The 117430-nt window shown below is 51.0% G+C and overlaps 2 protein-coding genes across 2 annotated transcripts; one reads left to right on the top strand and one right to left on the bottom strand.

The window, feature by feature from the left end:
- Positions 1-6325: 6325 nt before the first annotated feature.
- LOC144609246 (profilin-1-like) lies at positions 6326-17638 on the top strand. The gene is made up of 3 exons (XM_078427669.1): positions 6326-6567; positions 11911-12094; positions 17288-17638. Exons 1-3 carry the CDS (start codon positions 6439-6441, stop codon positions 17386-17388), a joined length of 414 nt encoding a protein of 137 aa, XP_078283795.1. The 5' UTR covers positions 6326-6438; the 3' UTR covers positions 17389-17638.
- Positions 17639-22098: 4460 nt separating this feature from the next.
- LOC144609725 (E3 ubiquitin-protein ligase RNF167-like) lies at positions 22099-102206 on the bottom strand. The gene is made up of 11 exons (XM_078428230.1): positions 102074-102206; positions 81278-81352; positions 78155-78282; positions 75643-75729; positions 73330-73452; positions 70986-71073; positions 69470-69560; positions 68099-68204; positions 67224-67317; positions 28164-28244; positions 22099-26103 (listed from the first exon to the last, which is right to left on the bottom strand). The coding sequence occupies exons 3-11, from the start codon at positions 78251-78253 to the stop codon at positions 25739-25741; spliced, it is 1134 nt and encodes a 377-aa protein (XP_078284356.1). The 5' UTR covers positions 78254-78282; positions 81278-81352; positions 102074-102206; the 3' UTR covers positions 22099-25738.
- Positions 102207-117430: the final 15224 nt, after the last annotated feature.

Below are 117430 nucleotides of genomic sequence, written 5' to 3'. Positions count from 1 at the left end.
CTCTGCTCCTTCAACGTCTGCAGTGAGATGCTGCAGATGTTGTACCAATCGGCGGAGGCCAGTGCCATCTTCTTTGCTGCCGTGTGCCGGGGCAGCAGGGCGAAGGCCGCAGACGCCAGTAGGATCAACAAAATCATCAGCAAGGCTAGTTCCATCCTGGGCTTGGAGTTGGATTCACGGGAGGTGGTCTTGGAGGGGAGGATGCTCCTCATAACTGTGGAGCATCCTGGACAATACAGCTCACCCCCTCCGTGACACACTGGTCAACCTGAGGAGCACCTTCAGCAACAGACTGGTCCCACCAAGATGCAGCACAGAACGCCACAGGAGATCCTTCTTCCATGTGGCTACCAAACTGTACACATCCTCCCCCTTCTGTCGTGGGGTCGACTGAGACTGATTCCCCTCCACAATCTTTGCCCATTCCCAATCCTTTCCACTCCTCACTTTAATCTCATCTTTCATGTAGTTTGTGTTTTTATGACTGTTGGCAAATCAATTTCCCTCCTGGAATAAATACAGTTCTATCGAACCGTACGGAAATGTCCACCACGAGAGGGCAGAGCTGTAACGTGAGAGGGGGAACGTTTAATGGAGATGTACAGGACTGTTGTTTTACACAGAGCGGTGGGGGAATTTCTGTAGCAGGATCACACAACACAGCATAACACAACACACTAGCACACAGTACAGTGGAGGATCCACAGTACAGGGCAGTATGCAGGAGAAAAGAGTGCAGGGGGAGTCTGCAGGGAGGGCTCCAGGGAGGTGCAAGAGGGCAGCGTGCAGGGGGGTTTGTAGGGGTGGATGCCGGGAGGGTGGGGGGTGTAGGGGTAGATGAGCTCACTGCAGGAAGGCATCACAGCCTGGGCATGCCCTTATCAGAGGCTGCCTGCCACCCTGGATGGCAGCAGTGTGTATGACTGCTCTGGATGGCAGTGCATTTCTGCACTGGAGGGCAAGCAGTGTGTATTGCTGCACTGGAGGGCAAGCAGTGTGCATTGTTGCACTGGAGGGCAGCATGCGTTGCTGCACTGGATAGCAACAGTGCATTCCTGCAGCCTAATGCTTGCTGTTGCATCCCTGATCATGCTTGGGCCCGGCCCAGCCTGGGGCAGTATTACTCAACGCCAGCCCTCCTCTGCTCTGCAGCTGCCTGTGACTGAACAACCCCGGACATGTCGGCAAACAGCACTGACATTCCTCACCCTCCCGCACTGCCTCTCCCCTCTGCTCCGCCACATCTGAAACCCCTTCAGTCCCCACACCCCCCGGCCCATTCCCGAGTCTCTCCATCTCACGATCTGGGATCACCTCACCCCAGCTTGTTCCACGGGACCCTGCCCCTCAGCCACCAGAGTGGCCCCTTGACCAAGACCACTGCCCGCCACCCTCCACCATAGGTGGTGCAGCGGGTAGAGCCACTGCCTCACAGCGCCAGAGACCCGGGGTCAATCCTGACAACGGGTGCTGTCTGCGGAGTTTGTATGTTCTCCCCGTGACCGCGTGGGTTTTCTTTGGGTGCGCTTGTTTACAAAGACGTGCAGGTTTGTAGGTTAATTGGCTTCTGTAAATTGTCCCTGGTGTGTGTAGGATAGAACATGTGTCTAGGATGATCGCTGGACGGCACGCACTCGGTGGGCCGAAGGGCCTGCGTTCACACTGCATCTTTAAATTAGAGTAAAAGGGAAGTAAACTTCCAGCGACTGATTCGCTTTGGTTGCTTAGTTTAGACATACAGCAAGGAAGCAGACCCTTCCCCACTGAGTTCACATCGACCAGAGATCACCCCGTACACTTGCAATTAATCTACAAACCTGTGAGTTTTTGGAGTGTGGGAGGAAACCAGAGCACCCGGAGAAAACCCACGTGGTCACAGGGAGAACGTACAAACTCCGTACAGACAGCACCCGTAGTCAGGATCGAACGCGGGCGGGTCTCCGGCGCCGTGAGGCAGCAGCTCTACCCCCATCCTTTCTCTACCTCTCTCAATAGACAATTAGTGCAGGAGTAGGCCATTCAGCCCTTCGAGCCAGCACCGCCATTCAATGCGATCATGGCTGATCACTCTCAATCAGTACCCCGTTCCTGCCTTCTCCCCATACCCCCTCACTCCGCTATCCTTAAGAGCTCTATCCAGCTCTCTCTTGAAAGCATCCAACGAACTGGCCTCCACTGCCTTCTGAGGCAGAGAATTCCACACCTTCACCACTCTCTGACTGAAAAATATCTTCCTCATCTCCGTTCTAAATGGCCTACCCCTTATTCTTAAACTGTGGCCCCTTGTTCTGGACTCCCCCAACATTGGGAACATGTTTCCTGCCTCTAATGTGTCCAATCCCCTAATTATCTTATATGTTTCAATAAGATCCCCCCTCATCCTTCTAAATTCCAGTGTATACAAGCCTAATTGCTCCAGCCTTACAACATACGACAGTCCCGCCATTCCGGGAATTAACCTAGTGAACCTACGCTGCACGCCCTCAATAGCAAGAATATCCTTCCTCAAATTTGGAGACCAAAACTGCACACAGTACTCCAGGTGTGGTCTCACCAGGGCCCGGTACAACTGTAGAAGGACCTCTTTGCTCCTATACTCAACTCCTCTTGTTATGAAGGCCAACATTCCATTGGCTTTCTTCACTGCCTGCTGTACCTGCATGCTTCCTTTCATTGACTGATGCACTAGGACACCCAGATCTCGTTGAACTCCCCCTCCTCCTAACTTGACACCATTCAGATAATAATCTGCCTTTCTATTCTTACTTCCAAAGTGAATAACCTCACACTTATCTACATTAAACTGCATCTGCCATGTATCCGCCCACTCACACAACCTGTCCAAGTCACCCTGCAGCCTTATTGCATCTTCCTCACAATTCACACTACCCCCCAGCTTAGTATCATCTGCAAATTTCCTAATGGTACTTTTAATCCCTTCATCTAAGTCATTAATGTATATCGTAAATAGCTGGGGTCCCAGCACCGAACCTTGCGGTACCTCACTGGTCACTGCCTGCCATTCCGAAAAGGACCCATTTATCCCCATTTATCCCCATTGCTTTCTGTCTGTCAACCAATTTTCTATCCATGTCAGTACCCTACCCCCAATACCATGTGCTCTAATTTTGCCCACTAATCTCCTATGTGGGACCTTGTCGAAGGCTTTCTGAAAGTCGAGGTACACCACATCCACTGACTCTCCCCTGTCAATTTTCCTAGTTACATCCTCAAAAAATTCCAGTAGATTTGTCAAGCATGATTTCCCCTTCGTAAATCCATGCTGACTCGGAATGATCCTGTTACTGCTATCCAAATGCTCAGCAATTTCGTCTTTTATAATTGACTCCAGCATCTTCCCCACCACTGATGTCAGACTAACTGGTCTATAATTACCCGTTTTCTCTCTCCCTCCTTTCTTAAAAAGTGGGATAACATTTGCTATCCTCCAATCCACAGGAACTGATCCCGAATCTATAGAACATTGAAAAATGATCTCCAATGCTTCCACTATTTCTAGAGCCACCTCCTTAAGTACCCTGGGATGCAGAACATCCCCTCAGACTTTCTGCATAATCTGAGCCCCAGCTGGGTCTTCATCACCAGCCCCCATGTTGCTCGCCATCTCAGTACCATGGGTCATTTGACCCCATTACAGACACAATCTAACTGTTGTTCCCTCTGGTAACCAACAACCAGTCCCTTCATGTGCGGTAGCTCCATGTGACTTTAGTTCTGTTACCATTATACATTTGAATCTTTGTCAGTAATGTTTTTAAAGTGCCGTGAACGCAGCCTGGTTTGGGAACAGCTCTATCCAAAACCACAAGATCATCACACAAACCCACCTCCCTTCCATTGACTCTACCGACACTTCACTCTGCCTTGGCAAGGCCAGCAGCATAATCAAGGACCAGTCTCGGCCCAGGTAGACACTTGGATGAAGGGATTAAAAGTACCATTAGCAAATTTGCAGATGATACAAAGCTGGGTGGTAGTGTGAACTGTGAGGAAGATGCTATGAGGTTGCAGGGTGACTTGGACAGGTTGTGTGAGTGGGCGGATGCATGGCAGATGCAGTTTAATGTGGATAAGTGTGAGGTTATCCACTTTGGTGGTCAGAATAGGAAGGCAGAGTATTATCTGAATGGTGTCAAGTTAGGAAAAGGGGACGTACAATGAGAGCTGGGTGTCCTAGTGGCATCAGTCACTGAAAGGAAGCATGCAGGTACAGCAGGCAGTGAAGAAAGCCAATGGAATGTTGGCCTTCATAACAAGAGGAGTTGAGTATAGGAGCAAAGAAGTCCTGCAGTTGTTCAGGGCCCTAGTGAGACCGCACCTGGAGTACTGTGTGCAGTTTTGGTCTCCAAATGTGAGGAAGGATATTCTTGCTATTGAGGGCGTGCAGCGTAGGTTTACTAGGTTAATTCCCGGAATGGCAGGACTGTCATATGTTGAAAGACTGGAGCGGCTAGGCTTGTATACACTGGAATTTAGAAGGATGAGAAGAGATCTTATCGAAATGCATAAGATTATTAAGGGGTTGGACACGTTAGAGCCAGGAAACATGTTCCCCAGAACAAGGGGCCACAGTTTAAGAATAAGGGGTAGGCCATTTAGGACTGAGATGAGGAAAAACCTTTTCAGTCAGAGAGTTGTGAATCTGTGGAATTCTTTGCCTCAGAAGGCAGTGGAGGCCAATTCTCTGAATGCATTCAAGAGAGAGCTAGATAGAGCTCTTAAGGATAGCGGAGTCAGGGGGTACGGGGAGAAGGCAGGAACGGGGTACTGATTGAGAATGATCAGCCATGATCACATTGCATGGCGGTGCTGGCTCAAAGGGCCGAATGGCCTCGACCTATTGTCTAAACAGCTGGAGTAACTCAGCGGGACAGGCAGCATCTCTGGAGAGAAGGAATGGGTGACGTTTCGGGTCGAGACCCTTCTTCAGACTGGTCTCGACCCGAAACGCCACCCATTCCTTCTCTCCAGAGATGCTGCCTGTCCCACTGAGTTACTCCAGCCTTTAGTGTCTATCCGGTTTAAACCAGCATCTGCAGTTCCTTCTTATACAACCAGTCTCACCCCAGTCACTCCCTTTTCTCCCCTCTCCCATCAGGCAAGATTATTGGACTTTATCTTGTACTAAACATAATTCCCTTCATCCGGTATCTGCAACGTGGATGGCTCGATTGTGACTTGAAAAGTCTTTCCGCTGACTGGATAGCACACATCAAAAAGCTTTTTGCTGTACCTCTGTACATGTGAGAAACTAACCTAAACACTCAGCAGTGTGTAGGAAGGAACTGCAGATGCTAGTTTAAACTGAAGATAGGCACAAGATGCTGGGGCAACTAAGCGGGACAGGCAGCATCTTTGGATCGAAAGAATGGGTGATGTTTCAGGCAGGTCTTCAAGGCAACGTTAGTTTTAGTTTAGAGGTAGTTTAGATACAGCACGGAATCAGGCCCTTCAGCCCACTGAGTTCATGCTGACAGCAGGGATGTGTTGGGTTGAATGGCCTGTTCCCATGCTGTATATCTCTACTACCAGACCCACCGCCCTCCTCTCCCCACCTTTTATATTTTCCATTTACAGCCCCTACCCCATTCTACCCCCTAACTATACAAGCCATCCTTTTCTTAAAGGGACACAAAATGGTGGAAAAGGACCAACACTTTTTTTAATCCTTTTTGACTGAACCAGCATCTGCAGTTCCTTGTTTTTAATCTTTCCTTTTTATCTCCCCTCAGCTTTATCGTCTCCCCACCACAGTTTTCAACAGATTAAACCTCTCGAAGTCTGAACCACAGTATTTGTCCCCCACCCACCCCATCAGACATCTTAAAAAATGTCAATCTTTTTGTGAACAAAGCATCTTAATTGTCAGAGTGAGTTGCAGAAACAGCAGTGGTGTCTCTTCCTCATGTTAGTTGCGTTGACCAGTTTTCATTATCATTATCACTACCACCAACCCCCTTTCTTTTTTTTTAAATTTTTTATTACAATTTGCACTTTTATAAAGTTGGAGGAAGTTTTAAAAAAACTCAAATTCCCTTTTAAGGCGAAACAAACAGGAACTTTACAGCGAAAAAAAGTTGTCGCGGACTGTTCCCCCCCCCCCCCCCCACCGCAGAGTGTGCGAGTCCACGCTGTGGAAATAGTGCGCTGGCTGGGAGGGTGGTGGTGAGGGAAGGGAGGGGGTGGAGGGTGGAGGGTGTTGTGCGGATAGGGGGCGTCGTGGGGGTTGAGGGGGAGGGGCGGCGCAGGGATACGGGGTTGGGGGGGAGGTGAGGCGCCGCTTATAAGAGGGCGCGGCCGCGCCCGGAGCCGCCAGTCGGGAGTCGCCGCCGCCGCTCGAGTCGTCGTCGTCGTCGTCTAGCCCGTCCTCGCCGCTCGGCCCAGCCTGCTCAGTCTAGCCCCCTTCTCCTCGCCGCCATGGCCGGTTGGATCGCCCACATTGACTTCATGTTGGGCAAAAGTGATTCGCAGGGCGGCCTGATCGCCGGCACCAAACCCGTGTCCGTCTGGGCCGTCACTCCCGACTCCAACTGCGCCAAGATCACCGTGAGCATTGCCCCCCCCCCTCTACACCCCCCCCCCCCTCTACACCCCCCCCCCCCTACACCCCCCCCTCACATACACCCCCCCCCCACTCACCCCCCCCCCTCTACACCCCCCCCCCACTCACCCCCCCCCTCTACACCCATCCCCCCCCCCCCCCCTCACTCACCCCCGACTCCAACTGCGCCAAGATCACCGTGAGTATTGGTCCCCCCCCCCTCTACACCCCCCCCCCCTCTACACCCCCCCCCCCCCCCCCCTCACTCACCCCCCCCTCACTCACCCCCGACTCCAACTGCGCCAAGATCACCGTGAGTATTGGTCCCCCCCCCCTCTACACCCCCCCCCTCACCCCCACCCCCCCCTCACCCCCACCCCCCCCTCACCCCCACCCCCCCCCTCACTCACCCCCCCCCCTCTACACCCCCCCCCCCACTCACCCCCCCCCTCTACACCCCCCCCCCCCTCACTCACCCCCCCCCTCTACACCCCCCCCCCCCCCCCCCCTCACTCACCCCCGACTCCAACTGCGCCAAGATCACCGTGAGTATTGGTCCCCCCCCCCTCTACACCCCCCCCCCCCTCTACACCCCCCCCCTCATCTACACACCCCCCCCCCCCCCACTCACCCCCACCCCCCCCTCTACACCCCCCCCCCCCCCTCACTCACCCCCGACTCCAACTGCGCCAAGATCACCGTGAGTATTGGTCCCCCCCCCCCTCTACACCCCCCCCTCTACACCCCCCCTCACTCACCCCCCCCTATCCCCACACCCCCCCTCACTCACTCACCCCCGACTCCAACTGCGCCAAGATCACCGTGAGCATTGGTCCCCCCCCCCCTCTACACACCCCCCCCTCATCCCCACACCCCCCCCCTCTACACCCCCCCCTACACCCATCCCCCCCCTCATCCCCACACCCCCCCCCTCACTCACCCCCCCCCTACACCCATCCCCCCCCTCATCCCCTCTACCCCCCCCTCTCACTCACCCCCCCTACGCCCACACCCCCCCCTCACTCACCCCCCCCTACACCCATCCCCCCCCTCATCCCCCTACCCCCCCCCTACACCCATCCCCACACCCCCCCCTCACTCACCCCCCCCTACACCCATCCCCGACTCCAACTGCGCCAAGATCACCGTGAGCATTGGTCCCCACCCCACCCCCCCTCACTCACACTACACCCATCCCCCCCCTCTACACCCCCCCCTCATCACCACCCCCCCTACACTCACTCACCCCCGACTCCAACTGCGCCAAGATCACCGTGAGCATTGGTCCCCCCCTCACTCACCCCCCCCTCACTCATCCCCACCCCCCTCCCTACTCTCACCCCCCATCCCCACCCCCCCTCACTCACCCCCCCCTCTACACTCTCCCCCATCCCTCCCCCCCCTCACTCACCCCCCATCCTCATCCCCACCCCCCCTCACTCACCCCCCCTCTACACTATCCCTCCCCCTCCCCCCCATCCCCACCCCCTCCCTACATTCACCCCCCTCATCCTCACCTACCCCCCTCACCCCCCCCTCCCCTCACTCACCCCCCATCCCCCCCTCACTCACCCCCCATCCTCCCCTCACTCACCCCCCATCCTCCCCTCACTCACCCCCCCCTCTACACTCTCCCCCATCCCTCACCCCCCCCCTCACTCACTCACCCCCGACTCCAACTGCGCCAAGATCACCGTGAGCATTGGTCCCCCCCTCATCCCCACCCCCCCTCACTCCCCCCCCTCATCCCCACCCCCCCTTCACTCACCCCCCTCATCCCTACCCCCCTCGCTCATCCCCCCCCCTACACTCACCCCCATCCCCCCCACACTCACTCACCCCCGAATCCAACAGCGCCAAGATCACCGTGAGCATTGGTCCCTCATCCCCACCCCCCCCTCACTCACCCCTACCCCCCCCTTCTACACTCTCACCCCCACCCCCCCTCACACACCCCCGCCCTCATCCCTACACACCCACCCCCATCCCCACCGACTCCAACTGCGCCAAGATCACCGTGAGCATTGGTCCCCCCGCCTCATCCCCACCCCCCCTACATTCTCCCCCCTACCCCCCCATCCCTTACCCCCCCCCCTCACTTACCTCACCCCTACCCCACCCACCCCCCTCACTCACCCCCGACTCCAACTGCGCCAAGATCACCGTGAGCATTGGTCCCCCCCCCTCATCCCCACCCCCCTACATTCTCCCCCCTACCCCCCCATCCCTTACCCCCCCCCCCCTCACTTACCTCACCCCTACCCCACCCACCCCCCTTACTCACCCCCGACTCCAACTGCGCCAAGATCACCGTGAGCATTGGTGTCCCTACCCCCACCCATCCCCCCTCACCCCCACCCCCCCCCCCTACTTTGGAGTAGATGTAGAACAAGTTTACTAGGAGTAACTCAGTCGGTCAGGCAGCATCTCTGGAGAAAATGGATGGGTGACGTTTTGTGTCAATAGACAATAGGTGCAGGAGGAGGCCATTCGGCCCTTCGAGCCTGTACGCACCGCCATTCAATGTGATCATGGCTGATCATTCTCAATCAGTTCCCCGTTCCTGCCTTCTCCCCGTACCCCCTGACTCCGCTATCCTTAAGAGCTCTATCCAGCTCTCTCTTGAATGCATTCAGAGAATTGGCCTCCATTGCCTTCTGAGGCAGAGAATTCCACAGATTCACAACTCTCTGACTGAAAAAGTTTTTCCACTTCTCAGTTCTAAAAAAAGTTTTTCCTCATCTCAGTTCTAAAAAAACTGTCGGGACCCTTCAGATTAGAACGATTCCTGGATTAGAGGGTTTCATCTACGGGGAGAGGCAGTACACTTGGCACAGCCATTGTGGGTGGAAAGGCCTGTTTCTATGCTGTACTGTTCTATTTAACAGACAAGAGCTTGCAGCTTGTAAATGGGCCCTTTGGCTGTGCAGTTACATTTGTGCAACTGAGCTACCCCTGTTTGCCTGGACTTGGCATATCCAAACCTGATAACATTCTTGTCAACTCTCATGAAGGCTCTAACATGTAGTGTGCAAGTCCTGCCCTGTTTGGACGTATCAAAATGCAACACCTCTCTCACTTATCTGAATGTTACACCGTTACCCACCCCACCCCACCACACCCCACCACACCACACTGCAGCAAAGGGACTGCTTGCAACATTAATGGGCATTTGTGGTAAAAGTTTAGAACTTGGTTCTCTCGGTTGCAGCCTCAAATCTGCAGGCCTGATGAACAATGAGGGCCGTGGAGACAGGGAAGGGTGGTTTATTCACAAAATGCTGGAGTAACTCAGCAGGTCAGGCAGCATCTCGGGAGAGAAGGAATGGGTGACGTTTTGGGTCGAGACCCTGAAGGGTGGTAGTTTTCAACTTGTATCCCTGGTTACTTAATTCCAGTCATTGTGAGAGCAAAGAGATACTTGGTTGGAAAGTCTTGTGCAACTCTTGGCCCCTCCCCGTCCTCCTTGGATTCTTGCCTCCGTTTCTCTCTGTGTTTTATCACCAAGTTTATTTGGGGTTTTGTTGGAGGCAAAGCTAAACGATCGTTTTCTTTGCCTCTTGATTTTGTTCGCAGTCTCAATGAATTTGGTCGGCAGTCTAACCCGTGACTGAATGGAAGAGCTGGACTACTGTAGTTTGTCAGGTCAAGGTGTGGCAACTGCTCATATGATCACATTCCCAGCCAGGCTTGTTCACAGAATCGCTGGGTAAACAAAAGGGGGCAAATATCTGGCTGGCTCTGCACCAGAGCAGCTCTTTTGTCCAGATGTGGGGACCTAACACTTCACCCTTTAATTATGGGCCTTAAAGAGCAGCTGGTGATCAGAATTGTTGTGTGTTGGACAGGATCTAGATTGGAAGCAGGTGCACTGACTGTTGCTAGTTATTCTTTAGTTTAGTTTAGAGATACAGCGCAGAAGCAGACCCTTTGTCCCACTGAGTCCCACCAACCAGCGATCCCCCTACACTAACACTATCCTACACACTAGGAACAATTTACAAACTTTACCAAAGCCAATTAACATCTTTGGAATGTGGGAGTAAACCGGAGCCCCGAAGAAAGCCCATGTGGTCACAGGGAGAACATACAAACTCTGTACAGACAGTAGCTGTAGTCAGGATTGGACCCGGGTCTCTGGCGCTGTAAGCCAGTTACTCTACCGCTGCACCACTTCTGTTGTAACGATGACTGCTGGGTGTGTGAATGATGTGTATTTGGTGACACCCTACTCAGCTGTCAAGATGAGTGATGTAGGAATGCTGTGGGATGAAGTGGACAGAGGTGTGGTGAATGGCAAGTGGAGGTGGGGTTACATCAAGTTAAAGTTTAGGAAGTTCTTGAGTGTGAGTTGGGCGTAAGTTTGCATGAACAAATGACCTGGGGAACTGTGTGTTTTGCATGAAATTTGCAAGATCTTGAAAAAGGACAATAAAAAAAATATCTGGAACTTTACTGTGGTTAACATGAAGTACCTTGCTGAGTGACTTTCAAAACACAACTGGGAAACGGGAGAGTGAAAGATTCTCCGTTGCTGGGGAATGGGAGAGATAGAGACTCGTGTTCGATCCTTACCACGGCTGCTGTCTGCGTGGAGTTTCCACGTTCCTGTGGCCACCTGGATTTTCTCCCAAGTTCCAAAGACGTGCAGGTTCTCAGTTAATTGGCTTCTGTACATTGCTCTTAGTGTGTGGGGCACCGGGCCAGTGTAAGGGGAGATCAGTGGTCAGCATGGACCCGATGGGCAGAACAGCCAGTTTCCAAGCTGTATCTCTAAACTAAAACTGGGGTGGTGTGGTGCAGAGGGCTGGTGTACGTGTGAGGGGTGGAGCGGAGGGCAAAGGTGTGGTCTGCATCGCTGTTAAGCAGGGACTACAGCCACAGACCGCGTTTGCTGCTGGGTGTGTGCGTTTGGTGAGGATGCTGAGCAGAGATGACTGAGTAGATGTTTTCATGAGGTAAACTTGAATAGGATGGCCAACAGAGAGCCTCCCTTCACCTGTGGCAGCACAGTGGTAGAGCTGCTGCCTTACAGTGCCACGTACCCGACCTCCATCTGTACCACGGGTGCTGTCTGAACGGAGTTTGTACGTTCTTCCTGTGACCGCGTAGGTTTTCTCTGGTTCCCTCCCAAACTCTAAAGATGTACAAGTTTGTAGGTTAATTGGCTTGGTAAAATTGCAAATGATTCCTAGTGTGTGTAGGATAGTGTTAATGTGCGGGGATCGCTGGTTGGTGCGGACTCGTTGGGCCGAAGGGCCTGTTTCCACGCTGAATCTAAACTAAATCTAAAATATGTCCCAAAACAACAAAATTCCAACTATTGACTGCTTGTTTTTGTGTTACAGAATAAGGAAATTGAAGCTATTCTGAGTGAAGATCGAATTTCAATGCTTTCGAGCGGATTAACATTGGGAGAAAGGAGGTATACCGTAATAAAAGATGAGTTTCTGGTAGGAGGCGATATGGTTTTAAAGGAAAAAACGAAAACAGCGGAAAAGTGCACTTTAATAGCTAGACGTTCAACCACTGGTAAGTTTTACACTAGATGCTGAGAGCACTCGTGTCTAGCAGCAGTAATGGGAGGGTGTTTGGTTTAGAGATTCAGCATGCAAACAAGCCTTTTGGCCCACTGGGTCCGCACCAATCACCTGCTTTGCGTGCGTTTATTGTCAATGAAAAGCTTTTTTGTTGCCTGCTATCCAGTCAGTGGAAAGACTAGATTACAATCGAGCCATCCGCAGTATACAGATATGCTTAAAGTAAGAGATGTTGCTGTTGGAAGTAGAAATGTTAGAGTGGGGCAATTGTCATGCATGTTTGCAGATCCACTCTTGTGACCATCACACAGTGGTCTGGCTTGGGTGGCATGTCATTCACACTGGTTCTTTGTTTCTAGCCCTTTGGCCTAACCAAGATGCCCCCTGTCCCACCTGACTGTATTTCGCCCATATCCCTCCAAACCTTTCTGCTTACAGTGAAGCCCTTGCTTGCAGGAAGGGTTGAGTGGGTGGAGGAGTGTTAATTAGGAGGTAGAGGGTCCTGCAGTTCAGGATGGCTGAACGTCTGCAGATGTGGCTCCTGTGTGACTATTTGCAGAATCTAAACAAGCTGAATGAATGACGTTTAATAAATGTCTTTTGAAAAGTGGCACAAATGACACCACAGGTAATAGTCACACAGATTGGAAACGGGCCCATTTGCCCAACTTTCCCACACTGACCAACATGCCCCATCTATACTAGTCCCACCTGCCTGCTTTTGGCCCATATCCCTCTAAACCATGTCCTATCTGCCTGTCCAAGTGTTTTTTAAACGATGCTATAGTCGTTACCTCAACTACCTCTTCCGGCAGCTTATTCCATGCACCCACGTCCCTTTGTGTGTGTGTGTGTGTAAAAAAAATAAAAACAACCACCTCTTGGGTTTTCCATTAATCTTTCCCCCTCGCCTTAAACCTGGGTCCTCTGGTTCTCGATTCCACTACTCTGGATAAAAGACTGCATTTACCTGATCTATTCTTCTCGTGATTCTGTGCACCTCTATAAGACCACCCCTCATCCTATGCTCCAAGGAATAAAGTCCTATCCTGCTCAACTTCTCCCAATAGCAATATTCTTCTTTGAACCCATTCAAGCTTGACAAAGTCTTTCCAATAACATGGTGCTCAAAACTAAACACACTATCGGAAATATGGCCTCACCAACGTTTTGTGTAACTGAAACATGACCTAATTTCTCTACTCAAGTTGTTGTAGCAGTGAGGGTGCAAACATAGAGGATGTGATAGCAAAAAGCATGGCGAATGGTTTGAGTTAGGACACAGAGTGCTGGAGTAACTCAGCGGGTCAGGCAGCATCTGTGGAGAACATGGATAGGTGACGTTTCACAGAGTGCTGGAGTAACTCAGCGGGTCAGGCAGCATCTGTGGAGAACATGGATAGGTGACGTTTGGGGTCGGATCCTTCTTCCATCACCTATCCATGTTCTCCAAAGATGCTGCCTGACCTGAGTTACTCCAGCACTCTGTGTTATTTTGTGTAAACCAGCATCTGCAGATCTGAGATTGGTGAGTAAGATTAGAGCACATGGTATTGGGGGTAGGGTGTTGACATGGATAGAAAATTGGTTGGCAGACAGGAATCAAAGAGTAGGAGTAAACAGGTCCTTTTCAGAATGGTGGAGAGTGGAGTGCCGCTAGGCTCGGTGTTGGGGCCGCAACTATTTACCATATATATTAATGATTTGGAAGAGGGAATTAGAAGCAACACTAGCAAATTTTGCAGATGACACAAAGCTGGGTGGCAGTGTAAACTGTGAAGAGGATGTTAGGAGGTTGCAGGGTGACCTGAACAGGTTGAGTGAGTGGGCAGATGCGTGGCAGATGCAGTATAATATAGATAAATGGGAGGTTATCCACTTTGGTGGCAAAAACAAGGAGGCTGATTATTATCTCAATGGTATTTATTCACAAAATGCTGGAGTAACTCAGCAGGTCAGGCAGCATCTCAGGAGAGAAGGAATGGGCGACGTTTCGGGTCGAGACCCTTCTTCAGACTGATGTCAGGGGGGCGGGACAAAGGAAGGATATAGGTGGAGACAGGAAGACAGTGGGAGATCTGGGAAGGGGGAGGGGAAGAGAGGGACAGAGGAACTATCTAAAGTTGGAGAAGTCAACGTTCATACCACTAGGCTGCAAGCTGCCCAGGCGAAATATGAGGTGCTGTTGCTCCAATTTCCAGTGGGACTCACTATGGCACTGGAGGAGGCCCATGACAGAAAGGTCAGACTGGGAATGGGAGGGGGAGTTGAAGTGCTCGGCCACCGGGAGATCAGGTTAGTTAATGCGGACTGAGCGCAGGTGTTGAGTGAAGCGATCGCCGAGCCTGCGTTTGGTTTCGCCGATGTAAATAAGTTGACATCTGGAGCAGAGGATGCAATAGATGAGGTTGGAGGAGGTGCAGGTGAACCTTTGTCTCACCTGGAAAGACTGTTTGGGTCCTTGGATGAAGTTGAGGGGGGAGGTAAAGGGACAGGTGTTGCATCTCGTACGGTTGCAGGGGAAAGTACCCGGGGATGGGGTGGTCTCAATGGTGTTAGGTTAGGTAAGGGGGAGGTGCAGCGAGACCAGGGTGTCCTTGTACACCAGTCACTGAAAGTTGTTGTGCAGGTACAGCAGGCAGCGAAGAAAGCTAATGGCATGTTGGCCTTCATAACAAGAGGATTTCAGTATAGGAGTAAAGAGGTTCTTCTGCAGTTGTATAGGGCCCTGGTAAGACCACATCTGGAGTATTGTGTACAGTTTTGGTCTCCTAATTTGAGGAAGGACATCCTTGTAATTGAGGCAGTGCAGCGTAGGTTCACGAGATTGATCCCTGGGATGGTGGGACTGTCATATGGGGAAAGATTGAAAAGACTAGGCTTGTTTAGAAAGACTGGAGTTTAGAAGGATGAGAGGGGAACTTATAGAAACATATAAAATTCTAAAAGGACTCCTCAAGCTAGATGCAGAATTTTTTTTCCCAATGTTGGGTGAGTCCAGAACCAGGGGCCACACAGTCTTAGAATAAAGGAGAGGCCATTTAAAACTGAGGTGAGAAGGAACTTTTTCACCCAGAGAGTTATGAATTTGTGCAATTCTCTGCCTCAGAGGGCAGTGGAGGCCAAATCACTGGATGGATTTAAGAGAGAGTTAGATAGAGCTCTTGGGGCTAGTGGAATCAAGGGATATGGGGAGAAGGCAGGCACGGGTTACTGATTGTGGACGATCAGCCATGATCACAATGAATGGTGATGCTGGCTCGAAGGGCCGAATGGCCTCCGCCTGCACCTATTTTCTATGTTCCTCATTTTAGAAGCTGCAGATAGGACTGGTGGCGTTTATTCCTGAGCACAGCTATTCAATCTGTTTTAATGACCTGGGTGAGTTGGCTTAGAGGGAAATGTGGAAACACAGGTGGCACCTGCGTGAGCTGGGTCGAAGGGCCTGTTTCTGTGCTGGAAGACTGAGTGTACTGTGATCACATTTGTTGCTAATACAAGAAGAGTTTGTTTAGTCAGGCAACTGAACCGTCCTCTCACCAACTGGAGATCAGTCCTGACCTCCCACCTACCTCGTTGGAGGCCCTCGCACTATCTTTGATCAGACTTTACTGGCTTTATTTTGCGCTAAACGTTATTCCCGTTATCCTGTATCTACACTGTGGACGGCTCGATTATAATCATGTGTTGTCTTTCTGCTGACAGGTTAGCACGCAACAAAAGCTTTTCACTGTACCTCGGTACACATGAAAATTAACTAAACAAACTTAGGCTCATTTATTTCTGCTGAGCTAAGGATTCTGGAGTTAAAGTGGTGTGGCATTGATGGGATGTGGCTGCTCTTTGGATGGGAGGAAAGGGTGGTGTTTGTGTGCTGGGCCATCGCCATCTCTGACCATTGGGACAAGAGCATCCTTAGTCTCCGGCATTATAGCATTTGCAGCTCTAGCCCTATACTCATTTCAAGTTCATTGTTACACAGTGTGGAAACTCAACTTATAAAATAAAGCCAGTAAAGTCTGATCAAAAGGCGGAGGCCATTCGCCTCATCCATGCTGACCACATCAACTACCATTAGACTTTAGTAGTGCTGAAATAGAGTCCGCACCAACACCAGACACTAGCACTATCCTACACATGGGACAATTTACATAAGCCAATTAACCTAGACCTGCACGTCTGGGATGTGGGAGGAAACCGGAGCACCCGGAGAAAACCCAAGTGGGGTCAGGGGGAGAACGTGCAAACTCTGTACAGACCCTCAAGTCAGGAAGTAAGCCGGGTCTCTTGGCGCTGCGAGGCAGCAGCTCTACCCGCTGCGCCACCGTGCTTGGCCAGCTGTGGGAACAATTGTCATTTGACTGGAAAGGGCGTCCAAAAATGTGCTGTTGATGTAGGAGGAGGTGGGATAGGCTGGGACACTAACCCACCACTAACCCTGGAGGGAAGGATGCTGAGGTGCACAGGCATCTCAAATCATGAGGAGCAAAGGTTTAAGATGAGGGGAGAGGTGTAAAGGGATCTAGGGCACGGTTTGCACATGGGGTGGTTATGTGGATCAGCTGGTAGAGGAAATACAATGCAAGAGGTAAATGATATTTAGACATTTGACACTAAATATGTCGCCAATTCTAATCCTGGTATTGGTGACTATATTCTGGGAACACAAAATTAGCAGCAGGATTGCCCAATCTGTCCTTGGGACCAACTGATACCTGGCCATTGCCAGGACTCGAAGGTCTGAGTGACAGGGAGAGGTTGAGCAGGGTAGGACTTTATACCTAGGAGTGCAGGAGGATGAGGGGCGATCTTATAAGATGTATAAACCCATGCAGGAACAGATTGGGTAAATGCAGTCTTTTACCCAGAGTATGGGAATCAAGAACCAGATGACACAGGTTAATGGTGAGAGAGGAAAGATTTAATAGGAACTTGAGGGGTAACTTTTTCTTGCGTGATGGTGGGTGTATGGAACGAGCTGCTTGAGGTATGTACTATAAGACACGGTATATGGGTAGGAACGGGTTATGGGACAACACACGAGCGTAGATGGGCAGATCAGTCGGCGTGGGCAAATTGAACCAAATGACCTGTTTCTGTGCTGAATGACGAGTGGTGACGTTGCATAGTAGAACGTGTGCTGTCTTTTGCTGCTAATGGACTGTTAATCTCTCTTCTCTTTCAGCAATAATTATCTTGGAAGGCAGACCAAGTACCAACAGAGGTTTTGATTTGTCAGAAGCTGTTAAGGAGGTTGTTGAGAGCCTAACCTCTAACAATATATGATGCTGTTGCTTCAGGCTGACCGTCCGCTTTTGTACCCCTCTGATCTTACCCACTGCAGACACCTTTTTTTATACATACACTGAAATTGAAAGCAAAATCTGGTTACGCTTTAATGCACTGTTAATCTTGAATGATTCCTGGACTGTTCAAACTGATTGCAAATGTAATAAGAAGCACAAGTCAAAATCTTGCATGCGAAGTGTGGCTAGTGTCAATAAATCTATTGCCCTTTCCAACGCCGGCCAGTTTAATTTTTGTCTGATCTACACTCACTTCATCGCACCTGCAGGCTGATGGCTTGATCGGGCTTTCAGGCACCAGAGATCCACACTATGTTTTTGTAGGTCTTGATTAGCTGTAGAAATCACCACTGATTCTTAGAAACAGCTGCAAATTGAGACTTAGTTTATTGTCACATGTACCAAGGTAGAGGGAAACACTGTGGCGTGCTAACCAAACAGCAGAAAGACCATACATGATTACACTCAAGCTATCCACAGTGTACAGATAGGCAGATGGGAGGTCAGGACAGCTCTAGCTGGTGAGAAGACGGTTCAGTTGCGTGATAACAGCCGGGAAGAAACTCCCTGAATCTGGAGGTGTGCGTTTTCACATTTCTGTGCCTCTTGCCCGATGGGAGAGGGGAGACGAGGGAGTGACTGGGGTGAGACTGGTCCTTGATTATACTGCCCCTATCATTTAGTCCTCCAGCACTTATCACCCCGTGTCAAGCTCAGTTTATCCCCTCTGACCAAGTAATTGCCCTTGAGAAATGGGGACAATAGTCATATAAGCATAGAAACGCCATTCAGCCCAACTCGCCCAAACTGACCAACAAGCCCCATCTACACTACCACCTGCCTACATTTGGCCCAAATCCCTCAAAATCTGTCTATCCATGTTTCTGTCTAAATGTTTCTTAAAGGTGGTGATAGTACTTGCCTCCTCCAGCAGCTCGTTCCATACACTGACCACCCTCTCTGCGAAAAGCCCCTTAGGTTCCTATTAAACCTTCCCCCCACCCCACCTTAAACCAATGTCCTCTGGTTCTGGATTTCCCTACCCTGGATAAATGACTGCATCTACCCGATCTATTCCTCATGATTTTGTACACCTCTATAAGATAGACAATAGGTGCAGGAGGAGGCCATTTGGCCCTTCGAGCCAGCACCGCCATTCAATGTGATCATGGCTGATCATTCTCAATCAGTACCCCGTTCCTGCCTTCTCCCCATACCCCCCGACTCCGCTATCCTTAAGAGCTCTAAGCAGCTCTCTCTTGAATGCATTCAGAGACTTGGCCTCCACTGCCTTCTGAGGCAGAGAATTCCACAGATTCACACCTCTCTGACTGAAAAAGTTTTTCCTCATCTCAGTTCTAAATGGCCTCCCCCTTATTCTTAAACTGTGGCCCCTGGTTCTGGACTCCCCCAACATTGGGAACATGTTTCCTGCCTCTAACGTGTCCAACCCTTTAATAATCTTATACGTTTCGATAAGATCCCCTCTCATCCTTCTAAATTCCAGTGTATACAAGCCTGGCCGCTTCAGTCTTTCAACATATGACAGTCCTGCCATTCCGGGAATTAAACTAGTAAACCTACGCTGCACGCCCTCAATAGCAAGAATATCCTTCCTCAAATTTGGAGACCGAAACTGCACACAGTACTCCAGGTGCGGTCTCACTAGGGCCCTGTACAACTGCAGAAGGACCTCTTTGCTCCTATACTCAACTCCTCTTGTTATGAAGGCCAACATTCATTGGCTTTCTTCACTGCCTGCTGTACCTGCATGCTTCCTTTCAGTGACTGATGCACTAGGACACCCAGATCTCGTACGTCCCCTTTTCCTAACTTGACACCATTCAGATGCAACCTCATAGCATCTTCCTCACAGCTCACACTACCACCCAGCTTTGTATCATCTGCAAATTTGCTAATGGTACTTTTAATCCCTTCATCCAAGTCATTAATGTATATTGTAAATAGCTGCGGTCCCAGCACCGAGCCTTGCGGTACCCCACTGGTCACTGCCTGCCATTCTGAAAGGGACCCATTTATCCCCACTCTTTGCTTTCTGTCTCAACCAATTTTCTATCCATGTCAGTACCCTACCCCCAATACCATGTGCTCTAATTTTGCCCACTAATCTCCTATGTGGAACCTTGTCGAAGGCTTTCTGAAAGTCGAGGTACACCACATCCACTGGCTCTCCCCGGTCAATTTTCCTAGTTACATCCTCAAAAAACTCCAGTAGATTAGTCAAGCACGATTTCCCCTTCGTAGATCCATGCTGACTTGGAACGATCCTGTTACTGCCATCCAAATGCTCCGCAATTTCGTCTTTTCACCCCTCAGCTTCCTGCGTGGAATAAAGTGCTAGCACAGTATCTCCCTGCAACCTAGGCCTCGAGCACATGTGTGGATAAGACACCCAATGCGACACTCTATAATTCAAACATTAGGCTTGATCCTTTCTCCAGACTTTTATTGAAATCATATTTGAAATGAAAAGATTTCTTAAAAATTACATGATAGAAAATGGAAATTATCAATAAACTATTTTACAAAAATGATCGCAGAGATTGTTAGGCAGAATCCAGAGCTGTTTCAGTACATTAATCAAAGTTAGCACTCCTATCCGATGTACTGTGACAGATTACACAAGGTACTAAGTGGCCAACTCATGGGGCTGGCTGGGTTACAGGTACATCAGCTCTGCCTCGATGGATTAATCCGTCTCCTCAACATGGAATTGGCACAAGTGTTCTTTGCATTGGTTAGTTACCTTTGAAGCCACCAGCCGCGATCAACAGTGCTGTTCCAAACTGAACCAAGGCCATTCCAACTTGAAGCAAGTTGTGTGAGAGCATAGAGATGGACAGCCAGCTCGGGAGGGGATTACGTTTAGTTGGGAGAAACAGCCTCTTCTGCCCACGATGTTAACCCACTTTCCCATCCACTGCTTCCACACTAGGGGCAATTCACACGAGGGCCGATTAACCTACAAACCTGCACGCCTTTGTGAATGTGGGAGGAGAACGTGCAAACTCCGCACACAGACAGCACCCATGGTCAGGATGGAACTGGGGTCAGGATGGAACTGGGATCAGGATGGAACTGGGGTCAGGCACTGTGAGGTAGTGGTTCTACCCACTGTGCCACAACGCCCATTCCTAGGCTTGGCGGTTGTGATATTCTACAAAGACCCTGCTTTAAGTGCAAGACCGACTCAGTGGGTCAGGCAGCATCTGTGGAGAACATGGATAGGTGACGTTTCACAGAGTGCTGGAGTAACTCAGCGGGTCAGGCAGCATCTGTGGAGAACGTGGATAGGTGACGTTTCACAGAGTGCTGGAGTAACTCAGCGGGTCAGGCAGCATCTGTGGAGAACGTGGATAGGTGACGTTTCACAGAGTGCTGGAGTAACTCAGCGGGTCAGGCAGCATCTGTGGAGAACGTGGATAGGTGACGTTTCACAGAGTGCTGGAGTAACTCAGCGGGTCAGGCAGCATCTGTGGGGAACATGGATAGGTGGTGTTTGGGGTCGAGACCCTTCTTCAGATTGATTATTGGGGGGGGGGGGGGGAGAAAGCTGTGAGGTGGGGCATGGCAGGTAATTAATTGGTGGACACCACGGGGATTTTATTTTGATAAGCAGATGGTTGGACAAAGGCCAGAGATGAAACAAAACGGTGAGACAAAAGGATTGAAATTGTGAAGCCAGAGGAAGGAATTGAGGTGGAGGAGGAGGAGGAGGAAATAGCTGTGACTCCAGATGGATGGGACACCGAGGGGGGAGGGGCTGTGTCCACCTGCCACACTTTGTCCCACCACTCCTCTTCCACCTTTCACCTCCCCCCCTCCCATCCCACCACCACCATCAGTCTGAAGAAGGGTCCCGACCCAAAACGTCACCTATCCATGTTCTCCACAGATGCTGCCCGACCCGCTGAGTTACTCCAGCACTCTGTCGTTTGGTGTAAACCTGCATCTGCCGTTCCTAGTTTCTCAGCACAGGACTTTGAGAGCTGTGTTAGTTACATTTCCGCGTTAACTCCCAATGTCTTAACTATTTATCCAGAAGACAGCAAGAGTCCTGGTACAGACCTGGTCACCATTACACAATGTTCCAGAACTGCAGCAGCTGCTCAGCTCTACGGCTTTTGCAAGCCGGAGGCAAACAGCACGGACTGACAAGGTGATTCCTGCCTACATATCTACAGATTTGGACAGGATTGAACACGTTCTACTATGTAGTGCTGAAGCCACACAGCTAACGCTGAGCTTTCAACTGATGGACGAAAAAAAGTTAGACTGAGCTTAGAGGCCAATGATTGGTGGCAAAAGTAAATACTCACATGGATGAGATTACTAACTTGCCTCAGTTTTACAGTCAGGGAACCCACCAGGTTCTTGGTCACTGCACTTCATGTTGGACAATCTGAATGATATTTGCTAGATCATTGGCATAAGCTGGTGGGGTGGGCACATGCAGATAGAAACGGGACCCTCGGCCCACCCACCGAGTCCCCTCGACCCACCCACCGAGTCCCCTCGGCCCACCCACCGAGTCCCCTCGGCCCACCCACCGAGGCCCCTCGACCCACCCACCGAGGCCCCTCGGCCCACCCACCGAGTCCCCTCGACCCACCCACCGAGTCCCCTCGGCCCACCCACCCAGTCCCCTCGACCCACCCACCGAGTCCCCTCGACCCACCCACCAAGTCCGCACTGTCCAGCAGTCACACTTGCACTATCCCACACACACTAGGGACAATTTACAGAAGTTAATCAACATACAAACCCGCACGTCTTCGGGATGTGGGGGGAAACCGGAGCACCCGGAGAGACCCACACGGTCACGGGGAGAAGGTGCACAATCTGTACAGGCAGCGCCCGCGGTCGGGATGGAAGCCGGGTCTCTGGTGCTGGAAGGCAGCAGCTCTACCCGCTGCACCAGCGTGCCGCCCTGATGTTGCTGTACAGTGGTGTAGGCAGTGGAAGGGAGGGCAAGCCCGTGGTTAAAGGGGAAGTAACAGAGTTAAAGAGAATGGCTTGTGTCGAGCCCGGGATGATAATTATGTGCCGCATCAAGAACCATCCAACCTGCCAGTTTACCTTCCCAACACAATCCCCATGTCCTGTTGCTCCTCTCCCCTCCCCTCCCAACCAAACACTGTCCTTCCTTCATCCCCCTCCCTCAGGTAGACCTGCTGCCTCAACGCCACAGATCCGGCTTCCATCCTGACTACGGGCACTGTCTGTACGGAGTTTGCACGTTCTCACCGTGACCACGTGGGTTTTCTCCGGGCGCTCCAGTTTCCTCACACACTCCACAGACATGCGGGTTTGTAGGTTAATTGGCTTCGGTAAAGATCGTAAACCATCCCTGGTGTGTGGTGGGATAGTGTTAATGTGTGGGGATCGCTGGTCGGTGTGTGTGTGTGTGTGGGGATCGCTGGTCGGTGTGTGTGTGGTGGGATAGTGCTAATGTGTGGGGATCGCTGGTCGGTGTGTGTGTGTGTGTGTGTGTGTGTGTGTGGGGATCGCTGGTCGGTGTGTGTGTGTGTGGGGATCGCTGGTCGGTGTGTGTGTGTGTGTGTGGGATAGTGTTAGTGTGTGGGGATCGCTGGTCGGTGTGTGTGTGTGTGTGTGTGTGTGTGGGATAGTGTTAGTGTGTGGGGATCACTGGTCGGTGTGTGTGTGTGTGTGTGTGTGTGTGGGATAGTGTTAGTGTGTGGGGATCACTGGTCGGTGTGTGTGTGTGTGTGTGTGTGTGTGTGGGATAGTGTTAGTGTGTGGGGATCACTGGTCGGTGTGTGTGTGTGTGTGTGTGGGATAGTGTTAGTGTGTGGGGATCGCTGGTCGGTGTGTGTGTGTGTGTGTGGGATAGTGTTAGTGTGTGGGGATCACTGGTCTGCGCGGTGTGGACACGGTGGGCTGAAGGGGCCCGTTTCCTCGCTGTATGTCTAAACCAAACTAAACTAGAGCAGTTATGAGCTAGCGGGAAAGCCAAGGTGAAGACTGGAGAGGGGAGTTTCGAAACAGACTCCCTGGGTAACTAGGGGGAATGGTGAGGAGAGAGGGCTTCCTCATGCAATCCAGCTGGCATCCAGAGCACAGCCGTGTGCAGAGGCAGGGTGATCTATCTGTACATTGTGTTCCACAGCTGCTGTGTGCGATGGAGGGGCTGGCTATCTATGTTCATAAAGACTGCATGAAGGATTGGACAAGCTCGATGCAGGAAACATGTTCCTCAGTGTTGGGGGAGTCCAGAACCAGGGGCCACAGTTTGAGAATAAGGGGTCGGCCATTTAGGACTGAGATGAGGAAAAACTTTTTCACCCAGAGAGTGGGATTCTCTGCCACAGAAGGCAGTGGAGGCCGATTCACTGGGTGTTTTCAAGAGAGAGTTAGATATAGCTCTTAGGGCTAACGGAATCAAGGGATATGGAGAGAAAGCAGGAACGGGGTACTGATTGTGGATGATCAGCCGCGATCATATTGAATGGTGGTGCTGGCTGGAAGGGCCGAATGGCCTCCTCCTGCACCTATATTCTATGTCCCAGTGAACAGCCACTGCATGTGGGCGTGGGGGGGTGTTGAGCCAGCAAGCTGGCCCCATACTCTCACACCTTCCAGCAACTCAGCTGTACAAAATCAGAAGACCAATAGACCAGGCACAGGCTAAGAGTCTCTTGCCCAGAGTAGAGGAATCAAGAACCAGAGGGCATTACTTTAAGGGGGGGGAGATTAAATAGGAACCTTAGGGGTGACTTTAACCCAATGGGTGGTGGGTGTTTGGAACGAGCTGTAGTTCCTCTTTATTACAGCTCTGAGTGCCCTCTCTCCCTGATTCACAAAGCCATTTAAAACTGAGGCGAGGAGAAACGTCTTCACCCAGAGAGTTGTGAATCTGTGGGATTCTCTGCCACTGAGGGCAGTGGAGGCCGATTCACTGGATGAATTTAAAAGACAGTTAGAGAGAGCTCTAGGGGCTAGCGGAATCAAGGGATGTGGGGATAAGGCAGGCACGGGTTACTGATTGTGGATGATCAGCCGTGATCACAATGAATGGCGGTGCTGGCTCGAAGGGCTGAATGGCCTCCTCCTGCACCTATTTTCTAAGTAACACACACCCACCACATTTCTTACCCAAGCACCTTCTCAATTCATTCTAACTGCTGACCGGAGGGTGGTGAATCTGTGGGTTAGTTGCCACAGAGGGATGTGGAGGCATCTGTACAGCAGAGATTCATTAGTGCGGGTCCCAGGGTTATGGGGAGAAGGCGGGAGAATGGGGTTTGGAGGGAGAGACAGACCAGCGACTATCAAATGGCGGAGTGGACTCGATGGGCCGAATGGCCTGATTCTGCTCCAATGACATATCAACATGACCATGGGATTGTGGTGGACAAGAGGGGCTCCATTATAGAGAGGGTGTGATGGAGCTGAGATGGGGCTGGGCACAGGGGGTGTGGTTGAGATGACAGACAGCGGGAATCTCTCTGTGCTCCACTGTCACCCAGAGAGGTGGTGTCACTAGGTTAATTCCCGGAATGGCGGGACTGTCGTATGTTGAAAGGCTGGAGCGATTGGGCTTGTATACACTGGAATTTAGAAGGATGAGGGGGGATCTTATTGAAACATATAAGATAATTAGGGGATTGGACACATTAGAGGCAGATAACATGTTCCCAATGTTGGGGGAGTCCAGAACAAGGGGCCACAGTTTGAGAATAAGGGGTAGGCCATTTAGAACGGAGATGAGGAAGAACCTTTTCAGTCAGAGGGTGGTGAAGGTGTGGAATTCTCTGCCTCAGAAGGCAGTGGAGGCCAGTTCGTTGGATGCTTTCAAGAGAGAGCTGGATAGAGCTCTTAAGGATAGCGGAGTGAGGGGGTATGGGGAGAAGGCAGGAACGGGGTACTGATTGAGAGTGATCAGCCATGATCGCATTGAATGGCGGTGTTGGCTCGAAGGGCTGAATGGCCTACTCCTGCACCTATTGTCTATTGTCTATTGGGACTGGAGGCAGTGTGCCAATGGTCATGCCCATGGTCCACACTGGTGTCTTCCCACCCCACCCCTGGCTCCATCCAACCCAGCGCCCAATCCCACCAGGGTGGGCTGGCTTCCGTTGTCGTTGGCACGGGGAGGGGGGAGATGGGGGGGGGAGGGGGGACTAACTCAAGGTTAAAGGCCAGCATTAGCAACAGCACCAACAATATACACACACACATGTATTTCTTTTAAAAGGAGCTGGAAACAAACCCTAAATAAAGTCCCGCTGGAGCTGGAACCAAACACAAATGACTTGTAGTATTACAGGAGTCAAGGCAGATACTGTTTATACGGCGTAAACATGGGCAGCGAGGCCAGAGTCGGAGGCTGGTGAGTTGTTGTGGGAAGCGTTGTTCTGTTGCTCTGGCGTGGGTCTGCCCGTGAAGCTGAACGCACTGCTGGACTGTGTCAGACCCTGGGGGTCAGCGATGGTGCCGAACGTGTGTGGGCTGGAGGAGAAGGAGGCCTGGAGAAGGGGAGTGCGCTCAGACTCCCTCTCCTCCTCCTCCTCCCTCTCCTCCTCCTCCTCCTCTGCTGCCATCTCCGAGTCCGAGCCCGAGTCGGTCGCAGAGGGCAGCACGCCCTGCTTACACACTGGGCACGTCTTGTGGGTCTGTGTCAGCCACGTGTCCACACACTTACAGTGGTACGCTGCAGGAACAACACACTAGTGAACACAGGGCCGCACACAGGGCCACACTCACACACACACTCACACCACACTGGGCACGTCTTGTGGGTCTGTGTCAGCCATGTGTCCACACACTTACAGTGGTACGCTGCAGGAACAACACACTAGTGAACACAGGGCCACACCACACTCACACACCACACGCACTCACACCACACGCACACACACACACACACACGCACGCACACCACACACACACACACACGCACACCACTCACACACACGCACACACAAACACGCACACACACTCACACCACACGCACTCACACACACCACACGCACACACACACACACGCGCACTCACACCACACGCACACCACTCACACACTCACACACACGCACACCACTCACACACACACACACACGCACACACTCACACCACACGCACTCACGCACACGCACTCACACCACACGCACATCACTCACACACGCACACACACACGCACGCACACCACACTCACACGCACTCACAACACTCACACACGCACTCACACGCACACCACTCACACGCACACACACACTCACACCGCACGCACACTCACACCACACGCACACACACACACTCACTCACACCAAGCTCATGCACACCCATGCTCACACACACTCACACACTCGCTCACACACACATGCGCTCACACTCACATCGAGCTCACTCACACCACACACACGCTCACACACACCACACACGCTCACACACACTACACACACACACACACACGCAGTTCAGTTAGAGATATTTACATGTGTTAGTGCTTTCCTACCAGAACATAGACCAATACAGCACAAGAGAAGTAATACACAGCAACTACAGTTCCTGCTTATTACGGTTCTTGTGCTGTACAGTTCTATGTTCTGGTAGGAAAGCAGGAACTAACAGATGTCTAACTGAACAATTTAGTAAAAAGAATAGAGGAAGCAATGTTGAGTAGCTACTGTGTGTAGGATGGAACTGCAGATGCTGGTTTACACCAAAGATAGAAACAAAGTGCTGGAGTATCTCAGCGGGACAGGCAGCATCTCTGGAGAGAAGGGATGCCTGGCGTTTTCCACAAAGCGTTACCCATTCCTTCTCTCCAGAGATGCCACCTGTCCCGGTGAGTTACTCCAGCATTTTGTGTCTGTCTTCAGCAGTTACTACATTCTGCTGAGAGCTCAATCCAGAATCCATGGCAGGATTAACAAGATATCACAAAATGCTGGAGTAACTCAGCAGGTCAGGCAGCATCTCAGGAGAGAAGGAATGGGTGACGTTTCGGGTCGAGACCCTTCTTCAGACTGATGTCAAGGGGGCGGGACAAAGGAAGGATATAGGTGGAGACAGGATGACAGTGGGAGATGTGGGAAGGGGGAAGGGAAGGGAAGAGAGGGACAGAGGAACTATCTAAAGTTGGAGAAGTCAACGTTCATACCACTGGGCTGTAAGCTGCCCGTCTCATCTCCGCGACCTAGTCTGTTCCATTGGCCTCCACCATTAGCCAGCTCACAAGCCATGTTGACAATCCCAGCCCCAACTCAACCTAAAGGCACTTCTACTTCTCTCTCACACTCTTTCACTTCATCTTCTCAGTTCCTTCCCTCCTTTCTTATTCTGAAACATATTAGCCAACACTGTTCTAACAGAACAGGCGTTTGTTAAAGCTTTCCTTTTAATTGCTGCATCTTTAGTCACAGAAATGTTTTAATCAATGTGAGTGCACCCTCTCTCTAAAGAGTCTGAAGAAGGGTCTCGACCCAAAACCTCACCCATTCCTTCTCTCCCGAGATGCTGCCTGACCTGCTGAGTTACTCCAGCACTCTGTGAAACGTCACCTATCCATGTTCTCCACAGATGCTGCCTGACCCGCTGAGTTACTCCAGCACTCTGTGAAATGTCACCCATTCCTTCTCTCCACAGATGCTGCCTGACCCGTTGAATTACTCCAGCACTCTGTGTCTATCTTCGACTTAAACCAGCATCTGCAGTTCCTTCCTGCACATGTGCCCACTGCAGAGGGCTGATTGAAACACAATGTTGGCTTACCGTGTGAGCAAGGCAAGACACGAAGCCTCTCTCCCTCCTCGTACTCATCCAGGCAGATGGCGCACACATCATAGGCATCACCTGTGTGGAAACACAAGGGGCACACTCAGTAACCAACCATACACACACACACCACACACACACACACACACACACCACACACACCCCACACACACACACACACACACCCCACACCACACACACACACATACACCCCACACACACACCCACACACACACCCCACACACACACCCCCACACACACACACACACACACCCCCCACACACACCCCACACACACACACACACACACACACACACCCCACACACACACACCCCACACACACACACACACACCCCACACACACACACACACACCCCACACACACACACACACACACACACCACACACACACACACACACCCCACACACACACACCCCACACACACACCCCACACACACACACACACACCCCACACACACACACACCCCCCACACACACACACCCCCCACACACACCCCCCCCACACACACACACACACACACACACACACACACACACACACACCCCCCACACACACACACACCACACACACACCCCCCACACACACCCCCCACACACACACACACACACACACACCACACACACACACACACACACACCACACACACACACCCCACACACACACACCCCCCCCACACACACACACACACACACCACACACACACACCCCACACACACACCCCACACACACACCCCACACACACACACACCACACACACACCCCACACACCCCACACACACACACACCCCACACACACACACCCCCCCCACACACACACCCCCCACACACACACACACCCCCACACACCCCACACACACACACACACCACACACACACCCCACACACACACACACCCCCCACACACACACCCCACACACCCCCCCACACACACACACACACCCCACACACACCCCCCCCACACACACACACCCCCCCACACACACACACACCCCACACACACACCCCACACACACACACCCCCCACACACACACACCCCCCACACACACCCCCCACACACACACACACACACACACCCCACACACACACACACCCCCCACACACACACACACACCCCACACACCCACCCCAGCTGCACGCACACTGATAGGCAGTGCACCGGCTTTTGGAGCGAATGACACCAGAGGACACACGGACACAAGGCCATGCGGGTGCAGCGGGTAGAGCTGCTGCCTCACAGCACCAGACACGAGTCCCATCCTGTCTCTCGGTGCTGTCTGTGTGGAGTTTGCACGTTCTCCCCATGACCACGTGGGTTTTCTCCAGGCGCTCCGGTTTCCTCCCACATCACAAAGACGTGCGGGTTTATAGGTTAATTGATTTCTGTAAATTGTCCCCAGTGTGTGTGGGATAGTGTTAGTGTGCGGGGATCGCTGGGCGGTGTGTGTGTGTGTGTGGGATAGTGTTAGTGTGCGGGGATCGCTGGGCGGTGTGTGTGTGTGTGTGTTAGTGTGCGGGGATCGCTGGGCGGTGTGTGTGTGTGTGTGCGTGTGTGCGGGGATCGCTGGGCGGTGTGTGTGTGTGCGTGTGTGTTAGTGTGCGGGGATCGCTGGGCGGTGTGTGTGTGTGTGTGGGATAGTGTTAGTGTGCGGGGATCGCTGGGCGGCACGGACACACTGGAGTTTAGAAGGATGAGAGGATATCTTATCGAAACGTATAAGATTATTAAGGGGTTGGACACGTTAGAGGCAGGAAACATGTTCCCAAGAACGGAGATGAGGAAGAACTCTTTCAGTCAGAGAGTGGTGAAGGTGTGGAATTCTCTGCCTCAGAAGGCAGTGGAGGCCAATTCTCTGAATGCATTCAAGAGAGAGCTAGATAGAGCTCTTAAGGATAGCGGAGTCAGGGGGTATGGGGAGAAGGCAGGAACGGGGTACTGATTGAGAATGATCAGCCATGATCACATTGAATGGCGGTGCGTACAGGCTCGAAGGGCCGAATGGCCTCCTCCTGCTCCTATTGTCTATTATCTCAGTGATTCCACACGTTATCTCCAAGCTGAACTAAACATGGGAACAGAATGAGGCCATTCGGCCCGTGGAAGTCTGCTTTCCCATGTAATCATGGCTGATCTGTCTTCCACTCTCCTGCCGTTCCCCATAATCTTGGATGCCTTTCCTAAGCAAGGGCTTAAGTAGCAGCGAGTGGACAGGCTGTGGGATGGAAGTGCAGCGATAGAGAGAGGTGTATGATGTACAGGCAGGTGAGATGAGTGGAAGTTGGCATGGGGTTGTGGTGCTGTGCTGGGCTGGGCTGTGCTGAGCTGTGCTGTGCTGTGCTGGGCTGGGCTGGGCTGGGCTATGCTGGGCTGTGCTGTGCTGGGCTGGGCTGGGCTGTGCTGTGCTGGGCTGGGCTGGGCTGTGCTGGGCCGTGCTGGGCTGGGCTGGGCTGGGCTGTGCTGGGCCGGGCTGTGCTGGGCCGGGCTGGGCTGGGCTATGCTGGGCTGTGCTGGGCTGGGCTGTGCTGGGCTGGGCTGTGCTGTGCTGTGCGTGGGCCTGGCTTCTCAGGAGGTGGGACCGTTCCAGAAGAGTTAGTCACAAATACCGACACACCCTGGTCGGTCGGTCGGCACCAGGGAGGTGAGGTGAGCTGAGACCAAGGGTCACCACTCAGATGTTTACTGAGAGCTAACAAGAAATGTTCCATGGAAATATCCAGATTAAGTGCGAGAGAGAGAGAGAGAGAGGTAGAGTGCCTTCATGTGGCTTCCAAGGAGAGGGACAGGGAGAGGGACAGGGAGAGGGAGAGGGGGAGGGAGAGGGAGAGGGACAGAGAGAGACAGGGACAGGGACAGGGACAGGGACAGGGACAGGGACTGGGACAGGGACACTGGGACAGGGACAGGGACACTGGGACAGGGACACTGGGACAGGGACAGGGACACTGGGACAGGGACACTGGGACAGGGACACTGGGACACTGGGACAGGGACAGGGACACTGGGACAGGGACACTGGGACACTGGGACAGGGACACTGGGACACTGGGACAGGGACACTGGGACAGGGACACTGGGACAGGGACACTGGGACACTGGGACAGGGACAGGGACACTGGGACAGGGACAGGGACACTGGGACAGGGACTGGGACAGGGACTGGGACAGGGACACAGGGACAGGGACACTGGGACAGGGACACTGGGACAGGGACACTGGGACAGGGACACTGGGACAGGGACACTGGGACAGGGACAGGGACAGGGACAGGGACACTGGGACAGGGACACTGGGACACTGGGACAGGGACAGGGACCCAAGGTGAGGTGCCATTGGTTTTGTGAAAATGTAAAGGAACTAATGACTGGGTGAGGATAGACCACAGATGCTGGTTCAAATGGACACAAAATGCCCGAGTAACTCAGTGGGTCGGGCAGCATCTGAGGAGAGAAGGAATGGCTGACGTTTCGGGTCGAGACCCTTCTTCAGACTGATGTCAGGGACAAAGTCCCGCCCCCTCCCCTGACATCAGTCTGAAGGGTCTCGACCCGAAACGTCACCCATTCCTTCTCTCCACAGATGCTGCCTGACCCGCTGAGTTACTCCAGCACTCTGTGAAACGTCACATATCCATGTTCTCCACAGATGCTGCCTGACCCGCTGAGTTACTCCAGCACTCTGTGAAACGTCACCTATCCATGTTCTCCACAGTGTGCCCCAACTCCACAGACACCAGATCGCAGGATGACGTGTCTGTCTGCAGGAGCTGCAAGCTGTGAGACGTCTCGGTGAAGTTGCAAAAGGGATGGTTTAAAATGCTGGTGTAGTGGACAGCACGGATGGGATGTGAGCCTCCACCACACACTATCATGTCCACAGCAGCCTCTGCACACGAAGCTGACTGCACCAGGAGCGATTAACAAAACACACAATCCACATCACAGCCCCTGCTCCAGGCACAGCCGAGATGCCTCGCCCCACTAGACCAACAAGCCCAGATAGCTGTGACTGTGGAGAGAGAGGGAGAGGGAGAGGGAGAGGGGGGGGGGGAGGGGGGAGAGAGAGAGAGAGACAGAGAGAGACAGAGACAGAGAGAGAGAGAGAGAGAGAGAGACAGAGAGAGAGAGAGAGAGAGAGAGAGAGAGAGAGAGAGAGAGAGAGAGAGAGAGAGAGAGAGAGAGAGAGAGAGAGAGAGAGAGATGAGAGAGAGAGAGAGAGAGAGAGAGAGAGAGAGAGAGAGAGAGAGAGAGAGAGAGAGAGAGAGAGAGGCAAAGAGAGAGAGAGAGGCAAAGAGAGAGAGAGGCAAAGAGAGAGAGAGGCAAAGAGAGAGAGAGGCAAAGATGAGAGAGAGGCAAAGAGAGAGAGAGGCAAAGAGAGAGGCAAAGAGAGAGAGTGTTTGTTGTAGTTAACTGTGGCCATGCCTGTTGGGCAGAGGCCATGTTGGGCATTGACTGTTAACACCACCATGTACAAGCGTGAGAGACTGCCTTGTACAGATCAGATCGCAACAGTCAACCGCTCCCCTGACCTAAAAAACACTTTTTTGTTCATTTCCAAAAAGTGCTGGGGCTTGGAACCACAAAGGAAGTGGAATGCAGGGCAGAAGTTTGCAGAGACAGTGTGGCCCACAAGGCATGTCACATCCTGCTCAGTGTTCAGGAACTATTCATACCATTCTGGGGTGAGGCAGCAACAAATTCGACGAAAGCAAGCCAAAATATGCAAGACCATCACAGAGAGAACAGCTCCTAACACATCCTCACTTGCTGTGGGGCCTCATGCGTGCGTGAGAGAAACATAGAAACATAGAAAATAGGTGCAGGAGGAGGCCATTCGGCCCTTCGAGCCCATTCAATATGATCATGGCTGATCATCCAGCTCAGTATCCCGTACCTGCCTTCTCTCCATACCCCCTGATCCCTTTAGCCACAAGGGCCACATCTAACTCCCTCTGAATTTCGTCCTATATTGGATGACAAATAAAGCTATCTTGAATCTCTTGAATCTCTTGAATCTTAAATATAGCCAATGAACTGGCCTCAACTACCCTCCGTGGCAGAGAATTCCACAGATTCACCACTCTCTGTGTGAAGAAAAACTTTCTCATCTCGGTTCTAAAAGACTTCCCCCTTATCCTTAAACTGTGACCCCTGGTTCTGGACTTCCCCAACATCGGGGACAATCTTCCTGCATCTAGCCTGTCCAACCCCTTGAGAGGGGTGAGAATACCTGCTCAAATACTCTCTTGCAGATTGTACGTTGACCAAGGCACCGATCTACCCAAGTAGGAAGGAGGGAACTACAGATGCTGGTTTAAAATTGAAGATAGACACAAAATGCTGGAGTAACTCAGCAGGACAGGCAGCATCTCGGGAGAGAAGGAATGGGTGACGTTTCGTGTCAAGACCCTTCTTCACACTGAAGTCTTCTCTCTCCAGAGATGCTGACTGTCCTGTTGAGTTACTCCCCCCTCCATACAAGAGTTTATTCAGGCAGAAGCATTGGTTCACAGTCTGCAAGGTCAAACTTTGCAAATTAAACTGAAGGACACAGAGTGCTGGAGTAACTCAGCGGGTCAGGCAGCATCTGTGGAGAACATGGATAGGTGACGTTTCAGGTCTGAAGAAAGGTTCCGACCCGAAACGTGTTCTCCACAGATGCTGCCTGACCCGCTGAGTTACTCCAGCACTCTGTGAAACGTCACCTATCCATGTTTTCCACAGATGCTGCCTGACCCGCTGAGTTACTCCAGCACTCTGTGAAACGTCACCTATCCATGTTCTCCACAGATGCTGCCTGACCCGCTGAGTTACTCCAGCACTCTGTGAAACGTCACCTATCCATGTTCTCCACAGATGCTGCCTGACCCGCTGAGTTACTCCAGCACTTTGTGTCCTTTTGTGTATCTGCAGTTCTTTGTTTCAACAAGTTAGATTGAAGCATATGTTACAGTTGAATTAAGGCAATGGTGAGGCTGCATTTGGAGTACTGTGTGCAGTTTTGGTGACACTGTTAAAGGAAAGTTGTTGTTAAGCTGGAAAGGGTGAAGAGCAGATTTACGATGATGTTGCCAGGACTCGAAGGGCCTGAGCTATAGGGAGAGGTTGGGACAGGCTAGGACTTTAGCGCAGGAGAATGAGGGGTGATCTTTTAGCGGTGTATAAGATCATGAGGGGAATGGATCGGTTGAATGCACAGTCTTTTACCCAGAGTAGGGGAATCGAGAACAAGAGGACATGGGTTTAAAATGAGGGGGGAAAGATTTAACAGGGACCCATGAGCAACTTTTTCACACCAAAGTTGATGGGTACAATGTGCTAATTGAACTAATTAGTCAGCAGCAGGACATGTCTTGAGAAATTGATCGTGTCTTTTCAGGAGGTGACAAAAGGTGATTCTGAGGGCAGGGTGTGGATGTTATGTACACGATTTAGTGCCACAGAATCACACAGTGTGGAAACAGGCCCTTCGGCCCAACTTGCCCACACCGACCAACATGCCCCATCTACACTAGTCCCACCTCCCCACACCGACCAACATGCCCCATCTACACTAGTCCCACCTGCCCACACCGACCAACATGCCCCATCTACACTAGTCCCACCTCCCCACACCGACCAACATGCCCCATCTACACTAGTCCCACCTGCCCACACCGACCAACATGCCCCACCTGCCCACACTGACCAACATGCCCCATCTACACTAGTCCCACCTGCCCACACCGGCCAACATGCCCCATCTACACTAGTCCCACCTGCCCACACCGACCAACATGCCCCATCTACACTAGTCCCACCTGCCCACACCAGCCAACATGCCCCATCTACACTAGTCCCACCTGCCCACACCGACCAACATGCCCCATCTGCACTAGTCCCACCTGCCCACACCGACCAACATGCCCCATCTACACTAGTCCCACCTGCCCACACCGACCAACATGCCCCATCTACACTAGTCCCACCTGCCCACACCGACCAACATGCCCCATCTACACTAGTCCCACCTGCCCACACCAGCCAACATGCCCCATCTACACTAGTCCCACCTGCCCACACCGACCAACATGCCCCATCTACACTAGTCCCACCTTCCCACACCAGCCAACATGCCCCATCTACACTAGTCCCATCTGCCCGCGTTTGGCCCATATCTCTCCAAACCTTTCCTATCCATGTACCCCTACAAATGTTTCTTAAACGTTGCGATAGTCCCTGCCTCAACTACCTCCTCCGGCAGACCTTTCCATACACCTAGTTAGATAGTGCTCTAGGGGACTAGTGGAATCAAGGGATATGGGGAGAAGGCAGGCACGGGTGACTGATTGTGGCTGATTTAGCCATGATCACAATGAATGGCGGTGCTGGCTCGAAGGGCCAAATGGCCTCCTCCTCCTGCACCTATTTTCTGTTTCTATGTTTACACCCACCACCCTTTGTGTAAAAAAGTTGTCCCTGGTTCCTATTGAATTCCCCCCCCCCCCTCATGTTAAACCCATGGCCTCTGGTTCTCGATTCATCTGACCTAATTTTTAGTCGGGCATTTGATAAGGTCCCTCGGGGTTGGCTGAACCAGAAGATGAAGGTGCATGTGGTCCATAGTACCTGTACACCTGTACTGGAGTACTGTGTGCAGTTTTGGTGACACTGTAGTGATAGCATTAACAGTGGAGCAGTGACAGCATTAGACAGACAGACAGACCGCTGTGGACCAAGTCAATGGATATTTTCCAGGCAGAGATAGATTCTTGATCAGTGCGGGTGTCTGGGGTTATGGGGAGAAGGCAGGAGAATGGGGTTAGGAGGGAAAGATAGATCAGCCATGATTGAATGGCAGAGTAGACTTGATGGGCCGAATGGCCTGATTCTACTCCTATCACTTATTTACTCATGAAGTTCATTATCCTATCCATGAACCTGTCCAAATGTTTCTTAAACATTGTGATAGTCCCTACGTCAACTACCTGCTCCAGCTCATTCTATCCACCCACCACCCTTTGTGAAAAATATATATTGTCTCTCAGGCTCCTAATAAATCTTCTACGTCCTCTGATTTTGATTCCCCTACTCTGGGTAAAAGACTTTAGCCCGATCTGTTCCCACATTGACCCTGACTGTCCCACATTGACCCTGACTGTCCCACATTGACCCTGACTGTCCCACATTGACCCTGCCTGTCCCACATTGACCCTGACTGTCCCACATTGACCCTGACTGTACCCACATTGACCCTGACTGTCCCACATTGACCCTGCCTGTCCCACATTGACCCTGACTGTCCCACAGTGACCCTGTGTCTTCCCACATTGACCCTGACTGTTCCACATTGACCCTACACCTGTTCCCACATTGACCCTGACTGTCCCGCATTGACCCTGACTGTTCCACATTGACCCTGACTGTCCCACATTGACCCTGACTGTCCCACATTGACCCTGTCTTCCCACATTGACCCTGACTGTTCCGCATTGACCCTGACTGTCCCGCATTGACCCTGCCTGTCCCACATTGACCCTGACTGTCCCACATTGACCCTGACTGTCCCACATTGACCCTGACTGTCCCACATTGACCCTGACTGTCCCACATTGACCCTGACTGTTCCCACATTGACCCTGACTGTCCCACATTGACCCTGACTGTCCCACATTGACCCTGACTGTCCCACATTGACCCTGACTGTTCCCACATTGACCCTGTCTTCCCACATTGACCCTGACTGTCCCACATTGACCCTGACTGTTCCCACATTGACCCTGACTGTTCCACATTGACCCTGACTGTCCCACATTGACCCTGACTGTCCCACATTGACCCTGACTGTTCCCACATTGACCCTGACTGTCCCACATTGACCCTGACTGTCCCATTGACCCTGACTGCTCCACATTGACCCTGACTGTCCCACATTGACCCTGCCTGTCCCACATTGACCCTGACTGTCCCACATTGACCCTACACCTGTTCCCACATTGACCCTGACTGTCCCACATTGACCCTACACCTGTTCCCACATTGACCCTGACTGTTCCACATTGACCCTGACTGTTCCCACATTGACCCTGACTGTCCCACATTGACCCTGACTGTTCCCACATTGACCCTGACTGTTCCACATTGACCCTGACTGTTCCCACATTGACCCTGACTGTCCCACATTGACCCTGACTGTCCCACATTGACCCTGACTGTCCCACATTGACCCTGACTGTCCCACATTGACCCTGACTGTCCCACATTGACCCTGACTGTCCCACATTGACCCTGACTGTCCCACATTGACCCTGACTGTTCCACATTGACCCTGACTGTCCCACATTGACCCTGACTGTCCCACATTAACCCTACACCTGTTCCCACATTGACCCTGACTGTCCCACATTGACCCTGACTGTCCCACATTGACCCTGACTGTCCCACATTGACCCTACACCTGTTCCCACATTGACCCTGACTGTCCCACATTGACCCTGACTGTCCCACATTGACCCTGACTGTCCCACATTGACCCTGACTGTCCCACATTGACCCTGACTGTTCCACATTGACCCTACACCTGTTCCCACATTGACCCTGACTGTCCCACATTGACCCTGACTGTCCCACATTGACCCTGACTGTCCCACATTGACCCTGACTGTTCCCACATTGACCCTGACTGTCCCACATTGACCCTGACTGTCCCACATTGACCCTGACTGTCCCACATTGACCCTGACTGTCCCACATTGACCCTGACTGTCCCACATTGACCCTGACTGTCCCACATTGACCCTGGCTGTCCCACATTGACCCTACACCTGTTCCCACATTGACCCTGACTGTCCCACATTGACCCTGACTGTCCCACATTGACCCTGACTGTCCCACATTGACCCTGACTGTTCCACATTGACCCTACACCTGTTCCCACATTGACCCTGACTGTCCCACATTGACCCTGACTGTCCCACATTGACCCTGACTGTCCCACATTGACCCTGAGTTCCCACATTGACCCTGACTGTCCCACATTGACCCTGACTGTCCCACATTGACCCTGACTGTCCCACATTGACCCTGACTGTCCCACATTGACCCTGACTGTTCCCACATTGACCCTGACTGCCCCACATTGACCCTGACTGTTCCCACATTGACCCTACCTGTTCTAATAGATCCCACTGTGCTCAGCTCAAAAACACAGCCCAGCTGCACTAGAGTCACAGAGTGATACAGTGTGGAAACAGGCCCTTCGGCCCAACTTGCCCACACCGGCCAACATGCCCCATCTACACTAGTCCCACCTGCCTGCATTTGGTCCATGTCCCTCCAAACCTGTCCTATCCATGTACCTGTCTAACTATTTGTTAAATGTTGGGATAGTCCCTGCCTCAACTACCATCTCTGGCAGCTTGTTCCTTTCACCCACCACCCTTTGCGTAATAAAAGGTTACCTATTAAATCTTTCCCACTTCACCTTAAACCTGTCCTCTGGTGGTTGCAGAGAGAGAAGGTGGAAGCTCAGGGTAGGATCCCTGGATTACTTCCGCACCATGACCTAGCACGAACAGACGAAGAATTTGGTCGGAAGGTGCTGCTGGTTTAAACAAAATGCTGGAGTAACTCAGCGGGACAGGCAGCATCTCTAGCTGGAAGGAATGGGTGATGTTTCGGGTCGAGACCCGTCTTCAGAAGGATTTACTTTGGAGTGGTCCATTTTGGAGCATTCTAGCAGAGGGTTAGAAAGGGCAGAATGGGTTGTGAGAGATGCCAGCACTCCAGGGCAGTTATACTGTAACCTCTCCTCATAGCAAGAGGGAGATAGAGGAACAGATATGTCGACAGATTTGCCAAAGGATGTCAAAGCAACAGAGTTGCCTCAGTGGGTGACTTTACCTTCCCCAATATTGCTGAGTGAGAGGGCAGGATTGGTGAGGGGGTATGCAAGGTTTTGTGACGCAGTACCTGGATAGTCCGACCCGTGAAGGCAACACTTGTGTTGGGTACTGCGCCCGGCTTGGATTCCTGTACCCGGATCATTGAATATGGTGGGACAGTTTGAGAGAGCAGATTGCACAAATATGGGATCTAGTGCTTTGAAACAGACTCACAGAATGCAAAAACAAGTCAGTGCGACACAGGAACCGACTGGCTGGTCAGCCCGACATGATGCTGCGTTAAACGAACCCCTCTCTGCCTGCACATGGCCCATGTCTCTCCATTCCCTGTGTCTACCACATAGCCTCTTAAATGCCCCTTCCATAAACATAGAAACATAGAAAATAGGTGCAGGAGTAGGCCATTCGGCCCTTCGAGCCTGCACCGCCATTCAATATGATCATGGCTGATCATTCAGCTCAGTAGCCTGTACCTGCCTTCTCTCCATACCCCCTGATCCCTTTAGCAAAAAGGGCCACATCTAACTCCCTCTTAAATATAGCCAATGAACTGGCCTCAACTACCTTCTGTGGCAGAGAAGTCCACAGACTCACCACTCTGTGTGAAGAAATGTTTTCTCATCTCGGTCCTAAAAGACTTCCCCCTTATCCTTAAGCTGTGACCCCTGGTTCTGGACTCCCCCAACATCGGGAACAATCTTCCCGCATCTAGCCTCTTCAACCCCTTAAGAATTTTATATGTTTCTATAAGATCCCCCCTCAGTCTTCTAAATTCCAGCGAGTACAAGCCCAGTCTATCTAGTCTTTCCTCATATGTAAGTCCCGCCATCCCAGGGATCAATCTGGTGAACCTTCTCTGTACTCCCTCTAAGGCAAGAACGTCTTTCCTCAGGTTAGGAGACCAAAACTGCACACAATACTCCAGGTGCGGTCTCACCAAGGCCCTCACCATAAGTGCCGCCATCACCATTCCTGGCCGGTGGCGCAGCGGTAGAGTTGCTGCCTTACAGTGAATACAGCGCCGGAGACTCAGGTTCGATCCTGACTACGGGTGCCGTCTGTAAGGAGTTTGCACATTCTCCCCGTGACCTGCGTGGGTTTTCTCCGAGATCTTCGGTTTCCTCCCACACTCCAAAGACGTACAGGTATGTAGGTTAATTGACTGGGTAATATGTAAACATTGTCCCTAGTGTGTGTAGGATAGTGTTAGTGTGCGGGGATCACTGGGCGGTGCGGACCCGGTGGGCCGAAGGGCCTGTTTCCGCGCTGTATCTCTAAATCTAAATCTAAAAATCGTGTACCAGGCACCCACTACCCTCTGTAAAAGAAAGACATCTGAGTTAAACCTTTGCCCCTCTTCCCTGTGTCCTCTAGGCGTTGGCATTTGCAGCCTGGGGGATTTATTGGATGCTCCAGGGAAAATAATTCTGCCCAACCTCTCCTTCCAGCTGATGCGCTGTGACCCAGACAGCATTCTGTTAGACCTCTTCTGCATCCTCTCAAAAGCCTCAGCTTGCTTCCTGTAATGGGGCGATGAGACTTGCACAAAACACTCCATATATGGGCCGAGCAGCACGGTATTCAGCTACCACACGGCTTCCTGTCTCTGCGTTTGATGCTGTGACTGAAGGAGGCAAGATACCTTCCCCACCTCTCAAACTACTTGTGTTGCCATGGACTTGGGCCCCTCTGGATATCAATGGTGTTAAAGGCGTTACCATTAACTGCATACTTTTGCTCCCTGCGTTTAACCTCACACTTGCTTAGATTAATCTCCATCGGCCATTTCTCCGCCCATTTCTGCGGCTGATCTATACCCGACCATACACTTCCTCCCTATCTGCAACACTTTCAAACCCATTAACCAACCCACGTAGCTTTACGTCCAAGTCATTAATACATAAATATATTTATTTCACCAAATGCTGGAGTAACTCAGCAGGTCAGGCAGCATCTCAGGAGAGAAGGAATGGGTGACGTTTAGAAGGGTCTTGACCCGAAACGTCACCCATTCCTTCTCTCCTGAGATGCTGCCTGACCTGCTGAGTTACTGCAGCATTTGGTGAAATAAATACCTTCGATTTGTACCAGCATCTGCAGTTACTTTCTTACGATACATAAATATAGATCACCAGCAACATATCCCTGTAGAACTCTGCTGGTCACAAACCTCCAGTCAGAATATCACACGGGTATTGTTCTGAATTTATTCGGGCAGAAGTCAGAGGAGCAGAATTAGGCCATTCGGCCCATCGTGTCTGCTTCGCTATTCAATCATGGCTGATTCTACTTCGCTATTCAATCATGGCTGACCCTGTAAAGCGTCTTTGAGTGTTTGAAAAGCGCTACATAAATGTAATGCATTATTATTATTATTATTATTATTATTCATTGTGATGCGATGAAGGGCACTGCTCCACTGCTAATGCAGAGCTGTGCTCCACTGCTAATGCAGAGTTGCTAGTGCTCCACTGCTAATGCAGAGCTGTGCTCCACTGCTAATGCAGAGCTGTGCTCCACTGCTAATGCAGAGCTGTGCTCCACTGCTAATGCAGAGCTGTGCTCCACTGCTAATGCAGAGCTGTGCTCCTAACGGCTGCGGCTCTCTGGCAGTCTGTTGTCTTTTTTTCTTTTTTTTTGTTTGTGTCGGTGTTGGGATGGTTTTTGTTTCTGTTTTTGGCTGTGTATGTGTGGTGGGGGTGTGTGGTGGGGGTGTGGGGTGGGGTGGGGGGGTGGGGCGGGGGGAAACCTTTATTTTATTAGGTCTCTTCCCCGGGGCGCGGCTCGGCTGCGGGCCTTAACATTGCCGGCGCAGCTCGGCTGCAGGACGTTTCAGTGCCCGGTGCGGCTCGGCTGCGGGCCTTAACATTGCCGGCGCAGCTCGGCTGCGGGACGTTTCAGTGCCCGGTGCGGCTCGGCTGCGGGCCTTAACATTGCCGGCGCAGCTCGGCCGCGGGACGTTTCAGTGCCCGGTGCGGCTCGGCCGCTGGACTTAACATCGCCCGGTGCGGCCGCGGGACGTTTCAGTGCCCGGTGCGGCTCGGCCGCGGGACGTTTCAGTGCCCGGTGCGGCTTGGCCGCTGGACTTAACATCGCCCGGTGCGGCCGCGGGACGTTTCAGTGCCCGGTGCGGCTCGGCCGCGGGACGTTTCAATGCCCGGTGCGGCTTGGCCGCTGGACTTAACATCGCCCGGTGTGGCCGCGGGACGTTTCAGTGCCCGGCGCGGCTTGGCCGCTGAACTTAACATCGTCAGCGCTGTTCGGCCGCGGGACGTTTCAGTGCCCGGTGCGGCTCGGCCGTTGGACTTAACATCGCCCGGTGTGGCCGCGGGACGTTTCGGTGCCCGGGGCGGCTCGGCCGGGGGGCCTTCCATCCCCTTGCGGGGGCTGTGCGTGTCGTTTGCCTCGGTAGGGGTCGAGCTGCCTGTCCGTGGGTGCGGGGGGAAGAGAGGGGAAGTTTTGTTGCCTCCATCACAGTGAGGGGGTGTTTGGAGTCACTGTGATGGATGTTTGTGTTGGGGTCGGGTGTCCTGTGTTCTTTTCTTTTTGCTGTGTTTTGTGTGACTGCTGAAATTTCGCTCGGTGTTGTGCCGAGTGACAATAAAGTGTTGTTATGTTATGTTAATGCAGAGCTGTGCTCCACTGCTAATGCAGAGTTGCTAGTGCTCCACTGCTGATGCAGAGCTGTGCCCCACTGCTAATGCAGAGCTGTGCTCCACTGCTAATGCAGAGCTGTGCTCCACTGCTAATGCAGGGCACTGCTCCACTGCTAATGCAGAGCACTGCTCCACTGCTAATGCAGAGCTGTGCCCCACTGCTGATGCAGGGCACTGCTCCACTGCTAATGCAGGGCACTGCTCCACTGCTAATGCAGAGCTGTGCTCCACTGCTAATGCAGAGTTGCTAGTGCTCCACTGCTAATGCAGGGCACTGCTCCACTGCTGATGCAGAGCACTGCTCCACTGCTGATGCAGAGCTGTGCTCCACTGCTGATGCAGGGCACTGCTCCACTGCTGATGCAGAGTTGCTAGTGCTCCACTGCTGATGCAGAGCTGTGCTCCACTGCTGATGCAGAGCTGTGCTCCACTGCTGATGCAGAGCTGTGCTCCACTGCTGATGCAGGGCACTGCTCCACTGCTGATGCAGAGCTGTGCTCCACTGCTGATGCAAACAGCGAGGCAACAACCACTTCCTGACCACCAGAACTTGTAACACAGGAAGCAGAAGTAAGCACTTCCTGTTTTTACAAATTCAAGAGGAAGCCAATCTAAAAAACTATGTCAACATTTTGAAACAGCGTTCCTCTGGAAGTTCAAAAGGAACTGAAATGCAGCAATTCATTACAAATCCTCCTAAAGCGTCTTTCGACACTGGGCCTGCACTCGCTGGGGTTTAGAAAAATGAGGGTGGGACCTCATTGAAACGTACAGAACAGTGAGCGGCCTGGATAGAGTGGATGTGGAGAGGATGTTTCCACTAGTGGGAGAGTTTAGGACCAGAGGGCACAGCCTCAGAATTAAAGGATGTTCCTTTAGGATGGAGATGAGAAGGCATTTCTTCAGTCAGAGGGCGGTGATGTGGAATTCTTTGCCACTGAAGGCTGTAGAGGCCAAGTCAATAAAGATATTTTTAAGGCAGAGACAGATAGATTGTTGATTAGTGCGGGTGTCAGGGGTTATGGGGAGAAGGCAGGAGAATGGGGTGAGGAGGGAGAGATAGATCAGCCATGATTGAATGGCGGAGCAGACTTGATGGGCCGAATGGCCTAATTCTGCTCCTGTCCCTTATGAGTTGATGGTTTCTGCCCGAGGTTTGTGCACACAAGCCAAGCGGCAGATTGATTGGGCATGGAGTGGGGTGGAGACCACACAAGCCAGGCGGCAGATTAATTGGGCATGGAGTGGGGTGGAGACCACACAAGCCAGGCGGCAGATTGACTGGGCATGGAGTGGGGTGGAGACCACACAAGCCAGGCGGCAGATTGATTGGGCATGGAGTGGGGTGGAGACCACACAAGCCAGGCGGCAGATTGACTGGGCATGGAGTGGGGTGGAGACCACACAAGCCAGGCGGCAGATTGATTGGGCATGGAGTGGGGTGGAGACTGCACCCTCTGTGACCAGTGGCAGCAAGACTATGGCCACGGATTAAATAAAGACCTGGTGAGTCATAGGCACCATTTCAGAGGAAGTCATAGAGTGGTTGAGCCGTGCAACACGGGAACAGGCCCTTCAGCCCCACTTGCACATGTCCACCAAGATGCCCCACCTGCCCATGTTTGGCCCATATTCCTCTAAACTTTCCATATCCATGGACCTATCCAAATGTGTTTTAAATGTTGTTATAGTACCTGCCCCAACTGCCCCTGGCAGCTTGTTCCACAAGTGAGGAGATCTTATCGAAACGCATAAGATTATTAAGGGGTTGGACACATTAGAGGCAGGAAACATGTTCCCAATGTTGGGGGAGTCCAGAACAAGGGGCCACAGTTTAAGAATCAGGGGTAGGCCATTTAGAACTGAGATGAGGAAAAACTTTTTCAGTCAGAGAGTTGTGAATCTGTGGAATTCTCTGCCTCAGAAGGCAGTGGAGGCCAATTCTCTGAATGCATTCAAGAGGGAGCTAGCTAGAGCTCTTAAGGATAGCGGAGTCAGGGGGTATGGGGAGAAGGCAAGAACGGGGTACTGATAGAGAATGATCAGCCATGATCACATTGAATGGCGGTGCTCGAAGGGCCGAATGGCCTCCTCCTGCACCTATTGAACTCGCTGGAATTTAGAAGATTGAGGGGGGATCTTATAGAAACGTACAAAATTCTTAAGGGGTTGGACAGGTTAGATGCAGGAAGATTGTTCCCGATGTTGGGGAAGTCCAGAACAAGGGGTCACAGCTTAAGGATAAGGGGGAAGTCTTTTAGGACCGAGATGAGAATGTTTTTTTTCACACAGAGAGTGGTGAATCTGTGGAATTCTCTGCCACAGAAGGTAGTTGAGGCCAGTTCATTGGCTATATTTAAGAGGGAGTTAGATGTGGCCCTTGTGGCTAAAGGGATCAGGGGGTATGGAGAGAAGGCAGGTACGGGATACTGAGTTGGATGATCAGCTATGATCATATTGAATGGCGGTGCAGGCTCGAAGGGCCGAATGGCCTCCTCCTGCACCTATTTTCTATGTTTCTGTGCAGCCCCACGGTTACACCGGCTCCCTGAGGAGTTTGGACCCATTGGATTGTTCTGAACAATAGGCAGATCCTTTAAACGCTGTGCGTATAATTGTCTTGTGTGGGAGCCACCTACAGCAGCCTGACTAGACAGTCTAACTGCTCCTCACTTCCCTCCCCTGCTCTGTCTGCCAACTGTAAAGATGCCACATAGACCTGGAACCAAACCTCACCAAGCAGCACCAAGTCACAGTGATACAGCGTGGAAACAGGCCCTTCGGCCCAACTTACCCACACCGGCCAACATCCCATCCACACTAGTCCCACCTGCCTGATTTTGACCCATGTCCCTCTAAACCTGTCCTATCCATGTACCTGTCCAAATGTCATTTAAATGTGATAGTACCTGCCTGAACCACCTCCTCTGTACACCCACAACTCTGTATGAAAAAGCACCCTGCAAATTCCTAATACATATTTCCCCCCTCACCTTAAACCTATGTTCTCTGCCTCTTAATTCTTCTACTGCCCTTGGGTAAAAGACTCAGCATCTACTCCCCTTGGGGTCATGGCCCATATCCCTCTTTAACCTGCCTTCTCCATGTACCCATCTAACTGTTTCTTAAACATTGCAGGAGTCCCTGCCTCAACTACCTCCTCTGGCATTTATTCACAAAATGCTGGAGTAACTCAGCAGGTCAGGCAGCATCTCAGGAGAGAAGGAATGGGTGACGTTTCGGGTCGAGACCCTTCTTCAGACGAGTCTCGACCCGAAACGTCACCCATTCCTTCTCTCCTGAGATGCTGCCTGACCCGCTGAGTTACTCCAGCATTTTGTGAATAAATACCTTCGATTTGTACCAGCATCTGCAGTTATTTTCTTATACTACCTCCTCTGGCAGCTCGTTCCACACACCCACCACCCTTTGAAAGAGAGAACAAACTTTGTGAAGCACTTGTGGACCAAGTTTGTGGCATCTCCAGCATTGTGAGGCTTGGACCCTGCTCAGGAGAGTGGTGGCAGCCGGGCTAAAGCATGGGAGTTGAGAGGGGGAAGGAAACTCAAAGAAACTGGTGGCACAGACCGACTGGTCTGCAGTGGTCAGCCTTCCCCTCCACAACAAGCTGAGGGGGGGTGAGCCATCAGCAGTAGCGGTCAGGTCTGCGGTATCCTCTACGCCCCGATGCCCAGCGGGGAAGGGTAGAGGCAAGGGCCACAGGCGAGACTCCAGGAGGGACCAGGATGTCTTTGAGCGGCAGCACAACGTTCTCAAGAGGGAGGGGGAGCAGCTGGAGGTAGTTGAGTTAGGATTGAGGGAGTGAAGGGGGGTAGGTTCACCAGCTTCATTCCCGGGATGGCGGGACTGACATAGGATTGAGGGGGTGAAGGGGGGTAGGTTCAATAGACAATAGGTGCAGGAGGAGTCCATTCGGCCCTTTGAGCCAGCACCGCCATTCAATGTGATCATTCTCAATCAGTACCCCGTTCCTGCCTTATCTCCATACCCCCTGATTCCGCTATCCTTAAGAGCTCTATCCAGCTCTCTCTTGAATGCATTCAGAGAATTGGCCTCCACTGCCTTCTGAGGCAGAGAATTCCACAGATTCACAACTCTGACTTAAAAACTTTTTCCTCATCTCAGTTCTAAATGGCCCACCCCTTATTCTTAAACTGTGGCCCCTGGTTCTGGACTCCCCCAACATTGGGAACATGTTTCCTGCCTCTAACGTGTCCAACCCCTTAATAATCTTATACGTTTCGATAAGATCTCCTCTCATCCTTCTAAATTCCAGTGTATACAAGCCTAGTCGCTCCAGTCTTTCAACATATGACAGTCCCGCCATTCCGGGAATTAACCTAGTAAACCTACGCTGCACACCCTAGTAAACCTACGCTTCATTCCCAGGATGGCGGGACTGACATATGATGAAAGAATGGGTCGACTGGGCTTGGAACTATGATGTTGTGGCCATTAGTTGTCGTGAGATGGACAGCTCTATGTTCCAGTATTTCGATGTTTCAGACGTGAAAGAGGGGGAAGTAAAAGGGGCGACGGACTAATCAGGGAGAACGTCGTAGCAGAATGCAAGGTTTCAGAGGTCTTAGCATCACGTGGACCAATTAAGGTACAGTGATATTCACATTCAGGTAACATACTGGAGAGTTTGTGCACTGGGATGATATGGATGGAGCTCAGCAATAAGAGAAGTCCAATCACTCAGTACAAGCCTCCCAGTAGCCAGCAGGGAGATAGAGGAATGACATGTAGACATAGAAACATAGAAAATAGGTGCAGGAGGAGGCCATTCGGCCCTTCGAGCCTGTACGCACCGCCATTCAATATGATCATGGCTGATCATCCAACTCAGTATCCCGTACCTGCCTTCTCTCCATACCCCCTGATCCCTTTAGCCACAAGGGCCACATCTAACTCCCTCTTAAATATAGCCAATGAACTGGCCTCAACTACCTTCTGTGGCAGAGAATTCCACAGATTCACCACTCTCTGTGTGAAGAAATGTTTTCTCATCTCGGTCCTAAAAGACTTCCCCCTTATCCTTAAACTGTGACCCCTGGTTCTGGACAGATGACGCCTAGGTGCAAAAGCAACATAAGGTTGTCATCGTGGGTCATTTTAACTTCCCCAATATTGACTGGGACTTGCTCAGTGCCACAGGCTGAGGAGAGGCGGTATATCAGAGTATTGTGAAACAGTGTGTGCAGTGCAAACTCGAGGAGGGAGCAGACTAGACATGTCAAGCCTGATGTTTGTCTGAAGAACAAAATCTTCAGTCTGACTTCAGACACGAGTCTGAAGAAGGGACATGATCAGAAAGGTTTCTGATGGGTGTCTCGCAACGGATTCCCCATGGAAGCTGAGGACCACCTGTACTGGGAAGCTGAAGACCACCTGTACTGGGAAGCTGAGGACCACCTGTACTGGGAAGCTGAGGACCACCTGTACTGGGAAGCTGAAGACCACCTGTACTGGGAAGCTGAGGAACACCTGTACTGGGAAGCTGAGGAACACCTCTACTGGGAAGCTGAGGACCACCTCTACTGGGAAGCTGAGGACCACCTCTACTGGGAAGCTGAGGACCACCTGTACTGGGAAGCTGAGGAACACCTGTACTGGGAAGCTGAGGAACACCTGTACTGGGAAGCTGAGGAACACCTCTACTGGGAAGCTGAGGACCACCTCTACTGGGAAGCTGAGGAACACCTCTACTGGGAAGCTGAGGACCACCTGTACTGGGAAGCTGAGGAACACCTGTACTGGGAAGCTGAGGAACACCTCTACTGGGAAGCTGAGGACCACCTGTACTGGGAAGCTGAAGACCACCTGTACTGGGAAGCTGAGGACCATCTGTACTGGGAAGCTGAGGAACACCTGTACTGGGAAGCTGAGGACCACCTGTACTGGGAAGCTGAGGACCACCTGTACTGGGAAGCTGAGGAACACCTGTACTGGGAAGCTGAGGAACACCTCTACTGGGAAGCTGAGGCCTCTACTGGGAAGCTGAGGACCACCTGTACTGGGAAGCTGAGGACCACCTGTACTGGGAAGCTGAGGACCACCTGTACTGGGAAGCTGAGGAACACCTCTACTGGGAAGCTGAGGACCACCTCTACTTGGAAGCTGAGGAACACCTGTACTGGGAAGCTGAGGACCATCTCTACTGGGAAGCTGAGGACCACCTCTACTGGGAAGCTGAGGACCACCTCTACTGGGAAGCTGAGGACCACCTGTACTGGGAAGCTGAGGACCACCTCTACTGGGAAGCTGAGGACCACCTCTACTGGGAAGCTGAGGACCACCTCTACTGGGAAGCTGAGGACCACCTCTACTGGGAAGCTGAGGACCACCTCTACTGGGAAGCTGAGGAACACCTCTACTGGGAAGCTGAGGACCACCTCTACTGGGAAGCTGAGGACCACCTCTACTGGGAAGCTGAGGACCATCTCTACTGGGAAGCTGAGGACCACCTCTACTGGGAAGCTGAGGAACACCTCTACTGGGAAGCTGAGGACCACCTCTACTGGGAAGCACCACTGGCCAAGTGAAGAGCATTTTGAGAACAGTGATCTCAACTCTACAAGTTTTAAGTGGAAACTGGGAATGGCAGATGCTCATAAGTACATAGGAGCAGAATTAGGCCATTCGGCCCATCGAGTCTACTCCACCACTCAATCATGGTTAATCTATCTCTCCCTCTTCACCCCATTCTCCTCCCTTCTCCCCATAACCCAGGACACCATTACTCATCATGCTGGTGTACAAATTACTGGAGTAATAGTGGATCAGGCAGCATCTCTGCAGAACATGGAGAGGTGACGTTTCAGGTCGAAACCCTTCTTCAGACTGATAGTAGGGGTGGGGAATGAAAGCTGGAAGAGAGGATGGGGAGGACAAAGCCTAGCAGGCGATAGGTGGATACAGGTGAGGGGGAAGGGCAGCTGGTTGGACAAAGGCCAGAGACAAAAGGATTGGAGTTATGAATTGTGAAGCTAGAGGAAGGAATTGTGAAGCTAGAGGAAGGAATGCAGGTGGAGGGGGACGGGGAGAAATGGGTCCGGGTGGAGCACAGGGGAGAGAAGGGAGGTGGGGGAAGAATAGCTCCCTGAAAGTGGCAACCCAACTAAATAGAATGGTAAAGATGGCGTACAGTACGCGGGCCTTCATGGAGTTTGAGTTAGGAAGTCATGTTGCAAACTGTAGAAGCATTTGGAGTATTGTACAGAGAGGACGTGGAGACTTAGAAGAGGCTGCAGAAGAGGTTCACCAGAATGCTGAAGATGGCCACAAAACGCTGGAGCAACTCAGCGGGTCAGGCAACATCTTTGCTCCGGCTATTCGTGTCCATCCTCAGTTTAAACCAGCATCTGCAGTTCCTTCCTACACATTTGACCAGAATGCTGTCTGGATTGGTGGCTGGAGTAACTCAGCGGGTCAGGCAGCATCTCAGGAGAGAAGGAATGGGTCGAGACCCCTCTTCAGACCGATGTGCTCTGGAGAGAAGGAATGGAATTGGAGGATATTGGCTATAAGGAGAGGTTGGACAAACCTGGATGGTTTTCTTTGAAACATAATTGTCAGAGGGGAGACCATAAGACATAGGAGCAGAATCAGGCCATTCGGCCCATCGGATCTGCCCCATCTAGTCTCATCAAGATGTGATACATGTATATATAATTAAGAGTGGCATTGATGGGATACTTAGAACTTTTACCGCAAGGAGGAAAAGTCAAAGGCTAGAAAGCCATAGCTTTAGTTTATTGTCACCTGCACTGAGGTACAGTGAAAAGCTTTTGTTGCGTGCTAACGAGTCAGCATGATTTTGGTTTACACACAGAGAACGGTGGTTGCCTGCAGCACACAGCCTAGGATGCAGGAGGCACCAAACAGGTTTGTAGATAAAGCATAAGAAAATAACTGCAGATGCTGGTACAAATCGATTTATTCACAAAATGCTGGAGTAACTCAGCAGGTCAGGCAGCATCTCGGGAGAGAAGGAATGGGTGACGTTTCGGGTCGAGACCCTTCTTCAGACACATGGATTTGCAGGGAATGGAGGAGGTATGTTGGATCACATGCAGGCAGAGGAGATTAGTGTAACTTGGCATCATGTTCAACTAATCTGCCTGTTTCTGTGCGGTGCTAGTCCACGTTTAATCATATTCACACCACCAGAGCCATATTGCCATCAGCTTTGTTGCAGCAACAATGGATGTCATAGAAACTGGGCGGGTAAGATGGCAGTAATCCCTCAAATACATTTGTTCTTAAATGGCCTTGAAGTGATGCAGGAAGGGAGTGGCAGATGCAGGCTTACACCGAAGGTAGACACAGAGTGCTGGAGTAACGCAGCGGGACAGGCAGCATCTGTGGAGAACATGGATAGGTGACGTTTCACAGAGTGCTGGAGTAACTCAGCGGGTCAGGCAGCATCTGTGGGGAACATGGATAGGTGACGTTTCACAGAGTGCTGGAGTAACGCAGCGGGACAGGCAGCATCTGTGGAGAACATGGATAGGTGACGTTTCACAGAGTGCTGGAGTAACTCAGCGGGTCAGGCAGCATCTGTGGGGTACATGGATAGGTGACGTTTCACAGAGTGCTGGAGTAACGCAGCGGGACAGGCAGCATCTGTGGAGAACATGGATAGGTGACGTTTCACAGAGTGCTGGAGTAACTCAGCGGGTCAGGCAGCATCTGTGGGGAACATGGATAGGTGAGGTTTTGGGACAGGACCTTTCTTCAGATTGATTGCGGGAGGGGGGAAGAAAGCTGGGAGAGAGGAGAGGAGAGGAGAGGGCAGGACAAAGCGAGGCAGGTAATTTGAGGACAGAGGCTCGGGGGGGTGGGGCAGAAGGTGTGACACAGGCAGGATTAATGAAATGCCATTCTGAAGCAAGAGAAAGGAATGCAGGAGGAGGGGGAAGGGAAATAGGTGCATGTCCTGGCACATTGCAGTTGCAATGTCTCAACACACCATCAGTCAGAACATAGAACAGTACAGCACTGGGACAGGCCCTTCAGCCCACAATGTTTGTGCCAAGTTACACTGATATCACATGCCTGTACATGATGCATATCCCTCTGTTCCACATGCCTGTCTAAAAGCCTCTTAAACATCACTATGGTATCTGCCTACACCACCACCCCTGGCAGCACATTCCACGCCCCCCCACCCCCCTCTGCCCCACACATCCCCATGAAACTCTCCCCCTCTCACCTGACAGCTGTGCCCTCTAGTGCTGGACACCCCCACCCTGGGGACAAAGGTTCTGACTGTCTACCCTCTCTACACCTCTCACCACCCTGGCCACACTGACTGACCCACACCACCCTGGCCACACTGACTGACCCACACCACCCTGGCCACACTGACCCACACTCTCACTGACCCACACCACCCTGGCCACACTGACTGACCCACACCACCCTGACCCACACTCTCACTGACCCACACACTCACTGACCCACACCACCCTGACCACACTGACTGACTCACACCACCCTGACCCACACCACCCTGACCCACACTCTCACTGACCCACACTCTCACTGACCCACACTCTCACTGACCCACACTCTCACTGACCCACACCACCCTGGCCACACTCTCACTGACCCACACCCTCACTGACCCACACCACCCTGGCCACACTCTCACTGACCCACACTCTCACTGACCCACACTCTCACTGACCCACACCACCCTGGCCACACTCTCACTGACCCACACTCTCACTGACCCACACCACCCTGGCCACACTCTCACTGACCCACACTCTCACTGACCCACACCACCCTGACCCACACCACCCTGGCCACATTCTCACTGACCCACACTCTCACTGACCCACACTCTCACTGACCCACACCACCCTGACCCACACTCTCACTGACCCACACTCTCACTGACCCACACTCTATCACTGACCCACACTCTCACTGACCCACACCACCCTGACCCACACTCTCACTGACCCACACTCTCACTGACCCACACCACCCTGGCCACACTCTCACTGACCCACACTCTCACTGACCCACACTCTCACTGACCCACACCACCCTGGCCACACTGACTGACCCACACCACCCTGACCCACACTCCCACCCACACCACCCTGACCCACCCACACCACCCTGGCCCACACTCTCACTGACCCACACCACCCTGACCCACACCACCCTGGCCACGTTCTAATTTCACTCCTGCCTTCTCACAGGGTGAAGGTACAGGAGCCCAAAAACTGTATTTCAGTCAGAGAGTTGTGAATCTGTGGAATTCTCTGCCTCAGAAGGCAGTGGAGGCCAATTCTCTGAATGCATTCAAGAGAGAGCTGGATAGAGCTCTTAAGGATAGAGGAGCCAGGGGGTATGGGGAGAAGGCAGGAACGAGGTACTGATTGAGAATGATCAGCCATGATCACATTGAATGGCGGTGCTGGCGCGAACGGCCGAATGGCCTCCTCCTGCACCTATTGTCTATTGTCTATTGTATCGTCCAGGTTCAGGGACAACTTCTTCCCAATAACCACCAGGCTATTAAACACTACAACCTCCAAATAAACTCTGAACTACATAGACAGGCACTGTGCCTCTGTGTCCTGAACTTTTTTCCCATTTATTATATTGTTTACAGAATACTGTATTTACATATTGTGTTTTGCTGCAGCTAGTAAGAATCTCATTGTTGTGTCTGGGACAAATGACCATAGAAGATGTGTAGGATAGAACTGCAGATGTTGGTCTAAACCATAGACACTAAATGCTGCAGCAACTCAGCAGGACAGACTGTATCTGGAGAGAAGGAATGTGGTGATGTTTCGGGTCAAGACCCTTCTTCAGTCTGAAAAGTCACCTGTGCCTTCTCTCCAGAGATGCTGCCGATCCCTCTGAGTTACTCCAGCATTCTGTGGCAATGGAACACTCTTGACTCAGGTTTCTGAAGGACCACTATCTTAAAATGATTCCATTGAGCTTTACAAGGAGTGGTGGAAAATATTCTGGGTACTATCGTTACAGCAAAACTCTCTGGTCAGCAAAGGAGGCCATCGATGGTGCAACAAAGTCTTGGTGCTAATGCAGCTGTAATCGATGTAGGAAAATAACTGCAGATGCTGGGACAAATCGGAGGTATCACAAAATGCTGGAGGTATCACAAAATGCTGGAGTAACTCAGCAGGTCAGGCAGCATCTCTGGAGAGAAGGAATGGGTGATGTTTCGGGTCAGGACCCTACTCCAGCATTTTGTGTGACCCGCTGAGTTACTCCAGCATTTTGTGTGACCTTCCATTTCTACCAGCATCTGCAGTTGTTTTCCTACACAAAATGCTGGAGTAACTCAGCGGGTCAGGCAGCATCTCTGGAGAGAAGGACGTTTCGGGTCAAGACCATTCTTCGGTCACCAACACGAAACGTCACCCATTCCCTCTCCCCAGAGATGCTGCCTGACCCGCTGAGTTACTCCAGCACTCTGTGAAACGTCACCCATTCCCTCTCCCCAGAGATGCTGCCTGACCCGCTGAGTTACTCCAGCACTCTGTGAAACGTCACCCATTCCCTCTCCCCAGAGATGCTGCCTGACCCGCTGAGTTACTCCAGCACTCTGTGAAACGTCACCCATTCCCTTCTCCCCAGAGATGCTGCCTGACCCGCTGAGTTACTCCAGCATTTTGTGTCTACCTTCAGCTATAATTGATGATCTCTGCCTCAATCTTCACACCACACACACTCTGCAAATGGTGGATAGCAGCATTGCTGACAGACAGGAAAAGCCCGAGCTGATAACGGCTGCCACCACAAACACGCCCGATATACCGATAGTGCACTTTACACATCACAGGCCAAGACATCTCATGAGATAAATGTGTACCGAGAGTTTCCATTCTGATAAACTTTCCACTGCAGTGCGTTCTCTCCACTTCCTCTTAATTTAAGTAGTGCGGGTCGAACGTTATTTCACAGCATTCAAACGCTCTTTACCACATCTTCATTTTTTTCTTATTCTATTGCGAGAAGTTTTGGGCCCCGTATCTGAGGAAGGATGTGCTGGCTCTGGAGAGGGTCCAGAGGAGGTTTACGAGAATGATCCCAGGAATGAGTGGGTTAACATAGGATGAGCGTTTGTCGGCACTGGGCCTGTACTCGCTGGAGTTTAGAAGGATGAGGGGGGACCTCATTGAAACGTACAGAATAGTGAGCGGCCTGGATAGAGTGGATGTGGAGAGGATGTTTCCACTAGTGGGAGAGTCTAGGACCTCAGAATAAAAGGACGTACCTTAAGAAAGGAGATGGGGATGAATTCCTTAGTCAGAGCGTGGTGAATCTGTGGAATTCGTAGCTAGAGATGGCGGTGGAGGCCAAATCAATGGATATTATTAAAGCGGACATTAACAGATTCTTGTGTATGAAGGAACTGCAGATGCTGGTTTAAACCAAGGATAGGCACAAAATGCTGGAGTAACTCAGGGGATCAGGCAGCATCTCTGGTTAGAAGGAATGGGGTAACGTTGTGGGTCGAGACACTTCATCAGACTGGCGACAGGGGGGGAGGGAGATAGATAAGGAAGTGTGAAGGTGTGAAAACAGGGCAAAGGGAATGGAGATGAATGAAAATGTAGAATGGATCATTGTTAGCTGGAACAAGTCAACCGTATCCAATTCCAGTTTGAAAATCACAATTGCATTTGCATCCACCACACAGACAAGCCACATTCCAAACCAATCAACCACTGGAGGACTCGAGGGGCCTGAGCCACAGGGAGGGGTGGGTGGGCCAGGCTGGGACTATATTCCATGGAGCGCAGTGCACGAGGGGCCTGAGCCACAGGGAGGGGAGGGTGGGCCAGGCTAGGACTTTATTCCAAGGAGCGCAGTGCACGAGGGGCCTGAGCCACAGGGAGGGGTGGGTGGGTCAGGCTGGGACTTTATTCCAAGGAGCGCAGTGCACGAGGGGCCTGAGCCACAGGGAGGGGTGGGTGGGTCAGGCTGGGACTTTATTCCAAGGAGAGCAGTGCACGAGGGGCCTGAGCCACAGGGAGGGGTGGGTGGGCCAGCCTCAGACTATATTTCATGGAGCGCAGGAGGATGAGGGGTGATCTTATAGAGGTGTACAAAATCATGAGGGGTATAGACAGGGTGAATGCACAGTCTTTTACTCAGAGGAGGGGAATCATGAACCAGAGGACAAAGGTTTATGGGGAAACGTGAGGGGGAACTTTATCACAGAGGGTGGTGGGTGTATGGAACAAGCTGCCAGAGGAGGTAGTTGAGGCAGGTATTACAACATTTAAAAGACACTTGGAGAAGAAAGGTTTGGAGGGATATGGGCCAAATTAGACACTTCAATGGGGCATCAGGTTGACATGGAAGAGGCAGATTAAGGCCTTGTTTCTATGCCGTAACACAACGTCTATTTAAAAATATTTTCCTCATATCATCACTTGATTTCTTGCCAATGCTCTTAAAAATCTATGCCCTCTGGCTGAGGAATAATGCGCTATTAAAAACAACTTTGTTCTATTGCTCCCTCAAATCTGTTGAATATGTGGATACTTCTATCAAATGCCCTTCGGCCCACCGATCGAGTCCACACCGATCAGCGATTGTCCGCTGAAGCTAGTCGGCAGTGTGGGCTGAAAGCAGAACGTCGAGGCTGCTGGGAGGGGGATATGGGTAGGGTATGTCAGCGAGCAGTAACAGGGGCGGCACAGTGGTGCAGCGGTCAGTGGAGCATGACGACATATTGCTGTGCTATATTCCATCTGCCACATCTCAGCCCACTTTCCCAACCTGTCCTAGTCCTTCTGTAGAGTCCCGGCCTTCACTGTACTACTACCATCATGACACACTGTGGCACAGTGGTGCAGCGGTCGGTGGAGCATGACGACATATTGCTGTGCTATATTCCATCTGCCAGATCTCAGCCCACTCTCCCAACCTGTCCAAGTCCTTCTGTAGAGTCCCGGCCTTCACTGTACTACTACCATCATGACACACTGTGGCATAGTGGTAGAGCTGCTGCCTCTCAGCGCTAGAGGCCCAGTTTCCATCCTGACCCTGGGTACCGTCCGTACAGAGCTTGTACGTTCTGCCTGTGACCACATGGGCTTTCTCCGGGTGCTCCGGTTTCCTCCCATATACCACAGACGTGCGGGTTTGTGGGTTAATAGGCGTCTAGTATTACCCCTAGAGTGTGGGAAGTGGGATAACATAGTAGTGTAAGTGGGTGATGGAGGGTGGGCCGAATGGCCTGCTTCCATGCTGTATCCCCTAAACTAATTGCAGCCAGAGTGGTATCTAAATATCAGTGGGTTCTTGGATATGAGATATAGAGAGGCGGGTTTTGTATTAGCTGTGTGGAACCCGATTCAGATTCCACATGGAATAAGTGTTGAGCTTTAGACTCTGTACCTCAGGAACGAGCACTGTTCCAGGGGTAAGCTACGAGCAGACACACTGGAATGTGCACGCATTTCAACCATACGTGGTTATATCAAAGATAGACACGAAACGCTGGAATAACTCAGCAAGACAGGCAGCTTCTCTGGAGGGAGGGAAGGAATGGGTGACGTTTCGGGCCGAGACACTTCTTCAGACCAGACGTCTCGACCCATAACGTCACCCATTCCTTCTCTCCAGAGACGCTGCCTGTCCCGCTGAGTTACTCCAGCTTTTTGCCTGCGCTTGGCCATATCCCTCCAAACCTGTCCTATCCATGTACCTGTCTAACTGTTTCTTAAACGATGGGATAGTCCCAGCCTCAACGACCTCCTCTGGCAGCTTGTTCCATACACCCACCAACCTTTGTGTGAAAAAGTTACCCCTCGGATTCCTATTAAATCTTTTCCCCTTCATCTTGAACCTATGTCCTCTGGTCCTCGATTCACCAACTCTGGGCAAGACACTGTGCATCTACCCGATCTATTCCTCTCATGATTTTATACACCTCAATAAGATCACCCCTCATCCTCCTGCGCTCCATGGAATAGAGACCCAGCCTGCTCAACCTCTCCCTAGAGCTCACACCCTCTAGTCCTGGCAACATCCTCGTAAATCTTCTCTGCACCCTTTCAAGCTTGACAATATCTTTCCTATAACATGGTGCCCTGAACTGAACACGATACTCTAAATGTGGCCTCAACAACATCTTATACAACTGCAACATGACCTCCCAACTTCTATACTCAATACTCTGACTGATGAAGGCCAAAGTGCCAAGTGCCTTTTTGACCACCTTATCTACCTGCAACTTCAAGGAACCTTGCACTGTACTCCTAGATCCCTCTGCTCCACAACACTACCCAGAGGCCTACCATTTACTGTGTAGGTCCTGCCCTTGTTCAACATCCCAAAATGCAACACCTCACACTTCTCTGTATCAAATTCCATCAACCATTCCTCCGCCCACCTGGCCAATCGATCCAGATCCAGATCCTGCTGCAATCGTTCACATCCATCTTCACTATCTGCAAAACCACTAACTTTTGTATCATCAGTAAACTTGCTAATCTTGCCCTGTATGTTCTCATCCAAATCAATGTAGAAGACAAACAGTAACGGGCCCAGCACTGAACCCTGAGGCACACCACTAGTCACAAGTCTCCAGTCCGAGAAGCAAACTTCCACCATCACCCTCTGCTTCCTTCCATGGAGCCAATTTGCTATCCATTCAGCTATCTCTCCTTGGATCCCATGCGATCTAACCTTCCAGAGCAGCCTGCCATGTGGAACCTTGTCGAATGTCTTACTGAAGTCCATGTATGCAGCATCTACAGCTCTGCCCTCATCCACCTTTTAGGTCACGTCTTCAAAAACATCAATCAGATTTGTGAGACACGACCTCCCACGTACAAACCCATGGTGTCTAACTTGTGTTTAAACCAGCATCTGCAGTTCCTTCCCACACTAGTGGTTATATCGATTGTTTTTAATGTGACTCATTAGAAAGAAGTACCGGAAGGAATCCAGGGAAGCTCTGCCAGGATGTTGCCAGGACTCGAGGGGCCTGAGCAATGCGGAGAGAGAGGCTGGCCATGATAGCACTTTATTCCTTATAGTGCAGGAGCAATAGTCACCTGGTGACACCAGCAATGCCAACAATCTGTCTGGCCTTTGTGTTTTAATTGTATGACTTTGAAACCTTTGATCATACAGAGATGTATAAGATCACGAGGGGAATCGAGTAGATGCACAGAGTCTTTAACCAAGGGCAGTAGAGAAGAAGCGGAGGACATGTTTAAGGTGAGGGGGGGGGGGGAATATTTAATAGGAATTAAGGGCAACCTTTTCATACAGAGAGTGGTGGGTGTATGGAACGAGCTGCCAGAGGAGGTAGTTGAGGCAGGGACCATAACATTTAAAAGGTGTTTGAACAGGCACATGGACAGGAAAAGTTTAGAGGGATATAATAATAATAATAATAATAATAATATTCATTTATTGTCATTGCAACGAGTACAACGAAATTTAAAAATAGCCAATCCTGACGGTGCGTACAAACATATATGCAATAAATGCAAAAACAAATAAATACATAAATACAATTAAATACAATTATATTAAGTACAAGATTTTTTAACGGTGTTGCCTAGTGCAAAGGTAGTGTTCAGTTCTCGTATGGCCCTGGGGTAAAAACTGTTCTTAAGTCTGTTTGTTCGGGATTTGATCGACCTGAAACGTCGACCAGAGGGCAGATGAACAAACAGACGGTGGCCGGGGTGGGATGGATCTTTTATTATTTTGCCTGCTCTACTGAGGCAGCGTAGGCTGAACAGGTGCTCCAGGGAGGGCAGTGAGCAGCCGATGATCTTCTGGGCCGTCGTGATGACCCTCTGAAGGGCCTTCCTGTCCTTTTCTGAGCAGCTGGCATACCATGTGGTTATACAGTATGCCAGCACACTCTCGATGGAGCAGCGATAGAAGGACATCATGAGCTTCTCCTGCAGGTTGGTTTTCCTGAGGATCCTCAGGAAGTGGAGTCTCTGCTGTGCCTTCTTTACTGTGGTGATGGTGTTGGTAGACCAGGTAAGATCCTCTGCGATGTGCGTACCCAGGAACCTGAAAGCTGGTACCCTTTCCACACAGACCCCATTGATGTAGAGTGGGTCGTAATCTACACTGGTTTTTCTAAAGTCAATTATAAGTTCCTTTGTTTTGGAGGAGTTCAGGACCAGATTGTTCACTGAACACCATGCTGCCAAAAGCAGACAGATGGGACTACTGTAGATGGGGCATGTTGGTTGGCATGGGCAAGTTGGGCCGAAGGGTCTGTTTCCATGCTGTATGACTATGACTAGTTAGAAAACCCAGAACCAGAGAAATCGACCGAAAATTGGAATTCAAGCTTCCAAGAACCAATCTAGAAATCTTTTTCACACGATGGGAGGAGATCTTTTTTCAAGGATGTGAGGAGATCTTATCGAAACGTATAAGATTATTAAGGGGTTGGACACGTTAGAGGCAGGAAACATGTTCCCAATGTTGGGGGAGTCCAGAACAAAGGGCCACACAGTTTAAGAATAAGGGGTCGGCCATTTAGAACTGAGATGAGGAAAAACTTTTTCAGTCAGAGAGTTGTGAATCTGTGGAATTCTCTGCCTCAGAAGGCAGTGGAGGCCAATTCTCTGAATGCATTCAAGAGAGAGCTGGATAGAGCTCTTAAGGATAGCGGAGTCAGGGGGTATGGGGAGAAGGCAGGAACGGGGTACTGATTGAGAATGATCAGCCATGATCACATTGAATGGCGGTGCTGGGCCGAATGGCCTCCTCCTGCCCCTATTGTCTATTGTCTATTGATGGTAGAAAACTGACTGACTACTCCTTCCGAGACCAGGCAGATGGATTTTGGTTGGGCAAGGATACGGAAGGATCTGGAGAATCATGGACAAAATGGCGTCAGGTGGAGACAGTGTGTGTACATGTGGCAGGGAGGGCCAACATGGTAGCTGGAGTCTCAGCTCCCTCCAGTGAATGACTGGTGACAGTGCAGCACAGTTAGTCAGCAATTCATCACCACTTCCTGGACACACCCCTCCCCTGTGCACGTCGTCAAACTGCAAAGGTTACAGAGAAGATGTACGAGGATGTTGCCAGGACTAGAGGGTGTGAACTACAGGGAGAGGTTGAGTAGGCTGGGTCTCTATTCCCTTGGAGCGCAGGAGGATGAGGACGGATCTTATAGATGTGTATAAAATCATGAGAGGAATAGATCGGGTAGATGCACAGAGTCTCTTGCCCAGAGTAGGGGAATCGAGGACCAGAGGACATAGGTTCAAGGTGAAGGGGGAAAGATTTAATAGGAACCGGAGGGGTCATCTTTTCACACAAAGGGCGGTGGGTGTATGGAACGAGCTGCCAGATGAGGTAGTTGAGGCTGGGACTATCCCATTGTTTAAGAAACAGTTAGACAGGTACATGGACAGGACAGGTTTGGAGGGATATGGACCAAACGCAGGCAGCTGGTACTAGTGTAGCTGGGACATGTTGGCCGGTGTGGGCAAGTTGGGCTGAAGGACCTGTTTCCACACTGTATCACTCTGTGACTCTAGTGTAGCTGGGACATGTTGGCCAGTGTGGGCAAGTTGGGCTGAAGGGCCCGTTTCCACACTGTATCACTCTGTGACTAGTGTAGCTGGGACATGTTGGCCAGTGTGGGCAGGTTGTGCTGAAGGGCCTGTTTCCACACTGTATCACTCTGAGTCTTGTAACTCTGACTCTGCCCACTACCAGACCATGCTACTGCAGATGCTGGAATATACACCAGGTGCGGCAAGGAGAAACAGTTCATTCCTCCCATTAGATTTATAGAGTTATACACCGTTGAAAAAGGCCGCTCGGCCCAACATCCGTGCTGACCCATGTCTTTCACAGCTATTCCCATTTTGGTCCGTCTGGCCCACATCCTCCTCAACCTTCCTATCCATGTAGCTGTTCACATGTCCTTTAAACGTTGTAAAGGTATCTATCTGCCTCTACCTCCGCGTGTGGTAGCTTATTCCACACCCACCCACCACCCTGTGTGTGGTAAACATGCCCCTCACATCTCCTTTGAATCTTTGACAAGACACAAGATGCTGGAGTAACTCAGCGGGTCAGGCAACATGTCTGGAATGAAGGAATGGGTGACGTTTCGGGTCGAGGCCCTTCTTCAGACTAGAACCCGATGCCCTCCGATTCTGACTAACCACTTTATCTCTGCTTCTCAAGATTTGATAAAGATCCGATGATACCCCTCAGCCTAGTTTAGAGATACATACAGCGCAGAAACAAGGCCTTCGCCAACCGGGAGCGTGCCGACCAGCGATCCCCACACAATAACACCATCCTACACACACTAGGGACAATTTACAATTTTACCAAACTGATTAACCTGCACACCTGTACGTCTTTGGAATGTGGGAGGAAACCGGAGCACCCGGAGAAAACCCACGCAGGTCAGGGGGAGAACGTACAAACTCCGTACAGGCAGCAACCATAGCATTGAACCTGGTTCCCTGGTGCAGCGAGGCAGCAGCTCGACCCGCTGCGCTGCCGTGCCGCCTGGCAGAAGCAGTCTCTCCGTATATTCCAGGAACATCCTTGTGAAACCTCCCTGTACCCTCCCCAGCTTAAACACATCCTCGCTGCAGTGTGGCGAACTGATCTGCACAGAGCAGTCTGAGTGTGGTCTCATCAGCATCTTGTACAACATTCACTCGAGACGTTGTGGGCTTAGCAATGATACGTACCTACCCTCCCTTTCACCACTCCAATCCCACTGCCAACATCAGGTGTGCCGACTGACCACAAGGATTGAAACATCAAGTCTATTGTCTATTAAGACAATGTTCAGTGGGACTAAATTCCAATTCCAAGTCCTATTAGCTCAACTTGTAGACAATGCCAAGGCTGATGAAGGCTAGTGTGCGCTGGGTGTTTTACACCAGCCAGTGTGGTTACTGTCAGGGAACGATATACTTGCTCTACCTGTACCTTTAGGTCTCCTGTTGCAATAACAATCTCCAAGGCCCTCCCACTCATTGTGCATGGCCTGCCCGCATTTGTCCAAGTTACATTTCAACTGCTGTTCCTTTGCCAAGTTTCCCAATAATTGTTTTGCAACCTGAGACAACCTTCCCCACCCCACCGGTTTGTATCATTTGCAAACATACTAAACATGCCACCTACATTCACATCCAAATCATCACTATGTTTGATAAACAACCGTGTAGCCAGCAGAGATCCAGCAGGCAGTGAAGAAAGCTGATAACACGGTGGCCTTCATAACGAGAGGATTTGAGTGGGGAAGTAAAGAGGTCCTTCTGCAGTTGTACAGGGCCCTGGTGAGACCACATCTGGAGTATTGTGCACAGTTTTGGTCTCCTAATTTGAGGAAGGACATCCTTGCAATTGAGGAAGTGCAGCGTAGGCTCACAAAGTTAATCCCCTGGGATGGCACGACTGTCATATGAGGAAGGATTGAAAAGACTGGGCTTGTATTCACTGGAGTTTAGAAGGATGAGTGGGGATCTTATAGAAACAGATAAAATTATAAAAGGACTGCACAAGCTAGATGCAGGAAAAATGTTCCCAATGTTGGGGGAGTCCAGAACCAGGAGCCACACGTCTAAGAATAAAGGGGAGGCCATTTAAAACTGAGATGAGGAAAAACTTTTTCACCCAGAGTTGTGGATTTGTGAAATTCTCTGCCACAGAGGGCAGTGGAGGCCAATTCACTGGATGAATTTAAAAGAGAGTTAGATAGAGTTTATGGGGCTAGTGGAATCAAGGGATATGGGGAGAAGACAGGCACGGGTTACTGATTGTGGATGATCAGCCATGATCACAATGAATGGCGGTGCTGGCTCGAAGGGCCGAATGGCTTCCTCCTGCACCTGTTGTCGATGTTTCTGTTTCACAGGGTCACCTCCACCACCCTCTGCCTCCAAGCCCAGCGTACGGCCAACAGGTTCGTTATGAGGGACCTTGCTGAACCCATGTGGACAAGATGCTAAATCCAGGTAGAAACAAAGAACAGCACTTTCCTTCCCCTCGTTTCCACTTCCCCTGACCCCTGTCCTTACATGGATTGGACAGGTTTGGAGGGATATGGACTAAACGTGGGCAGGTGGGGCCAGTGTAGCTGGGACATGTTAGCTGGTGTGGGCAAGTTGGGCTGGGCCTGTTTCACGCTGTATCACTCTACAACTCTGTCTGAAGAAGGATCTCGACCCGAAACGTCACCCATTCCTTCTCTCCAGACATGCTGCCCGACCCGCTGAGTTACTCCAGCACTCTGTGAAACGTCACCTATCCATGTTCTCCACAGATGCTGCCCGACCCGCTGAGTTACTCCAGCACCCTGTGAAACGTCACCTATCCATGTTCTCCACAGATGCTGCCCGACCCGCTGAGTTACTCCAGCACTCTGTGAAACGTCACCTATCCATGTTCTCCACAGATGCTGCCCGACCCGCTGAGTTACTCCAGCACTCTGTGAAACGTCACCTATCCGTGTTCTCCACAGATGCTGCCTGACCCGCTGAGTTACTCCAGCACTTTGTGGCTATGTGTATTAACCAGCATCTGCAATTCCTTGTTTTTACATTAAAACCGGCATGTTCAAGGTGAGAGAAAAACGTCAAGACATGCCAGTGTTTTCTCAACAAGTCGTTGGTGTTCTCCCTCTTAGATACCATCACATTCTTACTAACCAACCTCCCTTCCATTGACTCCATCTACACCCCACGCTGCCTCGGCAAGGCCAGCAGCATAACCAAGGACCAGTCTCACCCCGGCCACTCCCTCTTCTTCCCCTCTTCCACCAGGCAAGAGGTACAGAAGTGTGAAAACGCACACCTCCAGATTCTGGGACAGTTTCTTCCCGGATTTTATCAGGCAACTGAACTATCCTACCACAACCAGAGAGCAGTCCTGAACTATTATCCGCCTCTTTGATGACCCTCTTTGGATCTTATAGAAACTTCTTAAGGGGTTGGACAGGCTAGATGCAGGAAGATTGTTCCCGATGTTGGGGGAGTCCAGAACAAGGGGTCACAGTTTAAGGATAAGGGGGAAGTCTTTTAGGACCGAGATGAGAAAGTTTTTTTTCACACAGAGAGTGGTGAATCTGTGGAATTCTCTGCCACAGAAGGTAGTTGAGCCCAGTTCATTGGCTATATTTAAGAAGGAGTTAGATGTGGCCCTTGTGGCTAAAGGGATCAGGGGGTATGGAGAGAAGGCAGGTACAGGATACTGAGTTGGATGATCAGCCCAGATCATATTGAATGGCGGTGCAGGCTCGAAGGGCCGAATGGCCTACTCCTGCACCTATTTTCTATGTCCCTCAGACTATACTTGTTCAAACTTTGCTGTCTTTACCTTGCGCTAAGCGTTATTCCCTTATCATGTATCTTCTATACACTGTAAATCCGTGTGGCACCAGCTATGGCTGCCTCGCCAACTGTCTGCCTGCCCCTTCCTTCTTCTTTGTTGTTTTTCAAGTATGTGTTAAATGTATGTTTTAGTGTTCTTGTGTTTGTTTTATGTGGGGTGTGGAGAGGAAAGGGGGAGTTGGGGGAAGCTTTTTAAAATCTCTTACCTTGACGGAGATGCGATTTTTGTCCCGTATCGTATCTCTGGCCTAACGTCGAGGAGTTGGCGGCCTTCGTTGGGGTCGATCGGGAGCTCCAACAGCGAGTGGGAGCCTACGGACTTAACATCGTGGAGCTCGCGGTCCCTGGTTAGAGACCGACTTCGAGAGCTCCAAGTCGCAGGAGTTTCGACCGCCTTCGACCACGGGAGAATAAAGCGGAGGGTGATTGGACTTTATTGCCTTCCATCACAGTGAGGAACGTGGGGAATCCGCTGTAGTGGATGTTTATGTTAACTTTTATGTAGTTGTGTGTCTTGTTGCTTTTTTAGTATGCCTGTATGACTGTACCTTAATTGGTTCACATGTCAATAAAAGACCTTTGAAACCTTTAAATCAATCGAATGTAATCATGTATTGTCTTTCTGCTGACTGGATAGCATGCAACAAAAGTTTTTCACTGTACCTCGGTACACGTGACAATAAACTAAACTATGGGCAATGTTCAAGAGATAAAGAAATTGTTAAGAAGTTAAGGTAGAGAGACAAGCAAAGTCGTAACATGGCCGACAAATCACTTCCTGGTTCTCACGTGGCCGGCAGAAGTGGAGCTCCACCTGCTGGCGAAGCCTGCTTTCTGCAATCGCCCTCCCACAAGAGAGCTCTCCCTAACTCAGGCCGTCTGAAGAAGGGTCTCGACCCCAAAACGTCACCTATCCATGTTCTCCACAGATGCTGCCTGACCCGCTGAGTTACTCCAGCACTATGTGAAACGTCACCTATCCATGTTCTCCACAGATGCTGCCTGACCCGCTGAGTTACTCCAGCACTTTGTGAAACGTCACCTATCCATGTTCTCCACAGATGCTGCCTGACCCGCTGAGTTACTCCAGCACTCTGTGAAACGTCACCTATCCATGTTCTCCACAGATGCTGCCTGACCCGCTGAGTTACTCCAGCACTCTTTTAAAAGTCACCTATCCATGTTCTCCACAGATGCTGCCTGACCCGCACAGTTACTCCAGCACTTTTGTGCATTCACCAGCCTCTGCAGTTCATAAGTTCTAGGAGTAGAATTAAGCCATTCGGCCCATCAGGTCTACTCCGCCATTCAATCGTGGCCAATCTTTCCTTCTCAACCCCATTCACCTGCCTTCTCCCCATAACTCCTGACACCCGTACTAATCAAGAATCTGTCATTCTCCGCCTTAGAAATACCCATTGATTTGGCCTCCATAGCTGTCTGTGGCAATGAATTCCACAGATTCACTACCCTCTGCCTTAAAGAAATCCCTCCTCATCTCCTTTCTGACGACACATTTTTCACTTGGAAATCAATGGAATTTTATCTCACTGGGGATAAAAGGAAATACTGTTCATTCATGTGGCACTAAAATAAATGTATTTAGTTTTAGAGATACAGTGTGGAAAAGGGCACTTCAGTCCGCTGAGTCAGCACTGACCAGTGATCACCATAAGACTAGTAGGAAAGAAAATGTCAGGTGCTGGTTCAAATTGAAGAAGGGTCTCGACCCGAAACGTCACCCATTCCTTCTCTCCAGAGATGCTGCCTGACCCGCTGAGTTACTGCACCATTTTGTGTCTACCATTAGACCAGTACTATCCTGCACACTACGGACAAATCACAGAAGCCAACGAACCAAGAAACCTGCACATCTTTGGGATGAGGGAGGAAACCAGAGCACCGAGAGACAACGCACGCAGGTCACAGGGAGAAGGTACAAACTCCGTACAGACAGCACCCGTGGTCGGGATGGAACCCGGGTCTCTGGCGCCGTGAGGCAGCAGCTCTACCCGCTGCGCCACCGTGCAGATCGCGCTCTCCATTGTGTCACTCCACTCCCGGCACCTGTCCTTTGTGCCAGGCTCTCGTTTCCCATGCCCCTACCTTTGCTGAATTTATGGACTGGAAGTTTCTTGAGTTGGTCCTTGGAGAGACGGTTTCTCTGGATTCTCCGGCGATACTGCACACATCTGACTATCTGCAATGCCAAGAAGAAAGCAAGGTCTCAGGACAAACTAACGCATTGTTGTACAGGCTCACTCATCGTGTCCACACCCTGAAACCCCACACACTAATAACGCTCCCTTAAAACAATTAACTGCTCAAGTATTAGATGTCCAAGTTGGGCTAAAGATGGATAATTCCCCAGGGTCTGATGAAAAGTAACCTAGGCTACTACATGAAGCAAAGAAGTAAATCATTGGGCCCTGAAATGGATACTTTTAGATGTTTTTTTAGATTTAGAGATACAGCGCAGAAACAGGCCCTTCGGCCCACCGGGTCCGCGCCGCCCAGCGATCCCCGCACACTAACACTATCCTACACCCACCAGGGACAATTTTTTACATTTGCCAAGCCAATTAACCTACAAACCTGTACGTCTTTGGAGTGTGGGAGGAAAGCGAAGATCCCGGAGAAAACCCACGCAGGTCACGGGGAGAACGTACAAACTCCGTACCTGAGTCTCCGGCGCTGCATGCCTACGTTATACGTATGCCACTGTAAGGCAGCAACTCTACCGCTGCGCCACCGTGCTGCCCACTTTCCTTCGTTAAACAGGGCATTGGACTATAGATGGTGTCACAGGGAGAACGTACAAACTCCGTACAGACAGCACCCATGGTCGGGATGGAAGCCGGGTCTCTGGCGCTGCAAGGCAGCAGCTCTACCCGCTGCACCACCGTGACGCCCGTCTAAAATCGGAGAGTAGCAATGTCGGAATCCTTTCCGATCTGCAGAATGCTTAGCTGTGCACTTACCATGACAATGACCATGACGATGATCACAATTCCAACCACGCCAGTAAAGGGAATGAGGTAATATCCCAGCGGGAAGCTGAAGTCCGGGATCAATATAACGTAGGCACTGTGGACAGACACAAGTTAGCATGCTCAGAGGGGTGACGAACACTGACATCTCCGATTTAGACTTTATAGATACAACGCACAAACAGGCCCTTCAGCCCACTGAGTCTGTCCCAAACAGCGATCATCTTGTACACAGGCACTATTCTACACACTAGGGGCCATTTATCATTTACACAAGCTAATTCACCTACAAACCCGCACGTCTTTGGAGTGTGGGAAGACTGGAGCACCCGGAGAAAACCCACGCAGGTCACGTGGAGAACGTACAAACTCCGTACAGACAGCACCCGTAGTCAGGATGGAACCCGGGTCTCTGGCGCTGTGAGGCAGCAGCTCTACCCGCTGCGCCGCCGTGCCGCACTCTGATATTGAAGAAAACACGCCATCGAGGCACAAGCAGATTGAAGCACCATGAAAATTCACAGGTCATGATTCATCTTCATTGGGCCATGGGAGAAAAGGTGCAGATATTCAAATGTGGACCCCCTTGTAGCAGTCCCGGGGTAATGCCTCTGAAAGATCAGCTGCAGAAAGTGCCCCCAGGACACAGAGATGGCCGGGCGAGGAGAGGAGAGAGTTCACGGGAACTGCTCCAGTACGTCGTGCGTGCGGGCCGAACGGACTTTGGATTTTGAAATGGCAGCACCCGCATGCTTAGTTTGATACAGCGCGGAAACAGGCCCATCGGCCCACTGATTCCGCGCCGACCTGAGATCCCCGCACACTAACACTATCCTACACACACTAGGGACAATTTACACATACGCCAAGACAATTAACCTACAAACCCGCACGTCTTTGGAGTGCGGGAAGAAACCGGAGCGCCCGGAGAAAACCCACGCAGGTCACGGGGAGAACGTGCAAACTCCGTTTATGTGTAATAAAGGCAAAAAGAATTTCACTGCGCAGTTGCATATGTGACAGGTAAAGCAACATTGAATTGAACTAGTAATCTGGCAAATCGGTCCTCGCAGGCTGGTGATGGAGACTGACTCAGGAAACGGAGAGGCCACTAAGCAGGCTGGTAATGGAGACTGACTCAGGAAAGGAAGAGTCCACTAAGCAGGCTGGTAATGGAGACTGACTCGGGACACGGAGAGGCCACAAAGCAGGCTGGTGATGGAGACTGACTCAGGAAAGGAAGAGTCCACTAAGCAGGCTGGTAATGGAGACTGACTCGGGACACGGAGAGGCCACTAAGCCGGCAGTAACACCTGGCATCTTGTATTGAAGTACACCATTAAACACTCTCTTCACACTTACCCCTTATCGTAAGTGAACAAAGACTTCATTAACTGGGAGGCATGGGTCCCGATGAACACGGACGGGATTGTGATCTGACGTCTGATTTCCTCTGCAAAAATTAAAATCAAAATCAGCAACGGATTTTTGAAAAGTTTAGTTTAGTTTAGAGGTACGGGGCGGAAGCCGGCCCAGCGTGTCCGCGCCGACCAGCGATCCCCGCACACTAACACCATCCTACACACACTGGGGACAATTTACATACACACCAAGCCAATTAACCTACAAACCTGCACGTCTTTGCAGTGCGGGTGAAAACCGGAGATCACGGAGAAAACCCACACAGGTCACGGAGAGAACGTGCAAACTCCGTACAGGCAGCACCCATAGTCATGATCAAACCCGGGGCTCGGGCGCTGTGAGGCCAGCAGCTCTACCCGCTGCGCCACCCGATTCTCAAGGTTCCCTCCACTGACACCACCAAAGTTAGTGCAGAACTTACTCAAATGGACACAAAGTGCTGGAGTAACTCAGCGGGTCAGGCAGCATCTGTGGAGATCATGGATAGGTGACGTTTTTAGTTGAGACCCTTCTTCAGTTGAACAGGGTCTCAACCTGAAATATCATCTATCCATGTTCCCCACAGATGCTGCCTGACCCGCTGAGTTACTCCAGCTCTCTGTGAAACGTCACCTATCCATGTTCTCCACAGATGCTGCCTGACCCGCTGAGTTACTGCAGCACTCTGTGAAACGTCACCTATCCATGTTCTCCACAGATGCTGCCTGACCCGCTGAGTTACTCCAGCACTCTGTGAAACGGCACCTATCCATGTTCTCCACAGATGCTGCCTGGCCCGCTGAGTTACTCCACCACTTTATGTCCTATGGTGTATTAACCAGCATCTGCTATTCTTTGTTTCTACGATAGTACAGAGATTTCAGGTCATATCTGTGCCTCTACAGATGCTGCCTGACCTCTGCGTGTTATGCTTTCAGGCCTCTGTAACTGAAATCGTTCCAGACAGCATCAGCTTACAGGTGCAAGGCACCACCCAGCTCCTGACACAGGTTCACAGTTATACAGCACACAAACACACAAGTCACAGAAACAACCTACTTTCCTCCATTTCCTCGACACTAATCGTATCCATCCACCTGTCCAAGTGTCTGTTAAATCTGTAATTGTACAGACTTCTAACCCCCCTCTGGTAGCACATCCCAGCACCCCGTGTGTGGAGAGATTGTCCCTCACATCCCTTTTAAATCTATCCCACCCCTCACCCGGGCCGTCTAGTTTTGGATTCTTCGACCGTGTGGGAAAAGACAACCTGCCCGATCGATGCCTCTCGTCATTTTATAAAACTCTGTAAGTTCCGGGCGGCACGGTGGCGCAGCGGTAGAGTTGCTGCCTTACAGCACTTGCAGCGCCAGAGACCCGGGTTCCATCCCGACTACGGGTGCTGTCTGTACGGAGTTTGTACGTTCTCCCCGTGACCCAGTGTTGACGCGCGAGACGGTGCGGAGTTGAAACCTACCGTTATTCCAGTGCATGCTGAGCAGTTGTTCCGAGTCGACATTGTGCACGATGGCAGCCTTGTAGCCGGCCAGCTGTGCCTGTAGAACCTGCAACACACAGCCAACGTTAGACTCTCAGACTCTACACGTTAGTGATACAGTGAGCACCAACAGCCAACGTTAGACTCTCAGTCTCTACACGTTAGTGATACAGTGAGCACCAACATCCAACGCCATCACTCAGACTCTACACGTTAGTGATACAGTGAGCACCAACATCCAACGCCATCACTCAGACTCTACACGTTAGTGATACAGTGAGCAACATCATCCAACGCCATCACTCAGACTCTACACGTTAGTGATACAGTGAGCACACAACATCCAACGCCATCACTCAGACTCTACACGTTAGATACAGCGCACACGAACATCCAACGCCATCACTCAGACTCTACACGTTAGTGATACAGTGAGCACCAACATCCAACGCCATCACTCAGACTCTACACGTTAGTGATACAGTGAGCACCAACATCCAACGCCATCACTCAGACTGTACACGTTAGTGACACAGCACACAACAACATCCAACGCCATCACTCAGACTATAAGTTAGTGATACAGCTCACAGATTAACCTTCTTTGTTTCTACAAGCACACTGAGTCCACGCCGACCAGCCATCACCCCGTACACTAGCATCAGTCCGAGGAAGGGTCTCGACCCGAAACACCACCCATGCCTTCTCTCCAGACACGCTGCCAGTCCAGCATTTTGTGTCTACCTTTGTGTAAACCAGAATCTGCAGTTCTTTCCTACATACTGGCACTATCATACGCACTAGGGAATATTTATCTTTTTTTTTTAACCAAAGCCACTCAACCTACAAACCTGTCCGTCTTTGGTGTTGGAGGAAACCAGAGCACCCGGAGAAAGCCCACATGATTCAGATGGACATATTCCGAACATCAGGCCTTTAATATCTAATTAAACGGTCATAGTCGTACAGCATGGAAACAGGCCCTTCAGCCCAGCCTGCCCACGCCAACCAACATGCCCCATCTACTAGTCCAACCTGCCTGCGTTTGGTCCATATCTCTCTAAACCTATCCGATCCATGTAGCTGTCTAAATGTTTCTTAAACGTTGCGATGGTATCTGCCTCCTCTGACAGCTCGTTCCATGAAACTATCAGCATTTGTGTAAAGTAGTGTAATGCTTCATGGTGGGTATATGGGGCATGCTGTTCGAGGAGAGACCTGAGGCAGGTACTATCACAACACAGAATAAAACCTACACAGGTTCATGACAATAGACAATAGGTGCAGGAGGAGGCCATTCGGCCCTTCGAGCCAGCACCGCCATTCAATGTGATCATGGCTGATCATTCTCAATCAGTACCCCGTTCCTGCCTTCTCCCCGTACCCCCTGACTCCGCTATCCTTAAGAGCTCTATCTAGCTCTCTCGTGAATGCATTCAGAGAATTGGCCTCCGCTGCCTTCTGAGGCAGAGAATTCCACAGATTCACAACTCTCTGACTGAAAAAGTTTTTCCTCATCTCAGTTCTAAATGGCCTACCCCTTATTCTTAAACTGTGACCCCTTGTTCTGGACTCCCCCAACATTGGGAACATGTTTCCTGCCTCTAACGTCTCCAACCCCTTAATAATCTTATACGTTTCGATAAGATCTCCTCTCATCCTTCTAAATTCCAGTGTATACAAGCCTAGTCGCTCCAGTCTTTCAACATATGACAGTCCCGCCATTCCAGGAATTAACCTAGTAAACCTACGCTGCACGCCCTCAATAGCAAGAATATCCTTCCTCAAATTTGGAGACCAAAACTGCACACAGTACTCCAGGTGCGGTCTCACTAGGGCCCTGTACAACTGCAGAAGGACCTCTTTGGTCCTATACTCAACTCCTCTTGTTATGAAGGCCAACATTCCATTGGCTTTCTTCATGGATAGGAAATATTCACAGGGGAATATGTGCCAAACACGGACATGTGGGACTAGTGCACGTGAGGCAAGTTGGTCGGCATGAGCACGTTCAGCAAAGGGCCTGTTTCCATGCTGTGCGACTATGACTGTAGTTATGGACAATGCTCAGGCAATAGTCTCCATGTAGCTTCATGCGTTACATGGAACTCTCTGCCACAGACGGCAGCGGAGGCCAAGTCAGTGGATATTTTTAAGGCAGAGACAGACAGATAGATTCTTGATCAGTGCGGGTGTCAGGGGTTATAGGGAGAAGGCAGGAGAATGGGGTTAGGAGGGAGAGATAGATCAGCCATGTTTGAATGGCGGAGTAGACTTGGAAGGGCCGAATGGCCGAATTCAACTCCTGTCACTTATGACCTACCTTGACATCAAAATTGCATCCATATCGCCGAATCACAACGATAAAGTCCAACTTGCTGGTGTTAGAGGGAGGTGGAGCAATGGGCACACATGCATTTTCTGGCTTTGCAAACACCAGGTAACCCTAGAGGGGTTAAAATAAATCAATAGTAACTTCCAATGGGAAACCGTTACACTGCCTATACGCACGTTCACAGGTTATAGGAGTAGAATTAGGACTTGCAGCCCATCGAGTCCATTCCACCATTCAATAATCATGGCTGATCTCTGCCTCCTAATCCCATTTTCCTGCCTTCTCCCCAGAACCCTTGACTTCCGTTCCCAGCAGGAATTTGTCTATCTCTGCCTTAAAAATATCCACTGACTTGTGTCCTCCACCGCCCTCTTGTGGCAATGAGTTCCACAGATTCACCACCCTCTGACTAAAGAAATTCCTCCTCACCTCCTCTCTAAAAGAACGCCCTTTAAGCGTGGAAACAGGCCCTTCGGCCCACCGAGTCCACGACGACAGGCGATCTCAACTTCATCCAAGGACCCAAACAGTCTTTCCAGGTGAGACAGAGGTTCACCTGCACCTCCTCCAACCTCATCTATTGCATCCGCTGCTCCAGATGTCAACTTATTTACATCGGCGAAACCAAGCGCAGGCTCGGCGATCGCTTCGCTCAACACCTGCGCTCGGTCCGCGTTAACCAATCTGATCTCCCGGTGGCTGAGCACTTCAACTCCCCCTCCCATTCCCAGTCTGACCTTTCTGTCATGGGCCTCCTCCAGTGCCATAGTGAGGCCCACCGGAAATTGGAGGAACAGCACCTCATATTTCGCCTGGGCAGCTTGCAGCCCAGCGGTATGAACATCGACTTCTCCAACTTTAGATTGTTCCTCTGTCCCTCTCTTCCCCTCCTCCTTCCCAGATCTCCCTCTATCTTCCTGTCTCCACCTATATCCTTCCTTTGTCCCGCCCCCCTGACATCAGTCTGAAGAAGGGTCTCGACCCGAAACGTCACCCATTCCTTCTGTCCTGAGATGCTGCCTGACCTGCTGAGTTACTCCAGCATTTTGTGAATAAACACCTTCGATTTGTACCAGCATCTGCAGTTATTTTCTTATACTAACCGTTCACGCTCGTACCATGTTGTCCCACTTTCGCATCCTACGGACTGGGGACAATTTACAGAAGCCAATTAACCTACAAACCCGCCGTTTTTTGGAATGTGGAAGGAAACCGGGGCACCCAGAGAAAACCCACGCAGTCACATGGAGAACATGCAAACTCTGCAAGGGCAGTACCAGTAACCAAGATAGGCCCGGGTCTCTGGCGGTGTGAGGCAGCAGCTCTACCCGCTGCACCACACCAATATCTCAATTGACCATGAGGTTTAATATAGTTTAGTTTAGTTCAGAGATACAACGCGGAAACAGGCTGTTCGGCCCACTGAGTCCGCGCCGACCAGCGATCCCTGCACATTAGTCATTTATTTGTCACATACACATAAATGTGCAGTGAAATGGAAAAAATTACCCGCAGTTCAACAATAAGACCAATAAGAATAATCAATAAAAATGCAACAACACATACAATCATAAACTAACACCAAACAAAAGAAACATCCATCACAGTGAGTCTCCTCCAGTCACATTAACTCACATTAATGCTATCCTGCACACACTGGGGACAATTTTACATTCACTAGGTTCACTAGGTTGATTACCGGAATGGCGGGACTGTCGTATGTTGAAAGGCTGGAGCAATTAGGCTTGTATACACTGGAATTTAGAAGGATGAGGGGGGATCTTATTGAAACATATAAGATAATTAGGGGATTGGACACATTAGAGGCAGGAAACATGTTCCCAATGTTGGGGGAGTCCAGAACAAGGGGCCACAGTTTAAGAATAAGGGGTAGGCCATTTAGAACGGAGATGAGGAAGAACTTTTTCAGTCAGAGAGTGGTGAAGGTGTGGAATTCTCTGCCTCAGAAGGCAGTGGAGGCCAGTTCGTTGGATGCTTTCAAGAGAGAGCTGGATAGAGCTCTTAAGGATAGCGGAGTGAGGGGGTATGGGGAGAAGGCAGGAACGGGGTACTGATTGAGAGTGATCAGCCATGATCGCATTGAATGGCGGTGCTGGCTCGAAGGGCTGAATGGCCTCCTCCTGCACCTATTGTCTATTGTCTATTGTCTATAACAAGCCAATTAAAGACAAACCTGCACATCTCCAGAGATGTTGGGGATGTGATCAGATAGTGGAAGGCACTCTCGAAATGCATGCCCCTATTCTGCTTTTCTGTCTTTAGGTAAAATAATCAACCTACCGGTAATCCATTCCTTTGCAATTGGTAGCCAAACATTGATGGTAGGTCGTCGAAGATCATGGTGGTGTTGGGTGTGCTGTTTGTGTACTGTGGAAACAAACACATCCATTATTCCCAACCTTTAACATGTTGCTAACACATTGTGTTAGTGCCTAGTGATGCAACTCACCGGGGGGGAGGGGGGGGTGAGCAGGGAGCAACTATCAGAACAGAGCCAACCCCACTGTGGCAATCCACACTCGGAGTGATAGAAGCAGAATTAGGCCATCTCAGGAGAGCATGGATAGTGATGTATAGAGATACATGCAGAGATACAGCATGGAAACGGCCCTTCCAACCCACCGAGACCATGCTGACCATCGATCACCCCCTCATCCACTCACTGGGGCCATCGATCACCCCCCCATTCACACAGTTACCCCACGTTCCCATCCACTCACTGGGGCCATCGACCCCCCCCCCCTCCCCATTCACACAGTTACCCCACGTTCCCATCCACTCATTGGGGCCATCGATCACCCCCCCCCCATTCACACAGTTACCCCACGTCCCCATCCACTCATTGGGGCCATCGATCACCCCCCCCCCATTCACACAGTTACCCCACGTCCCCATCCACTCACTGGGACCATCGATCACCCCCTCATTCACACAGTTACCCCACGTCCCCATCCACTCACTAGGGCCATCGGTCATCCCCCATTCACACAGTTACCCCACGTTCCCATCCACTCACTGGGGCCATCGACCCCCCCCCATTCACACAGTTACCCCACATTCTCATCCACTCACTGGGGCCATCGATCACCCCCCCATTCACACAGTTACCCCACGTTCCCATCCACTCACTGGGGCCATCGACCCCCCCCCATTCACACAGTTACCCCACGTTCTCATCCACTCACTGGGGGCATCAACCACACCCCCCCATTCACACAGTTACCCCACGTTCCCATCCACTCACTGGGGCCATCGATCACCCCCCCCATTCACACAGTTACCCCACGTTCCCATCCACTCACTGGGGCCATCGATCACCCCCCCCATTCACACAGTTACCCCACGTTCTCATCCACTAACTAGGGGCAATTTACAAAGGCCAATTCACCTACAAACCTGCACAAACAAACTCTTTGGAACGTACATGAGTTTGAAGTGAACAGATGTACAGATATGTGTGGCATTGGATATGCGTGATGTATCTGATCTGTTTGGGCAGCATACAAAACAAAGCCTTTCACTGTACCTCAGTTCATGTGACAATAAGAAACCAAATCCTAAACATCCCCAGTTGATCCAAGAATGTTATAACGTTGTCGAGTCACTTTCCAGACATAGAAAACATAGAACATAGAAAACGTAGAAAATAGGTGCAGGAGTAGGCCATTCGGCCCTTCGAGCCTGTACGCACCGCCATTCAATATGATCATGGCTGATCATCCAACTCAGTATCCCGCACCTGCCTTCTCTCCATACCCTCTGATCCCTTTAGCCACAAGGGCCACATTGGCCAATATGGATAATCAATACGATTTCTGCAGCACACAGACCGTTGAAAATTTAGATTCTGTTATGTTCATAAGACACAGGAACAGAAATAGGCCATTTGGTCCATCAATCTACTCTGCCATTCAATCATGGCTGCTCTATCTTCTCTCTCTCAACCCCATTCTCCTGCCTTCGCCCCACAACCCCTGTCAGTAGCGGAGGTGGCCGGCCACACAGTAGGGAGGGCAGCACGTTGGCACAGCGGGTAGAGCTGCTGCCTCACAGGGCCAGTGCCCCGAGCTCGATCCCGACCACGGGCGCTGTCTGTACGGAGTTTGTAGGTTCTCCCCGTGACCTGCGTGGGTTTTCTCCGGGTGCTCCGGTTTCCCCCAACGCTCCAAGGATGTACAGGTTTGTCGGTTAATCGGCTTGGTATAAATGTAAATTGTCCCTCCTGTGTGTGGGATAGTGTTAATGTGCGGGGATCGTTGGTCAGTGCAGACTCGTGGGCCGTGTTTCCATGCTGTATCTATAAACTAAATTAAACTAAACAGCGAGGCCTGCAAGGAGGCCTAAACAGCGAGGCCTAGCAAAGGAGCACAATCCCTTTCTGGCACAGCCAACACAGATGGGCGCATGACAGTTAAAAAGTCAGATACCATCATTTGAAGAAGGAACAAAGTACAAATTTTAGAGTTAATTTAAGAAAGTACAACTGCTGGAGTAACTCAGCGGATCAGGCGGCATTGAATTAACCTACAAACCTGCCCCTCTTTGAAATGTGGGCGGAAACCGGAGCGCCCGGAGGAAACCCACGCGGTCATAGGGAGAACGTACAAACTCCACACAGACAGCACCCAGAGAGAGGCAGGATGGAACCTGGGTCTCTGAGGCAGCAGCTCTACCACTCTGCGCTTGCCTGCAGAGACTAGATAATGTCAGCCACTGGCTCCTACGGTCCCAATACCATTAATCAGAGGGGTAGATCGGTGCTGCAGGCCAGATCTTGCAGGCCCAGACTTACCGCGTACACATATCCCTCCACAGCTGGAACATCTATGATGAGGATTGGCAGAATGAAGATGGCACAGTATGGCACGGAATAGTAGAGGCCTGCAGGCATCTTGAGTCAGAGGAGCCTGCACTGCAATCCTGCAAAGCAAACAGGTCAGTGGTACAGAGTGCATGCCCCAACATCCTTCCCACTTCCACTGATGTCGATAAGCCACTTGGACGTAAATGTAGATGGGTTGGTGAGTAAGCTTGCTGACAACATCCAAAATCAGAGGCAGTGAGGACATCTGTCAGAAAATACAGGAGAATATAGATCAGTTGAAGAAATGGGCGGAGAAATGGCAGATGGAGTTTAATCCGAGCAAGTGTGAGGTGTTGCACTTTGGGAGGTTGGGTGTGAGGGGAGAGTTTGCCAGTTAATTGCAAGATCCTGAACAGCATTGATGTACAGAGGGATCTTGGAGTCCAGGTTCACAGCTCAATGAAGGAGGCAGCACAAGTAGATCATTGATGTACAGAGGGATCTTGGAGTCCAGGTTCACAGCTCACTGAAGGAGGCAGCACAAGTAGATAGGGCGGTAAAGAAGGCACATGGTATGCCTGCCTTCATTGCTAGGAGCATTGAGTGCAAGAGTCAGGAAAACATGATGGAGCTCTATAAGACTTTGGTCGGGTCATAGTTGGAGTGTTACATGCAGCTCTGGTCAACCCCCATTACAAGGACAGTGTGGTGGCTTTGGACAGGGGGTTCAGAGGAAATTTAACAGAATAGATGCCTGGATTAGAGGGATTCAGCAACAGGGAGAGGTTGCATAACTTAGATTGTATTCTCTGGAAAGTTGGAGGTCAAGGGGAGACTTGATGGGAGTATATAAAATTACAATAGATGGGGCAGACAGTCAGAACCTTTATCCTCCAGCGTGGAGATGTCCAACACGAGAGGGCAGAGCTATAAAGTGGGGGGGGGGGTTTAAGGGGGTGTGCAGTGTAACGTTTTATTACACAGAGGGGGGTGGAGGCCTGCAACACATTGCCTGGGGTGGTGGTGGAGGCAGATACCAGTGGTGCTTACGAGGTTTATGGTTATAGAGGGAATAGAGGGATCATATACAAGCAGATTAATTAGGCATCAGACATGGTGGGCCGAAGGGCCTGCTCCTGGGCAGTACTGTTCTATTTATGTCCCACAAAGTTTAACTCAGTCTCTGGTTATGGGAGAGTAACAGCCGAGAAGGTACCCTGGCTTCACTTGGTATTTTCCAGCAACAACGTCAGATGCAAGCAGCTTTCCCACTGCAGGCCACCTTCAGACGAGTGAGGCAAGAATGCCAATTAAAAACAGGAAATACCGGGTAGACTCGTAGCATCTGTGCACAGGAGATAGACACAAAATGCTGGAGTAACTCAGCGGGTCAGGCAGCATCTGTGGAGAACATGGATAGGTGACGTTTCACAGAGTGCTGGAGTAACTCAACGGGTCGGGCAGCATCTGTGGAGAACATGGATAGGTGACGTTTCACAGAGTGCTGGAGTAACTCAACGGGTCGGGCAGCATCAGTGGGGAACATGGATAGGTGACGTTTCACAGTGCTGGAGTAACTGAGCGGGTCAGTCAGCATCTGCGGCACGGTGGCGCAACGGTAGAGTTGCTGCCTTACAGCGAATGCAGCGCCGGAGACTCAGGTTCGATCCTGACTACGGGCGCCGTCTGTACGGAGTTTGTACATTCTACCGGTGACCTGCGTGGGTTTTCTCCAAGATCTTCGGTTTTTTCCCACACTCCAAAGACGTACAGGTATGTAGGTTAATTGACTGGGTAAATGTTTTTTTTAAATTGTCCCTAGTGTGTGTAGGATAGTGTTAATGTGCGGGGATCGCTGGGCGGCACGGACTCGGTGGGCCGAAGGGCCTGTTTCCGCGCTGTATCTCTAAATCTAAATCAAAATTTTTTTTTAAATCTGTGGGGAACATGGATAGGTGACGTTTCACAGAGTGCTGGAGTAACTCAGCGGGTCAGGCAGCATCTGTGGAGAACATGGATAGGTGACGTTTCACAGAGTGCTGAAGTAACTCAGCGGGTCAGGCAGCATCTGTGGGGAACATGGATAGGTGACGTTTCGGATCGGAACCCTTCTTCATACCAGTAGAAACACGGAACTGTAGGTAATTATTCTTGGAAAGAAACAAAATCCAGGAGTAACTAAGTGGGACAGGCAGCATCCCTGTTGGCCGAAGAAGAAATCTTAAGGGATTGGACAGGTTGGATGCAGGAAAAATGTTCCCGATGTTGGGGGAGTCCAGAACCAGGGGTCACACTTTAAGAATGAGGGATCAGCCATTTAGGACTGAGATGAGGACCCAGAGAGTTGTGAATCTGTGGAATTCTCTGCCACAGAAGGCAGTGGAGGCCGATTCACTGGATGTTTTGAAGAGAGTTAGATAGAGCTCTTAGGGCTAAAGGAATCAAGGGATATGGGGAGAAAGCAGGAACGGGGTACTGATTTTGAATGATCAGCCATGAAGGCGTTGTTAGCTCGAAGGGCTGAATGGCCTCCTCCTGCACCTACTTTCTATGTTTCTATATCTGCCGGTCCCCAGACTGAGGCCCCCCTGGACCGTGGACCCCTGGGCTCCTGGACTGATCTAATCATTTATTTAAACCAATCTCTCATGCTGCTCCACCTTCCATTGGTCTGCACTCTATCTTTACATTAGACTTTATAGATGCAGAGATATAGAGCAGAAACGGGCCCTTCGGCCCACCGAGTCCGTGCTGACCTGCAATCACCCCGTACACTCTCACTATCCTACACACTAGGGACAATTTACAATTTTACCAAAGCCAATTAACCTACAGACCTGCACGTCTTTGGAGTGTGGGAGGAAACCGGAGCACCCGGAGAAAACCCACGTAGGTCACGGGGAGAACGTGCAGACTCCGTACAGACAGCACTCGTAGTCAGGATCGAACCCGGGTCTCTGGCGCTGTGAGGCAGCAGCTCTACCATTGAACCACTGTCTGTTCCGCCCCATTCTAAAGGCACGTCCTCTTGGTGGGAGACTGTGCTCTCTGGTCGTAGACTCTCCCACGACTGGAAACGTCACCCCCACAGCCGTGTGGCGTCGCTCTTACCTTAGGGTGCAGTAGCTTGAGTGCACAGACGGTCAGAGTTGTCCTTCACACCAGAGATCAGGTTCATGACCAGAACTGATGGAGAAAAGGGTCTTGAGATTAGTGAACGCTATTTTGAAACGTGTGAACAAACTAGATTCATGAATTACATAAGAGGAACAAGTCTGCCAAGTCATCGAACCACCACCTGAAAAATCCCGTCATCATCACAACAATCAAAGCTCATTTCTTTCCTCTCCCTTGGGTGGTGAATCTGTGGGATTCTTTGCCACAGACGGCTGTGGAGGCCAAGTCAGAGATAGATTGATTCTTGATTAGTACGGGTGGCAGGGGTTATGGGGAGAAGGCAGGTGAATGGGGAATGATAAATCAGCCATGATTGAATGGCGGAGTGGACTTGATGAGCCAAATGGCCTCATTCTGCTGCTATCACATGAACATGAACTTCAGTTGCAGCACAGTATCAGGAAGTCTTTCCAAACACCGGCTATTGTTTTACGCAATGATGGACCACTGGAGATGGCAGTTCAGCCCGTTCTTACTGTTGCTACCTCCACAACAACTTCATGTCACCCATTCCTTCTCTCCCAAGATGCTGCCTGACCCGCTGAGTTACTCCAACATTTTGTGTCTACCTTCGATTTAAACCAGCATCTGCAGTTTTCTTTCAATAGACAATAGGTGCAGGAGGAGGCCATTTGACCCTTCGAGCCAGCACCGCCATTCAATGTGATCATGGCTGATCATTCTCAATCAGTACCCCGTTCCTGCCTTCTCCCCATACCCCCTGACTCCGCTATCCTTAAGAGCTCTATCTAGCTCTCTCTTGAATGCATTCAGAGAATTGGCCTCCAATGCCTTCTGAGGCAGAGAATTCCACAATTTCCTTCCCATCCCAGTGCTCTTCTCCACAGCCATCCAGGTTTTCCTGTTTCAAGTGTACATGCCTTTTGAGATTTCACACTGAAATTTCATATCAGTTCTCACATCACAGCTTGTTGAATAACATTGCTTTACGCTTCATCAACTGTTTGACAATGGCCTTTGCTGACTTCCCCACCAGTGGAAAGAGTTTCACCTCCATGGCAGATCAAAACTCATGAGAATACAGATCACTGGAGCAGAAATAGACCATGCACCCTCTTAAGATAGACACGGTGGCGCAGCGGTAGAGTTGCTGCCTTACAGCGAATGCAGCGCCAGACACTCAGGTTCCATCCTGACTACGGGCGCCGTCTGTACGGAGTTTGTACGTTCTCCCCGTGACCTGCGTGGGTTTTCTCCGAGATCTTCGGTTTCGTCCCACACTCCAAAAACGTACAGGTATGTAGGTTAATTGGCTGGGTAAATGTAAAAATTGTCCCTAGTGTGTGTAGGATAGTGTTAGTGTGCGGGGATCGCTGGGCGGCGCGGACCCGGTGGGCCGAAGGGCCTGTTTCCGCGCTGTATCTCTAAAAAAAAAACCAAAAAACAAACAAATGCTGGAGTAACTCAGCGGGTCGGGCAGCATCTCTGGAGAGAAGGAATGGGTGACGTTTCGGGTCGAGGGCATTCTTCAGACGATACCACATTCACCCTGGTAAGCCTGCTCCACATTCACTGAGTTTGAGATTGTTCCAATTGTTGACCTCTACATTTTCCTGCAAATTGCCGCAATCCTCAATTCCTCTGTAATCCAAAAATCTCAGCCTTGATCTGACTCGAGATACTTAGAGTGATAAAAGCAGAGTCACACAGCACAGAAACAGGCTCTTCCTTCTGCCCAACACCATCTCCATTGTGCCACTTTAAACCCTTGTCAGACTGAAGAAGGGTCTCGACCCGAAACGTCACCCATTCCTTCTCTCCCGAGATGCTGCCTGACCTGCTGAGTTACTCCAGCATTTTGTGAATAAATACCTTCGATTTGTACCAGCATCTGCAGTTATTTTCTTATATTAACCATTTTTGAAGACATTTCTTATTTCTCGGTTGGATTTATTGGCACCCATCTAATTATGTCCCCTCATCTACCTGTGACACCACTGTCAGCAAACTACGGACCCTGACTCACTGCGACATCCCATTTTGCTGCCTATTCTGTGCTCTGTGAGGCAATATCTCAGTTATTCCCATCACGACCTGATCTCACTTGTGTCCACTGTGGAGTGTACATAGAAAATAGGTGCAGGAGTAGGACATTCGGCCCTTCGAGCCTGCACCGCCATTCAATATGATCATGGCTGATCATCCAACTCAGTATCCTGTACCTGCCTTCTCTTCATACCCCCTGATCCCTTTAGCCACAAGGGCCACATCTAACTCCCTCTTAAATATAGCCAATGAGCTGGCCTCAACTACCTTCTGTGGCAGAGAATTCCACAGATTCACCACTCTGTGTAAAAAAATGTTCTCATCTCGGTCCTAAAAGACTTCCCCCTTATCCTTAAACTGTGACCCCTTGTTCTGGACATCCCCAACATCGGGAACAATCTTCCTGCATCTAGCCTGTCCAACCCCTTAAGAATTTTGTAAGTTTCTATAAGATCCCCCCTCAATCTTCTAAATTCCAGCAAGTACAAGCCGAGTCTATCCAGTCTTTCTTCATATGAAAGTCCTGCCATCCCAGGAATCAATCTGGTGAACCTTCTCTGTACTCCCTCTATGGCAAGAATGTATTTCCTCAGATTAGGAGACCAAAACTGCACGCAATACTCCAGGTGTGGTCTCACCAATGCCCTGTACAACTGCAGCAGAACCTCCCTGCTCCTATACTCAAATCCCCTCGCTATTCCCTCATACACGTTTCGGGCACGGAGCTTGCAAATATCTCTCTGCCCCCGTGCCAATGTAGTTTCTCACACACTGACGTGTTATAGAAGCTGCATTCTGGCCACGATTATCAGATCAACAAAATCTACAGAGGGTACTGGCACGGTCTGGGAAACATCTTGTACACTCTTTCGAATAAATGATAGATACATACACAATTGGTGCAGGAGTAAGCCCTTCGAGCCAGCACCGCCATTCAATTCGATCATGGCTGATCATCCACAATCAGTATCCTTCGCCCCTTAGCCCTTGATTCCATTAGCCCGAAGAGCTAAATCTAACTCTTTTAAATGCATTCTCTTTTGAATGCATCCAGTGAATCGGCCCCCACTGCCTTCTGAGGCAGAGAATTCCACAAATTCGCAACTCTCTGTGTGAAAAAGTTTTTCCTCATCTCAGTTCTAAATGGCCGACTGCTTATTCTGATAGTTTGCTGTCAAATATACCTAGTTACAGTGAGATGCTTTGTTTTGCATACAACCTAGGCAGCACACAAGTGTTGCCATGTGTTGGCACCGACAAAGTCACCGAACAGTCCTATCTATTCCGTCACTGCCAGTGGCAGCAATGCTCCCCCACCCCCCCAACAGCATGCCAGCTAAAGTCGCCATGCAATGCATACCTGCAATTTGTACGTAAAGTTGCAACAATGCTCACACAGACGTGCATCTCAATCTCCTCACTGCGTGGGTCTGAACAAAGGCAGCCGGGGGGTGGGGGAGAGGGGTGGGGGGGGGATGTCTAATGGCACAACCAAAGCGATTGGTTTTCATCAAAAGATCCAGATCACCATACGTTACAAGCAACACCAGCGAGCTGGACTCAACCCCCTGACCCAGTGAGGTGCTTTATGTTTTCACAATGAGCCTGTCGACAGGCTTTCTTTACCAGGTGCAGCAAGTAGTCAAAGGCAAAGCAAAGTCGAGATGGCCACACGTTGCAAACGCAGTGTAAGGAAGAGTGGAATCACAAAGGTAACTGCGGCTCCTTTATCATTCCTTGCAGTTGAGAGAGCAAAATGAACACTGCCTTCACAACGCAGGGGAAGAATAAAAACTCAATATTCAAAGAACAACAGGTTAGGAATCAAGCACTTGGTGGCACGGTGGCACAGCGGTTGTTGATGCCACACAGTGCCAGGCACACGGGTTCCTTCCTGACGACGGGCGCTGTCTGTACGGAGTTTGCACGTTTTCCCCGTGACCTGCGTGGGTTTTCTCTGGGAGCTCTGGTTTCCTCCCACACTCCATAGAGGGACAGGGATGGGCCCAGAGACCTGACAGAGGGGTGGGGTGGTATTTAGACTCCAAAGTGCTGAACACAAACAAGGGCAGCAAAGTTGTGCAGCGGGTAGTGTCGCTGCCTCACAGCGGCAGAAATTCGGGTTAGATCCTGACCTCGGGTGCTGTCAGTGTGGAGTTTGCACGTTCCCCCTGTGACCACGCAGTCCTGGTTCCTCCCACATCCCAAACAAACATAGAAAATAGGTGGAGTAGGCCATTCGGCCCTTCGAGCCTGCACCGCCATTCAATATGATCATGGCTGATCATCCAACTCAGTATCCTGTACATGCCTTCTCTCCATACCCCCTGATCCCTTTAGCCACAAGGGCCACATCTAACTCCCTCTTAAATATAGCCAATGAACTGGCCTCAACTACCTTCTGTGGCAGAGAATTCCACAGATTCACCACTCTCTGTGTGAAAAAAAACTTTCTCATCTCGGTCCTAAAAGACTTCCCCCTTATCCTTAAACTGTGACCCCTTGTTCTGGACTTCCCCAACATCGGGAACAATCTTCCTGCTTCTAGCCTGTCCAACCCCTTAAGAATTTTGTAAGTTTCTATAAGATCCCCCCTCAATCTTCTAAATTCCAGCGAGTACAAGCCGAGTCTATCCAGTCTTTCTTCATATGAAAGTCCTGCCATCCCAGGAATCAATCTGGTGAAGACGTGCGGGTTTGTAGGTTGATTGTCCCGCTGTAAATTGCCACTGATGCGTAGGGAGTGGCTGAGAAAGTGGGATAACATGGAACCAGTGTGAATTTGTGATCAAGCCAACACACAAGAGCTTGAGCTACAGGGAAAGCTTGGGCACGATGGATATTTATTCTTTGGAGCACAGATGGCTGAGCGGGTGATCATTATGGAGGAGTACAAAAACGTGAGGGGAATAGACAGGGTGAGTCCTGAGATGATGCCTGACCCGCTGAGTTACTCCACCATTTTGTGTCTACCTTCGAAGCTGCCAGAGGAGGTAGTTGAGGCAGGGACTATCCCAACGTTTAAGAAACAGTTAGACAGGTACATGGATAGGACAGGTTTGGAGGGATATGGACCAAGTGCAGGCAGGTGGGACTAGTGTAGCTGGGACATGTTGGCCAGTGTGGGCAAGTTGGGCCGGAGGGCCTGTTTCCACACTGTGTGACTTTCTCAGGAACTTTGTTCCATCATTCCTATCCTTAAAGACGCTTCATGGAGAGCTCTGGTTAACGATGTCACAGCTTTGGGCAGACCTGTTATTCTTGCTTCACTGAAGCAAAGACAATCACACAACGTAATCCAGTGAGCAGTCAAAAGGAAGTTTTCCTCATCAGACTTTCAGATGCATTTAACTGCAGATGCTGGTACAAATCGATTTATTCACAAAATGCTGGAGTATGTCCACTTTGAAGATGTTCTCCTCCTCTCTTCGACGAGAGTTATATCCTTCCTTTGTCCCACCCCCGACATCAGTCTGAAGAAGGGTCTCGACTCGAAACGTCACCCATTCCTTCTCTCCCGAGATGCTGCCTGACCTGCTGAGTTACTCCAGGTTTTTGTGAATATTTCAGATGCATTTGCAAGGTTAAGCAAACACATGACACTGTTTAATGGTGGACTGCTGGGTGTGCAGCATTAGATATGGCAATCAAATGATCAAACACTTGATCTGAATCCTTACTGCTTATTCCCATGTCTGAACAGCGTCACGCGCCTTTGAAACCAAGTGCCAGAGAATGCACAAAGCAAAATCTCCATGCTCCAGGGGATTAGAGAGATGTTATTCATCTCACACAGCCTCCTCACACACACACACACTGATGGTTCTGTGGCAATCTGACGAAACACCTCCCTGGTAGATCACATGCTTTAACACATGCAGAGCAGCACAGCACAAGAACAGGCCCTTCGGCACACAATGGCTGTGAAAAACATACTGAACTGATCCCACCTGCCTGACGACATCCATAGGTTAGACAGAAAACACTATATATATATATATATATATATATATATATCGCCAGCTCTTAGATGCGATGTATCTACTCTGCCATTCAATCGTGGCTGATCTATCTCTCCCATCTAACCCCATTCTCCTGCCTTCTCCCCAAAGCCCCTGACACCCGTACTAATCAAGAATCTATCTATCTCTGCCTTAAAAATATCCATTGATTTAGCCGCCCCCATTTTTAATAAACTCAACGGACATCTGCTCATCTGGTAAAGCCTCGTTATAACTTCAATTGCTGGTTCATGCACAGAGTGCTGGAGTAACTCAGCATCTGTGGAGAACATGGTTAGGTGACGTTTCACAGAGTGCTGGAGTAACTCAGCGGGTCAGGCAGCATCTGTGGAGAACATGGATAGGTGACGTTTCACAGAGTGCTGGAGTAACTCAGCGGGTCAGGCAGCATCTGTGGAGAACATGGTTAGGTGACGTTTCACAGAGTGCTGGAGTAACTCAGCGGGTCAGGCAGCATCTGTGGAGAACATGGATTGGTGACGTTTCGGGTCGAGACCCTTCTTCCGACTCTGTCCGGAAGTGGGTCTGGAATCCAGGTGAGCTGACGGCCCCAGTGTGCTGGCGGTCAGGGGAGTCGCGAGGATCGACAGAGTCAATGGTCACAGACTGCAGGGGGCCAGAGTGCAGGCAAGGGTCGGCAGTGGCAGGCACTGCTTGTGTGCCGCCTGGAAGCAGCCAAGGAAGTCGTAGTCAGTCAGTCTGTCTATACGGAGTTTGCACGTTCTACGTGACCCTGTAGGTTTTCCCCGGGTGCTCCGGTTTCTTCCCACACTCTAAAGACAAGTGGATTTGTCGGTTAATTGGCTTCTGTAAATTGCAAATTGTCCCTGGTGTGTCGGAAAGTGTTCGGAGTACGGGGTGATCACTGGTCCCCATGGACCCGGTGGGCTGTTTCTGAGCAGTATCTCTAGTCAACCTTCCATGCCAAGATGCAAATATACGGACAATTTGATGCAAAGTTTTTAAACAGTAACAATTGTTTGCCAATCAAAAGCAGCAATATGTTGTTCCATGTGGCTCAGCTGAAAGGCACGGTGGGAAGACTGACAATAGACAATAGGTGCAGGAGGAGGCCATTCGGCCCTTCGAGCCAGCACCGCCATTCAATGTGATCATGGCTGATCAGTCTCAATCAGTGCCCCGTTCCTGCCTTCTCCCCATACCCCCTGACTCCGCTATCCTTAAGAGCTCTATCCAGCTCTCTCTTGAATGCATTCAGAGAATTGGCCTCCACTGCCTTCTGAGGCAGAGAATTCCACAGATTCACAACTCTCTGACTAAAAAAGATTTTCCTCATCTCAGTTCTAAATGGGCTACCCCTTATTCTTAAACTATGGCCCCTGGTTCTGGACTCCCCCAACATTGAGATCATGTTTCCTGCCTCTAACGTGTCCAACCCCTTAATAATCTTATGTTTCGATAAGATCTCCTCTCATCCTTCTAAATTCCAGTGTATGCTGATTTTAGCAATAAACTAGCAAGTGGACCCATTAGGCCCAACCCTGCATTGGTGCAGCACCCTTTCCTTCTCCTTCTCCTTCTCCTTCCTGTCCCCTCCCCTCTCCTCTCCTCTCCTCTCCTCTCCTCTCCTCTCCTCTCCTCTCCTCTCCTCTCCTCTCCTCTCCTCTCCTCTCCTCTCCTCTCCTCTCCTCTCCTCTCCTCCCCTCCCCTCTCCTCTCCTCTCCTCTCCTCTCCTCTCCTCTCCTCTCCCCCCCTCCTCCTCTCCCCCCCTCCTCCTCTCCTCTACCCCCCACTCCATCCCCCTCAACCCCCCCTATCCTCCCCCCTTCCTCCCTCCCCCCCCCCTCCCCCCCCCACCTCCCTCCCTGGGAGATAGATTTAAACTTTAAAATATGAATAACTTAAAAAATATAACATTGATTTCAATGAAACTTCTTCCATTAGCACCAAAGGAATGATGGTGAGTAAGTTGGGCCTAACATTGTTGCTCTATCGTGTACCGTTTTGGCTGTAGTTCAGAAACAAACAAACAAGAGTTTTAGTATATAGATGTATTTTGCTAATTACTGCAATCTGTGGCTTCATGGCACTCAGAGATAATCTGCACTAAATCAGATTTTATCACAAAGTTATCAAACGTGGAAATAGGCAATGCGCGTTTTGTTTAGTTTAGAGATACAGCATAAAAACAGGCCCTTCGGCCCACCAAGTCCGTGCACGGTAGCGCAGCGGTAGAGTTGCTGCTTTACAGCGAATGCAGCGCCGGAGACTCAGGTTCGATCCTGACTACGGGTGCTGCACTGTAAGGAGTTTGTACGTTCTCCCCGTGACCTGCGTGGGTTTTCTCCGAGATCTTCGGTTTCCTCCCACACTCCAAAGACGTACAGGTATGTAGGTTAATTGGCTGGGTAAATGTAAACATTGTCCCTAGTGGGTGTAGGATAGTGTTAATGTGCGGGGATCGCTGGGCGGCGCGGACTTGGTGGGCCGAAAAGGCCTGTTTCCGGCTGTGATATGATATGATATGATATGATATGATATGATATGACCATCGATCAACCAATTACACTAGTTCTACGTTATCCCATTTCTACAGATTAGGGACAACCTACAGTGGGCCAGTTGACCTATAAACCTGCACGTGTTTGGAACGTGGGCGGTAACCGTGTGGTCACGGGGAGAACGTACAAACTCTACGGACAGCACCTGGGTCAGAACCGAACCTGGGGGTCTCTGGCGTTGTGAGGCAGCAGCTCTACCAGGTATGCCACCTTGTTGGCCATTTACCCACCTCAGTCAAAAGAAGGACCTCGACCCGAAACGTCACCCATTCCTTCTCTCCAGAGATGCTGCCTGCCCCCGACTGAGTTACTCCAGCATTTTGTGTTTACCTTTGGTTAAAATCAGCATCTGCAGTTCCTTCCTACATACTCAGGGTTGTATAAACATCTTTTAGAAAAAGGAAACGATTCCAAACAAATGCTCAACCAATTACACCTGTGAGGAATGTTATTATATCAATGGGCAGAATCCATGGAGAGGGAAACACATAATTTTCCCCAAAATATCAATGAGAAGAGTCGATCAAAGTTTAGGAATTTCATAGCAAAACAAACTGCTGGAACAACTCTGCAGGCTTACCTGCATGCATCAGTGGAGGAAAATAGATACACAATATTTCAGGGTGGGACTCTTCCAAATCCTTTGTCTTCTGAGGAGAACTTTAAAGGAGATCGGAGAGCTCCTCACAGAGGATGGGAAGTATCCGGAAAGAACTACTTGAGGAAGTGGTAGAAGCTCGTACAATTACAACATTTAAACAGATGTTTAAGGGTCCCACCCGAAAGGTCACATATCCATTTCCTCCAGAGATGCTCCCTGACCCACTGAGTCACTCCAGCATTTTGTGTCTTGCGATAGGCCTGTTTCCTTTGTGGCTTTTCTATCCAGACAAATCATTTGGTTGTCCACTGCTTTGCCCGCTCTCCAAGTAGATCTAGATCTCTTTGTAACCTTAGACTACCATCTTCACAATCAACGTTAACACTGATTTTGGTGCTGCAAAATGGCGGCGCTGCCCAGCAGCTGTGGCTTGCCTGCAGTCCGTTTGTCTTTTGTGTTTTTTGTTGTTTTTTGTCTTAATTGTAGTGTTAGGTGTGATTTGTGGGTGTGTACTGTGTGTGGGGGGGCGGGGACTGTAAAATTGTCTCTTCCGAATGGTAACGTGACCATTGTTTTCTGGGCCGTGTCTCCGTTCCCGCTGCGGCCTACCATCGGCCAAACACCTGGAGCTGGCGGCCTCCAACTAGGACCACCTGGGCTCTGGTTCACAGAGCTCGCCGACCGGACTTATCGTCTACGGAGCTGGCTGCCTTCGGAGGCTGTGGTGGCGCCGCAAGAGAGGCTGCGACTCGCCTTCGGAGGTTCCGGAGGCTTCTTCGGCCGCGGGCCGCGGGGATATCGGAAGCTCGCAGGCCCTGCCCTGGGTGGGGGCCGACATCGGGAGCTCCAGCAGCCTCTTCGCCCGCCCCAAATCGCGGGGCTTGGGTCGGCCCGCTGCAGACCTTTCACCGTCCGGCGCGGCCTGGAACGTGGCAACTACAACAGCCTGACCGCGGGAGAAGACAGAAGGGGAAGGGAAAAGACATTCTGGCCTTCCATCACAGTGAGGAGGTGACTGGAGGAGACTCACAGTGATGGATGTTTCTTTTTTTGTTTTGTGTTGCTTTGTGATTGTGTGTGTTATTGCTTGTTTTTATTGCTCTTATTGTTGGACTGTGGGTAAAAGACTTGTTTTTTTAGATGACAGTACAGGTTATTCCGATTCAATAGACAATATGTGCAGGAGGAGGCCATTCGGCCCTTTGAGCCAGCACCGCCATTCAATGTGATCATGGCTGATCATTCTCAATCAGTACCCCGTTCCTGCCTTCTCCCCATACCCCCTGACTCCGCTATCCTTAAGAGCTCTATCTAGCTCTCTCTTGAATGCATTCGGAGAATTGGCCTCCACTGCCTTCTGAGGCAGAGAATTGCACAGATTCACAACTCTCTGACTGAAAAAGTTTTTCCTCATCTCAGTTCTAAATGGCCTACCCCTTATTCTTAAACTGTGGCCCCTTGTTCTGGACTCCCCCAACATTGGGAACATGTTTCCTGCCTCTAACGTGTCCAACCCCTTAATAATCTTATACGTTTCGATAAGATCTCCTCTCATCCTTCTAAATTGCAGTGTATACAAGTGGATACAGTGGATTCTGATCCACAATATTAATAAACATGCCACCTATATTCTCATCCAAATCGTTAACATGTAGGACAAACAAAAAGGGACTTGGTACCAACTGTGGGGACACCTCACGGGTCACAAGACACTAATTTAAAAACAATCCTCCAACTCCATCCTTTGATTTCTACTGTCAAACCAACTTTAGCTAGTTCTCTCTGGGACCCATGTGATATAACACTCCAGACCACCCTACCATACGTGACTTTATCAAAGACCCTGCTAAAGTACTTGTAGACATCAGTACGCCAGTCAGAAGATGGGTTCCAACCCAAAACGTTGTCTCTGCAATTTGCTCCACAGATGCTGCCTGACCCGCTCAGATCCTCCAGCAGTGCATTTTTTGCAATGGAAACAGAGCCTCAGGGATTACTATGAGCTCAGGTGAATAAACACCGACACAATAGACAATAGGTGCAGGAGGAGGCCATTCGGCCCTTCAAGCCAGCACCGCCATTCAATGTAATCATGGCTGATCATACTCAATCAGTACCCCTGCCACAGAAGGTAGTTGAGGCCAGTTCATTGGCTATATTTAAGAGGGAGTTAGATGTGGCCCTTTTTGCTAAAGGGATCAGGGGGTATGGAGAGAAGGCAGGTACAGGTTACTGAGCTGGATGATCAGCCATGATCATATTGAATGGCGGTGCAAGCTTGAAGGGCCGAATGGCCTACTCCTGCACCTATTTTCTATGTTTCTACCCCGTTCCTGCCTTCTCCCCATACCCCCTGACTCCGCTATCCTTAAGAGCTCTATCTACCCCTCTGTTGAATGCATTCAGAGAATTGGCCTCCACTGCCTTCTGAGGCAGAGAATTCCACAGATTCACAACTCTCTGACTGAAAAAGTTTTTCCTCATCTCAGTTCTAAATGGCCTACCCTTTATTCTTAAACGGCTTTCATTAAACAGCTTGTAGGCTGTGCAAGTGGATTTGCTTGAGGTTTAATAAAGCAAGGTTGATAGATCAGAGTTAGGAGTTAAACAGTCACTGGACGCACTCCCTGTACATAGACTGTAGTAGCAGGTGAACTTCCAGTCACATACCCTGAGCTGCCTTCACACAGATGGATTGGCATCCTTGCTGTAAAACAGTGTTACATTGAGGTCAACGAGCACACTGGACCAAAGATTGCAATGGCCTAGGGAGGAGGAGGAGATAAGAAACTAGATTTGCCTTTCACCATTCTCAAACGAGCGAATGTATTCCTAAATAACGTATTGGCACTTTAGAACCATTCCAAAAGGAATTAGATGCTATGTAACGCCACACGGTTATAGCATCCAGGATTCACAATGTATCGCATGCACTTCTCATCAGATCATAAGTGAAAGGAGCAGAATTAGGCCTTTCAGCCCATCTAGTCTACGCCGCCATTCAATCATGGCTGATCTATCTCTCCCTCCTAACCCCATTCTCCTGCCTTCTCCCCATAAACCCTGACACCCAAACTAATTAAGAATCTATCTATATCTCTGCCTTAAATAGTATAAGAAGATAACCTCAGATGCTGGTACTAATCGAAGGTATTTATTCACAAAATGCTGGAGTCAGGAACATTCTCCAACTTTAGATTGTTCCTCTGTCCCTCCCGTTCCCTCCCCCTTCCCAGATCTCCCTGTCTCCACCTATATCCTTCCTTTGTCCCGCCCCCCGACATCAGTCTGAAGAAGGGTCTCGACCCGAAACGTCACCCATTCCTTCTCTCCCGAGATGCTGCCTGACCTGCTGAGTTACTCCAGCATTTTGTGAATAAATCTCTGCCTTAAATATATCCACTGACTTGGCCTCCACAACCTTCTGTGGCAAAGAAGTTCTCATATAAACTCCCTCCAGAGCACGAGACGCCCATGGCAATAAATACCCCGCCAATGCCCAAGTGCCACACTGTGCCTTGATCACTCAGCCAGGTCAATCATTATAATCACGGCTGCCCAAGTCAGTCAGAGACAGTACACCAACCACTACACTGATACAAACACAGTACTGATATCAATGACCATGACAAAGGGTTAGTCATAGAGTCAAAGCATTACACACACAGCATGATCAGGCCCTTCAGCCCAACTCATTCATGCCAACCAAATTACCTAAAAAACAGACAAAGTGCAGGAGTAACTGAGCGGCTCAGGTAGCATCGTTGGAGAACATGGAGATTTGAGATGTCCAAAGAAGGGCCCTGACTCAGACTATTATCTGAATGGTGGCCGATTAGGAGAAGGGGAGATGCAACGAGACCTGGGTGTCGTGGTACACCAGTCATTGAAAGTAGGCAGGCAGGTACAGCAGGCAGTGAAGTAAGCGAATGGTATGTTGGCATTCATAGCGAGGGGATTTCAGTATAGGAGCAGGGAGGTTCTGCTGCAGTTGTACAGGGCATTGGTGAGACCACACCTGGAGTATTGGTCTCCTAATCTGAGGAAAGACATTCTTGCTATAGAGGGAGTACAGAGAAGGTTCACCAGATTGATTCCTGGGATGGCAGGACTTTCATATGAAGAAAGACTGGATAGACTCGGCTTGTACTCGCTGGAATTTAGAAGATTGAGGGGAGATCTTATAGAAATTTACAAAATTCTTAAGGGGTTGGACAGGCTAGATGCAGGAAGATTGTTCCCGATGTTGGGGAAGTCCAGAACAAGGGGTCACAGTTTAAGGATAAGGGGGAAGTCTTTTAGGACCGAGATGAGAAAGTTTTTTTTCCTTTCACACAGAGAGTGGTGAATCTGTGGAATTCTCTGCCACAGAAGGTAGTTGAGGCCAGTTCATTGGCTATATTTAAGAGGGAGTTAGATGTGGCCCTTGTGGCTAAAGGGATCAGGGGGTATGGAGAGAAGGCAGGTACGGGATACTGAGTTGGATGATCAGCCATGATCATATTGAATGGCGGTGCATGCTCGAAGGGCCGAATGGCCTACTCCTGCACCTATTTTCTATGTTTCTATGACTCAAAACGTCACCTATCCATGTTCTCCAGAGATCCCACCTGACTACCTCCAGCACTTTGTATCTTTTTTTTAATGGATAGGTGATATTTCGGTTTGAGATTCTGCTCGATACCAATTGTGGTGAGGGGGGAGAAAGCTGGAAAATCAAACAAACAACTCTGCCAATTCCCCAGCTATCCCTTCCCCTGTTTCCCACACCATCCTAGGATACATTTGGTCAGGTCACAGGGGTTGTGCAGGTCACAGGGGGTTTATCTACCGTGTGCATTTTAATAGTCATAGAGTCACATAACGTGGAACTGGGCCCATCGGTCCAACTTGACCACAGCGACCAACATGTCCCACCTGCACCAGTCCCACCTGCACCAGTCCCACCTGCACCAGTCCCACCTGCACCAGTCCCACCTGCACCAGTCCCACCTGCACCAGTCCCACCTACACCAGTCCCATCTACACCAGTCCCACCTACACCAGTCCCACCTGCACCAGTCCCACCTACACCAGTCCCATCTACACCAGTCCAACCTACACTAGTCCCATCTACACTAGTCCCATCTGCCTGCATTTGGCTCACATTTTTCTAAACCTGTCCTATGCATGAAACGTCGCGATGGTCCCTGCCTCGACCCCCTCCTCTGGCAGCTTGTTCCATACACCCACCACCCTTCGTGTGAAAATGTTCCCCCTCAGATTCTTATTAAATCTTTCCCCCCTCACCTTAAACCCAACCTCTACGATTACCCAACTCTGGGCAAGAGCGGATCTGCCTCACCTATTCCTCTCATGATTTTAGAGTGATTTTATCCCTTTACAGTGCCACGTGCTCCTGAGTAGAGGTATAGGAAGACAGATCGGACGAGTGCAAGGTCAAAGAGATGGTATAAGATGTTTGGGTCATTGGGAATGTAAGTTCAAGCTGTGTAGGAAAATAACTGCAGATTCTGGTTCAATCAAAGGTAGACACAAAATGCTGGAGTAACTCAGCGGGTCAGGCAGCATCTCAGGAGAGAAGGAATGGGTGGCGTTTCAGGTCGAGACCCTTCTTCAGTCATAGGAGCAGAATTACGCCATTCAGCCCATCGGGTCTACCCCACCATTCAATGGGATTGAGAGGAAAAGAGCGATCTATATTTCCCACTCAACACCATTCTCCTCCCCATCACCTTTAATACCCTCACTAATCAAGAATCTGTCAAGATCTGCTTTAAAAATACCCAATGACTTGGCCTCCACTGCCGTCTGTGGCAATGAATTCCACGGAATCACCTCCCTCTGGCTAAAGAAATTCCTCCTCATCTCCATTCTAACGGAATGACCTTTTAAAAACATACTGGGGAACTGGAAGGCTAGGTTGCCTCCATTTTAATGCAACCCTAACTGGAAGCCAGGGCAGATGAACTTTGATTTTTGTTCAGCACATAGGAATACAATATTTTGTTTAGTTTAGAGATAAAGAGCGGAAACAGGCCCTTCGGCCCACCGGGTCCGCGCCGACCAACGATCCCCGCATATTAACACTATCCTACACACACAAGGGACATTTTTTACATTTACAAGCCAATTAACCTGCTCGTCTTTGGAGTGTGGGAGGAAACCGAAGATCTCGGAGAAATCCCACGCAGGTCACGGGGAGAACGTACAAACTCCGCACAGACAGCACCCGTAGTCGGGATGGAACCCGGGTCTACGGCGCTGCATTTGCTGTAAGGCAACAACTCTACCGCTGCGCCACCGTGCCGGCCCATTGTTGCAATCATTGAAACACGATTGAAATGTGAACAAGACTGGTAGTTCAAGATTCCAGAGTACAGAGGTTACAGCCTTGAGGGAGGGGTTGGTGTAAAGAGGAGTTGTTGCATTGTTGAACAATGAAGCCATCACCAATAACAACAGAGCAGGTTGCAGATGGCTCTTCAAATGAGGCAAGAATAACTTGGATGAAGGGATTAAAAGCACCATTAGCAAATTTGCAGATAATACAAAGCTGGGTGGTAGTGTGAACTGTGAGGAAGATGCTATGAGGTTGCAGGGTGACTTGGACGGTTGTGTGAGTGGGCGGATGCATGGCATATGCAGTTTAATGTGGATAAGTGTGAGGTTATCCACTTTGGTGGTAAGAATAGGAAGGCAGATTATTATCTGAATGGTGTCAAGTTAGGAAAAGGGGACGTACAACGAGATCTGGGTGTCCTAGTGCATCAGTCACTGAAAGGAAGCATGCAGGTACAGCAGGCAGTGAAGAGCCAATGGAATGTTGGCCTTCATAACAAGAGGAGTTGTGTATAGGAGCAAAGAGATCCTTCTGCAGTTGTACAGGGGACTAGTGAGACCGCACCTGGAGTACTGTGTGCAGTTTTGGTCTCCAAATTTGAGGAAGGATATTCTTGCTATTGAGGGCGTGAAGCGTAGATTTACTAGGTTAATTCCCGGAATGGCGGGACTGTCATATGTTGAAAGACTGGAACGACGAGGCTTGTATACACTGGAATTTAGAAGGATGAGAGGAGATCTTATCGAAACGTATAAGATTATTAAGGGGTTGGACACGTTAGAGGCAGGAAACATGTTCCCAATGTTGGGGGAGTCCAGAACAAGGGGCCACAGTTTAAGAATAAGGGGTAGGCCATTTAGAACTGAGACGAGGAAAAACTTTTACAGTCAGAGAGTTGTGAATCTGTGGAATTCTCCGCCTCAGAAGGCAGTGGAGGCCAATTCTCTGAGTGCATTCAAGGGAGAGCTAGATGGAGCTCTTAAGGATAGCGGAGTCAGGGAGTATAGGGAGAAGGCAGGAACGGGGTACTGATTGCGAATGATCAGCCATGATCACATTGAATGGCGGTGCTAGCTCGAAGGGCCGAATGGCCTCCTCCTGCACCTATTGTCTATTGTCTAAAAGTGGAGCAATCAGATTTAGATTTTCTTTTTAGATTTAGCGATACAGCGCGGAAACAGGCGCTTCGGCCCACCGAGTCCGCACCGCCCAGCGATCCCCGCACATTAACACTATCCTACACACACTAGGGACAATGTTTACATTTGCCCAGCCAATTAACCTACATACCTGTACGTCTTTGGAGTGCGGGAGGAAACCGAAAATCTCCGAGAAAACCCACTCAGGTCACGGGGAGAACGTACAAACTCCGTACAGACAGCACCCGTAGTCAGGATCGAACCTGAGTCTCCGGCGCTGCATTCGCTGTAAGGCAGCAACTCTACCGCTGCGCCACCGTGCCACCCTTTGCTAGGATTATACCAGAAGCCTCCCAACAGTCAGGAAGAAATAGAAGAGACAGATTAATGTGCACGTCACAGGGAGGTACGAGGGGATGTGGACTTTAGTGGTAGAAATCAACATCCCCTACCTTAACTGCGATCTGAAGAAGGCTCCTGATTCGAAATGTCACCTATCCATGTTCTCCAGAGATGCTGCCTGGCCCAGAGTTACTCCAGCATTTTGTGTCTGTCTTTGATATAAACCAGCATCTGCAATTCCTTTTTATTATATGGATAGGTGATGTTTCTTAATGTCTAAACCCGAAATGTCACCTATCCATGTTCCCCACAGATGCTGCCTGACCCGCTGAGTTACTCCAGCACTCTGTGAAACGTCACCTATCCATGTTCCCCACAGATGCTGCCTGACCCGCTGAGTTACTCCAGCACTCTGTGAAACGTCACCTATCCATGTTCTCCAGAGATGCTGCCTGGCCCACTGAGTTACTCCAGCATTTTGTGTCTGTCTTTGATATAAACCAGCATCTGCAATTCCTTTTTATTATATGGATAGGTGATGTTTCTTAATGTCTAAACCCGAAATGTCACCTATCCATGTTCTCCACAGATGCTGCCTGACCCGCTGCGTTACTCCAGCACTCTGTGAAACGTCACCTATCCATGCTCCCCATAGACGCTGCCTGACCCGCTGAGTTACTCCAGCACTCTGTGAAACGTCACCTATCCATGTTCCCCATAGACGCTGCCTGACCCGCTGAGTTACTCCAGCACTCTGTGAAACGTCACCTATCCATGTTCTCCAGATGCTGCCTGACCCGCTGCGTTACTCCAACATTTTTTGTCAAGAACCAGTCAATCTCTGCTTTTAAAAGACCCAAAGACTTGGCCTCCACCATTGTCAGTGGCAATGGATTCCACAGATTCACCACCCTCTGACTGTTCCTTTGCATTTTGCTTGATTCCAGCAACTACAGTTTCTTGTATTTTCACCTATGACTGTCAGTGTCATCAGCAAAGTTCAAAATCTCACACCTCATTCACCCGAACTCATCGATATACACTGTAGCTGCCTGACACCAAGAAGACTCATGCATTCATGAGGGGAATAGATAGGGTGAATGCACAATCTTTTACCTAGAGTTGGGGAATCAAGAACCAGAGAACATCACTTTAAAGAGGGAAGGGATATTTTAAGAGGAACCCAAGGGGCAGCTATTTCCTCGCAAAGGGTGGTGGGTATATGGAACGAGCTGCCAGACAAGGTAGTTGAGGCAGGTTCTATAACAACATTTAAAAAGGCATTTGGATAGGTTCGCAGGTTGGAAAGGGTGAGGGATATGAGGCAAATGCGGGCAGGTGCAACTAGCGTAGATGGGGCATCTTGGTTGGCATGTTCAAGTTGGGCCAAAGATATGGCTGTTTCTGGCACGTCAACACCTGCCTTGTATCCTCCCGATCACCTTTATCCAGCCTGTTTTCACACCTTTTCCACTGCTCTCCAAAGCGACAACCAAACCCCCCACACCACGACCTAAAGCTCCTTCCTGCAATTCCACTCCGCTTCCACTTCACCCAGTCAGCTCCCTGCTACCCACTCTAACCTCACCAGGAGCCACGAGTGTCACTGCCACCTCTTGCCATATGCACAATGCCATCACACTCCACCCATGTACCCCTCAATCACACTGCCCCACACCCCACCTCACCCTGCCAGCACCCCTCAACCACACTGCCCCACACCCCACCTCACCAACACCCCCCCAACCACACTGCCCCACACCCCACCTCACCAACACCCCCCCAACCACACTGACCCACACCCCACCTCGCACCCTCCAACCACACTGACCCACACCCCACCTCACCCCCCAACCACACTGACCCACACCCCACCTCACCAACACCCCCCCCAACCACACTGCCCCATACCCCACCTCACCAACACCCCCCCAACCACACTGACCCACACCCCACCTCACCAACACCCCCCCAATCACACTGCCCCACACCCCACCTCACCAACACCCCCCCCAACCACACTGCCCCATACCCCACCTCACCAATAACCCCCCAACCACACTGACCCACCTCAAACGACTTACACCCCTCAACCACCCGGACCACCGCCTCATTCAGTCTCCCCCTCACCACAACCCCCTCACCCATATCCTCCATCTCCATACCCATCACTTGCCATGCCACACACCTTGCCCACTCACCATACCTCGTCACCTTTCTATGCCTTCACCCCACGATCACCTCCACTCATGTCAGCCTCACCTCCCCCACATTCAACTCCCTCACTATCTCCTCTCATCTCCCCCTCACCCTGTGGCCCAGGATCAACAACCACCATCCACACTCCCACCTCACACTCCCTCCTCAGACCCTCACCCCCCACTGCCCCTCACCCCCACAGCCCCTCACCCCCACTGCCCATCACCCTGTGGCCCAGGATCAACACCACTGCCCCTCACCCCCACTGCCCCTCACCCCCCACTGCCCCTCACCCCCACTGCCCCTCACCCCCCCTGCCCCTCACCGCCCACTGCCCTTCACCCCCCACTGCCCCTCACCCCCACTGCCCCTCACCCTCACCCCCCACTGCCCCTCACCCCCACTGCCCCTCACCCCCCACTGCCCCTCACCCCCACTGCCCCTCACCCCCCCTGCCCCTCACCCCCACTGCCCCTCGCCCCCCACTGCCCCTCACCCCCCACTGCCCCTCACCCCCCTCACCCCCACTGCCCCTCGCCCCCCACTGCCCCTCACCCCCCACTGCCCCTCACCCCCACTGCCCCTCACCCCCCACTGCCCTTCACCCCCTCACCCCCCACTGCCCCTCACCCCCCACTGCCCCTCACCCCCACTGCCCCTCACCCCCAGTGCCCCTCACCTCCACCGCCCCTCACCCCCCCTTCACCCCCACTGCCCCTCACCCCCACTACCCCCCACCCTCACCCCCCACTGCCCCTCACCCCCCACTGCCCCTCACCCCCACTACCCCCCACCCCCACTACCCCCCACTGCCCCTCACCCCCACTACCCCCCACCCCCCACTGCCCCTCACCCCCCACTGCCCCTCACCCCCACTGCCCCTCACCCCCCACTGCCCCCCTCACCCCCCACTGCCCCCCTCTCACCTCCCCCTCACCCCCCTGCCCCTCACCCCCCACCCCCCCACCACCCCTCACCCCCCACCCTCCCCCTCACCCCCCACCCCCCCCCCCTCACCCCCCACCCCCCCCCCCCACACCCCCACCTCACCCCCCTGCCCCTCACCCCCCACCCCCCCTCACCCCCCACCCCCCCTCACCCCCCTCTCACCCCCCCCCTCACCCCCCACCCCCCCTCACCCCCCCCTCACCCCCCACCCCCCCTCTCACCCCCCTCTCACCCCCCCCCTCACCCCCCACCCCCCCCCTCACCCCCCACACCCCCTCACCCCCCCCTCACCCCCCTGCCCCTCACCCCCCACCCCCCCTCACCCCCCCCTCACCCCCCTCTCACCCCCCCCTCACCCCCCTCACCCCCCACCCCCCCTCACCCCCTCACCCCCCCCCCACACCCCCCCCCACCCCCCCCTCACCCCCCCCAACCCCCCTCACCCCCCACCACCCTGTGGCCCAGCCAGGATCAATGCCCACTATCCGCACTCCCATCTCCCCCTCACCCCGATGGCCGCCGCCGCCGCCGCCCCCACCTCCCGTACGGCGATGCCAGCTCCTCACCGCCGCGTCGGAGATTAGCTACAGGCAGCTGTCAGACTCACCGACAAGCTGGGAGGCTCAGGGTGGGTGACGGGGCCCACTCCCTATCGTCCGCTCCGTCCCCTCGACTCCATAACAGAGGAAAATGGCGGCGCCTTCCCCGCCCGTCAATCACACCCAGACCCTCCCCCTACGTCACCCTCATCGCCCCGCCCCCACGTCACCTGCACCACCCGTCAATCACGTCCCACCCCATCCGCTGCATCACCCGCCTCGCCCATCAATCACACACAGCCCCTCCCCCTACGTCACCCTCATCGCCCCGCCCCCACGTCACCCGCACCACCCGTCAATCACGTCCCACCCCGCCCCCTGCATCACCCGCCTCGCCCGTCAATCACACCCAGCCTCACGTCACACTCATCGCCCCGCCCCCCGTCACCCGCACCACCCGTCAATCACGTCCCACCCCGCCCCCATGCATCACCCGCTCCGCCCCCTACGCCTACCGTCTCGCCCGTCAATCACAACCAGAACCACGCCTACGTCACCCGCCTCGCTCCGACCCACCCGTCAATCACGTCTAGCACCTCCCCGCTATTTACGTCACCCGCATCGCCCGCCCTGCCCCCGCCCGTCAATCACGTCCCACCCCGCCCTCGCCCGTCACCTGCTTCGCCCCGCCCCTAACGTCAACCGCCTCGCCCTCTCCCCGTTCGTCAACCACGTCTAGCCGTGCCCCCGCTCCCGTCCGTCAACCACGTCCCCGCCCCGCCCGTCAATCACATCTAGCCCCGCCCCCTGCGTCACCTGCGTCGCCCCGCCCCGCCGGTCAATCACGTCCCGCCCCGCCGGTCAATCAAGTCCCGTCCCGCCCTTCAACCTACGTCATCATGCCCGTATATCATGCAGTGCCCCGCCCCTCTACGTCACCATCCACGCCCCGCCCTCCGCCCGCGTCACTCCCCGTCTATCACGGCCCCGACCGCTCGGCCCCTCTACACCCAGCCTGGCGGCGGCGGTAGCAGCGGCTTTGTCGCGCGTTCGATCCTCTCGTCCGGCGCTGCTTCTTTGGAGTTTGTCCCCTGCCTTTTGTATGTAGAATATTGAACAGCGCACTGTAGGTTGGAACTGCAGTTACTGGATTAAACCGGACATAGTTTCCCTTTCCCCATGACTTTCAGTCTGAAGAAGGGTCTCATATCATATCATATCATATCATATATATACAGCCGGAAACAGGCCTTTTCGGCCCACCAAGTCCGTGCCGCCCAGCGATCCCCGTACATTAACACTATCCTACACCCACTAGGGACAATTTTTACATTTTACCCAGCCAATTAACCTACATACCTGTACGTCTCGACCCGACACGTCCCCCGTTCCTTCTCTCCAGAGATGCTGCCTGACCCGCTGAGTTACTCCAGCATTTTGTACCTCTGAGTTCCTCCTCCAGCATTTGTGTCTTTTGAACAGTATAGCACAGGCCCTTCAGCCCAAATTGTCCATGCTGATCATGATGCCAGGTTAAACTAATCTCTTCTGCCAACACATATACATTACTCTCCATATCCACATGTTTATCTAAAAGTTGCTTAAACACAACTGTTACTTCTGCCTCCACTGCCACACTTGACAGCGCGTTCCAGGCACCCACCAATCTCAGTGTTAAAAAAACCGTGATCCATATCCCTCCATTCGAGGGAGTAACTTTACACTTTGGACTGAGCCGAGTTCCATTGTGGTATCTCAGGGAAAACATTGTGGAAGTTGTGAGGCATTGTGACATGCAGCTCTAGAGATCTCAGATTCCCTCTTTACTGTGCCTTCTCAATCTTCCCCTTTGTCCATGAGGGGGTAGTTCATAGGTTCATAGGAGCAGAATTAGGCCATTTGGCCCATCAAGTCTCCTCCACCATTCAATCACGGCTGATCTATCTTTCCCTCTCAACCCCATTCTCCTGCCTTCTCCCCAAAACCCCTGACACCCGTACTAATCAAGAATCTATCGAATGAGTGAATGAATGAATGAATGAATGAATGAGTGAATGAATGAATGAATGAATGAATGAATGAATGAATGAATGAATTAATTAATTAATTAATTGATTAATTCGTTTATTGGCCAAGTATGTGCACATACAAGGAATGTTGCTTGGTGCTCCGCTCACGAGTAACAACACAAACATATAGTGAACAATTAAGAATAAAGCATAAAACATTAAAACATTAAGAATACAACATTACAGATTAAACATGTGAGTGAAATAAACCAGAGCAAAAAGAGACGACAGACTTTTGGTTATTGAGTAGAGCTAGTAACAATAGACAATAGACAATAGATGCAGGAGGAGGCCATTCGGCCCTTCGAACCAGCATCGCCATTGAATGTGATCATGGCTTATCATTCTCAATCAGTACCCCGTTCCTGCCTTCTCCCCATATCCCCTGACTCCGCTATCACTAAGAGCTCTATCTAACTCTCTCTTGAAAGCATCCAGAGAATTGGCTTCCACTGCCTTCTGAGGCAGAGAATTCCACAGATTCACAACTCTCTGACTGAAAAGGTTTTTCCTCACCTCTGTTCTAAATGGCCTAACCTTTATTCCTAAACTGTGGCCCCTGGTTCTGGACTCCCCCAACATTGGGAACATGTTTCCTGTTTCTAACGTGTCCAATGCTCACGGAAAGAAAGATTCTCCAAAATGTTTAAAAAATGCAGGAGTAACTTAGTGGGTCAGGTACCAACCCATGGTCGGTTGACGTTGTGGGTCAGGACCCTTCTTCGGACTCCACAGAGGGGGAGCAGTGAAAGAGGGTCTCACAGAATTCCCACCAGTGAGGGAAAGAGCAATTGGAAGGAGATTTTGCAGTGGAGCAGTGAAAATGTAGAAACAAGGAAATGCAGATGGTAGGACTAGGGTTGTGGAAGAGATAGAGACAATGTGCTGGAGTAACTCAGCGAGACAGGCAACAGTCTGAAGAAGGGCACAAAATGCTGGAGTAACCCAGCGGGACAGGCAGCATCCTATCTTCTCTGCCACAGAAGGCAGTGGAGGCCAATTCACGGGACATTTTCAAGAGAGAGTTAGATATAGCTCTTAGGGAAAACTGAATCAAGGGATGTGTGGAGAAAGCAGGAACAGGGTACTGATTCTGGATGATCAGCAGTGATCATATTGGGATGGGATTGAGAGTTTGGGATGGGATTGAGAGTTTGGGATGGGATTGAGAGTTTGGGGATGGGATTGAGAGTTTGGGATGGGATTGAGGGTTTGGGATGGGATTGAGAGTTTGGGGATGGGATTGAGAGTTTGGGATGGGATTGAGAGTTTGGGATGGGATTGAGAGTTTGGGGATGGGATTGAGAGTTTGGGATCAGATTGAGAGTTTGGGATGGGATTGAGAGTTTGGGATGGGATTGAGTGTTTGCGATGGGATTAAGAGTTTGGGGGATTGGATTGAGAGTTTGTGATTGGATTGAGAGTTTGGGATGGGATTGGATCGAGAGTTTGGGATGGGATTGGATTGAGAGTTTGGGAGGGGATGGGATTGAGAGTTTGGGGGATTGGATTGAGAGTTTGGGATGGGATTGAGAGTTTGGGATGGGATTGAGGGTTTGGGATGGGATTGAGAGTTTGGGATGGGATTGAGAGTTTGGGATCGGATGGAGAGTTTGGGATGGGATGGAGAGTTTGGGATGGGATTGAGAGTTTGGGGGATTGGATTGAGAGTTTGGGATGGGATTGGATTGAGAGTTTGGGATGGGATTGGATTGAGAGTTTGGGAGGGGATGGGATTGAGAGTTTGGGGGATTGGATTGAGAGTTTGGGATGGGATTGAGGGTTTGGGATGGGATTGAGAGTTTGGGATGGGATTGAGAGTTTGGGATTGGATTGAGAGTTTGGGATGGGATTGAGAGTTTGGGATGGGATTGAGAGTTTGGGGGATGGGATTGAGAGTTTGGGGGATTGGATTGAGAGTTTGGGGGATCGGATTGAGAGTTTGTGATGGGATTGAGAGTTGGGGGATCGGATTGAGAGTCTGGGATTGGATTGAGAGTTTGGGATTGTGATGGGATTGAGAGTTTGTGATGGGATTGAGAGATTGGGATGGGATTGAGAGTTTGGGATGGGATTGAGAGTTTGGGATGGGATTGAGTGTTTGGGATCGGAATGAGAGTTTGTGATCGGATTGAGAGTTTGTGATCGGATTGAGAGTTTGGGGGATTGGATTGAGAGTTTGAGAGTTTGGGATGGGATTGAGAGTTTGGGATTGGGATTGGATTGAGAGTTTGGGGATTGTTTTTTTTGCAGTGAGATTGGGTTCCTCCCATCGGCAGTATCTCGGGGTGGGTCCGGTGGCAGATTTCCATTCCAATAGCGCCTATTAACGCCTATTTGTCAGCCTGGGTTGGCGGTGTGGACCAGTGCAAGGTCGAGGCGAGTGTGTGTGTGTATGTGCACGGTGGTCTCAGCATGGCGCAGCGATTCCTCGACCTGCAGACACACACGGCGGACATCTATATCCACCAGGGACGGGTTGACGGCGGCGACCGGCCTCTCGGCCCCTTCCCTCCCTACCCGCTGGCCGGCGATGAGCGGCGCGGCCCGGGGCAACATGCGGACGGCGAGGCTTGGTGGGCAGGTAAGACTCACCTGAGGTGGGATGGATGTGTCCATGTTCCAACCCACTCCCTCTCTCCTAGATGTTGCCTGACCTGTTGAGTTACTCCAGCATTTTGTGCTACCTCCATGTTCCACCTAACTCTCTCCGTATCTAAATATGATCTTTGGGTCATCACCAGGTAGGGTTAGAAAATAAGTGCAGATGCCGGTACAAATCGAGGGTATTTATTCACAAAATGCTGGAGTAACTCAGCAGGTCAGGCAGCATCTCAGGAGAGAAGGAATGGGCGACACCATGTGTGCCGTTGGTCAACCAACCTAGTCAACACTTTCTGTCGCCTCTCACAGAGTGATACAGTGTGGAAACAGGCCCTTCGGCCCAACATGCCCGTGCCGACCAAGATACCCCATCTACACTCGCCCCACCCGCCTGCGTTTTGGCCCATATCCCTCCACACCTGTCCTATCCATGTACCTGTTCAATTATCTTTTAAACGTCTCGACAGTCCCTGCTTCAACTACCTCCGCCGGCAGCTTGTTCCATACACCCACCACCCTCTGTGTGGAAACAGGACCTTCGGCCCAACTTTCCCATGCTGACCAACATTGTCCCAGCTACACTAGTCCCACCTGCCTGTGTTTGGTCCATATCCCATTAAACCTGTCCTATCCATGTACCTGTCTAACTGTTTCTTAAATGTTGGGCAATGGTGGATCACCTCCACACTGGGGATGAAAGGTCACAATAGATGCAGGAGGAGGCCATTCGGCCCTTCGAGCCAGCACCACCATTCACTGTGTTCATGGCTGATCATCCACAATCAGTACCCCGTTCCTGCCTTCTCCCCATACCCCCTGACTCCACTATCATTAAGAGCTCTGTCTACCTCTCTCTTGACTATTGTCTATCCAGATAATTGGCCTCCACTGCTTTCTGAGGCAGAGAATTCCACAGATTCACAACTCTCTGAGTGAAAAAGTTTTTCCTCATCTCCGTTCTAAATGGCCGACCCCTTATTCTTAAACTGTGGCCCCTTGTTCTGGACTCCCCCAACAACGGGAACGTGTTTCCTGCCTCTAGCGTATCCAATCCCTTAATAATCTTATATGTTTCAATAAGATCCCCTCTCATTCTTCTAAATTCAAGTGTATACAGACCTAGTCGCTCCAGTCTTTCAACATACGACAGTCCCGCCATTCCGGGAATTAACCTCGTGAACCTACGCTGCACGCCCTCAATAGCAAGAATATCCTTCCTCAAGTTTGGAGACCAAAACTGTAAACAATACTCCAGGAGCGGTCTCACTAGGGCCCTGTACAACTGTAGAAGGACCTCTTTGCTCCTATACTCAACTCCTCTTGTCATGAAGACCAACATGCCATTAGCTTTCTTCACTGCCTGCTGTACCTGCATGCTAACTTTAACTTTAAGTGGCTGATGAACAAGGACACCCAGATCTCGTTGTACGTCCCCTTTTCCTAACTTGACAACATTCAGATAATAATCTGCCTTCCTGTTCTTACCACCAGAGTGGATAACCTCCTCTATGGCTCACCCTCAAAAATCATCAATAAACTCCAATACATCCAGAACTCCGCTGCCCGTCTACTCACCCACTCCCTGACCCGTGACCATATCACCCCCGTCCTCTACAAGCTCCACTGGCTCCCCATCTCCCCCAGAGAATCCAGTACAAGGTCCTCCTCATGACCTACAAAGCCCTCCATAACCTGGCCCCATCCTACCTGACCGACCTCCTCCACAGGCACACTCCCACCTGCACCCTCCGCTCTGCTGCTGCTAACCTCCTGTCCCCCCCCCCCCATCCGGACCAAACTCAGATCCTGGGGGGACAGGGCTTTCTCCATCGCTGCTCCCACCCTCTGGAACTCACTACCCCAAACCGTCAGAGACTCCTCCACACTCACCACATTCAAAACATCACTGAAGTCTCACCTGTTCAACACTGCCTTCAACCACTGACCGTCACCTCACCTTATTTTTCCTTTTCTGTTCGTTTACTTATTATCATTTTTTTTTCTTCTATGTTTTAGTAATCCCTGTAAAGCGTCTTTGAGTTTTTAGAAAAGCGCTATACAAATGTAATGCATTATTATTATTATCCACATTAAATTGCATCTGCCCACTCACACAACCTGTCCAAGTCACCCTGCAACCTCATAGCATCTTCCTCACAGTTCACACTACCACCCAGCTTTGTATCATCTGCAAATTTGCTAATGGTACTTTTAATCCCTTCATCCAAGTCATGAATGTATATTGTAAAACTGTTCTGACTGTCTACTCTCCCGATGCCTCTCATAAATGTATTTACTTCTATCAAGTGTCCTGTCAACCTCTAAGGTTGCAGACGCAGTGTGTGGGTTGTGATGTGCTGGTTTCCCTTCTGCATGGCAGATGCGTCCTTGCTCAGCAGTGCCCTGGACCTCTGGCCTGAGCCGTGCCTGAAGCGTTTGTCCCGTGAGTCAGTCATCGCTGAGGCGGACCAGACTGAGAGCGCCAACGTGGCCTCGTGCTCTCAGCAGCAAGAGGGTAAGTGTCCATGTGGCACAGCGGGAATCGCTGAGAAAGGTGGTCGTAGAGTCACAGAGTGATACAGTGTGGAAACAGGCCCTTCATAGAGTCACACAGTGATACAGTGTGGAAACAGGCCTTTCATAGAGTCACACAGTGATACAGTGTGGAAACAGGCCCTTCATAGAGTCACACAGTGATACAGAGTGGAAACAGGCCCTTCATAGAGTCACAGAGTGATACAGTGTGGAAACGGGCCCTTCATAGAGTCACAGAGTGATACAGAGTGGAAACAGGCCCTTCATAGAGTCACAGAGTGATACAGTGTGGAAACAGGCCCTTCATAGAGTGATACAGTGTGGAAACAGGCCCTTCATAGAGTCACAGAGTGATACAGTGTGGAAACAGGCCCTTCATAGAGTGATACAGTGTGGAAACAGGCCCTTCATAGAGTCACACAGTGATACAGAGTGGAAACAGGCCCTTCATAGAGTCACAGAGTGATACAGTGTGGAAACGGGCCCTTCATAGAGTCACAGAGTGATACAGAGTGGAAACAGGCCCTTCATAGAGTCACAGAGTGATACAGTGTGGAAACAGGCCCTTCATAGAGTCACAGAGTGATACAGTGTGGAAACAAGTAGTATAAGAAAATAACTGCAGATGCTGGTACAAATCGAAGGTATTTATTCACAAAATGCTGGAGTAACTCAGCGGGTCAGGCAGCATCTCGGGAGAGAAGGAATGGGTGACGTTTCGGGTCGAGACCCTTCTTTAGACTGAGAAACAGGCCCTTCATAGAGTCACAGAGTGATACAGTGTTGAAACAGGCTCTTCAGCCCAACTTGCCCACACGGGCCAACATGTCCCATCTATACTAGAGTGATACAGTGTGGAAACAGGCCCTTCATAGAGTCACAGAGTGATACAGTGTTGAAACAGGCCCTTCAGCCCAACTTGCCCACACTGACCAACATGCCCCATCTACACTAGTCCCACCTGCCTGCGTTTGGTCCATATCCCTCCAAACCTGTCCTATCCACGTACCTGTCTAAATGTTTCTTAAATATAGTCCCAGCCTCAACTACCTCCTCTGGCAGCTTGTTCCATTCACCCACCACCCTCTGTGTGCAAAAGTTACCCCTTGGATTCCTATTAAATCTTTTCCCCTTCACCTTCAACCTATGTCCTCTGGTCCTCGATTCCCCAACTCTGGGCAAGAGACTCTGTGGGTCTACCCGGTCTATTCCTCTCATGATTTTGTACACCTCTATAAGATCACCCCTCATCCTCCTGCGCTCCATGGAATAGAGAGACCCAGCCTGCTCAACCTCTCCCTACAGCTCACACCCTCTAGTCCTGGCAACATCCTCGTGAATCTTTTCTGAACCCTTTCAAGCTTGACTATCTTTCCTACAACAAAGTGCCAGGACTGAACACAATATTCTAAATGCGGTCTCACCAACGTCTGGTACAACTGCAACGTGACCTTCCAACCTCTATACCCAATACTCTGACTGATGAAGGCCAATGTGCCAAGTGCCTTTTTGACCACCCTATGTACCTGCGACTCCACCTTCAAGGAACCATGCACCTGCACTCCTAGATCCCGCTGCTCTACAACACTACCCAGAGCCCTAACATTCACTATGGAGGCCCTGCCCATGTTAGACTTCCCAGAGTGCAACCCCTCATATTTCTCTATCCTGTGGGTTTGCCTCAGGTTTAGTTTAGTTTAGTTATACAGCGAGGAAACAGGCCCTTCGGCCCACCGGGTCCGTGCCGACCAGCGATCCCCGCACACTAACACTATCCTACACGCGCTGGGGACAATTTTTCCATTTTTCCCAAGCCGATTCACCTACAAACCCGCACGTCTTTGGAGTGTGGGAGGAAACCGGAGCGCCCGGAGAAAACCCACGCAGGTCACGGGGAGAAGGTACAAACTCTGTACAGACAGCGGCCGTAGTGGGGATGGAACCCGGGTCTCCGGCGCTGTGAGGCAGCAGCTCTACCCGCTGCGCCATCGTGCCGGCCTTGGTTGTGTGTGACATTCCCCATGTGGTCTCTCGTTGCTTGCAGAGTCCCGGGCCGCGGTGTCGGCCGCCGACTGCCGGAGCGGTCTGCGTCGGCTGGGAGCCGGGGCAGAGGCCTGGGTGGACACGGCCAAGGAGCACGGCGCCAATACCGCGCCGGCGGTGAAGAGGCCCAAGGTGCGCACCACCTTCAGTGGCGATCAGCTGCGGGTTCTGCAGCAACGCTTCCACCTGCAGCGCTACGTCTCTGCGTCGGAACGGCAGGAGCTGGGACATGCGCTGGACATGAGCAGCCAACAGGTACGGGGGGGGGGAGAGGACGCAGGGAGGGGGGAGGGGACGCGGAGGGGGGAGGGGACGCAGGGTGAGGGAGGGGCGATAACTCTGGGGGGGCGAGAGGGGTGGGATCTCGGGGGGGGGGTGGATGCCACTCACAGAGGGTGTTGGGGCCACATGTCTTAGAAACATAGAAAATAGGTGCAGGAGTAGGCCATTCGGCTCTTCGAGCCTGTACGCACCTCCATTCAATATGATCATGGCTGATCATCCAGCTCAGTATCCCGTACCTGCCTTCTCTCCATACCCCCTGACAAGCCTAGTCGCTCCAGTCTTTCAACATATGACAGTCCCGCCATTCCGGGAATTAACCTAGTAAACCTACGCTGCACGCCCTAGTAAACCTACGCTTCATTCCCAGGATGGCGGGACTGACATATGATGAAAGAATGGGTCGACTGGGCTTGGAACTATGATGTTGTGGCCATTAGTTGTCGTGAGATGGACAGCTCTATGTTCCAGTATTTCGATGTTTCAGACGTGAAAGAGGGGGAAGTAAAAGGGGCGACGGACTAATCAGGGAGAACGTCGTAGCAGAATGCAAGGTTTCAGAGGTCTTAGCATCACGTGGACCAATTAAGGTACAGTGATATTCACATTCAGGTAACATACTGGAGAGTTTGTGCACTGGGATGATATGGATGGAGCTCAGCAATAAGAGAAGTCCAATCACTCAGTACAAGCCTCCCAGTAGCCAGCAGGGAGATAGAGGAATGACATGTAGACATAGAAACATAGAAAATAGGTGCAGGAGGAGGCCATTCGGCCCTTCGAGCCTGTACGCACCGCCATTCAATATGATCATGGCTGATCATCCAACTCAGTATCCCGTACCTGCCTTCTCTCCATACCCCCTGATCCCTTTAGCCACAAGGGCCACATCTAACTCCCTCTTAAATATAGCCAATAAACTGGCCTCAACTACCTTCTGTGGCAGAGAATTCCACAGACTCACCACTCTCTGTGTGAAGAAATGTTTTCTCATCTCGGTCCTAAAAGACTTCCCCCTTATCCTTAAACTGTGACCCCTGGTTCTGGACTTCCCCAACATCGGGAACAATCTTCCCGCATCTAGCCTCTCCAACCCCTTAAGAATTTTGTAAGTTTCTATAAGATCCCCCCTCAATCTTCTAAATTCCAGCGAGTACAAGCCCAGTCTATCCAGTCTTTCTTCATATGAAAGTCCTGCCATCCCAGGGATCAATCTGGTGAACCTTCTCTGTACTCCCTCTATGGCAAGAACGTCTTTATCATTGTCTTTCCACTGGCTGGTTAGCACGCAACAAAAGCTTTGGACTGCACCTCGATACACGCGACAATAATATACTAAACTAAACCTAAATATCTCGGGCAGCACGCTGGTGCAGCGGGTAGAGCTGCTGCCTCATAGCGCCAGAGACCCGGGTTCCATCCCGACTACGGGCGCTGTCTGTACGGAGTTTGCACGTTCTCCCCGTGACCTGCGTGGGTTTTCTCCGGGTGCTCCGGTTTCCTCCCACACTCCAAAGACGTGCGGGTTTGTAGGTTATTTGGCTTCGGTAACATTGTAAATTGTCCCCAGTGTGTGTGGGATAGTGTTAGTGTGCGGGGATCGCTGGTCGGTGTGTGTGTGTGTGTGTGTGTGTGTGTGTGTGTGTGTGTGTGTTAGTGTATGGGGATCGCTGGTCGGTGTGTGTGTGTGTGTGTGGGATAGTGTTAGTGTGCGGGGATCGCTGGTCGGTGTGTGTGTGTGTGTGTGTGTTAGTGTGTGGGGATCGCTGGTCGGTGTGTGTGTGTGTGTGTGTGGGATAGTGTTAGTGTGTGGGGATCGCTGGTCGGTGTGTGTGTGTTAGTGTGTGGGGATCGCTGATCGGTGTGTGTGTATGTGTGTGTTAGTGTGTGGGGATCGCTGGTCGGTGTGTGTGTGTGTGGGATAGTGTTAGTGTGTGGGGATCGCTGGTCGGTGTGTGTGTGTGTGTGTGTGTGTGTTAGTGTGCGGGGATCGCTGGTCGGTGTGTGTGTGGGATAGTGTTAGTGTGCGGGGATCGCTGGTTGGCGTGGACTGGGTGGGCCGAAGGGCCTGTTTCCACACTGTACTATCTTAATCTATCTTACTTTAGTTTAGAGATACTGAGGAAGGATGTGCCGGCCCTGGAGAGGGTCCAGAGGAGGTTTACAAGAACGATCCCAGGAATGAGTGGGTTAACATATGATGAGCGTTTGTGGGCACTGGGCCTGTACTCGCTGGAGTTTAGAAGAATGAGGGGGGACCTCATTGAAACGTACAGAACAGTGAGCGGCCTGGATAGAGTGGATGTGAAGAGGATGTTTCCACTAGTGGGAGAGTCTAGGACCAGAGGGCACAATCTCAGAATTAAAGGACGTTCCTTTAGGAAGGAGATGAGGAGGAATTTCTTTAGTCAGAGGGCGGTGAATGTGTGGGATTCTTTGCCACAGACAATGGAGGTCAAATCAGTCTGAAGAAGGGTCTTGACCCGAAACGTCACCCATTCCTTCTCTCCAGAGATGCGGCCTGACCTGCTGAGTTACACCAGCATTTTTTTGTCCACCTTCAAGTCAGTGGATATTTTTAAGGCAGAGATAGACAGATTGTAGATTAGTGTGGGTGCCAGGGGTTATGGGGAGAAGGCAGGAGAATGGGGTTGAGAAGGAACGATGGATCAGCCATGATTGAATGGCAGAGTAGACTTGATGGGTCGAATGGCCTAATATTATTCCTATGTCTTACGGTCTAATGTGGAACGAGTTGCCACACTAAGTCATATAGAGTCATTGTACTCTACAGCACGGAGGTAGACATAAAATGTGGAGTAACTCAGCGGGGCAGGCAGCATCTTAGAATAGAAGGAATGGGTAACATTTCGGGTTGAGACCCTTCTTCATTCAGCGTGGAAACAAGCCCTCTGTGAAACGTCACCGATCCATGTTCTCCACAGATGCTGCCTGACCCGCTGAGTTACTCCAGCACTCTGTGAAACGTCACCGATCCATGTTCTCCACAGATGCTGCCTGACCCGCTGAGTTACTCCAGCACTCTGTGAAACGTCACCGATCCATGTTCTCCACAGATGCTGCCTGACCCGCTGAGTTACTCCAGCACTCTGTGAAACGTCACCGATCCATGTTCTCCACAGATGCTGCCTGACCCGCTGAGTTACTCCAGCACTCTGTGAAACGTCACCGATCCATGTTCTCCACAGATGCTGCCTGACCCGCTGAGTTACTCCAGCACTCTGTGCTGTGTTGTGTTGGGAGTCCATGTGAACACGATGGGACTCTGGGGGTCTGGTGTGTTTCAACAGCCTCTCTGCAAGTGATCTCAGCATGTCACGGCCAGTTCCAGCTGCCCTCCCGTTCTCACACCTCCAAGGTGTGCATTTCTAAGCTTGGCCTTGGAATCTGGACCTGGGTCCTTGTACCTGGAGACACCATTGTTATGCATTCCGCGTTGAGGATGTGTGAACAGTCTGCTAACAATCTGCTCTCTCCCCACACCCCCCTGTCCATGTTTACAACTCTGCCCTGCCAGACCTGCTGGGACCGACCGACCGCTGGCTTCATTGTTCTGCTAATGGCCCACGGACTCCAGCCCCGGGAACCTGTTGTGGTGAATCAGCTCCAGGGATATCAATTAGCAGCACGTAAATAAACAGGCCCTTCGGCCCAACTTGCTCATGCTGGCTAACATGTCACACTTGTCCCACCTCATAAGGTCAATAGACAATAGGTGCAGGAGGAGGCCATTCAGCCCTTCAATAGACAATAGGTGCAGGAGGAGGCCATTCAGCCCTTCGAACCAGTGCTGGAGTAACTCAGCGGGTCAGGCAGCATCTGTGGGGAACATGGATAGGTGACGTTTTACAGAGTGCTGGAGTAACTCAGTGGGTTGGGCAGCATCTCTGGAGAGATGGAATGGGTGACGTTTCGGATGTAGACAACTGAAGAAGGGTCCCGACCCATTCCTTCGCTCCAGAAATGTTGCCCGACCCGCTGAGTTACTCCAGCACTCTGTGAAACGTCACCAATCCATGTTCTCCACAGATGCTGCCTGACCCGCTGAGTTACTCCAGCACTCTGTGAAACGTCACCAATCCATGTTCTCCACAGATGCTGCCTGACCCGCTGAGTTACTCCAGCACTCTGTGAAACGTCACCTATCCATGTTCTCCACAGATGCTGCCTGACCCGCTGAGTTACTCCAGCACGCTGTGAAACGTCACCTATCCATGTTCTCCACAGATGCTGCCTGACCCACTGAGTTACTCCAGCACTATGTACCTGAAGATAAAGCAACTTCAATCCCTGCTGTGATAACGGACTGGGTTTATTCCTTTCAGGTGAAAACCTGGTTCCAAAATCGAAGGATGAAGGTGAAGCGGGTGGTGAAGGATCTGGCAGAATGCCCAGCGGTCAGTTACCTGCGGACAGACCCGACTCAGGTGGGTGTGGGAGCCTGGTGATCAGACGCTGGGCCAGGCTGTGACTGACTGCATGAGGAGCCTCTCCATCCATGTGCCCGGGTTCCATCCTGACCTCGGACGCTGTCTGTACGGAGTTTGCATGTTCTCCCCGTGACCTGCGTTGGTTTTCTCCAGGCGCTCTGGTTTCCTCCCACGCTCCAAAGACGTGCGGGTTAGAAACGTAGAAAACAGGTGCAGGTGTAGGCCATTCGGCCCCTCGAGCCAGCACCGCCATTCAATATCATCGTGGCTGATCATCCACAATCAGTACCCTGTTCCTGCTTTCTCTCCTCGTGTCCCTTGATTCCGTTAGCCCTAAGAGCGCTATCTAACTCTCTCTTGAAAACATCCAGTGAAATGGCCTCCACTGCCTTCTGTGGCAGAGAATTCCACAAATTCACAACTCTGGGTGAAAAAGTTTTTCCTCATCTCAGTCCTACATGGCTTTGGTAAATTTGGAGGAACAGCATATCATATTTTGCTCGGGCAGTTTACAATCCAGTGATATAAGAAAATAACTGCAGATGCTGGTACAAATCGATTTATTCACAAAATGCTGGAGTAACTCAGCAGGTCAGGCAGCATCTCGGGAGAGAAGGAATGGGTGACGTTTCGGGTCGAGACCCTTCTTCAGACTCCAGTGACTCCAGTGACTCCTCTAACTTCAAGTAACCCCTGCATTCCCTCAATCTCCAACCCTCCCCCACCCAAGTTACACCAGACTTCAGTCTCACCGAGCAAACAGGCAACTGTGGCCTGTTTCCTTCATCGTCGTTACTTTTTTGCAAATCTTTCATTCATTTGTTCTATATCTCTCTCTCTCTACATCCCCGTCTATATCCCTCGTTTCCCTTTCCGCTGACTTTCAGTCTGGAGAAAGGACTCGACCAGAATTCAAGGGATACGGGGAGAAGGCAGGCACAAGGTTACTGATTGTAGATGATCAGCCATGATCACAATGGCAATGCTGGCTCGAAGGGCCAAATGGCCTCCTCCTGCACCTATTTTCTATGTTTCTAGAAACATCACCCATTCCTTCTCTCCAGAGATGCTGTCTGTCCCGTTGAGTTACTTCAGCATTTTGTGTAAATCTTCGGCTTAAACCAGCATCTGCAGTTTTTTCCTACACAATTGTCCCTAGTGTAGTGATTGCAGGTCAATAGACAATAGACAATAGGTGCAGGAGGAGGCCATTCGGCCCTTCGAGCCAGCACCACCATTCAATGTGATCATGGCTGATACTTCTCAATCAGTACCCCGTTCCTGTCTTCTCCCCATACCCCCTGACTCCACTATCCTTAAGAGCTCTATCTAGCTCTCTCTTGAATGCATTCAGAGAATTGGCCTCCACTGCCTTCTGAGGCAGAGAATTCCACAGATTCACGACTCTCTGAGTGAAAAAGTTTTTCCTCATCTCTGTTCT

The sequence above is a fragment of the Rhinoraja longicauda genome, chromosome 34 (genome assembly GCF_053455715.1).
Source record: "Rhinoraja longicauda isolate Sanriku21f chromosome 34, sRhiLon1.1, whole genome shotgun sequence".
In the NCBI taxonomy this organism is placed as follows: Eukaryota; Metazoa; Chordata; class Chondrichthyes; order Rajiformes; family Arhynchobatidae; genus Rhinoraja; species Rhinoraja longicauda.
The sequence above is the reverse complement of the archived record's forward strand: the minus strand, read 5'-3'. Positions and strand labels throughout refer to the sequence as shown.

Bases quoted from the DNA above. Each gene is read 5' to 3' on its own strand.
- LOC144609725 (XM_078428230.1), bottom strand. From the start codon at position 78,253: ATGCCTGCAGGCCTCTACTATTCCGTGCCATACTGTGCCATCTTCATT. The intron at 71,074-73,329 runs GTAGGTCATAAG...TGTGTGTTGCAG, and splicing joins GATGCAATTTTGATGTCAAG to GTTCTACAGGCACAGCTGGC. The intron at 67,318-68,098 runs GTAAGTGCACAG...TTGGCATTGCAG, and splicing joins TCGTCATGGTCATTGTCATG to ATAGTCAGATGTGTGCAGTA.
- LOC144609246 (XM_078427669.1), top strand. From the start codon at position 6,439: ATGGCCGGTTGGATCGCCCACATTGACTTCATGTTGGGCAAAAGTGAT. The intron at 6,568-11,910 runs GTGAGCATTGCC...TTTGTGTTACAG, and splicing joins CCAACTGCGCCAAGATCACC to AATAAGGAAATTGAAGCTAT. The intron at 12,095-17,287 runs GTAAGTTTTACA...CTTCTCTTTCAG, and splicing joins AGCTAGACGTTCAACCACTG to CAATAATTATCTTGGAAGGC.